At 32.3% G+C, this 143,840-nt stretch overlaps 15 protein-coding genes across 35 annotated transcripts in view; 5 read left to right on the plus strand and 10 right to left on the minus strand.

Moving 5' to 3' along the window:
• Positions 1–6,954: 6,954 nt before the first annotated feature.
• LOC102608752 (probable WRKY transcription factor 74) lies at positions 6,955–9,825 on the minus strand. The gene is made up of 3 exons (XM_006487719.4): positions 8,570–9,825; positions 8,331–8,456; positions 6,955–7,299 (listed from the first exon to the last, which is right to left on the minus strand). Exons 1-3 carry the CDS (start codon positions 9,370–9,372, stop codon positions 7,149–7,151), a joined length of 1,080 nt encoding a protein of 359 aa, XP_006487782.2. The 5' UTR covers positions 9,373–9,825; the 3' UTR covers positions 6,955–7,148.
• Positions 9,826–20,373: 10,548 nt separating this feature from the next.
• On the minus strand, positions 20,374–23,183 carry LOC102613598 (receptor-like protein kinase ANXUR2). The gene has a single exon (XM_006487814.3). It carries the CDS (start codon positions 23,181–23,183, stop codon positions 20,577–20,579), a length of 2,607 nt encoding a protein of 868 aa, XP_006487877.2. The 3' UTR covers positions 20,374–20,576.
• A 2,511-nt stretch (positions 23,184–25,694) lies between these two features.
• LOC102613894 (uncharacterized) lies at positions 25,695–26,582 on the plus strand. The gene is made up of 2 exons (XM_006487815.2): positions 25,695–26,211; positions 26,503–26,582. The coding sequence occupies exons 1-2, from the start codon at positions 25,695–25,697 to the stop codon at positions 26,580–26,582; spliced, it is 597 nt and encodes a 198-aa protein (XP_006487878.2).
• Positions 26,583–38,734: 12,152 nt separating this feature from the next.
• Positions 38,735–45,425, plus strand: LOC102609043 (uncharacterized). Of its 2 annotated transcripts, none has more exons than XM_025102284.2 (13): positions 38,735–39,178; positions 39,523–39,585; positions 39,698–39,871; positions 40,194–40,325; positions 41,032–41,171; positions 41,390–41,476; positions 41,605–41,730; positions 42,513–42,665; positions 43,173–43,241; positions 43,960–44,061; positions 44,498–44,668; positions 44,756–44,835; positions 44,958–45,425. In XM_025102284.2, the coding sequence occupies exons 1-13, from the start codon at positions 39,148–39,150 to the stop codon at positions 45,004–45,006; spliced, it is 1,377 nt and encodes a 458-aa protein (XP_024958052.2). In that variant the 5' UTR covers positions 38,735–39,147; the 3' UTR covers positions 45,007–45,425. The 2 variants fall into 2 exon arrangements, with proteins under 2 accessions (XP_024958052.2, XP_006487783.2); XM_006487720.4 differs by having other exon boundaries at positions 38,741–39,178; positions 44,995–45,425.
• Positions 45,426–49,063: 3,638 nt separating this feature from the next.
• LOC102609333 (PRA1 family protein E) lies at positions 49,064–50,943 on the plus strand. Its single transcript, XM_006487721.4, has one exon. It carries the CDS (start codon positions 49,206–49,208, stop codon positions 49,803–49,805), a length of 600 nt encoding a protein of 199 aa, XP_006487784.2. The 5' UTR covers positions 49,064–49,205; the 3' UTR covers positions 49,806–50,943.
• Positions 50,944–51,766: 823 nt separating this feature from the next.
• On the minus strand, positions 51,767–54,023 carry LOC102609604 (probable prefoldin subunit 4). Its single transcript, XM_025102298.2, has 3 exons — positions 53,857–54,023; positions 53,638–53,748; positions 51,767–52,164 (listed from the first exon to the last, which is right to left on the minus strand). The coding sequence occupies exons 1-3, from the start codon at positions 53,869–53,871 to the stop codon at positions 51,904–51,906; spliced, it is 387 nt and encodes a 128-aa protein (XP_024958066.2). The 5' UTR covers positions 53,872–54,023; the 3' UTR covers positions 51,767–51,903.
• Positions 54,024–55,111: 1,088 nt separating this feature from the next.
• On the minus strand, positions 55,112–60,141 carry LOC102609907 (E3 ubiquitin protein ligase DRIP2-like). Its single transcript, XM_006487723.4, has 7 exons — positions 59,642–60,141; positions 58,839–58,938; positions 57,002–57,326; positions 56,395–56,885; positions 56,217–56,267; positions 55,557–55,629; positions 55,112–55,473 (listed from the first exon to the last, which is right to left on the minus strand). Exons 1-7 carry the CDS (start codon positions 59,772–59,774, stop codon positions 55,300–55,302), a joined length of 1,347 nt encoding a protein of 448 aa, XP_006487786.2. The 5' UTR covers positions 59,775–60,141; the 3' UTR covers positions 55,112–55,299.
• A 5,635-nt stretch (positions 60,142–65,776) lies between these two features.
• On the plus strand, positions 65,777–66,937 carry LOC102610209 (photosystem II reaction center W protein, chloroplastic-like). The gene is made up of 2 exons (XM_006487724.4): positions 65,777–65,944; positions 66,513–66,937. The coding sequence occupies exons 1-2, from the start codon at positions 65,854–65,856 to the stop codon at positions 66,833–66,835; spliced, it is 414 nt and encodes a 137-aa protein (XP_006487787.2). The 5' UTR covers positions 65,777–65,853; the 3' UTR covers positions 66,836–66,937.
• A 261-nt stretch (positions 66,938–67,198) lies between these two features.
• On the minus strand, positions 67,199–69,448 carry LOC127899404 (uncharacterized). The gene is made up of 2 exons (XM_052432777.1): positions 67,981–69,448; positions 67,199–67,797 (listed from the first exon to the last, which is right to left on the minus strand). Exons 1-2 carry the CDS (start codon positions 69,446–69,448, stop codon positions 67,199–67,201), a joined length of 2,067 nt encoding a protein of 688 aa, XP_052288737.1.
• A 481-nt stretch (positions 69,449–69,929) lies between these two features.
• LOC102610514 (pathogenesis-related protein PR-4-like) lies at positions 69,930–70,821 on the minus strand. Its single transcript, XM_006487725.3, has 2 exons — positions 70,422–70,821; positions 69,930–70,326 (listed from the first exon to the last, which is right to left on the minus strand). The coding sequence occupies exons 1-2, from the start codon at positions 70,677–70,679 to the stop codon at positions 70,156–70,158; spliced, it is 429 nt and encodes a 142-aa protein (XP_006487788.2). The 5' UTR covers positions 70,680–70,821; the 3' UTR covers positions 69,930–70,155.
• Positions 70,822–72,873: 2,052 nt separating this feature from the next.
• Positions 72,874–73,797, minus strand: LOC102610818 (pathogenesis-related protein PR-4). Of its 2 annotated transcripts, XR_008050820.1 has the most exons (3): positions 73,453–73,797; positions 73,156–73,354; positions 72,874–73,010 (listed from the first exon to the last, which is right to left on the minus strand). XR_008050820.1 is itself a non-coding variant. In XM_006487726.4 (2 exons), exons 1-2 carry the CDS (start codon positions 73,710–73,712, stop codon positions 73,190–73,192), a joined length of 423 nt encoding a protein of 140 aa, XP_006487789.2. In that variant the 5' UTR covers positions 73,713–73,797; the 3' UTR covers positions 73,033–73,189. The 2 variants fall into 2 exon arrangements, 1 of the variants encoding a protein (XP_006487789.2); XM_006487726.4 differs by lacking the exon at positions 72,874–73,010 and having other exon boundaries at positions 73,033–73,354; positions 73,455–73,797.
• A 3,361-nt stretch (positions 73,798–77,158) lies between these two features.
• LOC102611123 (wound-induced protein WIN2-like) lies at positions 77,159–95,302 on the minus strand. Of its 3 annotated transcripts, XM_052431708.1 has the most exons (3): positions 94,864–95,302; positions 94,195–94,258; positions 77,159–77,452 (listed from the first exon to the last, which is right to left on the minus strand). In XM_052431708.1, the coding sequence occupies exons 1-3, from the start codon at positions 95,272–95,274 to the stop codon at positions 77,346–77,348; spliced, it is 582 nt and encodes a 193-aa protein (XP_052287668.1). In that variant the 5' UTR covers positions 95,275–95,302; the 3' UTR covers positions 77,159–77,345. The 3 variants fall into 3 exon arrangements, with proteins under 3 accessions (XP_052287668.1, XP_006487790.2, XP_006487792.2); XM_006487727.3 differs by lacking the exons at positions 94,195–94,258; positions 94,864–95,302 and adding an exon at positions 78,134–78,575 and having other exon boundaries at positions 77,159–77,516; XM_006487729.4 differs by lacking the exon at positions 77,159–77,452 and having other exon boundaries at positions 93,960–94,258.
• On the minus strand, positions 83,077–92,141 carry LOC102629700 (uncharacterized). 16 transcript variants are annotated; one of them, XM_052431704.1, is made up of 17 exons: positions 91,799–92,141; positions 88,165–88,255; positions 87,971–88,076; positions 87,214–87,877; positions 86,814–87,096; positions 86,517–86,729; positions 86,352–86,444; positions 86,131–86,247; positions 85,607–86,047; positions 85,239–85,505; positions 84,465–84,658; positions 84,200–84,373; positions 84,001–84,105; positions 83,846–83,915; positions 83,665–83,760; positions 83,461–83,576; positions 83,077–83,344 (listed from the first exon to the last, which is right to left on the minus strand). In XM_052431704.1, exons 5-16 carry the CDS (start codon positions 87,057–87,059, stop codon positions 83,487–83,489), a joined length of 2,106 nt encoding a protein of 701 aa, XP_052287664.1. In that variant the 5' UTR covers positions 87,060–87,096; positions 87,214–87,877; positions 87,971–88,076; positions 88,165–88,255; positions 91,799–92,141; the 3' UTR covers positions 83,077–83,344; positions 83,461–83,486. The 16 variants fall into 16 exon arrangements, 10 of the variants coding, with proteins under 10 accessions (XP_052287664.1, XP_052287665.1, XP_052287667.1 ...); XM_052431705.1 differs by having other exon boundaries at positions 86,814–87,085; positions 88,165–88,480; XM_052431707.1 differs by having other exon boundaries at positions 85,239–85,496; positions 88,165–88,480.
• Positions 95,303–138,293: 42,991 nt separating the features above from the next.
• LOC102578030 (pathogenesis-related protein PR-4A) lies at positions 138,294–139,138 on the minus strand. Its single transcript, XM_006487730.4, has 2 exons — positions 138,829–139,138; positions 138,294–138,635 (listed from the first exon to the last, which is right to left on the minus strand). Exons 1-2 carry the CDS (start codon positions 139,087–139,089, stop codon positions 138,465–138,467), a joined length of 432 nt encoding a protein of 143 aa, XP_006487793.2. The 5' UTR covers positions 139,090–139,138; the 3' UTR covers positions 138,294–138,464.
• A 2,310-nt stretch (positions 139,139–141,448) lies between these two features.
• The window catches only part of LOC102612298 (uncharacterized), a 10,186-nt gene continuing 7,794 nt past the window's right edge, over positions 141,449–143,840 (plus strand). Inside the window, exons 1-4 of one of the 2 annotated variants that reach the window (XM_006487731.4) lie at positions 141,449–141,934; positions 142,050–142,706; positions 143,091–143,297; positions 143,411–143,722. In XM_006487731.4, the coding sequence (XP_006487794.2) occupies positions 141,761–141,934; positions 142,050–142,706; positions 143,091–143,297; positions 143,411–143,722 (1,350 nt within the window). In that variant the 5' untranslated portion in view covers positions 141,449–141,760. The remainder of the gene's footprint in view (positions 141,935–142,049; positions 142,707–143,090; positions 143,298–143,410; positions 143,723–143,840) is intronic. The other variant, XM_006487732.4, reaches the window with a different exon arrangement.

Here is a 143,840-nt window from a genome sequence, read left to right on the forward strand (position 1 = left end):
ATTAAATTCCAACAAACAATCTATTTTCTATACGGACTTGTGTGGTGATCAGCCAAATAAAGTTGCCTGAAAACTGCTCCGACAAAACTCTGGGGATATAGTACATTGTTTGTTGAAATTGAACATGTAAACAGAAATATAAAAGCTCTTGTTGAAATCCGACCGAGATTGAAAGTAGTGATTAATTTGGTTGGTTAACTTACAAGCCCACAAGACCAATTGGATTAGTTATGGGTCTTCTTCCACCAAGCATCCACTTCCCCACAGGATTTCAAGGCAGCAAAATGTATGCGGATCGATCTTCAATTTGCCGTCTCTGAGTATGAAACGTGATCCAGTAGATTGAGTTTATATAAATAAAATTGTACTCCGAAAATTGGCCATCCCTCAATACGTGTTAATCCATGAGTTAGGTAGAGTTGGTTGGCTTTGTCCTGTTTAGTGTTGCTGCCTAGTAGGTGTGGCTTTTAAGCAGCAACCTCGGTTTATGACCTTTTATTTGATGAAAAATCTTTGTTACTCACTATTTTTTTTTTTCAAATTATTATTTTTCAAGCTTTAAAATCATATTTATCAATTATTTTCAACTTTTATTTCGTTGCAATTGTAACTCAATTTTTAAGCCACAGCACTCTAAACTAAATCCTCAACAATTAATGGTCTCTTTAACCTTAAAATATTAATAACAAAATTACCCGCCGTCGGTCACCATGAGCCACCCCGAACCGCCATCGACATTCATATCGTGGTATCTTTTGACATCAATTTCATACCATCAATTTTATACATAGATACAAAACTTTGACCGTAGATTTACGATGAACGGAAGCTCTATTTTTTGGTATTACATTTACTGTTACGAAGCTTCAAGGATAAGGATTCAACTTAGTATCAAAAGTGATGTAAAAATTATATCGATGAAGGTAGATTTCGGTGGCTGGTGAGTGGTGATGGTCAATAATTTTTCCATTCGAATTTATTATTTGATAAACTAATGATAAACAAATTAAATATGTTTTAGTTTGATTAAATAATTTTGTGTTTTAAAAGTCAACAATACGTTGACGGGGAGGGGGAACTGGGCATGGTTTTCATAATGCAGCAAAAAAGGCATTAACTTTGTAATTAGTGTTACTAAAAATAGGTTTGTTTCAATTAATGCTGCACCCATGACTTAGTGCTATGTGATAAACACTTGTCACTATAATTTAAAAATTAAGTTAATTTGATTAATAAGATAAAAATTCAAAACATGTTTTCTTTTTTTTATAAAATTTTATTTAAAAATCATATTTATTATGCATTATTAATTTTTATATCAATTTAAACAAAAATCGAAGATGACCCAGCCTTTTAATAGAAAATTTAATCTTGTTAAATTTTTTTATTTTTTTACTATTTATTGTAGAAAATTATTTTTATGAATATTAAGAAAATTACTTTGTTAATATTGATTAAGCATAATAAAATGTTTAAATGATAAAATAAAAATAAAAGAAAGAAAGAAAGGAAAAAAAGAGGGAAACCATGAGGAAGTGAGCTCCACTCAACCCGATGCTCGCTATTCGTTCAACTTTGCTGCAGCAGCTGTTTAAAACTTGATTTTTTCTCTTTGAATCTCTGGTAGTTTTTCAAAATAATTTAGTTTTAGGGTTAGCATTTAGTTTCAATCACCGTTAATTTATTTATTTATTGCTTTTTTGTTTAGTTTAGTAGGATTGTAATTATCCTCGTAAAAGATTTGAATAGGTATCGCATTTGGCTTCACTTTTCCCAACTCTTCATGCTTTTGAATGGTGTCTGAGGTCAGGTGAGTCCATTTCTCCCCTTTGCATTTGTTTCATTTTCCTTTTATGTTTGTTTGGTTGCTGAGAAAATTTAGGGGAAAAAATAAAACATAAAAAACAGCAGTTAGACTTGAGTTTATCTTGAGATTGATATATATATATATATATAGCAATGCTTTTAAGTTTTCTGAGTTTAATTCAAAATCTACCTCAATTGACTTCAATTCAAGTCATGTGCATCTGTTGGGCATGGTTGAACTGGAGAACAGAAGAGAGTGAAAACTTTTACGGGCACATATGTGAAATTTTGCTTACGTACTTTGAGAATTTTCTAATGTTGGAAGATTACTGTGTTGATCATGTTTTGGTTTCCTTATTATTATTATTATTATTTGCAATCCTCAGTGACTATGAAATGAAAGTTGGTTGTAATTATGAAATGAAAAGAAAATATCGAACAATGAAAACTGATTACAGCTTGAAGGGTTGAGGATTATGAGTTTTGCGTTGTAACTATCAATTTTAATTTGAGGAGTAACAGTTGTATGCGCATCCTTGTGGTCTACTGTAGTATTGAGAATTGTTTCGAGTTATGATGAAAAGGTTGATTGATTTATTTTAGTTTATTGTTATGATAAAAACAAAATACTGATTACTTGTATTTCTTGTTATCATTACTTGGATGTTATGTGCTTTAATTTGTTGCCACTGTCACTACTACCAATTCCAATACTCGAAATGCTTGCTTTTATGTCTGAACCTGTTATTTTTATTGTATATGACAAAATGTTACCTTTGCACTCTGCTGTAGTCTAGCAGATAATGAAGCAGGGAGAAAGATTCTTATCATTTTCCCTCAAAACATGCATGAAAGTCCCAGTTCTGTAAGATGTATCATTGGTAATTTTCAATTATAAACTAATATATGATGTTTTTAGGGTGGACAAAATAATTCAGGCCCTTAAAATGACTTATAAATTATATTGAAATAAAATTTAAAAATAATTAAAAAATTTAAAGTTAAAAGATAAATCCCTAAATTCTAAAATCAGAATCTGTAATTATTTCTCTATCCACACCCCCTTTCTATTCCCAAATCTCAAATCTGCAAAGGGAAAATGGCTGTTACTTCCTTCTGATTCTTTTACGGGGTTGATTCCTTGCCATTGGCTTGGCTTCCTTCTGCAATCTCTTGGTCAAAGTTTCCTCTTAAATCTTCTTTTTCCCTTTTCAATTTCACTGTTTCTTGTAGTCTTTCTCTTAATATAATAAGAACACTAATCATAGCTTTGACCATTCATACATAAATAGATAATTAATTTAAGCAAAGGCTTTAGTTGAAGGGACTGTCTTTTTCTACTATGATTTTATTTTAACTGTTTGAGCATTAGCATTCAGTTTAGTATCATCCTGTCTTATGATGACCGTCACTTTCACTTGGCCCTCGAGAATATATGCAAAAGCAATTTTAAGTTTGTAACTGAGATTCTTCCTTGTTTTGTCATAAATGGTTGTGGAATTCTTCACACTTTTAATATTAGTAGAAAATTTTGACTGCCCTTTTAGTGTGCTTTGCTCATGTTTCAGTGATTTTAGAAGCTGAAGAAGTGGATGCAATGCTTATTTGACTAAGAAATTTGATAAACCAAACAAGAACCTCCTTTCTAAATTATGAAGTGAATTACACAGAGAATGTGGATATTAATTGTTATTTGTTCATTTGTATTACTGACTTGATTTGATCTATATGTGTGGCTTAAATTAATAAATCGTCTTACTAATTGACTTGTTAAAGGTGAAGCTTTCTCAGGCATTGCCCATCTTATATCTCCTCTTATATTGTGTTGTTATGGTCATTGCCATCATCCTAATTAGTAACCGTACGCCATAGCAGTCAGTCAGTCTGTCTTGATAACACTGCCATTAAGTTTTTCATGAACTTTGTGCCCTGGGATTTTAGTGACTGTAAAAGAATCTGTGCAGATCCAATTGGTGAATGTTTAATGAATGAGCTTGAAATGTCTTGCTAATATGTTGCTTTTCTTGCCTTTGCTTTTCTTTGTAATGTGTGCTTTGGGTATAGACAGTTACCAGTTGGAATATCTTATGACCATTTTTGTTGTCTTTAAAAAATAAAAATAAAAGAATAAGAAGAAGAATCTTATGCTATTATGCTTTGTTTTTTATCCTAAATTAATTTTATTTTCTAATGATTATTATATAATGTAGGTCATAAATCATAATGACTGACTGGAGAGAATCTCAAGCAAATTTTCCTGTTTTACCCTATAGCATGAAGGATGAGCCTGAGGATGTTCCAGAGGTTGAAGTAGAATATGGCAACAACAGAAACGGAGAGATGTTGCACAATTCAAGTAATAAGAGATCAAGAACAACCTCAGATTGTTGGGATCACTTCACAAAGATAACCGTTCTTGGGATAAAGAAGGCAAAATGCATACATTGTGGAGCCGAGCTGACGGCTGGGTCTGGAACATCTCACTTGAATAGACACGTGAGGTCATGTTTATCTAGAACTCAACAGAAAGATCAAGTAGATGATTGTCTTGAGAAAAAAGAGGTGACGAAAGATGATGGAACGTGTGGTGTTGCACTTCAATCATTTGATCCGATCGTTGCCAGTCACAAACTTGCGACATTGATTGTGAAGCACGAGCTTCCACTTAGGTTTGTGGAGTATGATGCATTTACGGATTTGATGAGTTATTGCAACCCATTGGCCAAAAATATGTGCAGAAGCACTTTAAAGATTGAGATCTTTAAATTGTATAATTCTGAAAAGGCCAAAACAATGAAGTTGCTGGAGAATAATGACAGTAGGGTGGCAATTACTACAGACTTGTGGACCACTAGCAATCAAAAGAAGGGTTATATGGTTGTTACAGGACATTTTGTTGACAACTCTTGGCGTTTGCAAAGTCGAATCTTAAGGTAAATTTCTTGTGATTGGAATTTGAAAAGCTTTAGTTTTTACATTATTTTTATTACTTCCCATATATATTTTTTCCAATGAATAGGTTCATAAATGTGCCAGCTCCACATACTGTTGAGTGTCTTTCCCAAGTATTGGTGAAGTGTTTGTGGGATTGGGATGTGGATAAGAAGTTATCCACCATTACTTTGGATAGTTGTACAACTAATGAAGCCATGGTTGATAGAGTTAAGGGAATGATTCCAACTGAATCAATGGTTTTGAATGGTAAATTTTTTCATATGAGGTGTGCAGCTCATATTTTGAACCTAATTGTGAAGGATGGGTTGAAAGTGATTGAGGGTGGTATTGGAAAGATTAGGGAGAGTGTGTCTTATTGGAGTTCATCACCAAAAAGATTGAAAACTTTTGAGATGACTGCACATCAATTGCAGATTGTGTGTGAGAGAAAGTTGGTGCTTGATTGTCCTACTAGATGGAATTCCACCTTTGATATGCTTGATGTTGCAGTGATGTATAAAAATGTCTTTTCTCGACTGCAGCATTGTGAGTCACATTATAAGTGTCTGCCTTCTGATAAGGAATGGGAGTTGGCAGAAAAGATGTTAGATTATTTAAGACCATTTTACTCATTGACGGATGTATTTTCGGGTACAGCATACCCCACCGCTATTATGTTTTTTCCAGTGATTTGCAAAATGAGGAAATCATTAATGGAGTGGCAAATGTCTCCTATTCCTGAAGTTAAATTAATGGCCGATGGTATGATTGAAAAATTTCTGAAATATTGGCAAGAGATTCATATGGTGTTGGTGATGGCTGTTATTCTTGACCCAAGGTTCAAGATGTTGATGATTGAATTCTATTTTCCAAAGATTTATGCTGTTGGTGTTGCAGAGCAGATTAAGAGAGTGCGTGATCTTTGTGAGGAAATATTTAATTATTATGAGGTTACGTCTACGGCTCTGACATGTGGGGCTGTTGCTGAATCTTCTTTAGCTGTTGGTCATTCCCTCAAGGATCAGAGACAACTTGGTTTTTTAAATTGGGCTGCTTTTGAAGCATTCGCAAGCCAAAACACAAAACTGACAAAATCACAGTCCGAACTTGAGAGGTACTTAGAGGAGCCTCTAGTTGAAAGAACTGCAGACTTTGATGTTTTAACTTGGTGGAAGATGAACAAAGACAGATATCCTGTTTTGGCTGAGATTGCTAAGGATATCTTAGCCATACCTGTGACGACTGTTGCCTCGAAGTCTGCTTTTAGTGTGGAGGGTAGAAGCTTGAGCCCACATCGTAGCAGACTTCATCCTGACACATTGGAAGCAATCATGTGCACTCAACATTGGTTATGGGCTGCCGATTGTGGTATACAATTTTTTTTTGAATTTAGAAAATACATAAATAATGGTTTTTGTTGTACTTTTATTGTTTTAATACTTTGTCTTTTTGGTTAGGTGCAATTCCTGAAGAAGAAATTTTTTCGGGAGAGGAATTGAATGATGATGAAGACAATGGCCCGCAAATTTTGAATTAGTTCATTTTATTTGTTTGTTTGTAGAATTATGGATGTGGTTGTGGAACTCTATGTTTAGACTTTTGCAAGCATCTGCGTGTTTCGGATAACTTATTTAGACTTATGCACGCATTTGCGTCTTTTGGATAATTTGTGTTTTTGTGACAAGACACAATAATGAACTTATGATGTTAATAGTGTTTAGTGAAGTCCTGTTTGTAGAAAGCGGAATATGCTTTCATATGCTTGTTTATGATGTTACTTGTTACTAGTGTTTTGTTGAATTTTGTGTTCCACAGGATGTAAAATTTTATAAATTCATTTAAAGGGAGGAGATTGCCTCTCTTTTTCCTTTTTTTTTTTTTTCCTTCTAATTAGAACAATTTATTTGTTTATTTATTTCTTAAAAATTTCAAGATAGTTTTGTTGATTCAGTTGTCCTGTTCTCAACCATCCTTGCAGGCAACTTCGTTTTAATCTGGTTTTGGCAGGTCAAGCAGATTGTTTCTTTATGAGTCGGAAATGAAGTTGGCTGATGATGAAACCATTGAAATTATATTTGACAAGGGGAGCAACCACTGTTGAATCTCATAATTACCTGAAAACTTAGATGTTTCTTCCAAAATAAAAACCATCATATATACACATATATAACAAATTGACCTATGAGTTAAAGCAGAAACTTAGAAGGACAGATATAACAGAAACATTGTCAGGGTTTTAGCGAGTAGAAACTTTGTCACAATTAACATGAACTAGCTTAAGCATCAACATCGTCAGAGTCTGAACTACAAACTATCTATAGCATGATTAAATTCACAGTTATAGATAAAACTAGAGCTAATATTGGTTGAATTAGGCTAGATGGAATCGGAAGCTGTCTTGTCTTTCTTCATGTATGGGCAGATTGTGAAGACTGCATGATCCTCGAATGATTGTGCTCACCTTCATAAGTGACAATTAACATTGAAGGCTCTTCTGGGCATCTCTCCACATGCTTTCTTGCTGGGCATCCTCTCACACTGCTGCACTTATAGTATCCCCTGCGTTTCAAAACATTTTATCAGTCACATTCAATGGTCATTATAATCATGATCATCATCAAACATATCTTGAAGAAATTACACTAGGTGTACCCACAATAACATCAAAGTACCAAATATATGTTTCGACTCAGTTGACTAATTATTTTTACACATATATGTCCAAAGGCTCTATAAAAAAAAACAAAAATTCACTATTTAAAATCAAATATTTAGTCGACTTATTTCTTGACTAGTCTTACTCAATCTGACTTACTTGACTTAGGCGCCTTTTGGTACAGCTTTTGAAATGGAGCTTATTTAAGTGAAGTTTATGTTAGTAGAGTTTTTATTAGTAGAGATTTTACAAAAAGAAAATTTAATTGTTTTATTGTCAATAAAAACTTATATTAAAAATTGTAAAATTATTTTAATGGACAATTTTTTTTTTAAAGTGATGTTATGAAAAGAATGAAATAAGATTAACAAATAAATAAAAGATACTTTACACATTTTAACATTTAAAAAAAAAATTTACATCCACTTCAAAAGCCGAGAATTTAAGCTTTTGTTAGTAAAAACAAAATAGTTTATTTAGTTTCCAAAATCTCTATTAAAAAAAATTCAAACAACAGTGAAAGATTTAAAAATAACTTATTAAATTAAATGAGCATTTATGCTAATTGGATAAGCTATATTAGACTGGCATTTACTACTCCGGTTATGTTCATATTTAATATCAAATTGTTTCCCCACTTACAGCTTACACTTGACTTATTCGACCAACCTCACTTGACTTACACAATGAAGAAAGGTGAGGTTGTTGGTGTTCTAGGGGGCATACGGATGTAACATGGTGAGTGAACTATAAATTTGGCATCTTGATGAGATTGGGGTATATTTAATTCAAAAAATAAAAATAAACATCTTGTAATATTGTTTAGTGACTATAGTCTAATGTTTACTTAAAGAGCTGCATAAGCCCGGCCCAATCTTAATTTGGAGAAATAAAATAATTCTGATTATGAAAATGAAAATAAATGTAAACCAACCTTGGATGAGGGGAGCCCTTAATTGGTTTCTGCCCATATTTTCTCCAAGTATACTCGTCTGGAGGAATATCAGCAACTTTGTTGCTAATGGCAGGCACTTTAATGGATCTCTTCACCCTGTGTTTCCTGTAAACAAATCCAAAACAAGGCAGTAATTAATTAATTAAATTAAAATAAAACAAATGAAACATTTATTAATTTAACTTTAAACATAAAAAAGGGGAAAAAAAAAAGTTAACCTCCTCTTAGAGCAATGGCACTTGCCACTAGTGCTACATTTGAGAGTCCCATCTTCTGCTCTGCTGCTAAAGCACCTCTTCTTGGAATGTTGAGAGATCTGGCTTGAGTGCTGCGGCACACCAATCAAATGGAAAGAATTATTTGAACCCCCATCCAAGCTCAAAGATGAAATGAGTGATTTTGTTGATGACATAGTCATATTGCTTGGTGTGCAACAACTAGTAGACCCATCAAATTTCAGATTTATGCCACCGTTGTTGCCACCAGAGGAATACATCATCATGCCCATGTGTTGCTGTTGAAACTGCAGCCTTTGTATCTGCTGTTGATACAAGAACTGCTGCAAGCTTTGTGATGGAGTTGCCATTTGGAGAGCAGGGGACCTGTTATTATTATTATTGTTGTTATTATTGTTAAAAGTTGACAACTTTTCTCTTCTTATTGATGATGATGATGGGGTGGTTTCAAAGAAATCATGAGGTGGGATTACTTGGAGCGGCTTTGGTGATAAAATCGGCTTACTGAGATTAGTATTAGGACTATCCAAGAAGATGTTCTGAGGCAAATTCGAAGGTGTTGTTGGTTTCAGGTAGTTTTTTCTCAACTTTCTGACTCTTGTTGTTCCATGGCTTAAAAGTGACACAACCCTTTTGAACTTAAACACAACCTCATCAGTTTCCAAAGCCAAGTTCCTGTATTGATGATGAACTTGAAGAGGATCTTTATTATGTTGAGACAGAAGATTTAGAACTCTGTAGCAGCTCTCAACGGCTATCTTGTTTGCTTCTTCAACCTCCTCCATAAGACTCAAAAGTACAGAAGGAACCAAAAAAAAAATTAAAAAAATTAAAACAGAAACAAAAAAACAAAAACAAAAACAATCTTTAATGAGCAAAACAAGCCAAACCCATCTGCATATGTAGGTAGGATTTACTGAGATGGGGTACTGATCAAAATGCTCCTTTATGTGATATCATCATCATCTTGAGATCATGAAAAGACTTCTCAGAAGGAAAAATTGAGATTAAACAATTAGCCATTATTTAACGGCTAAATGTTGAGGGAAAAAAAAAAAAGGAAAAGGTAGTGATGATGATGAAAGAACAAGGAGAAGACAAAATATAAAGAAAAAAAAAAGTTTTGATTTGATTAAAATTGTGAGATTGGATTATTGGGATGCTGTTGAAATTATTACTCAGCTTGAATAGAAAGATGTGAAAGAAGACTTTAATCACTTTATGGAAGTTGGTTAAAATGACACAAAAGAAAAACAAAGAGGCTCTTTTTTTTTGTTTTTTTAATTAGAATCAAAATCATTGGTATTATTTATTTTTTATTATTATTATTAAAAAAAAAAAAGAAATCATGATGCCATGGGAGAAGGAGTGCTCTGGTCTGCTCTGTCCAATGCAGTGATGATTAAAACAGAAAGAAACTGCAGTCTCTGCCAAAGATCCTGCTTTGGGTCCCGCTATTTTCACTCTTTATTCTTTTCTTTTATTTATTTATTTTTTAAATTTTCTTTATCCAATAATTCCCTCAAAATAATGTTGTATTTTGACATTTACTAAGTGAAAGTGATGATGAACTTCTACAAGCTACAAGTTAATTTCTTACAATTTTTTTTTGTCTGGTGGATGAATTGAAGGTTGATAATAAATAAAAGATACCGATTAAGGATTTATATAAGGATAGAATGGTTAGAAAAAAATAGAGATAAAATGGTATTGTTTTAGTATTAATTCAATTAGCTCATGTTAGATTGTGTCTCCTTATTATTTTTCAAATAATTTTTATATGATTTTTCATAAAACTTAGAATGTGTAGTATTACTATTCATAAAACCTTGATCGATTAAGGGTGAGTATAATCAAGAATAAAATGGCATCATTTTATCACAGGGAAAAAAAAATAGAGGTAAAACAGTATTGTTTTACTGTTGATTCAATTAGCTCATTTTAGGATATCCTTCCTTATTATTTTTAAGATGATTTTCACACAATTTCTCATAAAACTTAGAATGTGTAATATTATTCATAATTGTAATGTTCATTAGGAGCATCATTTTATATATTAATCTTTACTACAAACTTGCTTCAAAATTTTATATACAACTTTAAACTTAGAAGATTATTGTTTTAATTGTTATTATAATTATATGAAATTAATTGTTTAATTTGACGTAGGGTCAGAAGGTACCGTCAATAAGTAGGGCCCACTAGTCCACTGCGGTCATCTCGACTTAACTGTTGGACAGAACGGACGGCGGCGATCGTTACAAGTGGAGGCAGCCTGTCAAATAAGGTCAGTAACCTAATTTCTCACATTTTCTCAAATAGATCATTTTCTTATTTTCATCAGATAGGTCCTCTTCCAGTATTTCACAAGGGTTGGTCTCAGCTGTCGACAATCCAGGGATTGCGATTTGTCATCCCCAATCCAAACAAGAAACCAGAGAAAATTATGTCTCGAATGATATATGTCTTACAGTTCAGATGAATTACGTAATCTTTAATTAAAGAATAATAATTAACCGAAAATTGTCATTTTTAGTTTGATTAAGGGTTAGTTTGGGAATACTATAACTTCTAAAATAATTATTGGTAGTTGTGTGATAAAAATCAGTTAAGTATTTGGTATAGTTTATTTTCAAAAGTATTGTGATTTTTAAAAGCAATTATGAACGTTTAATAAATTTTACTGTTAAACTGTTGAGAGAAAATAAATGATTAAAATTTATATAATGTAGAATAAAATTTACTTATACATATAAAAACATGTACATATAATTTTTAATTGTGTATTATAATAATCTTTACCAAAAATAAAATTTATAATATATTGAATTTTTTATTTTTTCTTAAAACAATTGATAATTAAAGTTATAATATAGTGAAACAAATTTAATAATAATTCAACCAAAAAGTTGATATTAATAAATTTATATTGATGAATTATAATAAAATTTAATTAAAATATTGATTTTGTTTCTAATTTGAATAAGGATAATTTTGAGTTTAGATAATAATTTTAAGAATATTTATGGAATTGTATTAAAAGATAAAATATATTCTCAAAATTAGAATCTAAAAACTACTCATTCTTTACTTTTCAAAATCAACTGTACGATGTGCTGATTTTAACAAAAGTTATTTTAATTTTTTACCAAATACTAAAATTAACTTATGAATTTTGAAAATCACTTTTAAGTCTTGCATAACTCAAGAATTGATTATGATACCTCAAAGTAAAATCCAGTAACAAAACTCAGTCGATGGGAATATTTTTACTGTCAGGTGGTTCCATTATTTTTAATTTTTACTAAGGATAGATCAAAGAGGAACCTATGTGATACAAATAAATAAAATATGTCATAATTTGAGAGATCATAAAACAAGAAGGATCCAGATGTTAACTAGTTCTCCGTTCAATAAAAGTTTTGTTGTCTGTCAGTAAAGTGAGGTTAAGTGGGACCAAAAGTCAGCAAAGTCAGACGGACAACAGTTGGCCTGACAGAGATTATCTCTGATTGTCCTCAATCCAACGATCATAAATTAAGCATTCAATTCTTTTTGTTTTTTTTTTTTCATTTCTTAAAACAATAATAAATTAATAATTATTCACTTCTTTTTTTTCCCCCCAATAAATTCTTCCCTTCATTACATTATTAATATCATGCAACTTCAAGAGAAATGATCAAATTGATCGAATGGAATTTTCTAAAAGTTTGAAGTTGGATATATCATGTAAAGGATTAAAATATATTCGCTGATGAAGAACAATGGACCACAAATTGTGGTCCTTAGAGAACAGTATCATGAAAGAAAAATTTTGATAAAAAAAATAAAATAAAAAGAGGTGTTGTAACATATCGAAGCAAAATCGAGTTTATTTAATCAAAATCAAGGAATTTGAGCTCTCAAATCAATTTAGTGGATGGTATTATTAACTACTACAATAAAATGGTATTTTACTACAAAAATTTTAGTTATTGAAGATAAGAAATTAATCTCTTTCTATTGTTTATGACATAAAACAAATTATCACCCATTAATCGCGAAAGTGCAGCATGAAAAAATATATTTTGTGACTAGATAATTTACCTCAAATTTAAATTCAATCATTAATGGTATCAAAATAGTCAATTTAAATATTTAAAAGTGTAATTAGTGACACTATATTTTTATCACTGCAGGAAATTTATAGTGACTAAAATATTTTTTTAAAGGGTAAGTAAAAATAGTCGTAAATGATTTTATAAATAGACACTTTTGATGGTTCGAAAATACAATCAATGATAATAAATATTTTGTTTTCACTTAATGCTAGCTATCAAGATATAATTTTTTTTAATCTCCAAAAGGTGTCATTTACAACAATTTTAATTTGTAGATGTAATTGGTAATTAATTTTGTCTCAACTTCACTTTTATTACAATGTATTGTGTTATGTCACGACTACTTACATTGTCTAGAAAATGTTTAGGTGACTATTTTCTATTGTCAATATAAGCAAGCATCAATAAAGACATATTTTAGTCACATAAATTGATATGTTTGATTTTAAAAAATGTTATTCTATGAACAATGTCATTTTTTGGCTTAATAGACCTTCAAATTCGAAGATAAAAAAAATGCAAAGAATTTTTTTAAAAACAATTCCTATAAACAAAATGTAATAGTAGATAAAATATACAAATAACAAATGAGACCGTAAATGTAAATGCACTTGCAAAATGTAGTTAAAAATCTAACGAAGCATTTTTATGTTTGATTTATATGAAGCAAAAAATTGCTAACTTGACTAATGTAAATAATTATGCTTAGTTGCACATATTTAAGTATCTGCAGACTACAATGTACTAAATCTTATCAAAAAAAAAAAAACGAATTAAAAATAAAATTACTATGGATGTTATAGTGTGAATTTAAGTAATTCAAACCTGTTAATTGCCAATTGTGTCATTTTTGTTATAATTATTTTGCACTAGAATGTGATTGATTGTATATTTTATCAATTTTATAATTAGCATTATCCACCTAGAACCCATTGAGCAGGCTAATGGTGGAGCTGCTGGTGCAGCAAAAACATATACCTTGATTGGTTGATAATGATTGTTGGGAAAACTAGCCTGTAAATGATGATGATTGACCTCATCTCAATAATTAATTAAATTATCATAAATATAATTAAAGTGAGCATCATTAGTAGAGCCTCCGGATGGCTGCACTTGGTTTGCTGCCTTGAAGTCTAGGATTTGATTGATTAGCTCCGTGATACCTTTTTAAGGAATAAAAAAATTTATTCATTCTTTACTCAATAATATTAGAATTATTTGAGATTGAATCTTGGTGAATACACGACTAAACATTAGTCGCCTAAGAATAACATATGTTTGAATGTATAATGTTCTGATGGTTCAATTATTTTAATTTGATCTTGAAAGGTTAAAAAATAGATATTGTATTAGACCGTGTTATTTTGTCTTTCAATTTTATCCATATATTTTTTTATAATTCAAATGTCACACCAATTTTTTTTTTTTTTTTTGGTTCTGTTTATATATATCTATATATATGGCCTATAGATATGAACATTAAACTCATTCATCCAATATTTAAGGGAATTTTACCAAATTAGCCATTAAAATTTTGCATTTTTCAATTTTTGCCACCCAAACTTTTTTCAATCAAAATTAGCCAAACATTAATTTTGAAGACCAAACTACCCCTCTCATTCTCACCCTCCTCTCTCCCTCAAATCCTCCCCATCTCACCGAAAACTTCTCACCGGAATCGCTTATCTATCGCAGCGGCGTAGAGCGGCACCAGAGTCCATCATTGGCGGCTGAAATCACCTCTCACGTTCAAAATCATCCAAGATCTCCAAAATCAATTGTAAAAATTCAAAACCCTAGGTGAGTTCTTACTTCTTTTTTATTTGGGTTGTGATTTTGTGGTGTTGTTGTGCTTTGTTGTTGTTGTTGTGGTGTTGGGTTGGTGCGGTTGTGATGGTTTGATTATTTGCAGTTGTTGATGGCGGTGGTGGGTTGGTGTGTTGCAAGCGGGATAGGAGAGTTGGATGTTGTTTATGGGTGTTGGATGGTTGCTGCTGCCCATTGGATGGAATTTGCAGCAGCCATCGCGCGACGAGCACAACCCATCGCGCATGAGTCTCGCGCAATTATAAAAATTCAAAACCCTAGGTGAGTTCTTACTTCTTTTTTATTTGGGTTGTGATTTTGTGGTGTTGTTGTGCTTTGTTGTTGTTGTTGTGGTGTTGGGTTGGTGCGGTTGTGATGGTTTGATTATTTGCAGTTGTTGATGGCGGTGGTGGGTTGGTGTGTTGCAAGCGGGATAGGAGAGTTGGATGTTGTTGATGGGTGTTGGATGGCTGCTGCTGCCCATTGGATGGAATTTGCAGCAGCCATCGCGCGACGAGCACAACCCATCGCGCATGAGTCTCGCGCAATTGTAAAAATTCAAAACCCTAGGTGAGTTCTTACTTCTTTTTTATTTGGGTTGTGATTTTGTGGTGTTGTTGTGCTTTGTTGTTGTTGTTGTGGTGTTGGGTTGGTGAGGTTGTGATGGTTTGATTATTTGCAGTTGTTGATGGCGGTGGTGGGTTGGTGTGTTGCAAGCGGGATGGGAGAGTTGGATGTTGTTGATGGGTGTTGGATGGCTGCTGCTGCCCATTGAATGGAATTTGCAGCAGCCATCGTGCGACGAGCACAACCCATCGCGCACGAGTCTCGCGCAACAGGCACAGCCCATCGCACCAAATCTGGTGTGATGGCCAGGCCATCGCATGAGACTCGCGTGCGATGGGCTGTGCTTTTGTGTGACGACCTGCCCATTGCACAAAAACTTGTGCGACGGATGCCCATCGCACAAAAACACAGAGCATGTATTTTGCACACATGCTATGTTTTTGTGCGACAATAGCACATGCTCTGTATTTTTGCACAATTTTTTGTGCGATCGGATGAGTGTCACACAAAAAAATAGTGCTTGTGTACAGAATATTGAATTTTTTTTGTTTGATTATATGTCTGTCACACAAAATTATACCATGTCGCCAACGGGCTCTACTAGTTGTGCATCCGTAATTTACCACATCAGAGGCCATATGTAACACAACCTTGACTATTTCATCGTTAAATATGCCCATAGGCAGTAAACATGTACGATATACTGTATTACTAGACCTCAAAGTTGTCTTCATGGTGATATTGTGTTCATTACGATTTATCTGTAACACATCATAAATTCTTGCTAAAAACTTATCAAACATACAATCTTGCCGAATTAGAAAAGCTGTATTATTGCCATTCACGCACTCCATACACTCATCCGCCAACGTCTCCCATCAACCGTCGTAACACAATTGAAGCACAACTGAATCCATTAAACTTAAAAAATATATAAAAAAAACATAACAAATGTGGTTACACACTACAAAATCGTATAAAGTGCATATACGACATTTTATATTGATTTTGCTAAAACTGTCATAACAGCTGCCTATCATACATAATTTGAGGCAAATTTTTTGTTTGGTCATAAGAGAGACTCGAAAAAAAAATTTTGGGTTTGATTCGTTTCGTTGCAAATTTCAAAATGGTATATTATACCAAAAAAAAATTGGATGAATTTGGCCTAAATTATGACTTCCAGAAAATAGCCTAACTTTTGTGTAATTTGATTTTTTTGTATGACAGATAATCTGTCGCACAAAATTTGGTGCGACGGGAACCTGTTGCACAAATTTTCAGATTGTGTAATCTAATTTTTTGTGTGACGCTTGCTTGTCGCATAAAATTTGGTGCGACGGGCACCTATCGTACAAAAATTTTAAATTTTCACGAATTGGTCAGCACCCATTACAACATATTGCCGCCAACACAGTCCGACAATACATGAAGACCACCAACAACCACCACCACCACCATCACAACAACACACAACCACAACACAATACAAGAACAATATAAAGCATATGTTTGAAATTGCTAACTTAGGGTTTTTGAATTTCAACCGTTGATCTTGGAGATCTTGATTGCTATTAGACGTGATTTTGGTGGAATTGGTGTTGTTGAACGTGATTCCGGTGAGATTGCCGCCGATGATGGTCTCCGATTTGGCTCTCTATGGTGCTGGCGTTTGGTGAGAAGCTTGGGTGAGTTACAGATTTTGGTGAGTTTTGGGTGAGATTGACAGGGGTATTGTGGTCCAAAAATTTGTTATTTAGCTAGTTTTGATATAAAAAAACTTGTGTGGTTAGTTTTATAATTACCTAAAGTATTAGGGCTAATTTAGTAAATTTTCCAATATTTAATTGGGCATGTTATTATTATTTATGAAAAATTGAATTTGTGTTAAGGTATAAGGATTTTCAAACCTTGAAGAGCACACTTCCTTAGTGCTACACCCATTTAACCATAAAGAAATAAACAATCATTGCTTGTTTAATGATTTCTAAGAAAGATTAAAGTGACATGGCGTACACTCAAAAGATTGAATTGGAATCTTTAATAGTAGTACATGTTTTCTAATTTTAAGTTTTTTTTTTTTGACAATAGTAGTTTAATATTAATGGAATTAGATTTTCACAATTAGTTTCTAAATTTTTGGATTATCTTATATATATAGAGAGAGAGAGAGTTCTTTGGATGACACTGACGTATTTAGTTGTTATTGAGATCGTTATCCAAAAAGATTTACAGTTACTAAATATGTATTATCACTTATTTATATTCACCAGATCAAAATCTTATATATTTATATAATTAAAGTTCTGGTATACTTGAGATTTTAATATATTTATATATTATAACCATTAAAAAAAGGAGAAAAATCATTTGTATGTACATGTTATGATTTTATAAATTTAAAATGTAACACTTGTGACTTTAGATAGACCTTTTTACTCTAGGTTGTAAATTTCAAGGGTTCACACTTGTAAAAATGTTGACTAATACTTAATTAAATGGTGATTGCCGAATCCTTGAGTATATTTATGAAAGTGGGTCTTTGAACCAAATTGTTTCTGGCCAATTGGAATAAACAAATTTGGCAGCGTACGTATGCAACATATGATGATACGCCACTAAACGAAGACAAAACTTGATGATAAGTTTTACAAGGCATGCTTACAAGACTTCCATTAACTACATATTTTATTTGGTTAATTTGGAATAGTTTTGTCAAATAATTGACTAATTGTGAGATTGTGTGTTCACTTTTCTTTTTGACAATAATATATATTAATTATATTTAGGTGAGTTATTATCTAATAAGAGATTGGTTATTTTAATAGGATAAGGGATAAGTTAAAAAAATTAAAAAATTACAGATTTTAATGTAGTATATGACAAATTAAGTGTGTGTTTTTCTTACTTTATTAAAATAAAAGATCTCTTATTAAAAAATTGCTCTAGGTACACTTTACCCATAAGTAAAATTTGTTCCAATAATTTAACATGGGTATTCACCTAACTTTATGGTTATGTTGTTTAGAAATTTGTTAATTAATTGAACAAATACATGTGAGTGCCAAATCGATAAGATGGTAAAATCTTTTGTGTTGAAAAGCAAGAGGTTTGTGGCTTGAATTCCGGTCATATGAGTTAGGAAGGGATTGAATTGTCATTAGGTTAAATAATAAAAAATGACAATAATTACATAATTACAAAAACCTCAATTCAAAGAGGGAAAAAAAGACTAAAAAATCATATAACTAATTTGATTTTTTGTTTTTATCAATATATTTCTATACTTTTCCATGATATATAAAAAATATGATATAGTTGTGATGTGTGTTGTTTAATTCTCACACTATTTAACTCAAAAACTTAAGTTGTCAGATAAGAACTCAAAAATGATATTGATAGTGTGAGAGTTAGATTTTATCTCAAATAATATGATATTTTAAATAATAGCATCCCATGTTAGAAGTTTGTGAAAGCTAGGCTCAATATCTTAGGTTAGAAACTTGGTAACAAGCTTAATACATAATCACAACATATCAATGTCTCACATTGAAAACTTAGAGCATCTCTAAAAGGTTTTATTAATTTTATTCTTCAAATATCTATTTGCTTACCTACATGACAAAAAAAAGAGTGAAAAAATATGTTACTTTCTAAAAAACTCTTCAAATAAAAATAAGTTAATATTATTTTAATCAAATAAATATTTTTTCAACGGAAAAATAAATGGTAATTAAATCACTTCTCTCTCCCCAATAAAAAGTAAAAAAAAATATAAATTGAAGAGGGAGAAAGTAATTTTACAAAATTGAAGAGAGAAAATTATTTTTTATTTAAAAAATTTTAATTGAAGTGTTTTTTAGAGTTTTAAAAATTAATATAACTTTTCAAGTAAGTAATAAAATTTTATTTAAAATTTTTTTAGAGAGATGCTCTTACGAGGATAACTAGTTTAATTATTAAAGTGAAGCCATGCGCAAGACCAATTGAGTGGATTTCTCTCTCATATCCTGTTTAACTCAAAAGCTTAAGCGAGTAAATAAGAGTTATATATATTAACAATCTTAATTATTTCAAAGTATACCAGCAAATATTATTCTATATTTCTTACTTCTATTGATCATGTCACCAAGTAATTATTATATTAATGAGATACAATGAATTAAGAGTGTACTTGTGTATCCACGTACATTAACTAATCCAATAATCATGGCTGATTGAATCAAACCAAATTAAGTAATTAACCATTTGTCGAGCTTCTAGAAAATAGAAATGGATCAATCAATGATCTACCGTGTACTCAATACGCAACTGACTTTTATTTCATGATCTCAGTTGTCAAAGCAACGTTGAATAAATATTTTTTCAATAAACAAATTAAAGCATTAATCAGAGATAAGTTTTTTAACAGAATCAAAATATGGGTCCCCCCCCCAATTTGCTTACAATCTATTCTAAGGCCACGAATTAGGACTAGTTTTTGTGATATTTTTAAAACCGAATCCTCAGCCTGTATTTTAATATGATTTACAAACTATATTATAAACCCCACTAGCTAATAGGTGAATTTAAAATCGGCAAGAACTTGTCTCCATTTATCATAGTTGAAGTCGAGTTGAAATCAACTTGCAAATGAGAGAAAACCTATTTCGACAACAGGTAGGAAGATTAAAATCCTCAACCTTATTAACCAATTAAAAATATGTCTGCAAATTCTAAATTATCGAGGTAGCCTCGCTCCACTAAACCATACACGCATTGCTCTTATCCCAAAAATAAAAAAGCCGAGAGATGTAGCTGACTATAAACCTATTAGCTTGTGCAATGTCATTTATAGAATCATAGCAAAATGCATAGCTAATAGGTTAAAGTAAATTCTGCATGATGTAATATCCCCAAATCAAAGTGCATTCATCCCAAATAGACTCATCACAGACAACATTATTATAGGATATGAATGTCTTCACAAAAATATGATCACCACTTGACTTGACTAATGAGTAATTTGCTAGTAAGGTAAATTTAAGGAAATTGGAACTTCGCTGCATATCATTATCTAGCAATTAGAGATTTTAGAAGCATTAGCATGAATTGCATCAATTGAAGAAAAAAAAAACTAAAATTGTAATTAAGATTGTGTTTTTCTATTGAATCACATTCAATACACAAAGTGAAGAAGAAGGATCTAACAAAAATGAATTCAAGTTCTATCTATGCACATACATACAATTATTTTATATAATTATATTGAAAACATAACTTAAAGACCATAAAGAATACCAGGCATGTTTTAACATGCTTCCTTTTCTTTTTTGGGTCTGAATTCCTGGCATTGTGAGTACAAATTGCTATAGATTTTTACACTAGAACAGAAGAAGTACAAACCATACAAGCATTGAAGCCAATCTCACTTTAAATTCATATGCTACAGTTCCATGGCTTTTGATCATTGATTTTATGCCCATCTCAATGGCATTGGCAATGCAATCATAAGCAGCTTATGAACAGCATTTTTCTCATCTCCCTGTTGGGTTCACCATCTGTGAGAAAATTGCACTATCTTGATCTGAACTTTCATTTGATCCATGGTCACTTCCTATGCTGCAGTTTCTAGCATTATCATCTTCAGCACCATCAATGCTACTTCCTCGCGAACGATTTGACGAAGCCTCTGTGCTTTCAACCAACTGAAGAACAAACTCTAGATTCCACAGCACATCTCCCATTGAAGGCCTATCAATTCCTGAATCAGCTAAGCACTTTTCAGCTGTATCCGCGAACTTCTTTAAGCACTCAGGGCTGATTTTATCCTTGAGGAGAGGATCAATAATGTCGTCAAGTATCCCTTTTCGTTTGCAATGCAGTGCCCAATCGGCAAGACTGACTTGCTCCTTCGGAAGGCTAGGATTCAGAGCAGGCCTTGCACACAAAACCTCGAAAAGGACTACTCCAAATGAGTAGATATCAGATTTTTCAGTTAATTGTTGCCTTTTGAAGTATTCAGGATCTAAGTAACCAAAGCTGCCCTTCACCACAGTACTAACATGGCCATTTTCCATGTTAGGACCAGTTTTCGATAGCCCAAAATCCGAAACCTTGGCAACCCAATTCTCGTCAAGCAGAATGTTTGTTGTCTTGACGTCTCTGTGAATGATTGTGTACTTAGCCCCTGTGTGAAGATAGTGAAGTCCTCTAGCTGCTCCAATGCAAATCTCCAGCCTTTGCTTCCATGAGAGAGCCTTCTTGGTATTATAAATATGCTCCCTTAGAGTTCCCAGAGCCATGTAGTCATAAACCAAGCACATTTCGTTACCCTCCTCACAGAAACCAATCAGAGATACCAAATGCTTGTGTCTTAGCTTTGAAAGCATCTCAATTTCGGTCACGAATTCGTTCACTCCTTGTTCTGAAGATGGGTTTGATCTTTTGATAGCCACTTTCAACTTATCCTCTATAACACCTTTATACACCTTACCAAAACCTCCAACTCCAATGACGTAAGACTCATCAAAACTCTTGGTAGCATGTTTAATCTCTGCCAATGAGAAGCGGCGACAAAGACCCTGAGCAATTGCTGAAAGATGGCTACTAGCATTGCTTTTGCCTGAGATTGTTGATTTGCTTTGTGTTGTTTGAGAATGCCCGTAAATGGGCAGCCAGCTGGACGTGTGTGATTCTGTTCCAGGGATTCTCTGCTTTCTTTGGTACACAACAAAACACAGGGCAGCTACGAGGCCAAAGGCAGCAGCTCCTCCAGCAGCACCTCCTATCACATGGATATTGGACTTGGATTTATTAGTAAAACCCTTTGTGCTGTTACCTTCAGACTTAGCAGGCAATGCTGATGGCTCAGGATTGGGGCCTGCTAAGTTTTTAGCTGTTTCTATCTTGAATATCTCCAATCCATTAAGAAGTGCGTCAAGATATTCAGGTTGATATTTCAGTGATGGTGACATTGCCACAAAAATCTGATCATCACCAGGCAAATCCTCGACATATACCGCGTAATCTTTATAAATTGGTACTCCTTGCCCATGTGTCCAAGCAATCACATCAGCATCTGCCTGTGCTGTTTGATTGTTGATGTAAATATTGAAAACTCTTTGATTGATTTTGTTTATATCTGGTTTAAACTCACAGAAATGCAACCTTACATAGTAAGTAAAATTGGCATCAACCCGGAAAATCCATGTGAGATTGAATTCCATGTTGGTATGCGCATCAACTCCCATATATCTTGCAGTCATGTAAACATCAGGAGGAGCAGAATAGTCTGGCAAAGATTTGTAATCAATTTGAACCTCATCAGCCTTCATAGGGATCCCATATCCAGCTCCGAACAAATAAGGCTCATCATTCTGCCAACTCCTCATAAGACCACCGGAATCATTTTTCGGAGAAATGAATTGCCCTGCAACATTCAATCTAAACATTGTCTGCATATTCGCCGTCATCCCATCAATAGTTTCGCCCAAACCAACGATAATGGCCTGTTCAAACAAGTCTGGAGATGGAACCAACTCTATCCCATTAATAAAGGCAAAAGTTCCGGGATGCTTATCAGAAGGCCTAAAGGTAATTTTCAGGATATCAGAATCCATCGGAGCCAGTGAAAACTCTTTAATAAGATAAGCTTGCGCAACAGCTTGTGCTGTTAGTGAAGCACTAAAATTGCTCAAAAGGGTAACATCATTGGCAACAACAGAGAAATAAGAATTCGCAACATTGAGCTCAGGATAGGTAGATGGATAGAAATGGAATCTAACCCAATAACGAGATTGTAATCTTATGGGAAGCTCATAACTCATTTCTTGCTTGAATACTCTGGCATCCATGTACGGAACCTTAGAGACAAGTGAAGAGTCTTGGTATGTAGCTCTCGTTGGTTTTGATTCTCCTTTGCTCAAATACTTATCATCCGGTTCCCAACTGCGTCCATCTGCATCAATGCCGCCGTCTTTTGAGCCACAGCTCAAAGTTAAAGCTCCAGGGCCGTCCCCCCCTCCACTTCCACCTCCACCTCCACCACCTCCTACACCTCCAGAGTCTTGTGCATATAGAGTACTCGGGATGGAGCTAAATATACAAACAACAAAAACCAAGACAGGGGAAATGCTATACATCATGGCCCAATTGGCGTACAGGAAAATCACCAAAAAAAAATAATAATAAAAGACTGGTTAAGCTGATCAAAGAAGAAAGAGGAAAGTGAAAAAAAGATGTTTTCCTGTACGCGGAAATCACAATGTTAAATGATTTTGTTGTTGGTGATGGTGCAATAGGGGGCCAAGCCTAAATCAGAAGCTAAGGAGTGATCCATGGGAACTCTATCATTATTCTAACAAGCTTGCCTGGAATAAAGGACCAAACCAGGCAAGAAGAAATGGTGAAGGTTTTTTTAGGCTTATTTCTTTGTATTTGGCCTCCAATTTTTTGTCTGGGGATTTTGGTTCAAAAAGTCTGTTTCAGAGTTTGGGAGCGGCTTGTTGGAGAATCAGTGAACGAGAGCAACAATCGTTATTGCATGATTTGTTTGATTGGTTCTCAATGCTTTGAAAGCTTAATTTAGCTTTCTTTCCCTTTTTTTCCTAAAATTCCTGAGACCTCAATTTTTTTTTTCCCGCACGCATAGTTTATTGGGTTGTCATATGCTGTCATTTGCATGATTTGCAATGCATCCAAATATTTAACGTCATGGCATTTTATTAGTAAATTACGAAATAAGTGACCACCCCGTAGTCAGAGAGACATAACGAATTTTATTCTTCAAACAATTAATATATAGTTCATGAAAAAGAAGCTACAAGAGAAACTAAGGATGAAATAATGAATTACATCTTGTGATTTCATTAGTAATAAACTAATGTTATTATATAAATATTTCTTTATGGCGTTAGTAGCAGCGGTTTTAGATAAATTTGTGTGAAAAATGTATTTAATTTTGAGAAAGCAATAAGATACACGACCCTAATTTGAAAAATGAAAATAAAAATTGAACCATATTAGTTCAAATAATTAAATACCATCATTATAACTATCAGTTAGTTCAACTGGTAAAATCTCATAATCATATAAGAGGTTAAAGTTTCGAACTAGCAGTGGAAACTTTGACCTCTTCGTTTAAAATGAAGGTCATAATGGAGAAATAATAAACTTAAAGAGGCCATAAAACAATAATATAAATCGAAGGGAGTCAAAACATAAATTTTACAAAAAAATCTTCATAAGGATTTTTTTTCTTAAGAGCTGCTGTTTGTTAGGAGTTCCATTGAAATGGAGCCATGAAACCTAGGAAGCAAATATTTTGATGGTTAAACAAAAACAGACTTAATGTTTACACTTGTAATTAAGATTGGTTTTAAGTAACAATAAAATCAGTCCTAATTGAACAAAACACAACATGGGGGAAGGAAGCCACGGGCCACTCGTTATTCCATGGTTGTTGTTAATTAATTTAAGTCAAGTATATATACTTCATAACAAAAATTATGCATAATTTATTAAAACCAGTTACATTAGTTAGTTTGTTTTTTATTTATCCTAATTATCATTGTGATTAATGGTTCTTGAAATAGATACATGGATACGACAATTTTATTAGATATACATGCATATAAATGATATGTCTGTATCACCGAACATCTTCTCAAAACAAAAAAAAAAAAAAAAACAACAACAATGAATAATAGCAACTTATAGTTCACCATCATATCCTTACTTAGCCAACAAGGTTTTTATAGATACACACACACACACATGCAAGCTGTTGAACTACTTACACCATAGAACATAATTTACGGTAATAAGGATGTCATTTTTCATAGGTGACAGGTTTCGAATTAATTTTAAGAGGCTTATGTAACAAATTTTTAAAATTTGAGGGAGGCTTTCCATAAATTTCAAATCCACACATGTATATTTACGTGCTTGTATCTTGAGGAAGCTAGCTAATCAAATGTGCCCAAATTAGCAAATTAATGAAAGAGACTGTGAGAACTCCTGATTTTGTAGAAACCCTAGATATACGCATCTCAAATTTAGGTATCGACAGAGAATAGGAAAATCTAGCATTACTCTAGTTAAAATTTAGCAGCCAGCACCCACCAAAAACAAACAAAACAGCTGCCAACAGAGAAATACAAGGAAAATATTTGTTACCGTACACCAAATTTAACTTCTGCAAATCACCACTTTATCGTTAGAAATGAATGGCGATAACATTAAACCATTCAACTTCATCAATGGATGCCCGACGTCTGCGATTCACCTACTGACTCTTATTTCTCTCATTAAAGCCCTCCAAATCATCTCCTGCATCATTCGGTCGGGTTGGTGTCGTTGCAATAAACAGAATATATATCTATATATTTTTGTAACAATTTCTTTTTTTTTTTTTGGGGTTCAGATTTTTTATATATATTTATATTATATATATAGAAAATATATATAAATAATCAAATTCTTTCAAAAACAAACCAGAACAAAAACCAAAAAAAAAAAGGCACCCCCGCCCACAGAAACTCTAAAAGACCTTTCTGTATTAGGCTGGCTGGCCGCACCAGCTGACGCTGCTGCGGCTGCCGCTATCTCAGATTAAACTCAGGTGATCAAATTTATAATTTTTCTAAAAAAAAATGGATAAAAACAAAGCAAGTCTTTCACAATCGGTTTCGTCGTCGTCGTCGTCTTCGCCGCCGTCGTCAATGCTGACATCTTCGGACACAGAGGAGCTGAGGCGGATGCCACTGGCTCCAACATCGTTGAACAAGAACAAGAAGCGGTTGTCGAAGCAGCTGTCGATGTGCGAGACCCCACGTGATATTGCATGGGAGAAGAGGCGGCGGCAGATGCTGAGGCAAGAGCGGAGGAAGAATGGGATTCATGATTCTGATCAAGATTTGTTGACTGATGAGGATTTGCACGAGCTCAAGGGCTGCATTGAGCTTGGCTTTGGGTTTAACGAGGAAGAAGGGCAGCAGTTATGCAACACCTTGCCGGCTTTGGACCTTTACTTCGCCGTCAACCGTCAGCTTTCCACCAGTCCGGTGTCCACGCCTCAGAGCCGTGCCTCCACCTCGTCCTTGGGCGGCCGCTCTTCGTCGTTTGGGAGCCCCAGAAGTGACTCGGATGCATGGAAGATTTGTAATCCAGGTAATCAGGATTTTCTCATGAACTCATGAACTTTTACAGATTTTTATGTCTCGTGTGCATTACTGATAGCATACGGTTAAGATTTAACTGCTCTCATAATCCTATCTTTTAGACACCAATTACCAACGTAAAATAAGTAACAAAATATGCTCTCTCTCTCTCTCTCTCTCTCTCTCTATATATATATATAGATATATGATGTAATGATCTTTATGATTGGTTATTTCAGCAGAAACTGTGATTGATTTTTTATGATGGAATTGTTTTGCTTGTTGTATTGGGTTGGCGCAGGGGACAATCCTCAGCAAGTGAAGACCAAGTTAAGGCATTGGGCGCAAGCTGTTGCATGTTCTGTAATGCAATCCTTCTAAGAGAATGGATGGAGATCCATGATATTCAAATTCAACATTCAAATGTCTTTGTACAGAAAAGTGAAAAAAAAAAAAGAAAGAAATGAGAAAGGTTGTCAAAAATTAGGATTTTTTTCTTCGTAAGCCTTGGCATCGATGCTTCACTTCCAACAAGGAAAAATGGAGCAGCATGCAGCCAGCAGTCCTGAGTTTTTCGATGTTAAGGCCAATTTATTATGAGGTCATGATGATCGATGATGGGTTTTTTTTTTTTAATTTCTTTTAATTGAAAGTCTTGTTTTTTGGCAAAATTCAGAACATGTACTCAGATTTAGTGTCATATGTATCTCATGCTGTATGGGATTTAACAGCAACCATTTGTAGGCATTTTGAGCCTCTTTCCATGGTGAAAAGGAGTGAGGAAATTCTTGTAATGTTTCAACATTACTATTAATGTGAAAGTGAATTTGATTAGATAAATTAAACGTGGTTGACGGATTATATACATATATATTTTGAATTTAACAAACAAACTCGATCTTTTTATTCATAGAATGAATTTTCCTTTAATTTGTGCCAAATTGGTAAAGAAATGGTTTGCATTTTCTCGGTTACTGGAGGAATTATTTCATTCATCAAATACATGTGATGATGACATGATAGCAAATGAAGAGCTTGGGGATACATTGTTCCAATTTTAAATTGTTAACAATTATGTGATTGATCGTTATAAACTCAGGATCCGATTCTCTCTTGACCCAAAATTTTCTAAATTTTGTTGAATATTTTTAAACATGTCGTTTAAGCAATTACATGGCTAGGATTTAATGTACCATTCGCTAGTTTTCCTTAGCAAACAGGTCGACAAATTTAAAAAACGTACCCCTCGCGTTGTTTAGAGAAAGAATTTTTATTGTTCATGTTCAAAAAATTCAAGTTCACAATAATCCTTCAAATTTATGTTTTAAAGATTAATGACCATAATTCAAGGTGTTGAAAGTTATAAGTTCAAAGTCTAATGAGGATGAGGTGATTCTTTCTCTTTCCCACGATGCCTATATAAAGGAGGGGGAAGTAGCTTCAATGGGACAACTAATTATTTCTGTTGGGGGTAAAATTTGGCGGGAGTAATAAGGGCATGACACGTGTATCAAAACCACAATTGCCGATATGCCCTTCATAAACCACGAAATTAAGGGGAGTTCAATGGTAGAATGAAAAAAAAAACCTCCAAAAGTAGAAAGCAGGCACCCTAAAGTAAGGTCGGAAAATATTCTTCATGATGGTCTAAAATCGCCATATGTCTTCAAAACACCACCGGGCACCAGATTTGGGAAGGTACCACTTAGACCATCTCAACAATTATCTAAAATATCACCCTCACAGTTATAAAATCGTGAAGAGAGTACCACAGTTGAATATGAGTAGTACTAGTAGCAACAAATGCAGGTATTCTCTTGATCTCCTTGGCTATTCAAAAAGAGCCAATAAAGAAGAGCCACCCACTATACTGAAAGGACAGTCAGTGCGTTGTTCAAATGCTGAATAATCTTGAAGAAATGACTAATGAATACTCGCCGCTTGTTTCGTCCATCAAAGAGCTTATACACAGGAATTGGCACATTTCTGTGAACCATGTTTACAGAGAGGCAAATTTTGCTGCAGACTCAATTGCGAATTACGCTTCGGACCTTTCAATTGGCCTTCACAATTTGAGTAGTCCCCAGGATTGTGCCATTCATTTTCTTCTTCATGATATGTATGGGGTGGCTCACCCCCGAATAGTGTCCTTGTAGCTCTTTTAACAGAGCCCCTATTGAATCAACAGAGCTCTTTTAATAGTATCCTTGAATCAAAAAACAAAAATATTGAGGATTATGAAATCATCCCTAGCTGAAGAGGGGAACAGCCATACGTATCCTGTCATATGTCTAAAAAGACACAAGGACATTCTCTGGGGCACTCCCCATACATAAGGTGAGGTAGACTCTAAAGTCATGTTTGTTTTGAAGAAAAGGGAGGAGAGGAAAACAGTGGAATTGAGAGGAAGGGAGAAGAGTAGTGAAATTAAATTTTTTTATTTGGTTTGATAAGGAAATGAATTATAATTTTTTTCTTTATACAAATTTATCCTTTATCTTAAATATTAAACTATTTATATTAGTAATAATATATATATATATAATAAAATGGCGGTTCAGTGGCCGGCGGCGGAGGTCCGGTGATATTCCGGCGAGGTTCGACAGTGGTCCGGCGACTTTCCGACGGTGGTCCATTTATAATATTAAATCAATAAAATAAAAATTATAAATAATAATTATTAATGGCATTAAATAAGTTTAAAAGATGAAAGGTAATTTTGGAAACTTTATTTTCTAATAGAAGAGGAATTTAAATTGTACATTAAGATGGATATTAAATTCTAATGGAAATTAAATTCTTATACATTTTGTCAAACCAAACAATGGAAATAAAAAGAGAATTTAAATTACTTTCCTCTCCTATATTCTCTCCTCCCAACCAAATATGACCTAAAGGAAAGATGTGCACAAACACAAAAAATGCTCATCTTCAACCTTGTTTTACGATTTCTAAGAAACCCAATGTTCCTCTGACATTTTGTTGACTTAAGTATCGGAGTGCCAGTGCTGCGTCTAAGGCCACCTTCCCTTTTTTACAGGTCTACATTGAGTCTTTCCTATCAAATCTTATACAAAAATTAGTGAATTTGTCTCCTTATCTCCATCTTTACATGCTCTCATAATATCTTTCGACTATCCTAAAATTAGACTGAAATAATTTCTAAAGACTCTCACGAATTAAGAACTAATTAAAATGGTTAATTTTCATATATTAATTAAATAATACTATATATAACTGATAAATCATACTTTTTTAGTGGTTGCTGCTAAAGCGGATCGTATTGAAGTTACGTCATTATTATTGTTGATTGGTTGATAATCATAAGATTGGAAAATCCTCCAAACTTGCGAAATAAGTACCATCCTCTTATTATCTTGCACCCTCATTTTCTTTAGGTTTCTCATTTTCTTTAGGGAGATTGCTAATTTTCCCCCTACAGTAATCAACATATACCATTTTCCCCCTTGCTATTTTTATAATGGCCAAAAATCCCCCTGATAGTATAAGTTTACAATATTACCCTTATTTTCAACTACTCTTTTATTTACATTTATTATAAATTAAATAAATCACATGAATAGAAACTAAATAAAAAATTAAGCATTAAAAACAAGAAATATATGTTTTGATATGAGCAAAAAAATTAATAATAAAATTTTTTTCTTGTACTTATTTATTTTGTGAAATTTTCTTATAATAAATATATAAAAAAATTATTATAAAATGATAAAAAAATATTATAAGAAAACTTGAATGACAAATAAAAATTTATTTTAAGATAAATAATAAAATATTTTGCCTATACTTTTTGCATTTAATTTTAAAATATTACAAAATGTTTATTATAAGAAAATGTTCACAAAATAAATCATTATAAGAAAAAAATTTATTATTAATTTTTTTGCTCATATCAAAACATATATTTCTTGTTTTTAATACTTAATTTTTTTATTTAGTTTCTATTCATGTAAGTTATTTAATTTATAATAAATGTAAATAAAAAAGTAGTTGAAAATAAAGGTAATATTGTAAACTTGTACTATTAGGGGAGTTTTTGGACATTATAAAAATAATAGGGAGGTAAATGATATATGTTGATTACTGTAGGAGGGAAAGTGACAATACCTCTTTTCTTTATGTTTCTTTGTATTTTTCCAAGGTAATAATGTTAACTATAACTTTTGAATTCAAAACTAAAGTAACATCTCTATATTTGTTATGTTGGGCTCGAGCCACTCCATTATGGACGCTCAATTCTAAAAATTATTTTTAAATATATAAAATATATTTACCAAGATGGTTTAGATCAATGTAGTGTATATTTGAAATTGCATTCGGAGAGGTAAAGAACTGAGGCTCTATTTGGTATGCCATTTTAAATAAAGATTTTGTTAGTAGAGCTTTTATAAATATAGTTTTTACCTAAAAAATTTTAATTGTTTAGTTATCAATGACAGTTTTTATTAAAAATTATAAAATTACTTTAATAAATAAGTTTTTATGTTACGAAAAGAATAAAATAAGATTGTTGAATAAGTAGATGATATTTTAAATATTTTAATATTAAAAAAATTTCTTACCTCAACTCCCAAAAACCCAAAATTTAAGTTTTTTCTAGTAGAGGCAAAATCGTTTATTTAATCTTCAAAAACTCTACTAAAAAAACAACTAAACAATAGCAAAAATTTTGATAGGAGTTTATGAGATTAAATAAGTACTTATGACCATTAGATAAGTTATACCAAAAAGGTACTAAAATAATTAATTTAAACTTAATACACGACTCTATTTTTTCAAATATATGCACATAGTTAAAGGTGTGACTAAAAAGATCACATAAATGTTTTTTTAGATAATTATACTTTGATTATAATAACTAAATTTATATAAAAAATAAGACTCTATGATAATTTTATAAAATAAAGTGTTGTAAATATGAACTCTCACCATTTTGAACTCAAATCCCACATTGGAAAAGCAATTCCCCATCCTAGCTTTTGTTGCCTATATATATATTATGCATATGCGTAATTGTTGTGTAACAAAAATTGGCTTAATAATAAGATTGATAATAAGGTACTAAGTGTACTTTGTTTAGTTCATAAATTTTCTATTTTCTATATACTTTATAACACGCTATTAACATGATGGCTAATTTAACATGGGCAGTTTAATTTTTACTGTTTGTGTTTATTTATGCTTATTTCTTTTATGATTTATCATTATTATGTTTTTATATTGTTAGTTTATTGTGTTATTAACTTAATAATTTATTGTTTATAATAGTTTTAATGGCTGATTTTACCGTCTATATTGTTATTATCTTGTTACTATGTTATTATTCTGTTAATATGGTTTGTTTAATTAATTAATTTATTTATATGGCTAGTTTAACTGCCTATCTTGTTTAATTTATTTACTTGTGATTGGTTAAACTGACTATCAAGTTATTTTAATTTCAATAAATTATGATTTGTCCTAGCATATATTTGTCTTCGAATATTGTTGTTGTAACCTAAGTTTACAACACAAATAAGATGGCGAGAACCTAAAGTTCTAACATCATTAAAATCAGAACCTGAAGTTCTAAGTTATGATTTTAAGTTAGAACCTAAAGTTCTAAATACATGCATGAGGTTTCTACATATTTTATAGTTCTTGTTTTTGTTTATATCTAAATATTTCATATATATATATATCACGATTCTTATTTCTATTTTCTTTTTTATTAGTAATAAAAAAGTTTTTCTTGGAAAATGACAAGCCTCATGAATCTAAAAATCTACGCTCTTGAAGTTTTCGGAAGAAACTACTTTTCTTGGGTATTGGATTCCAAAATGCATTTGCAAGTTATGGACCTAGAAGGCACTACAATAGAAGAAAATGAGGCATCTTTGTAGAAAAAATCGAAGGCTATGATTTTCCTCCGCCTCCATATACACGAGAGCGTGAAAACTCAATTTCTAATGATGGAGGGTCCACTAAATTTGTAGAGTAATGTCAAGGAAAAATTTGACCATCAGAGGGATATTTTTCTTCCAAATGCCAAACACGAGTAGTTAAACTTAAGGTTTTAGGATTACACAAGTGTCTCTAATTATAATTCTGCTCTATTCCATGTCATCACAGAACTGTAATTGTGTGGAGTAGAAATTACTGATAGAGACATGCTTAAAAAGACACCACTTTTCATGCACCAAATATTGTCCTGCAACAAGAATATGGGGAGCATCAATACAGAAAAATACTCTGAGCTAATAACATCTTTTTTAATTGCTGATAAAAAAAATGAGCTCCTCATGAAAAACCATGAATTACGTCCAATTGGCTCTCAACTATTTCTTGAAGCGAATGCAAATATATATATTAATAGTGGACGTAATCGAGAAGGCAACAAAGGTTATGGTTACTACCATTGTGGTGGCCATAAGCACATAAGATTGTAGAATAACAGAAATGGACGCCACTGGAAATAGAATATCTATAAGAGACATAGTAAAGAAAATGGCATAGAAAGAAAAAAGTTATATATGATACTGAAAAAATTTGCTATCGGTGTGAAGGAAAAGGTCATTGGTCACATACATGTAGTATGGACAAACATTTGGTAGACCTCTACCAAGCATCCAAGAAAAGAAAGAGAAAGATTGAGACTAATTTAGTCGATAACTTAGATCTTGAAGATCTAACTCATCTTGATGTCTTTAATTTCTTTGAAAACACATAATGGAAAAATGATCACTGTACTGGTGATGGAAATATCCACATTAATTTAATTCTCCTTATTGTGCCATAATTATTAAGTTACTAATATATTAACTTTGTATTTTTTGTAGTTTCAACAGATATACTTAATGTTTATATCTAATCCTACTATCTAACGTGGACTTTTGTTTAATGTATGATTATGGATTTTAGAAACAAATTATCTATTTCGAAATCAAAAGTTGAGGGTGTTTGCTTGGTTGACAGTGCAACCACACGCACTATTCTTCAAGATAAAAATAGTTTTTGGAAATAAAATAACGTGAAGAAAAAGTGAATATTATATCTAGTCTTGCAAACTCGATAAAAGACTTCAGAAGAGCTATATTATTGTTAGTAAGCATAACAAAACTAGAAATCCAGAATGCTTTATATTCAGCAAAATCTAAAAGAAATCCACTGAGCTTTAAAAATATTCGCCGAAATAGATATCATAATGAGACTTTAAGTGAAAATAAGGCATATTATCTATACATTATTAAAAATGTTTTGGGAAAAAAATTATATTAGAAAAGTTCAAAGCATTCTCATCAAGATTGTATTACACAATCACAAATTCGATTGAAAGCTATGAAATGATGAACTAGAAGTTCATAAATAAAAAAATATTCATATTGTGGCATGATCACCTTTGACATTTTGGATCTACAATGATGTGTAGAATTATTGAGAATTCTCATGGATACCCATTAAAGAACCAGAAGATTGTACCGTCCAATGAGATTGTTTGTATCACTTGCTCACAAGGAAAAATTTGTGGTTGAACCATCCTCTTCTAAGATTGTTCGTGAATCTCCATCGTTTTTGCAAAGAGTTCAAGGATATGTATGTCAACCAATCCATCTACCTAGTAGACCATTTCGCTACTATATAGTTTTGATTGATGTATCTGCATGCGGTCACATGTTTGTTTATTGTCCACTCGTAACATTGCATTTGCAGATATTTTGCCCAAATTATGAGATTAAAAGCACAATTTGCTGATTATCCAATTAAAACCATACGTCTGGATAATGTTGATGAATTTACATATAAGACATTTGATGACTATTGTACATCAATCGATGTCGATGTTGAGCATCTAGTTCCAAATGTACACGTACAAAATGGATTAGAGGAATCATTGATTAAACAATTGCATATAATTACACGAACCTTACTTATGCATGCAAAATTACTAATATCTGCATGGGGTCATGTTATTTTACATGTTGTAGTAGTAGTTCATCTTAGACCTACGGCTTATTGTTGTGCAAATTTTAATGTACTCGCAAGCGCACGAATCTATTGTAGTATAGACTAATGGTGACGAGTGTCGATCCCACGAGGAGGTGGATTTTAATTGTATATAGAATTAATTTTGTAAATGAGTGGTTGGATTTTTTGGTGGAAATGATTTGGAATATGCTAAAACTTAAATTAAAATGGCGATAATAAATTCTGAAATTGGAATTGAAATGACGAGAATAAATTGAAGCGAAGATCTATTGAAATGATGTACTTGGGTATCTGGATCCGTATCAACATGCATCATGGGCTAAATAATCCGTATTAATGCCAATTAAATCATGATGGGGGAATCCACACCTCATGAACCACGCTTTAATCAATATGGTGCTAAGGGCTTATCGTGCCAAATAATAATAACCTTGTACTAGAGGGCCGGTGAAACCAAGGCGGTACTAGACAAGATTAGTATTATTTGTCAACGAGAAGTAAAAACATCCACAAAAACTAGAGGGGAAGAGAAAATAAATTTACCAAATAAAGCCCATGACACATGTTGAGACTTCACCTTCAACCCAAGCTTGAAAAGAAATTAGCCACTCATAATTGAACTAGGGGCAAAATGGAAATTTATTAAAATACGAAGAAAATACAAGATGGAGAGAGAATTACAGAAAATGGATCCCAAAAATGGATTCAGAGATATCAAATTAGGGGGGGGAGGCCCCCTTTTTATAGATACATGGAGTAAATCATGGCCATCGGATTAAAAACAGTTTGGACGCTCAGGATTGCGCCACGTCATCAGTCAACAGTCCACGGTTTGACCACGCGGATGAACAGTAACACGGTTTGACCCGACTTTGAACAGTAACGCGGTTTGGTTGAAAATAATCCTGTGTGATGCATGTACCGTACGCGAGATTTTTCGTCCACTGATATGCTGCCACGTCACCATCAACAGTACATAAGAATTTTAGTTCAATAGGATCGTGACACCTCATCAGTCAATGCCACGTCATCGATCCGTCTATGTGAGCTGTGCCGTGAACAGTAACATGTACAGTACCGTATACGTGAATAGTACCGTACATGTGAATAGTGCTATTTTTCCTTTTATGCTCCTCCTAAGGTTTTCGACCGTCCTGAGTTCAAAAGTGATGTCCGTTTTGCCGTCTGATCTCTCCTTTATTGTGAAATGACTATAATGCCCCTAAAATACATAAAATACTTAATTAAAATAAAACACATGTAATTAAATCACAAGAAGGTTAAATATATAAAAGTAAGGGTTGTTAGTAAGACTTAAAATATAAAATGACGGTTTTCTCCTTTATAAATATGCATTTTCTAACACTCAACACTTATCATCAATATTCTCCAACAAAGATTGTACTTAGTCAACAACCTAACATTTCCTATCTACGTATTTTTTGTTGTGTTGTGTATGTTCCTATATTACCCCCTCATTGCATGAAGATGAGTCTTCAATGTCGTTTGGGGATTTATGTTAGTTTTAACTCATCTTTAATTATCAGATATTTTGAACCCTTGACGGGTGATCTTTTCACCATATGTTTTGCAAATTGTTACATTGATGAGTTAATTTTTCTATCATTGGGAAATGGAAAGCCTCTTAAAGGAAGGTATGAATTTTCTTGAAAAGTTTCTACTTTATCTCATTTAGATCTTCATACCAATTTATGAGAAAATAAAGTATGAAAGATAGTATATTTACAGCAAATTGCAAATTAACTACTAGAAGCATTTACAAATGCAGCAAAGGTAACCAAGTCACGTGTTCTTGCTGCTCATACATCAGTCCAGGTGGTTGTTCTTGTAGAACAATCAAGTGTAAAAGCAGCTAATGAGTTATCTTTTACATGTAAAAAATGTGGCAGACCACTTAGTTCCAAAGAGAGTTTTCATCGGAGAGGAGAATGAAAAATCAAGATCTTGTTAAAAATAATGCTCGAGTTATTAATGTGCCCACATTATTTGAATCATCAGTTCCAGAAGAACTGATAGTCTTTGAAAAGACATAAGTCCCTGAGGAGACAATAACCTTTGAAGAGTTACGAAAACCAAAAAATGAGAAAAAATCTATAAATTATACTTCTACAAAGGAAATGTGGGATCTTGGTGAAATGAACATCGACAGTGTATTTTCATTCAAAGTAGCTATTGAAATTTTAAATGATTTTCAGCATAAAACTGTTTATAAATGTACACAAAGACATAATTAGCATGAATGAAAAGAAGCAATTCAAGCAGAATTGACTTCGTTAGCTAAACATGAAAGTTTTTGGACCTACAGTCCAGACACCTAAAGATTTTAAGCTTGTTAAATGCAAATGGTTATTTGTACGAAACATAATGAGCATAATGAAATCACTAGATACAAAGTGCGATTAGTTGCATAAGATTTCTCTCAGAGACATGATATTGATTATGAGGATATTTATTCTCCAGTGATGGATGCTATTATGTTTAAATTTTTAATCATCATAATAGTCTCAGAAAGACTTGACATGCATCTCATGGATGTAGTGGTTGCATACCTATATGGGTCACTTGGCGTTAATATTTATATGAAAATCCCTAAACGATTTAAAATACCTAAGCATTTAAATTAACAGATTGGAATGTGTTCAATCAAATAGCAACAATCCTTATATGGATTGAAATAATCTAGACACATGTGATACAATCGTTTGAGTGAATATTTAATTAAAAAAAGATACAAAAATGATCTTACTTGCCTATGCATAGTCATTAGAAAATTCGAGTCTAGATTTGCAATTGTAGCAGTTTATATTAGGGGTGGGCACTATTCAGTTTGGTTCGGTTCAGGGGCTGAACCGAACCGAACCAAATTAATTTTGTTCGGTTTGGTTAAGTTCGGTTCCATTTGATTTTATCCTATATATTCATTATTCAATAAAAAAATATAATATAATAATACACTATTAATACAACAATAATCTTGAGTATATAAATTAGCAAACAATAAACAACATAATAAAATTTAACAATAGTAAATTAACATAATAAATTCCAAAAACAATCTAGAAATCCATAAATAATAACCAATATAATTAAATCTAACAATAATAAATTAAAATAACAAAGTTCAACAATAAAATAAAGTGTATGCTATGATATATATAATATCATGTATTAATTAACAACAAAAATAAAAAAGATAAATTATGAACTATTTTTTTAATTTTAATTTTAATTTTTTCTTGAACCATTTGGTTCGGTTTTGAACCGAACCAAATAAAAAACCAAATGGTTCAGAATTTCTGAACCATTTGGTTTTTTACTCCGAACCAAACCGAACCAAATGCCTACCCCTAGTTTATATTGATGACACGAACTTAATAAAAACTCCTAAATAACTCCTGAATATTTAAAAATAGATTTTGAAATAAAAAATTTGGGGAAAACGAAATATTGCCTCGGTTTGCAGATCTAGTATAAAACAAATGGAGTGCTTATTCATCAATTAGCTTATGTTGAACAAATCTTAATGCAGTTCACTATGAATCATGCTCATTCCCTAAGCACTCTTATGGTTGTTTGGTCTCTCAACCCTAAAAATAATCTATTCCGACCTAAAAAGGATAACAAAGAGATACTTAATCCAGAAGTACCATATCTAAATAAAATTAATGTTTTGTTGTATATAACTCAATGTGCCAGATTGGAAATTGCATTCATTGTGTATTTGTGGGTGAGATTTAACTCAACACCAACACGCTGACATTGGAATGACGTTAAGCATATCTTCTAATTTTTGCGCAGAACAATAAACTTGGGGTTATTTTATTAAAGTCAACCAATGGAGAATCCTGATCGTATCAGTTATGCAGACATAGGCTACCTCTCTAACCCTTACAAAGCCCGTTCACAAAGAAAATATGCTTCCACGTACAATGGCACAACAATTTCATAGCGATCTACTAAGCAGGCCTTTGTTGTCGCCTCCTCTAATCACTTGGAGATCCTCGAGTCACATGAAGCAAGCAGGGAGTGTATTTGGTTGTAGTCTATTATCCATCATATTCAAAGCACCTACAATTTGACGTCTGTAACTGATATTCCAACAATTATATATACAGACAATGCTGCTTGTATTGCTTAGATTAGAGGAGAATACGTCAATGCAGATAAAACTATAACAAATTTCGCCAATATTTTTTTATACTCATGAGCTACAGCAGGATAAGAAAATTAATGTTAAACATATATGCTCCACTAATAATTTTGCTAATCTTTTTATTAAAACTTTGCCTACATCAACGTTTGAAAAGTTAATCCACAGTATTGGCATGTATCGACTCAACAAATTATCAAATTGATACATGATATCTGAGGAAATATTTCTTCAGTAGAGTATTTTAAAGATAAGAGTTTATGCAGCTGTATTAGATAAATGTGCACTATAATTTTTTTTTCTTCGATTAGATTTTATCCCACTACGTTTTGCAGACAAGGTTTTAATAAGAAAATATTAAGCTAGTTAAGTGCCTAAATAATGAAATTCACGGGGGACTGTTGTACATATGAACTCTCACCATTTTGAACTCAAATCTCACATCGGAAAAACAATTCTCCGTTGTAGCTTTTGTTGCCTCTATATATATGATGCATATGTGTAATTGTTTGGTGTAACAAAATTTTTTTATTTATATTTATTTTCTATTTATTCTGTAACATAAAGGAGTATTTGTGACCTTTTTAAAATATAAAAAAGGGAGAAGAGTTGCGAGTCTTCTAATTTCTCTTCGAGTTTCAACTCGACAAAACCGCAGTTCTTACCTAAACCATAAACCCCAGAATCTTCTGAGACACAGAGACAAGTGTATAACTACTTTTTTAAGTTTTAACTTAAACTACATAGTTTAAGATTCTCCCTTCTTGCTCTCAGTCACAGCAAACAGCAATGGCCCCTGATGCTTCTCACGCTCTTGCAGGTTCTTTATCTTAATTTATTGTTTTGAGTAATTTGGCCATCTGGGTTGTATTCATATCTTTGTGGGGCATTAATTTTCTGTTGTGTTCTGAAGCATAAAGCAGATGTCTATTTATCTTTGAGCTCATAGTAATGTGTTTTATTATTAAATTTACTGGTGCATAAGTTTATTATCCTTTTGTTGCTGCTTGAGTAGTTTGGTAATCTGCAATGAGCTTTAGATTCATGTGAGGCTTGAATTCTTATTGGTTTTGAAGCATGATTCTGTATGAATGCTTATGTAGATTGCTTGGTGCATAAACAGTAAACCTTCTTCTGAAGTCGTTGTTGCTCTGTTGAATGTAGTTAGGGAAAGGGTTCAACAGTTTCTGAATGCTGCTTGTACTGGGAATCTTGACCTTCTCAAGAGTAAGTTTGACGTACAGATTAATGGCGGTTTAGGCACTTGTTTATAAATTTAATTTATAGTTGCAATTTTCTTTTAAATCTGAGATGTTTTGGAATCGAATTTTACTGTTAGAGATTGCGAAGCAATTGGATGATCAGGGGAAAGGATTGTCGAAAACTGTAGCAGACATAAAGGATGCCAACAAACGAGGTGCACTGCATTTTGCAGCTAGAGAGGGCAAGACTGATGTGTGCAAGTATTTGTTGGAGGAATTGAAGCTTGATGTGGATACACAAGATGAAGATGGTTTGTTCTTAATGTTCTTGCTGTGCATTCTTAGATTTGTTGTTTTAATCTTTGTGCATGAATTGGTGATTGCACTAGAAATCATACTCGTGTGGTTTCTCCTACGTGGTTCCCTTTTGTTTTTGGTAGTTGTTTCGAGACCTATGTTGTTTTTTGAATGTTATCATGGGCTAATACACTCACAATTGCAGCTGATACATTTTTATCTAGTTTTAGTTTTGCGTCCCCTTATAAGTATGAAAACTTAGACATGGTGGTTGTAGTGTTACAACTATGACTATGAAGTTATTTTGTCTGATCTTCTAGAATTTCAAATATGCAGGTGAAACTCCTCTTCTTCATGCTGCTCGTCAAGGCCATACTGAAACCGCGAAGTACCTTTTTGAGCATGGTGCTAATCCTACCATTCCAAGTAACTTAGGAGCCACGGCTTTGCATCATTCTGCCGGAATAGGTGTGCTATTTTTTTTTTTTTTTTTTCACGTGATAATCTGGGTAGTGTGTCATAGAATTATGAAAATCGACTGCTTCATTTGTTTAGTTGATGCTGGTTATGTGTTGGTATTTAAAGGTTATGTTAAAGGTCCCCATCGTTTTAGGAAGTGTCAAATTGTGAGTAAATGATGAAATGAAAATTTTTGTCAGTTAACATATAGCTTCCTTTCCTTTTTTCAGACACAAATTTTCCTATAGAAGGTAGACTGGTTTTAGAACTAAGTGGCCCTTTTAATCTTTTTCTTGATAAAATAATTGAAATTTGCTTCTCTTCAATGAGTTTTTGTACTATCTGTGCAAGAAGAAGTACTTAATGTTTGGTATTGTCAAATAATAATAAAATCTCTTAATGGTATCACAGCCTGATGTTGCTTGTTGTTTGCTGTCTTCATTTAAAGCAAAAATTTTATGCAGCATGTTTTGCTAGAGTGAATGGATCCGGTGTTTTTAACTTGTTGAGATTTAAATTTGAAAGTGTTTTGCATTGTTGAACTAAAAGTTACAATTTCTAGGCTCTTAATGTAAAATCTAGTATTGAGGTTCATTTTAGCCGTTGTGCCAATTTATTCTCTAGATTTATTTAGTTTCACTTGGTTACAGATTCATTTGAGCCTGACTGACTCAATTGATTTGTATTCTTACAATCAGTTCATGCTTCATTGCAGGAAATATTGAGTTGCTGACATATTTACTTTCCAAAGGCGCTGAGGTTGATTCAGAAAGTGATGCTGGTACTCCTTTAATCTGGGCAGCTGGTCATGGCCAACAAGAAGCTGTGAAAGTTTTGTTAGAGCACCATGCTAATGTATTTTTTATTCATCATTGTTCTTTCTTTGTTATATTATGCTAAAACATTCTGTTTCTTTTAGGTCTTTTGCTTATTTATTCATTTTATCAAAGCCTATTTATGCCAAAATCAATACAAAAAACTTTTAGTCATTTACCTGGAATGTGGGTCTAGTGCATGTTATGTGCATATTATATTGTTTTTCTTATGTTGTTGTCAATTGGTGTTGTTTGCAGCCTAATGCTGAAACAGAAGATAACATCACTCCTCTATTGTCAGCTGTAGCTGCAGGTTCACTAACATGCTTAGACTTGCTTATTCAGGTTTCCTATCTTCATTAGTCCCCTAAACTGTCAAATATTGATGTGGATTTGTTAAGGCGTGTCTAGAGTTTGTGCTTAGATGTGGTCTCTGGATTTTAAGAGGAATGTTTGCATTTACTCATATGCAGGCAGGTGCTAATGCAAATATTGTTGCTGGTGGAGCAACCCCATTGCACATCGCTGCTGATATTGGGAGTACAGAAATCATAAAATGCTTATTGAAAGCTGGAGCTGATTCCAATGTCACCGATGAGGTTCTGGCCATTAGAGCATTCGTTTAGTCATGATATTGTTTCTCTATCACACTTTTGTTGCTTGTTTGTTGTGTGTGTTTATTTCCTTAAGTCTTTTAAACCCTTGGTTTGATGCTCATATTTTTGTCTCTGCAGTTGAAGATTGTATAGAACTTTTGTTATCAATACCAAAATTTTTTGAAAGTCTAGTTTCCTTATCAATGTATTATAGTTAGAGTTTTTCCTTTCATGCTGCTTGGCTATTTATTTATGTATTGATATGAGTTTGTTGTTCAAAATGGGCAAAGCCTCTTACCTTGCAAAGTATACGAAGACCTCCTGATGGATGATGTTGGCTGCCTTTAATCACAGTGATCTTCCATAAAGGATACTGAGTTCCATCTATCTAGTGACCTTGCTTTCACTATAAGACATCTAATCCCTGAACTTGCTAGAATTTTTTTTGAGATTGACCTTTGCTATCCTTTACCTTCAAGTTGGTTATAATCAAATATCCCTTTTCAAGTAGTTGTTCTTTTGAGTTCACTCCACAAGGAAATATAAGCAGAAATCTTTTGGGTCCATATAATTCTTATGAGCTTACTATATTGACATCTCGTACATAGAGTTTGCCCAACTTCATCACCGTTTCAAGTCCCTCTGCAAATTAAGGAGTTGAAGTATATTCAAATTTATAGAAGTATGATTTTATGTATGTTGATAATGGTAGTCGGTTTCAAGGTAGTATTAGTTGATTCCAAGTCTTACATGGAATAACTTAATGACTTTTCTTTGCATCACAGGATGGCCAGAAACCCATACAAGTTGCAGCTGCAAGAGGCAATCGTGAGGCTGTTGAGATCCTTTTTCCCTTGACATCAGAAGATCCCTCCATTCCCAAATGGACGGTTGACGGAATTCTTGAATACATGCAATCTGAATCGGGGAAACAATTGGTAATCCATTCATTCTTGAATTTGATTTTAGGAGAGTGGTGGAAGGTCTGTGACTTGTGTAATGCTAAAATTGTAAATGATCTTAATCAATTTTCCCTTTTCAGTTGTGGACTTGTGTAATGGCCATCCCTCATAAACATTATACTTGCTAAATTTCAAACTGCAAAACCTAGGACTTTTCAAGGAGTTTTTTTGTTCATTTCAGAATTTTTTTTTTTTTTTGGGTCAAATTAAGTGCTTGAGTAGAAAGATGGAAAGAATATGTAGATGAGAGGAAGGGATATCTCTAAGCTAAGAGAGAAAGAAAGAATATGTAGAACAAAGTTTCGATTTAACACTCAGAAGTAGATAGACAAACTGATGTGCCCTTACGATTACCTAGGTTAGTTATATACTCTAAGATACTGTACTCACATTTAGTGTGAATAATTGCAATCTAATACTATTATACTTATATACACTAAAATGTTATTTTTCATAGAATGTTCTAAAGTTGACCTTTTGCAGGAAGAAACAAGAAACCTGAAGGAAAATAATGCACCAAAAGACAAGGCTCCAATGAAGGAGCTCCCTGAGGTACTATTTTTTCTCTGCAATTCAACTTTTCCTTTCGGTTATGCATTGCTTTTGTGCAGATTATTTTATCAAGGTACTTTGTTTTCTTCAATTTTTTTTTTTTATATATATAAACTTCGTTGAGTGTTGCTGAATATTTTGTAAGTTCAAATGATGTACAACTGTTTTTAGTTTGTTTTTGCTTCATAGTGAATGATTATCTGTCCAATGAGATGAAGGAAGAATTTTAATTCTTTTATGGTTGGTGGGCAATTTGGTTTTTGCAATATTAGGAAATAATGATCAAACCAAAACTTTTAATGTTTGATGTAGAAAATTTAACGAATAGTAGTTGGGAGAACTTCATATTGTATCATTTGGTCTATTGTAGTATTTTCTAGTTATTGATATGTAGTAAAAGCTAATCTTATGGGATTGGTTTCTTTACATACTCTATTTTTTATTCATTCAATTTGTTTCTTTGAAGTTACTCTTTTGTTGATAATGTGAAAGAAATTGGACAATACCACTTCCCTGGGGGATTGTCCTTTTCAAATAATTTTCCTTTTTATTATATAACTCTTATGGATTTATCATAACTTAAAATTTTTTTTCTTTGTTTGTATGTTATCTTTTATTCAAAATTTGAGTAAATTCTGTGGAAGCATCTTATTTCTGTTGTCCAAATTTCTATTATGTTGTCTTGTTCCCCTGTTTTAAATTTTTATTACTTATTCAGGTGCGGCCTGAAATAAAGAAGAAAGCTGCAGAAGCAAAAGCAAGAGGAGATGAGGCTTTCAAACAAAAGGATTATCTTATGGCTGTTGATGCATATACACAAGTATGTTATTCATCTGTCCTCTGCCATTTTGATGCGATATTCCTTCTTATTCTGTTACAAATGGAGGGATCTTTTTGATGCTCTTGTTTATCAGTGAATGGTGGAGAATTCAGTTCTGTATACATAGTGTTCTTGGCATTCAACTTTGTTAGATTTGAACAATTGAAATGACCTATGTATTTGACTCTGTTGCATTCTTCTAATGTGGAGGTTCTCAAAAATTGTCTCTGGGAATAACATTTTTGAAAAAAGCTAAACCTTTGTATATAAGAGTATTCAGAAATAGCTGTTATATGGCGCTCCTGCTGCTTCCCAATATCATGGGGACAATTCATGTATTACCTTATGACAGCAAGAACTAGTGGTTAATTTGGCCACCTAAATGGAAGAGCTTTCTGAATTTCATTTAAAATACTTACTAGATGATGTTTTTCAGGCAATTGATTTCGACCCCAGCGATGCCACATTACTTTCCAACAGAAGCCTTTGTTGGATACGTCTTGGACAAGCAGAGCATGCCTTAGCCGATGCAAAGGCTTGTAGAGCATTAAGACCGGACTGGCCGAAAGCTTGCTATCGGGAGGGTGCAGCATTGCGTTTATTGGAGGCATGCTTTCATCTTCACTCTTATTGAATTTTAAGGTTATATCCGTCTCACATTATTTGACATTTTTATTCTTGCTCTATTTTCTAGAAATTTGATGAGGCAGCCAATGCTTTTTATGAGGGCGTGACGCTTGATCCTGAGAATAAGGAGCTTGTATTTGCTTTTAGGTTTGTGACTGCCCACTTCATGTCTTCCCGATTTTGGTGGCTTAAAATTTTGCTTGGCATTTTTAATTCTCTAAAGTTGGTGCCAAGCAGACTGTTAGAAGCAGGATTTTATTCTAGAACAGTGTACAACATACACTTTTCTTTTCCCGTCTTTTGCAGGGAGGCCGTTGAAGCTGGGAGGAAGTTTCATGGGACAGACAAGAAGTAATAGTTTGTTCCAATTCCAAAATACGGAGACAAGAAACCAAAAAACCACTTGCACTAATGAGTTATCGGTGCGACAGGCTTATTGTTATTTTTGAGTCATGCCGCAAGAAATGATTCGGGTGGGAGTATGGATAGAACCCATATTTTAAGATGCTATTAACAGCTGTTTTTGAATTTAGTTTCATAGTATCTTGTGCGAGTTCAATAGGGGTTCAAGGGCTAGTTGCGGCCCTCTGTGTGTGTGCTGCGCGCGTGTTTTTTTTTTTTAGTTGAATTATTCCTTCTTTCCATCACAAAATTTTGTAACACAAGACATGAGACTTCACAAAACTGCTGTATCTTGTTAATCATTGATGAGCAGTTACGTACTCTTTTACCATCCATATTCTGAAGTTGCACATTTTGAATGAAATGTGGGGAAAACATTTGGCTGAATGAAATGGTCAAAGCTAGAACTCGAGGGATTTCTTGTGATATTTTGTCAAAGACAAGAGAAGTCTTGGAATCATCATCTTTTCCTCTTCCATTTTTTATTTTGTGGTTTTCTCTCTTATGAATAATTTATATAACTTTTTTTCAAAAGAAATTAATTAACGTAATAACTTGTTTATCATAGTGCGATATTTTTGATGGGATAGTATGAGGACTGATATTCTTCAGAATTCTCATCTATATCTATATATATATATAAAGGGTAAAAGCTCGTTTAGTCCCTATATTTTGAAGTTAGTGCCCGTTTAGTCCCTATATTTTTAAAAATACCTCAAACCATCCCTACCATTAAATTATTGACACTTTTGCCATTATCTTTTGTTCCTTTTAACTTATTTTTATCATATTGCCCTATTATAATAATTTTTAGACATTATTAAAAAGAAAAAAATAACCCTATTATAATAATTTTTTTAGACATTATTAAAAAGAAAAAAATAAATTACCAGTTTAACACCAAAAAATAAAATAAAATAAAATAAAATATATTAATTTTTGTGGAACACACTCTTGAGTTAAAATATTAATTTTTCTAAAAAAATTGATAATTTAATTTTTTACGATATTAATTTTTTAGACACGTGACCTTTCACAAAAATTAATATATACATTTTTTGTTTTTATTTTATTTTTGAGTTTAATTTGATAATTTGATTTTTTATTAATATCCACAAAAGAAACATTATTGTAAAAATGTAATATTGTAAAAGCAAGTTAAAATAAAAAAAATAATGGCATAAGTGTCAATATTTAGTAGCAGGGACGTTTTGAGGTGTTTTAAAAAATACAGGGACTAAATGGACACTAACTTCATAATATAGGGACTAAACAAGCTTTTACCCATATATAAAGTTAGGACTTGAGGAGGTGATGTGGCATCACCATTTTGCTTCTTTGTATATTCTCTATTATCTAATAAATAGAGAATTTTTTTTTTAGATTTGACTTTTCATCTTCTCATAATTAATTTGATTGTATTTAACTTATTTAATAAATAGTAACTTTATTAATATATATCATTCCTCATCTTTTTATATTTTCTATTATTTAAAATATCTAAAATATTGGTGAATATTCTTTGTAATTTTTTTCTCTTTCTATTTAAATTCAATAATATGTAATCATTAATAATATTAATTATAAGTCTTTTGAAATATTTATTTATTTTATTATGCTAGCAATTAAACTTTAGTGGCATAAAATATATGAATTTTATATATATATATATATATATATATAAAGTTGGGACTACAAGAGGTGATGCGGCATCACTATTTCTCATCATTTCATATTCTCTATTATCTAATAAATTGGTTGAAATTAAAAAATAATTACATTACAAAATATTAAAATAGAAAATAATTATTATATTATAAATGATTACATGTCTTTTCCTCTTTCTATTTAAATTCAACAATATGTAACCATTAATAATAATTAATTATAAGTCTTAAACATTCATTTATTTTATTATGCCAACAATTAAATTTTAGTGGCTTAAAATACATTAATTAATTAATATAGGAAGGAAGGTTCCTTCATCTTCCCTCAACAATGTCATTAGAGCCTAATTTTAATGTCATAATCTCATATTTAATTATTCAATCTTTTGTTTAGTGCCTTTTGGCTTCTTCAAACTCCATAAACATTAAATATTTAAGATTTGTGGCATCATTATTTCTCATCTTTTTTTATTCTCTATTATCTAATATATTGGTTGAGATTAAAAAATAATTACATTACAAAATATTAAAAATCTATATATATATATAAAGTTGGGACTAGACGAGGTGATGTGACATCACTATTTCTCATCTTCTTGTATTCTCTATTATCTAATAAATTGGTTGATATTAAAAAAATAATTACATTATAAAATATTAAAAATAAAAATAATTATTAGATTATAAAAGATTACATGTCTCTTCCTCTTTCTATTTAAATTCAATAATATGTAACCATTAATAATAATTAATTATAAATATTGAAACATTTATTTATTTTATTATGCCAACAATTAAATTTTAGTGGCTTAAATATATCAATTAATTAATATAGGAAGGAATGTTCCTTCATCTTCCCTCAATAATGCCATTAGGGTCTAATTTTAATGTCATAATCTCATATTTAATTATGCAACCTTTTGTTTAGTACCTTTTGACTTCTTCAAACTCTATAAATATTAAGTAGTTAAGATTTGTGGTATTATTATTTCTCATCTTTTTATATTATCTATTATCTAATATATTTGTTGAGATTAAAAAATAATTACATTACAAAATATTAAAAATATAAAATAATTAATAGATTACAAAAGATTACATGTCTCTTCCTCTTTCTATTTAAATTCAACAATATATAACCATTAATAATAAATTAATTATAAGTTTTGAAACATTCATTTATTTTATTAAGCCAACAAATAAACTTTAGTGGTTTAAAATACATCAACTAATTAATATAGGAAGGAATGTTCCTTGCTCTTCCCTCACCAATGCCCTATGACCTAATTTTAATGTCATAATCTTATATTTAATTATGCAACATTTTATTTAGTATCTTTTGCCTTCTTCAAGCTCTATAAATATTAAGCATTTAAGATTTGTTATATTTGAGTGTTTTTTTTTATTTAACCAACATCCTCTTTAGAAATGTTTTTGTGTTTTTATTTTTTGACTTATTTAAATTTTTAGTATTGTATGCTTCATGAAGTACTATTTTCTTCATGAGTTAAACAATGATAAAGATAGTTGGATAATAAAGGTTAGACTTTGTAAAATGTGAGAGTCTGTTAATACTAAAAAAAATGGAGAGTTGATTAGTGTGAACATAATTTTTATTGATGAAAAGGTTGTGTACACTTAACTATACACATTAATATATATTTTTAATGTTAACAAAAAAATAATTAACTTTCATAAATAACATTAGTTTTATAAGACTGCGTCATCTTTAAAAAAAACAATTCATATTTTTTATTAGTTTCATCAATTGTAAAGTAATAAAAAAATAATACTAATTTTTTTTAAAGCCGCGCGAAGTGCGGTTCTATTTCCTAATTTATTAATAATTATCAAACTTACATAAAAGAAGTAAATCACCTTTAGTATTGAATGGTGATCGAGTCTTTTGATGTATTTTAGGAGTACCTTTTTATTTTTAATTTTAAGTGTCAATAACATACAAGACGACTTTTAACGTTAAATCTAAAAAATAAGATAAAATAAAGTCAGTCAATAAAAGTGATTTTTTAATAATTATTAAAAAATTAAAAAAAAACTCTACAATTAATTTTTAAAGTTATTGTTGTCAAAAGAAGTTATAGTTTGTTATTTAAAAAAAAATTATAGTTTGTTAGTATTTTTATAGATTGTTATTTAAAAAAAAAAAAGTATTTTGATGACTTTTTTTTTTCTTGGGGGGGGGGGGGGCTCATTGTGATCATTGTATCAACGATTGCACGTTCACCCTTTAAAGTTTAAATAAAAACAATTCATTTCTATTAAAATAAAATTAAAAAAATTAAAAATTAAAAAACTTTGAGAAAATATTCTTATTTTCTCTTTCAAGTCCTCGCATCAACGCCACAGCAGAAGCCCCTGAAACATACCAACACCGTTCCGGGGTGTCTCGCTCTGTCGCTGTCTCTCTAAAATTTTCAGATCCCAATCATGTCCCTAAAACCACCAACAAACTACGGCTCTGCCACCACCACTACCAACCCAACAACAACAACATCCCTCTCCTTCTTCTCACGCGCCGAGTCTCTAACGGCCACGCGCCGCCCATGGCGCGAATTCTTCAACACGTCGGCCCTCTCCCTCCCCGCCGACTACAACGACGCAATCTCCCGTGCCCGCCGGAACGCGAGCTACTTCCGCGTAAACTACGCAATGGTAATGCTCTTCATCCTCTTCCTCAGCTTGCTCTGGCACCCGGTATCGATGATGGTTTTCATTGTTGTTTTCGTCTTGTGGCTGTTCTTTTACTTCGCTCGGGACGACCCAGTTGTCGTTTTTAACCAAACGTTGGATGATAAGTTCGTGTTGGGTTGTTTGACTTTGGTTACTGTCCTTGCTTTGATTTTGACTGATGTAGGGACCAATGTGTTGGTGGGTTTGATTGTTGGCGTTGTTTTAGTTGGTTTGCATGCGAGTTTTAGGGCTACTGATGATTTGTTTTTGGATGAGGAGAGTGCCGCTGAAGGTGGGTTGGTTTCGGTTTTGGGAGGGACTCAGCCCGTTAGGTTGACTGGTTATACGCGAATTTGAGGGATTTGGGTTTGTTTTGAGATGGTGTTTGAAAATGGTGTTGTGACATTCTATATAGATTCTTTAGATTAGTGTTTTGGACAAGCATACTGCAGTTGAAGGTAGTTTGGTTTTACCCATTATATTGACTGGCTATATGGGAATTTGAGGGTTTTCAGTTTGTTTTGAGTGTGTTCTTGGTGATTTTGTTTGATAATGGTGGTGTGAGATTCTTCAGATTGGTGTTTTTGGATGAGGAGATTGCCGCTGAATGTGGTTTGATTTGAGTTGCGGGAGGGAGTCAGCCTGTCTGATTGACTGGTTACATGCGAATTTGAGATATTTCAGTTAGATTAGTGTTTTTGGATGAGGAGAGTGGTTGAAGGTGGGTTTTGGTTGTGGGTGGGAGTCAAGCAGTTATGTTGACTGGCATATGCAAATTTGATGGATTTGCATTTGTTTTGATAGTGTATTTTTGGTTTTGTGAGATTCTTTAGATTAGTGTTTTTAGTTCATGGTGATCAAGTGAAGTTCAAGGACGGTTTGGTTTTGTAGTTATTCTGATTGTTGTTTTTTGGATTTTTGTGGTGATAATTGCGTTTTATTGTTTGCTTAAGGTGATGGAATTTGGTGTGATTGGTTAGCTTTATCTTTTCGGGGAAGCTTGCAAGAAAATGGAAGAGATTGTTTGCTACTGTTGTTTGGATTGAAGTGCGGATCATGTGTGACTTGATTTCATATGGCCATTTCACCATTGTTTGTCATTTGTATTTTATTTGTGGAGACGAAGTCAGTGTTGCGGCTGTAGAGATTAAATCAGCAAGCGTTCTGTTGTGGCATCAGGGGAGGTGATTTTAGAGTTTTTTTTTTTTTTTGTGGAATCACTAATTTGGAACAATTACTTTATTTTCTTCACTCAATTCTGATCACTAATTTGTGACGTTTCCTTTGTTTAGCAAAATTGGAACAGTTTGAAATGTTCAGTCGATTACAAAATTCTTTTTCCTTGTAGCTAGTATCTTGATGCATGGTTGTGAATGGTCTTAATACAAGATGATCAGTAGTAATGGTTCTTTTTCTTTGGTACAGTCATTTGTTTGGTACTTGTGAACAAAATAATATTGATCCTCAGAAATTGTTAGTTGATCATTCAGTACAATTATCTATGGTTCTATTGAAAACTTGAAATGATGAATTGGGCTAGTGGCAAGGACCATAGGCTAATAGCAAATGAACTCAATTGATTGAAATGGCTTCAGATGGCAATGAAGATTCTTCATTTGATCTCCTATCTGTTTTTTATTTATTTATTTTTCCCGTTTACCATAATTCTCATGAATCTTCTTGCGGAACTGGTAAAATAAAGAAACTTGGCTGTGAACTATTAGGCAATCTGACATCACTGTATTGTCTATACTTAATGCTCAACAGCCATTTTGATCCAGACACTGCGGGCTAATAGTAAATTCTTAGTGTAGAAAGTTATCTAGGAGTACATGGTCTTCGATGTTTCTTTTGATTGGAACGCGCGCACTCTCTTTTTGAAATGCCCAAAAGCAGAAGAGCATATCACAATCATTCTAGTGGCCTTGGTTTGTATGTGGGAAGGGATCTCTGTGTTTATAAGCAGTGCATTTCTATTTAGATTGCTTGTTTGTACCCCGCTATGTTTTAGTGGCCATTCCTTAGTAACTGATAGGCCATGATATGGGCTTTGGAGACCAGTCTGTGAGGAAGTGATGATGCATAAGTGCCTTGTAAATATCTTCATGTATGTTCAAGAAAATCAAGTTTAGTCTATTTTGAGCAATATAACCATTAGCCAACTCATATACTGGAAACATTTGTTCTGCAAATATTTCTTCTGAGATTGGCGATATCACAGGGGCAACTATTACACATTCATTTTCCAGCCAACTTCATTCCTGTTAATATCAAGTTGGACAGTTCTAAAACTGGAACCAAAAAAAAAAAAAAACCAATTTGTAGTAAATAAAATCGGCACTGGCTTCACTCAGGATACTCAATTGCAAGTTGAAGATTGGAGTAAAGTCATCCCTAATATTTAAATCAAAAGTGAGAGGCAACCAAATTACAGAGAAATGACAGTCATGGTGTATTAATCCTCCTCTAAGTTGATAGAGTCCCTGAACTTCCCGTATAGAATCTTCTTCAATTCATTCATTTGGGCCAGAACAGTTTCTTTCTCTTTCTCAAGTTTTTCCAGAGTTTTGCTATTCACCTCTTTCATCTCTTCTATTCTGGTCTCCACTTCTTCCCTTGGCACATGAGCAAAGACTTCGCCTATTTGGAAGCGAACTATGTCTTCATCAGTGAGAATCAATTCATTGCCTGCATCCTCCAGATTATCGTTTGTTTCCTAGTGAAAAAACACACCAGTAAGTTAGAGAAGAAAAGGGAAACCAGGACGAATCAAAGAAAGGCGATGGAATGTGATTAAAGTAGATGAGACAATAAAAGCAGCAAAAAGGAATTCAACGAACATTGCTTCCTATCCGTCCTGAGGAGAAACGAAAGATGTTGAAAAATTAAAAAAATAAGCCAAACACCACACCAAGGCAACTTGGGAATGAAAACTCTTGCACATCATGAAGAGCCAAAGATCTTGAAAAGAGCCAGAAAGGCAGAAACATCAAAGAAGTAATAAATAAATCTGCCAGCCAACTCCAGAGATTTCTTAAAAAGGAGCAATGCACAAACAAATAATCTCTCTACATTAGATGTAGAAAGCCTACAAATGAAGACGGCCTGGCTTCTTTTGAACTCAAATTGGAATCAGAACACTGACAGAGGCACACGACTACTGAAAATGTTTTATTCCTAAGAAATACTTCCATATTGAAGTCCAAACATAATACTATATGAACCACAACCTCTTTAATGCCCCGACATACTCTGAATGATGATCGTGTATACAAAAATGTATCTGCGTTCCGTTAACAACTTGATATGCACCAAATCTGATGTATGTTCTCAGTTTACATTGCTTCCATTGATGTGAGTTTGCATAAATTTAAACATAGAAAAAACATGTTAAGATGCCTGTGGAAATTCTCTAACACAATAGCCAAACAATTAGTATATTTGTCTATCATTTTGATGCCATTAGGATCATTAAGCTCATTGACTATCTTTTTCAACTTTTTAGACATCCCTAGAGAGTTGGAAATGTCTCCACTTTGATGTGAGCTAAATGCCTGGGCACAACAATAGGTCAGGATATTTCTCCAACATATGCATTACATTTACACGCCTATCTCAACTATGTAGAGGCAGCATGAAAGATCGCAAATTTGATATTACAATTTTCATTAGTCTTCTAGTCTTTCCATTCACAAGCTACTCGTCCGAAATCAAATGAACAAAATCAGTCAGGGTCAAACTTGATCAACCCCGGCATCTTCAATGAGCTTGCAAGACAGCTTTTTTTTTCTTTTTTCTTTTTTTTCCTTGATCCTAATGTTTACCTATATTCTAAAATCCACCTCCTTCGTAAAGATCTTGAGAGACTCAAAAACTCCCAAGACATATACAACAATGAAATTCCTCAATACATCAGATAAAATAGCAGACATGCAAACACACATACGCAGTGCAGATTACACTAATACCTATCATGACACTCGAAACCAGAGCTGGGGTCTTTCATATTACAATAAAAATCCATTATCTTGCAGCAAAAACAAGAAATAGAACTGGGTTTTCTCTTTTTTACCCAAAACACATCTCATATGTACAACAAAAATTAAAATCTTCACAATCCAAAGTCCTGAAATAACCAAAAATAAAACAAACCCAGACGAAATCGAAAGCGAAAGAAAGAAGAACAAACCTTGGCAAACTTGATTTCATCTTCAAGCTCGTGGAATCTGTTGTTTAATTTGGAAAATTTGTTAATGTTTTGTTGATCTTCCCATGTCACCACCGTATCAGATTTCTCAGCCTTTACATAAATATAATTTTTAAATCATTAAACACCATATCAAAATATGAGAGAGAGAAAAAAAGAAAAAAGAAAAACATACAACGGTTTTAAGAGGATTTCGGTTACCTGTTCATGTTGCATCGTGAATTTCGAGTGCTGTCTGCGGAGAAACAGTAGAGCGGGTATTGTGTTTAAGAGCAATCTAGTCAAGTGAGGGGATCTATTTGTTGTTTGATAATTTATACGCAGTTGGATGACTCGTCGTTTAAAATAGAAATATTTGTTTGGGTTGTCGGAGTCCAATGACTTACTGTCAGTCATTGAGAAAAGTAATGGACGACTTGCCGTCTGGAAACAAAATATAAAGATGACTTCAACTTGCCGTCTACTAATAATGTATTGCCTTCCCCACCATTCCACACGCCAAATAATGGAAATGAACTGATGGTGTATTTATTTTATGAAATGAGAATGAGGTGGAATAGAAATTGATTGGGAATAAGAATAAAGTGGAATAAGAATTGATTGGGAATGAGAATGAAATTTTAATGTTTATTTAGCATAAATAAATGAGAATGAGAATCAATTTATGAAAATACCCATATATTAAATAATGTAATTTTCATTAACTAGATATATGTATAAATATTATTAAAATGATATTAATTAAAAAAATAAAATTAATAATAATAATAATAAAATTTAATACTGATAATATTAATAAAAATAACAATAAAAATAACAATAATTAATAATAACTAAAATAAAAATTTAATAATAATAATATTTAAAATAATAAAATTAATTGTGATTTGAACGAGGGTAATTTGAAAAATATGAAAAAATTATAAGGATACAAAAGTCCATTCAGGGAATGGGAATCCACATTCTCAACCCTCTATGGGAATGAAATTCCTATTCCTTATTCTCAAATTGTGTGAAACCCACACATTTTATTTACATTTTCAAATTATATTGTACCAAGTAAATATATATTTCATTCTCATTCTTTCATTCTCATTTTCTAAACCCTCAAATAAACACAACATTAAAGAAATATATTAATATAGTGACTACCCATAATAAGAGACGTGATCTAGATGAGCCACAGATCACATGTCCAACTCTTATTGGGAAAGCTGTGGATCATCATAACACAATTCCTCTAATGAGAGTTGGACACATGCACAATCACTCTTTTGATCAGAGCCCCATAATAATAACCTTCTTTTTTCCCATTAAAAGAAATCAAATTCTAATTCTTTTTTTTTAATATTAGATGAATATAACCTCTTGGAAATGGGGAAAGATTTGATACCAAAAAAATATGATCTAAAGTTGATTTGGAATAGTTCATGACATTAAAATTTGACGCATAACATAACCAATCAAATAAAAAAATTTCAATAACTTTATAAGTGTGACAAGGAGCAGTGGGATGCATTTTACAACCACCAATGATCAAACCATCTCATAGTGTGTATGTAGTCCATATAATTGCTATAAATTCTACAACATAAGATTACCAAAGGTATAACCGAGGTGGTAAGAAAATTTTGTAAGGGAGTTTCAAGAGGCTTGAACTTTTCGACAATATGACAAGACCATCACGAAGTCCTTAGCTGATGAGCCCACGGAGGCTGGCACCTTTTTCGATGTTGATGCTGTACAGAACCAGAGGTCTACAAGGTTGTGAAGCTGCAATGTCGGAAGCACTGGCTGACCTCGGCAAAATAACTCCACCTGGACAATAATTTCACTAAGTTTTAGTTGGGAAATGGGAACTTTTCATGGCTTTTGTTGCCGAGAAAGAAAGATGAACTCACCTCAGTTTCATTGGTGAGATTAAGTTTCTTTGCTAGGTACTTCTGGATAAATGAGACAGGCATTCGACCATCCCTATGATCATGTAAATAAGAGAGAGAAAATGAAGAATAAGATGTGGCAATATGCTGCATCATTCGAAATAATACAAGCCAGAGATTTAGGAAACTTGCCTAGGAGCAAGAATACTGAAATAATCGATACATGGTTTGGTTACAGGCAATAAATATAATACTCATCAAGAGAAAGGACTAATGTTGTAAGGAAGAAAATTTCCCGTGCACACTACCCTTACTAGCTGTACAAAAATATTTCATTTGCAACCATTCCATAATATAAACACATCTTCAAAACGAAAAGATAAAAAAGAAAATATAAACTCCGGCCTAAACAAATCATATGCAATTCTTTCTAACCTTTATTCATTTTTTTTTTTTTTGGCTTCCACCTAAAATTTTACCTGACCCTTAGCTTTAAGAGTTTTATACAACTTGCCATGAGCTTAACAATAGTATCGGCAAAAACAATTTCATGATTTAATATCAGCTAGTAAATGTTTACAAATTTTCAACAGACTTCAAATGTTGACTTGAACCACAAGTGTGAAACAATAAGCTACTAAGCATAATCATATGGTCAGTATTGGGATAAAATAAACTCACTTTATCCTCAGGTAACATGTGGAGATTTGAGGCAAGGAACCATCGCCTTTCCTGAAGCCATTTATCAGACAATTGGAGACTTAAGCAATTTGCAAATAATACATGCTATATACCCTTGAGATAAATCAAGTATATAATAAATGTTGTGTAATATCAGAAATTCAAAGTAACATCTTACTGATCTTCGGAAGCAACTAATGAGAACCAAATTGGAGTGTTCCTTCTTTTGTACTTAGCTCCTGCAGCGTCTAGCATGGCTTGCGCTGCTGCACACGACTCCTCAGTTCCGACTTCCCTTTTTTTAGCTGCTGCACGCCTTCTACGCTTCATTGGTCCTGGATGCAAACCAATTCCATTCTTGTCATTTTGGTATTTTGTCTTCAGTCCATGCTCTTTCATTTTGGTTTTAGACGAACATATTTCACCACCAGGAGAGTTTGGTAATTCTACTTTGACCTTGGTTTCAGGCATAAATACTTCTGAATCAGGGAAATTATGCAGATCTGTTTTGGCAAGAGATGGCCCCTGTGAATTTGACTTGGAGGACTTGGTTCTGTTGGCAGCTTCAACAAGACAGTTTAAGGGTGTCCAGAGATCAGCTTTTGCTTCTGTTATTTCACCCACCTTATTAGGCCCTTGCTCGCTAGATGGCTCCGCCTTGTAAGACTCCTAAAACATTTTTAAAAGGATGAATAGCGGCAAAAATAGTAAATCCTGCAACACGACTGGATCTGATCTAGATTCAAATAAAGTCAAAGCATCAATCATTATTCAGCCTCTTTTACCTGCCTTCTGTTTTGAGCATTTTTGTTTAATGAATCAGGTGAGCTTGAGCTCATTGGATGATCTTCAATAGAAGATTCCTTCTTATCCTCAAGCATAAATCCACATCCTCGTAAAGCAGCAGCCTTCCTTGTACTTCCTTTTGTCCTCTTTCCAGTCAAGCCAGTGTGCTGTGGTACTTTAGGGGTGCTGACCACCAATGATGATAGTGATCTTTCCTTCCTCTTTGCTGGAAGAGAAATAGAAGGCATTACTTCAGGAGCCTGAACCTTCCTTCTTTTAAAAGGGAAAATCTTGGCCCTTATATCTTGCAAATTGTGGTCTGGCCTGCACATATTCCATAAGCACCAAAAAAAGCCTAAGCACATTTACTACAGTAGTCACACTCCAAGCTAAATTGTCTAAAAGAATGATAAACCTAACCTATTAAACAAGATTAATCGTTGATACTACTACCAGCAAAGGACGCAAATAATAAGGAAATGACTTTAAACAAGAAGTCAAAAAAGTAATAAATCAATATGATTAGGGATAATAAATCAATATGATTAGGGATTTTGTGACCTTGAACTGCTTTAAATATTAGCATACTACTATCAGAAGTGCCTGGCCAACCAGCAGATTTCTGTAGAATGACAATCCCAAATTTTCAAATCCACATAAGATACTTTTAAGAATATCAAAGTTTAGAGTTCTTCTCTAGCGTGGACACCCTCATTTTTTTTTTCATGCAGACATACTTTTAAACCGTGGGGTTTAAAAGAGTTAGTTTTTAACTCTCTTAAACCACAAGGTTTAAGAGCATGTCCACATTAAAAAAAATGAGGGCACCTGCATTTAAGAATGATTATTAAAGTTCATACATTTTAATAGAACGTCCACATCTTTGCTTGCATAAAAGCTTAACAATCTTTTATAAAAACTTGTCAGACCTAGTACTTTTTCCACTACAAATTTTACAGAAACAACCAATCACTTGTATAGGCACGACATCCTGTGAAAGACCTTGGTTCCTAACATTTAGACGAAAGCAAACTAAATCAAACAGAAGTGCAAAGCAAAGGTCTTTTCTAATGTGGATTTAGCTAATCCTAGACGTAGAAAGAGAAAGGCCAGCTGCCAGCACAAGTTAATTTGCAAGTGGTGAAGAAAACTGGAGGAAGCCAACATTTATGCATGACAGCTACTGATGCAATAATAAAACTTATGTACCGCGATGATGAAAAGAAAAAAGACTTGGACAAAATGAAGGAGATCATTCAGTAAGAAACCAAAAATAATAGGAAAAGAAAAATAATGCAAAAAAAGGGAAAAACCATGATAGGCCAATAAGATGATAAAGGTGACTACAGAATAATAGATGTTAAAAAAAAAAAAAAAACTCCTAGCAACCACGTCAAAACCTAAGTTAATCATGCCTGGAGGACAAAGAGAGGCAGAACAAAGAATCCAAGAGGAAGAGGGGGTTTGGTGGTAAGCTTAAAATCCAATTGCACTTAAGGCATTAGTCCCTAACTCATGACTCTTGTCAAATTTAGTTAAACCAATATTGAAAACAACAAGACCAGGAAGTCTCCAGCCAAGAACTACCCAACAATATCACTACACAGTTATGTTGCTCCATGACTAGTGCACTGCATATTAGTTATATAATTCAGGTTTCAGACATAAACGTACACATTTCAAAATTGCTACAATAAGCTCTAAGAAACAACTACTTCATGAATCAACCTACAATACTTGTCTAGAAGTATATAAAAGATAAAAAGAATGTTGATTCTGACTACAAAAGAAAATGAAGAGATACGACTTAGATATAAATAAGGCACCGGTACTAGCCTGAGTTTCTCCACAGGAAGACAGCCCAGATCAATATTGCATACTGGACAGCAATCCGCCTCCTCATCCGAAAGCTTCTCGTAAATGCACTTCCTGCAGACTGGTTTCAATTCCAAAATTTAGTGCATGAGAAACAATTCATTCAGAGGGGAGATGAAAACCTACAAGGTGTGCTATCTATTTTCTATAATATAACAACATATGGTTCTAGAAGGTCAATCCTTATAAAATAATTTTAAAAAATAGCTTTCAGTGAATAATCAATAACGTATTTCTATATTTGCGAAAATATTGCACTCGTTCTACCATATCAAGCCTAAAAGAACACCCACATTTGGTCTTTCTTCAATAACACATGCTGGAAGCACAAGCCATCATGATTCTACAGGGTCGATGAGTACAAATACATATAATCTCACCAATATCCATCCAAATTGCAACCTTCAAACATGACTCAACAACAAAAAGATTGAAACTATGAACTAGACCACCTAGAAATTCTGAAACTAACATCCAATGTTAATAGAACCCAGTTCACAAAATTTCGAAAAAAAGAACAACCCGAAATTGAATTCGAAGAAAACCAAAGTTTAAAAGGACAACAGATTCAGCAAACATCGACACATATTATTAAAATTTCTAAACTGTGAACAAACATAAACACACACACACACACAGAAGTAACACAGCTCAAGAGTGCTGAGAGAAGAGCAAACAATCTCCAGTGTAAAAGAACCAACAAATTCCCAGATCAAAACCATCAACAATACAACAGAAACATGAAATAAAATAAAGTAGCTTACATGTATGAAGACACAAAGAAATAGTGGTAGCTTCTCTTAAGAGGCTGTTACAAAGAGGACATGTCATGCAAGCCTCTAATGTCTCCCTCTTCACTTTCACAACATGCCGTGCCGTCGTTCTCACTGTATCCATCTATTTATCACACACGTGTATGTGTATGTATGTACGTATGTATGTATGTACCTATACGTAATATATATAATCCAAAAGCAATGCAATGGATCTGAAGATGTGAAGAAAACGGCGAAAATTGGAGATGGGTATGAATTTTAAGCAAGAAAATAACGTGGGGTGGGTTGGATTTATTGGGACATGAAGTGGGGGTAAAGGGTTTATCAGTTTTTGAGTTTCGATGAAATTAATAATAACAATAGCATGAAAGGTGGAAGAAGAAAGACCGAACAGAACAGAAGAGAAGCTTGTTTCTGTTTGTTGTAGTGTGGACACAACACGCAGGGTTCGTGTCCCACACTCCCCATGCTACTTCGAGGTCAAGGTCTCAAGAAATGGGAACTTTTACATAAAACACCCAGAATTTTGATTAATTTATAAAATTAGCTTTTTGTTTTTTTTTTAACTTTTGTTGACGGAAAAGAGTTGGTTTCGGATTACTCCATAATAAAATAATGAGTGATGATATTTTCACCCCATAATTTTTTGTAAGTTCACCATATTTTTAAAAAATAATTATAAAAGTTACACATTATTTTTAAAATTTTTGAATTAAGAAGAATTTTAGAAAATTAATTAATTAAATCTATCTTAGTTGACTTTTTTTGTGACTTACATTTTTTTAGGATATTTGATTATAAAGATTGTTTTGACGTAAGTTTAAATTGACTATTTTAACCTTATAAAATAAAATTATCAAGAATTTACTTTAACTTCAATATTTTTTTCTAATTTGTACTAAACTCATTGTTTCTAATATTACTTTTTATTAGTATGATTATTATTTTTTAATTAAATTAACATAGTATTTTTATGGCATAATTCTCATATAAATTATTAGACTGTCAAATTTATGTTATTTACATGTAAGGGTAGTAAAATAAAAATTAGGTTTCATTTAAAAATATTAGATTATAAGTCGCAAAATTAAATACCTAAATTATTAGATACAATAACTCATGTTTTATTAGGGTAATTTTGTTTTTTTATATCATAAGAATAAAATAGTAAAATAAAATTTATATTAAAATTTATGATCAAAGATGGTTGAAAAACATAATAAAAAAATTAATAGAATGATTTAATTGATTGACTATATAAAACTTTTATTAATTTATATTTTTTAAGAATATTATGAACTTATCATAATTATTTTCTAAAAGTGGGGTGAATTTACAAACATAGTGGGTGAAAATATCCTCATCCTAAAATAATAATCTTTAGAAGTATCTTTAAATTATTATAAACCTTAATATATTCTATTTTTGTTAAAAAGGCAAAAAAAAAAGTTCATCAACCACCTCAAATTTTTCCTTATGTTTTGAAACAAAAAAGTAAGTTGAATTTTATAATAATTTAGAAAATATTTTAAAAATTATTATTTCATGTGAGAATAGTTTGAAAATTATTCAATCAAAAAAAATATTTTAAAATAATAATAGTGCTTCAAAGCATATAATTGTATGTCTACTATTCGTTGATGGTTGTTGAATGAACGGCAAATCGGCGATGACCACCGGTATATTATTATCCAATTTTTTTTTTTACAAAAGTAGGAAGTTCTAAATTTAAATTATTTTTAATAAATTAGTAAAAGTTTTGGGTTGTTTATATTTTAAAATATTTACGTGAAACAATGAATTTTTTTTTTTTTAAAGATAGCAATTAGTAAAGTTTAAAATAACTTTTCAGCCTTGTATCTTCTTAAAATTCGAACTTTAGTGGCCAAATAAAAGCTACTTGAAGAATAAAAAACTACTAGATAGAGGCTAACAAAACAAATAATGAAAATAAATTTTTTTTATTATTTAGACAGATGAAAATATAGTTAATACACAAAGTTAGAGAAATTAAAAAAACAAATAAGAGAACTTATATTCTTGTCATCATTTTTTTTCTTTTAAAAGAGATGAAAAATAGTGTTCGAATTCCATATTTAATTAAAAATGATTCTTAAGGGTAAATTTATTATTATTTATTTATTTATTTATTTGGTTTTGCAATTATATATATATCTTTGTTGACAAAAGAGTCCCCAGAAAGTTAAGTCACGGCTGCAATTAGTATGGTTTGGACTTTGGAGAAGTGGGTGGGCCTGTCCCAGCTTAATTGATGTGAGTTGGTGCTGTAACATAGCATTTGGCTTGGTCAACTTGTCCACTTTTTAACTTAAAGGATGAGAAACCCAACCAAAACAGCCCATGCATTGAAGCCTAAACATCCTTTTTTTAGGTCAATTTAGAAACATAAAGAAAGGGTATATATGTGTGTTTAAATTAATAACTTACCAATGTTTTAATAGATTTTCTTAAGTTACATTTATTGTAAGAAAAATTTACACTCGTCCACCTGTTTATTTTGCCTTTTTCAAAAATATACAAACACTTTTTTTTTTTCAGCGCGCCACCAGAAGTTTATTTTTTGTTACATTCGTCAACTTCCGTCTAATTTCCATTAGTGGATTTAACGGAATGTTAACGAAATGACTTTTTTACCCCTCAAAATTACAATTTAACCCAAAATAAATAGAAATTGGAGATAAATTGGATGGATTTAATTTTGTTCAAAGGTGGATGCTAGAAATTGGAGGAAAATAGTGTTTGTTGTTTGCTAAATTTAGAAAATTTGTATTTATTTTTTTGAAAGAGAAAAAATAAAGACAAAATTTCTAAATCTAGTAAGTAACAAACATTATTTTCCTCCAAAAAAATAAATACAAATTTTCTAAATTTAGTAAGCAACAAACATTATTTTCCTCAAATTTCTAGCATCCACCTTTGAAAAAAATTAAATCCATCCAATTTATCTCTAATTTCTATTTATTTTGGGTTAAATTATAATTTTGAGGGGTAAAAAGGTCATTCCGTTAAATTTGCTAACAGAAATTAGACGGAAGTAGAAGAATGCAACAAAAAGTAAACTTCAGATGGCGCGCTGAAAAAAAAAAGTGTTTGTGTATTTTTGAAAAAGACAAAACAAACAGGTGGACGATTGTAAATTTCACTTATTGTAATTTACAACCAAGCTTTTTCGTGAAAAAATAAGTAACAAAATAATGGGATCATGTAGGTTAGTGGGTGAATCTTGTTTGACTGTAAATTATATTAAATATAACTTAAAAGAACCTATTTTAATTTATATAAAAACAGACACACAAACTTCCCAATATATTTTCAAACTGAGATAGAATTCACTGACATTGGAGAGAAACAATTGCATAGGCACTTGTTTGATTGGTTGCATACCAACTGTGAGTTAGCATACAACAGTCTGCATTTGCCAACTGACTAGTAATGTCAAGGAGTTTCATAGCATTAATAGATTGGTTAATTACAAGAAAAACAAATCAGAATGCAATTTAGTGAACTTCGAGGAAGAGACACTAATTTGACTAATTGCTATCTTTGATAACGAATCAAAGTGTGTTGTAAAGCTACATTTGGAGCAGATGCAGATTGAATCATTATACAGGATAGTTTGCATATGAAGTTTCTCTGCCCTTCTAGTGCTAGTTTTCCCTTTCGAGTGTCCCTTTAAAATCCAGATAAATGGGCGTGCAAAAATGAAAAGAGCCATTGCCGCTCCACCTTTGCACACTGATCAAACCCCAAACACAAATTTTATTACAATCCCCAAATTGTTCCCATTCCATAGCCGGGGGGTTCTCATCTCTGGCAAGCTAAGGAAAGTTGTTGAACACTACATGATCAACTCTAGCACAAGTTTATCAGAAGCTCCATTCCGTCCCTTCTTCTTCCCATAGCCGGACCTTAACAACATTTAGAATACTCCATCTGTCAGTCGACCTCATAGAAAGTTATGTGATACAAGGAAGCTGAAGTAGGGCATCCTCATCAGGATCCACAAACTTATATGAAGATAGATAAATAAAAAGATTAACAATAACTAGAATTTGTTAAAATATTTAGGAGGTGAAACCAGTTACCTTACGACATATTTTAAAAGGATATACATTAAGGTGGTATATGATTTGGAGAAATGTAAAGAAATGAGAGGAAAGTACAAGAAAACAGAGAAAATGAGAGGAGGATATAAAGAAATTCTTTTATAATGTTTGGTTTATTATAAAATACTGGAGTTATATGAACTGATTAATTTTTTCTCTAAAAGCTCTTCTTTAATTAAGAATTTTATTATCTAAATAATTTTAAAAAATTATTTAATTAACCCTTTTTTTATTTCTCTTCTTAATTTCACAAATTCTCATTAATTCATTCAGATATATTAATTTAGCTGCAATAGTTGGTATCATAATTAAGAGGAATAAAAACCAACCAATTAGAAATGAACATAAGTAAGTTTTTATTAGCCATAAAATTTAATAAATATCAACAAATTAATTTTTACCAAATACAAAAGGAAAAAATATCAAGAAAAAAAACTTATATATATAAAGCATGAAATAGAGATCATGAAATATTATGAAAGGTGTAAAAAAAATGAATTCAAAGAGAGTGAAATTGAGTGTTCAGTTTCCAGGATATTAGAGTAGAGAGAGAATATACAATTGTAAGGTAGAGAGAGAAAGAGATTAGTGAAGGGTATTTTTGAGATTTTTAAATTTTAAATGTTTAACAATGAATTTATTTTTCAAATGGGTGTAGAGAGGAATTTGATAGTTTCAAATAGCCCCATCCCTTATAGAATATTAGATGGAAAATAAATTTCTTTTTTTTTATTTGACAATTTTTTGCTTTAGTAATAAATTTTCAAATGTTTATCATATAATTCAAAAAATTAAACAGTAAAATTATTTAATATATTACATAAATAACAAATAAACATTATTTTAAATAATTTACTTACACTTATAATGAAATTTTATTTGAAATTTTTTTATTAACATAATTTTATTTTATAATTTATTTATTTAACCATTTTCAATAAATTTGTTTCCACATAAACTATAATATAAATAAAGTTAATTTATTACAATTTTAAAATTTTATTTAAAAAACCAGAAATAGGAAATGAAGTTGCAGCCGGCCACCACCGACCATCACCGTACCCATCGTCGATCGTCTCATTTCAATCATAAATAGCATCAAAATAATCAAAAATTGACAATCTCCACAATGGAACAATTTATTTGGCCGAAAAAATTGATAATTGTCAGGATTTGTGGGAGTTGAAAAGTTTCCAAACTTTTTGAACCAGATTTGAACAAAACACATCCACTCTTTTTTTAATTACCTCAATGACGACGTAATGATGTTGTTCGTTGTTTAGCGAGTCTTGGTACCAGCAGTGACATTCCACATGCCATCAGCGGCTACAGTGTCGACAATCCGGCAATGGTTCAACGGGAATCCAATGAACCGGTGAATTCATATTTCTATTTTTTCAAATTAGTTCAATAAATAAAATTATTTTATTATGTTGATTAAATCAATACTTACTTTAAATTTAATTAATATAACATTTAATAATCTATAGCATTAAACAAGTTAATGAAATATTAAAGGATAATTGAAAATTCTGGTTTTTAATAGAAGAAAAATTTAAACTCTTCACTCTTTAGTATATAATTTAAATTTTATATTATGACGGAGAAGTTGTTACTTTACGTTAAACGTAAGATATAATTTTTTCTATAATAATAGGTCTTATTAAAATTTATTTTTTAAATGTGTGAGAAAATTATACATTACGTTAAACGTGAGGTAGGCGACTCTTATTATAAATATTTAATTATAATAAAAATTAAATTCTTAAAATCACTTTCCTAACTCCCACCGCTCTTTTGCAACCAAACAACACTCAAAAGGATATATATTGGAGCTTGTCATAATCAAGCATAGACACGAACAACCGAAAACGCGAGGAACACGTGGAAGAGAATGAGTGGTTTTCAAGATATTAAATGGATATGAAACGCTTGGCTGCAATTTATCCATCCAATTTCAGTGGTGCACTTAGCATATTCTTTTATTTATACAATATATATTTCTATTTCTCCCCCTACTTATGATCAATTTCTGCTTCTTTGATTAACCTGCAGGGCAAAAAACAAAAAAAAATGGCATCAATTTCATCAACCAACTTTCCTGCATTGCTCCCAAGATCAGGTTTTGTGCCCAAGGGCTTAACTCACGCATCACCAGTCTGTGGTAAGCTAGCTCTCTAATTCTATGATCACTGTATATATTTTATATTTAGGCTGCTTTTCTTCAAAGTGATGTTTAATACCCAAAGTACTTTTATTTTCTTCAAATTTGGTCATATATATGATGATATACCACACACACAACTTTGTGGAGGCCTAAGTTGACCAAAAAAGAAAAAAGAAGGTAAATTAAGGGATTGAACTGAAACTTTATCATTTTCTATTTTTTTTTATGTTAAAACCTATTCAAATTTATGGTTTCTTCACTGTAGTCCTACGAGAACTCGCCATTGGTCCTGCCAATTTTACTGATTTTATCTTATAGTTTAATTAAGTTTATATTTTCTGCATCATGACCTTCTTCAAACCGAAATTCTGGTTCCATCATTGCTATGTGTTGAATCAATTTGTAGCTAAATATATGGTAAATTAAATTCTTTGTTTAATTTCAAACTTGCATTTTTCTGCATGATTATAGAAAATTTTAGCAAAAATAAAAGTCCTAATTGAAATTTAAGTCAGTTGAACCGAAGTTCTACTTCTACCATCTAATGAATATCATGGCTTTGTAGGCCTGCCTGCAATGGCAACAACAAGGGGACGTGTGAGATGCAGCTTAGATGAAAAGGCACCAGCTGCTGCCAGCAGCAAGAGCTCAAGAGCAAGCATGGTTGCATCACTTATGGCAGCCGCCGCAGCCTTGAGTACGGCCGCAGGGTCAGCCATGGCGTTGGTGGATGAGAGAATGACCACAGAAGGAACAGGGCTTCCATTTGGACTAAGCAACAACACTCTTGGGTGGATTCTCTTTGGTGTGTTTGGATTGATTTGGGCTCTCTATTTTATTTACACTGGCGATCTTGAAGAAGATGAAGAGTCTGGCTTGTCCCTTTGAATTAAGGGTTATTTAAACTTAGCTTGTTGAATTAATTAATGCCCTCTTGGTAAAGAACTGGAAACCTTTAAATCAACCAAAGAAAAGCTTTTGGCTCTTGAATTTTGTGTATGTTTAGATGTTTGGTGTATCTTTATTTGTTCAATCATTCTTTTTTTTTTTCAATCTATTTGGCTCAATCCCACAGCTATATATTATTTTGTTAATTCATCCTAGATGAGGTGATACAGTCATTCAGAAACTATGAGAAAGCATTCACCACTTGTAGGAGTCATATACATAACATGCCACTCTCATTTGATGAAATGATGATCAAGATTTTTATTTTTTTTATTTTTATGAGAAAGTAAATCTTTCCATAGGTTAAAACTGGAGAAAAACATCAACAGTGGAAACTGGAAAATTTCCTATCCAAAAGACAGGATCTTCACGATCTGGAGCTACCTCTGCCAAGTTATGAGCAATGACATTACACCTTCTTGGAACAAATTGTATGGTTGCCGTGCTCTGGCCTTTTAAACAATCCTGAATTTCTTCTATGTTCCGAGATATTTCGGCTAAGCTGTTCTTTCTTTTCAGAACAAGCTCCACAACTTCTTTAGAGTCTGATTCAATAACAAAATGGACACAATTTGCTTCCCTCGCTACTTGGATGCCAGGAAGCACAGCTTCAGCCTCCATGTCTGCAACATTTCCTTTAAGAGTAGTTCTCTGAGCTGCTGCAGCTACAATTTCCCCACTTGAATCTCTGACCACTGCTCCAAGTCCTCCCCATTGCTTTGATAAATTTGTAGCCGCATCTACATTTACTTTAAACCAACCAGGTGGAGGGGCCTTCCAATCTTGCTGCCCATTTTGCTGATGCCCAGCAGAAACATTATTTTTCACCGATTTTATCCTCCTATATGACTCCACAATGGCTACTGCTCTTGTAGCTGAACCCAGAGGATCCTCCTTCTTGTCTTCAATGACGAAACAATTGCTCGAGTACCATATTGCCTAGCAAACTGCAATTATTTGTTCTATGTCTTTCTTCCTTCTCTTCATAGCTAACTCTTGCAGCACACTCAACATATCCTGATGAGCCATCAGCTTAATCTCCTCATAGAATTTTGTCATCTTCCAGACCTTTCAAGCAAACTTACACTCCACCAGAGCATGGAACACATCTTCACTCATACTACAGCATCTCTGGCATACCGGATCCCCTACAATTTTCCTCTTCCATAGATTTTCCACCGTTGGTGACATATTTTGAGCAGCCCTCCATATAAAAATCTTCACCTTCTCTGGAATGTCATTTGCCCAAATTACCTTCCACATTGTTTTGGAGCTGTCTGAGCAGCTTGGCTTATCTGGGAATTTTAGGTTCACGGCCAACTTGTACCCACTCTTGACAGAATAAATTCCATGTTTATCAAAGTGCCATACCAGCTTATCTGGTCTTGGAGTTTTTGGCAATGGAGTTCTCGATATTCTTTCTGCAGCCTCCTTTGAAAAAGACTGTACAATCAAATCTTCCCTCCACTTGTTGCTCTCGTCAATCAACTCAGCCACCACCGCCTCCATTGGTAAGCTGGGCTGTGAGTTTGCTCTAGGTATCTCAAAATTTTTTACCCAATTGTTGCCAGAAATTTTCACATGTTTCCCATTTCCTATCCTCCATCTTAGGCCTTTATGCAACACTTGCCTACCCCACAAAATACTCCTCCACACAAACGATGGATTGGACCCCAACTTTACTTCCATAAAGCTAGAGTGCTTGAAATATTTTGCCTTCAAAATCTGGGCCATTAATGAATCAGGATTATGCAGGATTCTCCACCCCTGCTTTGCAATGAGGGCTTGGTTGAAGCATGAAAAATCTCTGAAGCCTATTCCCCCTCTTATCTTGGCATGGCATAGTCTTTCCCATCTAGCCCAATGTATGCTTCTGTGAGTATCAGAGGATCCCCACCAAAATCTTGAAATGGCTTTCTCAATATCCTCGCAAAGGCCTTGGGGGATTTTGAAAACACTCATTGCATAAGCTGCGATTGCTTGCACGACAGCTTTGATTAACACTTCTTTGCCACCGCAGGAAAAATTCTTGCTTTGCCAGCTGGAAAGCTTGCTTAAAACCCTTAACTTTATCTCATTAAAGAAATTAATCTTCCTTCTCCCCACCATAGATGGAAGGCCAAGGTATTTCTCATGTTTTGTAACCACATTCAGCCCAAAAATATTCTTGTATTCCTCCCTTTGAATCTGACTTATACTAGAACTGAAGAACATAGAAGATTTTTCGAAGTTAAAGACCTGTCCCGAAGCTGCTGCATAGCAATAAAAAATGCCCTTCAAATTTCTACAATCATTGCTGGACGCCCTTGCAAACACCAAACTATCATCAGCAAATAAGAGGTGTGTGGCTGATAAGCTCCTGTTGAAATTCAACCCCTGGATGAGACTTTGCTTTTCTGCCTGCACCAACAAATTTGAGAGCACCTCTGCACATATAATGAAAATGTAAGGTGAGAGAGGACATCCCTGCCTTAAACCTCGTTGTGGGATGATCAATCCTTTTGGCACTCTATTGATTAGAACTGAGAAACTAGCTGCAGATATGCAATTCATGACCAAGCTCACCCATTTTTCAGAAAACCCCAACTTTTGTATTGGGTGCTTTACAAAATTCCATTATATCCTATCATATGCTTTACTAATGTCAAGATTTAAAGCAACCAGCCCCCTCTTTTTACTTCTGCTCTGCCTTATTTTATTCAAACACTCATATCCAATAATTATATTATCAGTGATGAGTCTACCGGGAACAAAAGCACTTTGGGTGGGGAAGATGATATCATTTAAAATCCTTTTGAGTCTATTAGCCATTGTTTTCGCAATGATTCTATATATTACATTACAAAGGTTAATAGGCCTAAACTCAGTCACTTTTTTATTTTTAACTTGCGATTAATGCATATTGAAATTGCTCTACTTAGTGAGAAAGTCTCAGACATTCTTAATAAACTTTTCATCGCATATGTATCTTTTAATCAGTCATGTAATATAAATATACATTTACGAGAAATTAGCATATGAGAAAGCGCATGCATATTGGAAGTACTCAAAAGTTTATCACAGAAGGACTTTAGTAGAGAACTACACTGTAATTAAAGGTCCATGCACGCAGTCTTTGCATGAACAATACATTCATGATCACAAATTATTGTGAATTCTTATTCTATAATCATAAGGTTGATTTATATATGATCAACACACCATAATTATTATTCTTATTATGTTGGTTTTTTTTTTTTTTTTTTTAATATTCAAATGTTTCAATCTCCGCAGTTAACAAACTGGTAATTCACCATGAGGTGACCTTGAGCATTGCCTTTTCCATCAGTATCCAGCTTCCGGAAAACACCGACATCCAAATCTAGACCGCCATTGCTGCACTGATCAACAATTCTCACCGTTGCTTGAGCTCCTGTCCCTCTATTAGTCACCTGCATGCACAAGAGATTTCAATGAGCCCATCTAATTTCTCCCTAAGTAAACATATAAAGTGAATTAAAAATGGTAGTATGCTTATGTTACGCACCCTTAAGCACTTGCCACAAGCAGCTTGTCCACGAGGTCCAACAGGGCCACAGAAGGCAGTCCATCCATACTTCCGACGCCAAGCCAAGGGCTTGTTTGCATCCCAAGTTGAGCAATAAGCACTTGCAGCATTCAAGTCCCATCCAATTCTTTCAGGATTGTATAAGTGATAAGTTGCCCTCACATTAGAAGCACTCTGGGCTGCAGCAATAGCAAGTGAACAAAGAAACAACAGCAAGCATAGGCTTAATTTACCCATTTTTCTCTTGTGTAGTGTTTTGGTTGATTAATTGCAAAGAGTTGTGTTGGAATTTATAGGGCCAGAGAATTGAGAAAGATGGTGTTTTGGTTGACTAAAATACCAAAGTGTTGAATGGATAAAGCATGATCACAGGGTAAGTCCTCACCTTTACTTCAAGTCTTCTCTAAGCCGTCTCTATATTTGAAAATTTTAGATGGGTGCATAAATATTAGACAGATAAGTTCGTCGTACAAATATTTTTTTTCTTTTTTTTATCAACATTTTTTTTCTTTAATCGGAGTATTAAAAGAGGAAATATATTGAGTCTCTAAATTTAATATAACACGCATAAAACATGCACGAACTTGAATTAACACTCTTAAGTATGTGGCGAGAAAGAATATAAGATTGTGACATTAGTTTGTAAATGTAGTATTATTATTCATTTTAAATTAATAATGTTTTATTATTCTTTCTCCATATCGAAGTCTATGAAAAAAATAAACAAATAAAAGAGAGATATTGGGAAAATGGGTAAGAGAAAGTTGCTGGTCAAATTGGGCGACCGAATTGTGTCATCATGATTCAGCTTCTGGTGGTCCTAAAATGTGCCTCATCCCTGGCTAATTCTTATCTGAAGAACTATGTAATAATTATCATTGAGTACTGATTGGATAACCTTTTAAACGTGGGTTGGTAAGAAATATTTGTTGGTTCCTTTTTAGATTAAACAGAGAAACTAAAATCTCATTTGTAATTATTATTGCGAATAGAATAAATTAATTAAAGAGTTATGTATGATAAATTTTGTATTACACCCACCACTTCGACGAGCTCGAAGGAGTCACATAGAGGGTCAGTTAGAATGTTCGAAAAATCTAACTATTTGATCATGCAATAGTTGAAAGAGTTTATTAAAAAGCCAAAGGAAAGGAAATAATTTGTATTCATCATTTACCGTCTATTTTACAATAATATAAATACACAAGCTATTGTAACAATTACAAGAGGAAGTCCGACGAAAATAAATGAAAGAGGCTAATAGTTGTCTGATAGGAGAAAAATAAATGAAGGAGGATAGTAGTTGTCTGATGAGGTTAGTGTCAATTATTATGTCTATTTTAAAAATCATCGTTGCATGTCAAAAGTCATCATTGCATGTCATCATTGCATTTTTACACGTGCTTTGTAATTTTTATGCTTGCCTGCCAATAGATTTATTGACAACATTGCTTCCAATTCCTGTAATCGTTGGTGCAAATATCACATTATTACAAATTAATAATAAGTACTTAATTTCATTCTCATATTGACTTAAACTGTATTGTGTCCGGCCTTTCATAACATTGAAATAATGGAACTATTTGCGCCCCTCTAATACTCTTTCGAACCCCTTTACTAGATAACCCATTAATAACTTTAATAATGAATAATTCCGTAATCGCACCCCTTCGCCACAAATCCCCCTAACCCCTTCGTTTTTCTTGGTAAAACCTGCGTGTTAATCTATCTCTGTTACGTACATTCTAGTTGATTTGGTAGGAGAATATATGACTATATATATTATGACAATTGATGTTTACCACTGTTTATCCAAGGGTTTCAAAAATCTGTCTTTTTCGAACTTTTTTTAAAAGAAGGGGAAAAAAGACAGATGGGTTATTTTATTAGTTGAAACTCCAAATAATTTTTCTGGGGTTGAAAGAGTTTAAATTCAACTACGACTCTGCACGTATGATTGTGTTTAAACTAATATGTCCATTTACAAAGGTGATTCGCAAAGAAAAAGTTAAAATTCTTGGGGTTTTTAATTTGAACTGGATTACTGAATGTATTGTTACGCAAGTTGATTTGACGATTCAAATATTAATAAAAGAATTATTAGTGGTTTTAATAGATTTTTAGAGGGGTGCCAATAGCACCACTGACAGTTAATGATTCTGATATTTCCCTGAAAGATTTCACGAGTTCAAAACGACGTGCAGCTATTAAGGATTTAGCAATAGCTCTACACAATTATCAATTATTTATTGTTATTTATACCTTTCAATTAGGAGAAATTTTACAATGCGTTAGAATTAATACAATTAATTAATATATGTATGACATGTGTATTTATATAGAGTTTTTCAAAATAAATAAACACACGTTATATTTATTAGTTGTATAATTGATATGATATTTCTAATATATTCTAAAATTTCTCATCAATCAATCATATAATAATAAATGTACGCGTACTGACAACTTAGCAAATGAGAGATTATACATCGAGAACACTTAATAACATTTCCCACAACGATTTTGGTGGAGAACTACAATATAATTAATGATCCATGCAATATGTCCCTGCGTGAATGATACAATCATGTATTTGTCAAAATTAACTCATTGTGAATTCTTATTCTTTCGTCATAAAGTTGGCTTGTGCCTTGTAAATAATTAATCAACACTCTTATTATTCAAGAAAAACTTCCACAATTATTGTACTTACAATGTTGGTCTATTTGATATATAACACAGCTTCATCAATCTCCACAGTTAACAAACTGGTAGTTCACTATAAGCTGGTTTTGAGAATTGCCTCTTCCAACCAGCTGCCGGAAAACACTGGCATCCAAATCTAGACCTCCATTGCTGCACTGATCAACAATTCTCACTGTTACTTGAGCTCCTGTCCCGCTATTAGTCACCTGCATGCACAAAAAATTTTCAATAAGGCCATCTAATTTGCATCTTCAAGCAACCATATATAAAGTGAATTTAAAAAGGATAGTATCTAATATCTCACGCCCGTAAGCACTTGCCACAAGCTGCTTGTCCACGAGGTCCAACAGGGCCACAGAAGGCAGTCCATCCATATTTGCGACGCCAGGCCAAGGGCTTGTTTGCATCCCACGTTGAGCAATAAGCACCTACAGCATTCAAGTCCCATCCATGTTGTTCAGGATTGTAGGAGTGGGAAGTTGCTCTCACATTAGAAGCACTCTGGGCAGCGGCAATGGCAAGTGAACAAAGAAACAGCAGCGCACATAGGCTTAATTTACCCATTTTGTGTGTAGTGCTTTGGTCAATTGCCAGTTGTGTTGGAATTTATAGGGCCGGAGAAAGATAGTGTTTTGGTTTATTAAAATATATGGCAATATCCGAAATGGAAAAAGCATTACCCGATATGTCTCGCCTTGACATGACCTCATGCCTTTATTATCATAATTTCTAGATTTGTTGGACTTTCGAGCATTCTAGATGGATACGTAATATGAGAGAGATAGATTTGTTGTACCAATTAATTTGGCAGATCATATATATAGTTGTCATGTGTGGGAGTGACATTTTTGGGACGAGTACATGATGTGTCATAAATAACTGTAGTTAGTAATTTTTTTATAATATTTAAGTGAATTTGCTGTATTATCTCTTAATCGAATTAATGAATAATAACTTATTATTTGAAATAAAATTTTAGAATAAATAGCAATATTCTTTGGGATTATTATACGATTATTCCATACGATTTATAAGGATGGCAAAATCCAATTTCAAGAAGCAACAAGTATTATTGAAAACATACTTTACAGAAGCCAAGCATAAACATATCACTTGGATTTAGTTATAAATTAGGTAATTATTAACTTATACAATAAGTGGGTCATATAGGAAAATAAGAACTTTTTTTTATAAAATCATTATTTTATAAATTTATCAAACTATTAATTTACCATTGTTGTTCCCAAGTGACTGAGAAAAACTATTATTTAATTAAAATTATCAATATACTTATTGGGTATTAATTCACCGTAATTGCACATGACCAAGACGATTGGACACTTATTAGATAAAGACAAAATTAATAAAGTGGGTGGTGATATTTCTACCCCACAAATTCTATAAATCCACTCCATTTTTAGAAAAAAATTATAAAATTTCTCATTATTTTTAAAAATTTCAAATAAAGAAGAATTATGAAGAATTAGTCAATTAAATATATCTTAATTTATTTTGATGTGACTTATATTTTTTTTTATTATATTTGACTAATAAGATCGCTTTAACCTAAATTTAAATTGATTATTTTACCCTTAAAGGATAAAAATACCAGAAATTGAATTTAACTTCAACAATTTTTTAATTTTGTTCAAAATGCATTATTTCTAAATAGTTAATTCTACTTTATTAGTATCATTATTAATTTTTAATTAAACTAACATAATGTCTTTATGAGAAAATACTCATTAAATTATTAGGCTATCAAATTTATTCCATTTACATGTAAAATATTGAAAATTATTAGAGTTCATTTAAGAAGTTAGATTATAAGTCACAAAATTAAGTACCTAAAGTATTAGGTACAAGAACACATTTTTTTTTTCCAGGCAAGTGGGTCATTTTATGTCATAAAGTAAAATAATTAAATAGAACTTATATTAAAGCTACTTTGATAGTAAGAAAAGAACTAAGAAAAAAAATAAGAATGATTTAATTGATTAATTACATAAATTTTTTTATTGATTTGTATTTATTAGAAAAAAATATGTACTTATTGTAAATATTTTTTAGAAGTGGGGTGGGTTTACACAAATAATGTGTATTTATTAGATAAAGACAAAATTAATAAAGTGAATGAATTTCTTTTAGGAAAAAAGACATCTACACCCCTAAAGTAAATATTTATTTAAAATCTCAACAATAAATACAAATATTTTATTAAAATAAATATAATAATTTATATAAAAATATTTTATTATTGTTAGTCTACTAGATAGATTACAATATTTATATAATATTTTTATTTATTAGAAATTTTAAAATTATTTTTTTAGTTACTCTATTCAAAGAGTATTATGGTCAAAAAGAGTTTTCGTCTCCCTAAAACTTTAGGGTCTCCATGACCATTTCTCCCAACCTTAGGGGTGCAGATGTCATTTCCGCTTTATTTTATAATGATTTTTTTTTTGGTTCTAGTGGTTATATATATTTTTGTGTGTAATTATCAAGTAAAAATATCATTATTACTCGGATTGAATTATACACTCTCATTAAACATAATTTTAATGAAAAATCTAACCATTTAGTCATGCAATAGTTGAATGATTTATGGACAAAATTTCTTCTAATTCCTGTAATCGTTGTGGTGCAATATTACATTGTTACAAATTAATAAAGAAAACTTAAAACTTTGGAGGAAGGGTGGGATCTTTATTCTTACATGAAATTCTTCAAATTTTCAAGCCGAAGATTGTCATTCCAGCAGTATACTGACGCTCAACAATCTCATATTGATGCTGGTGTCGTGTTGGGCCTTTGATGCGTCTCAGAATTCTCATTTTCATTGCTACTGTTAGCACCCCTCTAAAGTTCTAATGTAACCTCCTTTCTTGGGAAAAAGCCCTCATATGATTAAACGTATTTTCTGCTTTGAAATATCTTTACCTTAATAACATAAATACCACTTAATTAACTCATTCTCAATAACACTCCATATTAAAGTATTTATTCTCATTTTTGAAGAAAATTTATTTTAAATCATGATCATTGTTGTGTATAACAATCAATCCAACGGTCTTTTACTGAAGAAATGTTGAATAAAATAATTTGAGATTCTTTAACCATTCAATTTATTTTCTAAATGTAAAATAAAAAGTTCATTTCTCCATGATAATCTGATATAGTGATATCTGTGATAATAAGCAATAGTGTAGGAGAATTTACACTCAATTAGTAACCATTAAAAAAAAAGAAAAGGCATAACAAAGGTAAAACTTATAGGATACACATGATTAATTGATTTTTCATTTGGATGACATGGATTTACTTTTCATATACCTAATTATCATTACTTTATTTAGTTTCAACACTAAAACTTGAAAATAAAGTTGGTGTTGCATCTATTTACAATCTACTTGACGTTTTTTAATGTAGTCAGAAGATTGATTATTCTTGCAATGTTGTCAAATTTTTGGGTGATTATTTTATAGAAACATAGAATGAATTATTAAAAAGTGAGAAGGACAGATATTTATATGGGTATTACTGGGAACGGGGAGGGTATTTTTAAAAAATTATATTATTTTATTTGTTTAATGGGGTAATTTTAGAAAAGGGGTTTTGCTAGGGACCATTAATCCAACTCCTCATTTTTTACTAGGTGTTGGGCAAATGGTGGTGATATTTCCCACTTCATTTGGCAAAGATTTTATGAGTATGTACAAGGGAAATTCTATATGAACCGCATGTTACCAATAAGGATTTCTGACGATACCTCTACACCACCTTCAACTTGTTACTTGTATTAAGAGAATTGTTGTCAGAAATCCTTAGTGGCTCGGTATTTTGATCGAGCCAAATTCTTAATGTCGCATCATTACTTGATGCATGTAATCTTATTACTCTTTTATATGCACCAATATTCACACAAATAGATACAATAGCTCTACCTGATCAAAGATTTTGGGTCCACCTTTGATTACTACAACAACAATTAATAGAGAAATACAACATTGTAATTAAAGGATCTTGTAATTAATTTAATTTCAATGAGATCACAACACGAACAGAGTCATTATCAACTCATAATCTTTCACATTCTTAATTTAATTAAATTAATCAACATTCTTATTCAATAAACATTTCATCAATTATTATAATTATTATGTCTTTTTATTTTATTCATATTCATAATTAGATTCAATCTCCACAGTTAACGAACTGGTAGTCCACCATGAGGTGACCTTGAGCATTGCCTCTTCGGTCAGTATCCAGCTGCCGGAAAACACCAGCGTCCAAATCTAAACCTCCATTGCTGCACTGATCAACAATTCTCACCGTTGCTTGAGCTCTTGTGGCTCTATTAGTCACCTGCATGCATATGCAATTTCAATTGGTTAATTTCCTTTTCTGACTATTAAGCTCTTAATTTATCACCAACACTTCTCCTACTCATCCTATGAATTTTTATTGTCTATCATCTGCATCTTAAAGTAGGCAAATAAACGAATTTGATTGTTTTATAAATTTGTGTTAAGACTTTTCTTAAATAATATTATTGAACTCTTACCTATCAGTTTAAATTTTTGGGTCAAGCGACTTCTTAATAATTTGTACTTTTAACTTTTTTACTTGTTCTATTTTTGTGTTCATTTTAATGGTAAGGCTTAGCACGTATCTAAGTAGACATACCAATACTTCTTCATTTTATTAATAAATTTCTGTGAATTTGTCACAATTTTCTAAAAAAGGTAATAAATATAAAATCTCGAAAACATTTTGCTTTTAAAAAATAAAAACACATGAAATATTGAAAGGGAGAATGAATTTTGCTACCCTCTAATGTAAAAAATTTCACAGAAAATTCAGCTCAACCACAAAACAATCAAGAATGAAAATCATAGAAAAAATACGAGCAATAAAACCCAAAAACTGTGGATTGGAAATATCAATAATATCTCATACGTTGTGATATATAGTTATCTTACCCTTAAGCACTTGCCACAAGAAGCTTGTCCACGAGGCCCAACGGGGCCACAGAAGGCAGTCCATCCGTATTTCCTGCGCCAAGACAAGGGCTTGTTTGCATCCCATGTTGAGCAGTAAGCACTCACAGCATTCAAGTCCCATCCATTTTGTTCAGGATTGTAAAAGTGATAAGTTGCTCTAACATTAGAAGCACTTTGGCCATCACCGCTGCTGCTGCTGCCGGGCCTACAATTACTTTGACAATTCTTAGAAGGTGAGCAATACTCATCAGTTGAGCCGCAATAACCATACTGGCTGCAACATAGGTTGTTGGCACAAGTCCGGCCACCGGCTTGCCGGCCGCATTGCTGGGCAGCGGCAATAGCCATTGAACAAATTAGCAACACCATGCATAAGCTTAATTTTCCCATTTTAAATTCTTTTTTTTTGTGAAGATTTATTGAGTGTTACTACATGAATTTATAGGGAACCGATATTTTAAAATGTTAGAGCATTACGTAACATGTCTTATTGACTTCAAGACTTATTCAAACGATCAAATCTTCTAGTTGCAGATTTCTTTGACTCTCGGGAATTTCAACTTAGATTTGTTCTTGGAGAACAATGATATACTTTTCTTCCTCAATACGGGCAAGTTTCTGAAGAAGAGAGATAACGAGATGGGAAAAATGGTGGTTTTAAATTTTGCTGGTCAAACCGGGCAACTGATTTGTGTCAGCATTATGGTTTTCTTGACGGTGGTCACAATTAATGTGGTTTATCCGTATCAATTCTTATCTCAAGAAGTAATGTACCTTCTTATTGACTGTTAATTCTGATAAAATTTTAAACATGGATCGCCTTGTATTAATTATAATATTTTGTTGGGACATGGACATTTAATTAATCGTTTATCTAACAATTTGATCCTGCAATAGTCAAACTGATTTATCCACAACAGTTCCCCTTATTCCTCTAATTCTTGGTTCACAATTACATGGAAGAGGGATATAAAGATTATTGTGTTGTTGATTGTTTAGTTATTCACTGAATTTATGTTTAGATTGTTGTAGTAAAATTTCTCTGTAGTGATAGTTTATGTAGAAACAACCTTTATATAGTTATAAAAAATTATAGTTTTGATTTGAACTAATTATAAATAAAAATAGACTCCACATTAATTATAATAAGTTATAATTTTTCTACATCCCTTCTTCAAGAATCTCTATATAGTGGTACTTATCTGTATATTGCAAAAATCTAATGTTATCTTACATAAGATTTAAGATAAAATAAAAAATTTTCTAAATTCATTTACGACAATATATAATTTATTCTTTAGAGTTATTACTAAATTATTGCACAACATTTTTAGAACTTATATTGAGAGAAAAACATTGAAGAGAACACAAATATCTGGACTTTTAATATGACTTTCGATATTTAGAGTACTATATAGATACATGTACTAATTTTCTATGTCTATCTTTCACCAATAATTATACATTTGATTTGATATGCTATACTAATTAATTATTAATGTAGTGAATATTTTATTTCTATATTACTTGCACTAAGAATAATTAAGTTTAAATAATAATTTTTGTAACTACACTTCTATTAAGTCATAACCTTTACATAGTAATACAAATTTGTTTGATCCTAACGTTACGACTGTAAAGAACTTTTATTGTACATGATGTACGTCACCTCTTGCACTTGCTTCTCTTTTTTTTAATCTAAAATTCCTAATGACTTTTCTCTATTCCTTAGCTTATAAAATAAGATAAGGCTATTTTTTCTTTTTTAGGGTGGATGCTCATTGATTAAATACTTGTTTATTTTTAATATTTTAAAAAATACTCCAACATTAGTTATGTTAAGTTAAATGTTAATTTTTCTTTATTTCTACAATATTACTTTTGGAATGTTGAGTAATATACGATGTGAGCCTAAGCAAGAGTCTTGGTAGCATTAAATAAAAGAAACTAAAGGTTAATTTACTAAGCTAATCCTTTAAAAAAAAGTCATTAGGGGGTTGTTTGGCTTTTGTCTAAAATCTGAATTTTAATTATTTTCAGACATTTATAGTTTTTAAATTTTTTGTTGTTCATCACTTATATTAGATTATAAGATGTTTAGATCTGAATAAAAAAAGTTAAATATTCTGACTTTTATTTGAATGACAAAATATCTTAATGAAATTTTAATATTCTCTCTCATTAATACCCTTATTAAATAAATTTATTTCTTATTTTTATTATTTTTTATTTATCCCTTTTTTATGTACGTGTATTCAACTATAATTTTTTTTTTGTTGAATGAGAATTTTAAACATAATAGAGCTTTAATGTTTTATAATAGGTTCATCTCTTTGTATTTATATTTAATATTTTTATAATAGATTTTGAATTTTATTTAACTCAATAATTTTAATTCAAATAATTAAACAATTCTTGATTGGCTTATGTAATTAATAAGAAAAAATATCAGTTTAATATATTAAAAATAAAATTATAAGTATCATTTATTAACGTAAAAAAATGTGTTAGATATATATTTTAATTTTCATGTTTTGTTAAGTTAAGCATTATCAATTTTTTTACGAATAAAATAATTTATTTATAATTTGTTGTGTGTTTGAACAATGAATATATGTTAAAATATCATATTTCAAATGTTTTCTTTTTTGAAAAACAAATAACCTAACACTTATATTCAAATATTGAAAAAAAAAAAACATGTCATTCAAATATATATATTTAGATCTATTTAGACTTCAATCAAATTCAACATACATTCAAATTTCAACAAAACATCAAACGCTACCTATTTTTCATTCCAAGGTATAATTTTCTGTTTCATTCATTTTATGTGTTCTCCCCAACCCATCAAGATTCATTTAAAAGAAATATATATATCTACGAAAATTTTGATGAGGTTTCATTTGGCTGCACAAACAAATCAATTGCCTATCATCATTTAATGCACCCCCGTAATCTCGAAAATTCATCAATCCACCCCAACCATTTTACATTTTTAATTAATTTTCGAGGGTGAATTGATAACTTTCCAGAACTTTGAAGATGAAATAATGATAATCAATTTACTTTGTCGGGCAATCAAATTTTACCCTTTTGATAAAGATACATCATTATTCTGAAGATATGATCTTGAAGCTTCTCAATTAAGTATCATGGCCATTTGGCCATTACAATTTTATTCTATTTTTTTGGTATCAATTGGCATTTGAGGCTTTTTTTTTCTTTCTTTTTCTTTTGGCCTTTGAGCCATTAAAAAACAATGGTATTTTTCTGTCTAGAAAATCTTCCAAGATTAAGTTTCCAATCGAAAGAATCTGATTCGAGCCATCTCATTCACAGGAGCTTCTTCCCACACAAGTCACAATAATTTAATGGATTGAATCATGAACAAAGTTTATTTATATATCGGTTACACATAACATATTTTCTCATTGACAGATGATTAATTCTAACATATATATGAGCACACCCATTTTTCTATTCGTGCGTTGAGACAAATTTATTTAGTTCCCAGCAGCTGCAGGCGGCCAACAATTAAACTGACAATTTTCGGACGGCGAGCAGTAATCATAAGTGGAGCCACAAAAACCAAACTGGCTGCAGCACAGATTGTTGGGACAAGGCCTGTCAAGCCCTTGGCGGCCACATTGTTGAGCCTTCACAGTATATGCCACCATTGTTAGGCTTACAATTAATACCACATAAATGCAAAGCAAGAGGCTAAACTTTCTCATCGTCATCTTGTGAATGTTGTTTATTCTGGATTTATGAGTTTGTTTATTTATATGCAGAAACCGAACCACCCAGGCCTGCCCTACCACTAATTGAATGAGGCAATTTTTATTTTTTGTTTTCCTTTTAATTAGAGCACACTTTTTAGGAAGGCACAACAAATATGCCTATTAATACGTCTGCTAAATAGGTACTGTTAAAACATTTATTTTAACAATATTTTAAGGCTTTTGCTACCTTACATGCACGTAAGGTACAGCCTCTCACAAGGCTGGTGGGTCCAAGTGGGACCCACATCTGAGTTTTGTGAGAGGGCTGTACCTTACGTGCATGTAAGGTAGCAGCTCCCATATTTTAATTGATTCTACCAATTTTGACATTCCTTGTGCATACAATTATATTAAAATCCTTGGAAAAAAGAACTTTCATATGATTAATTACGTTTTATTATGTTCTTCAGTGTTATACGCAAATTAATACAGCTTTTATAAAGATAACGTTTTTTGGATAGGCACCCTCTGTTCAAATCCTATGGAAATAGAGGGCTAAATGATATATATGTATATATATATATTTTAATTACTGTTGAAGTATGTTGTAAGGGGCAAAAATAGTGTTTTTTTTTAATTTTTTGCCCTTTTAATGTATTTAACATCTTTTTTTCAACACTGATCCTTTATTTTCGTTATTTCACTTTGTAAAAAAATATGAATTTCGAATGGTAAGACTTATTGTATCATTCCACTACTACAAAAATGAACATAGATGACGTTTAAATTAATCTTATGATGACGAAGTAAAATTAGTCATCTTTGCAACAGTCATCTAAAACGAGGTACAAAAGATGACGCGTAAAGAGAGTCATCTAATAAGTATCATAGATGACTCATTTCTCAAAAAGCAGTCGTCTAATGTTGTTCTAATTTTCGGCAGCATGGTGTTTAATATGCACATAGGTGACTTACTTTTCAAAAAATCAGTCATCTATAATAATAACGGTTATGCACATAGGTGACTTTCTTTTCAAAAAATCAGTCATCTATTATTATTATTATTATTATTATTATTATTATTATTATTATTATTATTATTATCATTATCATTATTATTATCATCATCATCATCATCATCATCATCATCATCATTATTATTATTATTGCGATAATTTTTTTTGAAAAGCTGCAACATAAAAATAAATATTCAAGCAATTGCAATAGTCGTATATAAATTTGGTACATGACAAACAATACCAAAAATATTCTTTATGTTTACAATTTCCAAATGAAAGTAACTAGATATCCATAACTCTTTTTTCTTAAAATAGAACCGTATTACATTCTTCACAAGAACAACAAAATGCAGGGGCTCCAGTTGGCTACTCCAATAATCATGCTACTCCAATAATCATGCCAAACCCAAAGGGAGTTGGAGAGTGAAACCTTTAGATGAACCTTCCTTAATTACAAAATGAAAATAATTGAAATAATTTTATAAACTTTTTAATATCTTATTCGAAACAAAGATAATAACAAAGATGCAGATAAAAATAATAATCCTATTCATTTACTAACCTCACAAAGTCATTGTGCTACAAAATTTAGCGAAAAATGTTCTGCCATATGTACTCTGCCCACTCCACTCTTACTTTATCAATATCTTTTTGGGTGAAACTATCTCGTCCAACAAACTATATATCATGCACAAAATCGTCAACATTAATACATGCATCAACCTTATGAAATCTATAAATTTTAAAAGGATAAGGAGATAACTACCAAGTTTTTTATTGAATCAGTCTGGTTTTCAATGATTTCCTTCATAAATCTCATGACATAATATCCACATTCAGTATTTGTAGTTTGTTGAGGACACTACACATAAATTTTGAACTAATTAATGTCATTTACATATGTAAATAAATTTAAATTGAACATACATATGTACAATTTCATATACCTTAACTCTTTTCCAAACAAAGGATTTTCGATTCGCATTTCCCATTTTTGCTACAAAAATCTTGAAAGCACTTAAGATACATAATTAAATACACATTTAGTCAAGCATGTTTTAATAAATGCATTATAATTGACAACAAAATGACAATAACTTACAGTGATACAAAGTTCTTCAAATCAGGGCGAGGTTCATGACCGAGTGAATCAAAAAAATATACTATAAATTTGTGCGGATCCACAACAATCAACATCCAATGTTTGCTATATATAATGATAAATATCAGCCTTGCATATTTTTGTAAAAGAAAAAGAGAATAAACTCCAAATGCTATATACAATTAATAAAATAACAAACCTGGTATTGTAAGGAAACATCAGAAGCTGTTGTGGATCAAGTATTTCCATTCTTGATACCATTGCACGAGCTCTAGTCTCATCATTATTTCCGGTTTCATCACACAAGATTGAAGGATTACCAAATTTGTAAATATGTTCCTGGGGACGATCCTTCAAGACTTCGTAAAGATGCCTACAAAAAACAAGTAATAATTACTTCACTGCATAAATAAAAATTATAACTAATTATTTTGCCAAGAAAATAAGTAATTTAATTAAATTACTTCATGTAACAAATTATTGTTGCGACCCCAATCTTTTCCATGCTACAGAATTGTACAATGTCATCAACTGATAAATATAATTCAGCTTGTTCATTGTTGAAGATCCCTGGATAAATTTCAATAAATAATGCTTTAGTCAACACTCGGCGAGCGTACTTGCAAAGAGCATCTATTCTTGCTGGCACTTTGTATTCCTGCATATTCTCAATAGATTTATTTATGTAACTACAAATATGTATGAGATATCTACAAGCGAAAACAAAAATTAATTAACCAAAACACAAAAAAGAATAAGACATTATAGGCGTCAATGATATGCTCAGTTAAATGCTAAATTTATACATGAGTGCAACATATAATGACAGAATACTTGGACCCCATGTGATTTTTTAAATCTTTCAACACAATTTCTCAAAGGGTTAGTGTTCACTGTTCATCAAGCAAGAATATAATTTCGGATATGATTTGGGGTGTTTTTGACTTTGTGATGACCACATATTAAATGGAAAATGATATTTGAATAGTGGCAAGACAAAAACAATAACTACTGCGGCAAGAACATTACTATCATTTTTGTACAATACACATATTGCTATCTTCGAAACTTTACTTAGCTACAAGAGTTATATTTGATTGCAGTTTGTAAAATTTTCTAGACAGCTGCAGGATAAATTATGTGTATCAAACAAATAAACAACACTCTCCAGAATTAAAAAAATTATTATTATTAATTTAAGACATATCAAAAGCAAACAATTAATTATAGATATATACCTCAAAATCATTCAAGATGACAAATTGCTTAGGCCAAGCAACATGGGATCCAATGGCATGGCTAACAATAACTAACTCATCCCTGACAGGCCTTGGTAAAAAGGTATCCCCTTTAATTGCTATATCAACAGCCACACGAACATCCGTGACTGCCAATGGTACTCCATGCACAGTAGAATTAGGATCATTGTTTTCTAACATTGTACCTTTGGCTACAATATTGTTTATGCTGCCCACTGCTAACATACATGATTTGCCCTGCATCATCTATGAGTAAAGTATTAATCATAGCATTATAAGTGATTAAAATTTAAACTTTGAGATTTGGAATTAAAAAAAAAAGAACTGCACTTATTTTTTATGTATACTTGTTTCTTCTTGAAGCACTCATTTTGCATATGTACTTGTTTTTTCTTGGAGCACTTTTTCTTCATTCTTGGTTCTTCGGAGCAGCTGCCTTTTTCTGAGGGAACTTTTGGTGACTGGATCGGTAGGACTCCATTCTTTCGGAATTCTTCAAAAAAATGCATCATTTGTTCTTGTACAATCTTCCCCACATTTTGCTCTAACAGAAATTTTTCTTGTGAAATTTTCTCATAATTTTCCTCTAGTTGAGTTATACGCTCTTGTAACTCATTGTTGGATGAGAAGCTTCGTTTTTTCCTTCCAAAGTATGAAGAAGGTGTGGCAAAACGTCCTCCAGTTCTTACTCGACCTGAACTTTCAGGGGTTCCTAAAGCTATTGTTAGAACATCATTCCTACCACCAGTAGCTATAACCCCTTCCTCACTTTTCTTTGTTATCTCATCCTACATTTGAATAATAACAAGAAATCAGCAACTTTTTAGTTCATATGTTAAATTATTCAAAATCATATATTTATAAAACTTACTATTTCATCAGCCTTTTCTCTAACGACCTCGCTCGTGTATCTACCTTTCTTATTTTTACGTGCTGCTTTCCATAAGGTAGAGCGACTAATTTCTTCATTGTTTCCAGCAGCTTGTTGCTATATATAAATTTAAATGAATTAAAGTGATACATAACTTTCTTAATTCAGGTGATAGACTGAAAAGGAAAGTTATACATACATATAAATGTTTGTGTACATACCAATTCCTCCTTTAATCCCACGTAGCCTTTCCTTGAAAGGCAATGATTGTATATATTTTTTGCCCTTCTTTCTCTATATTTTTGGCTGATTTCCTGCATTCAATAATCAAGGTAAATACGCAAACAATGAAAAACATACATTTAATTCAAAAAGTTAGTCAATACCTCAAATGCACTAGAAGTTCGATAACGTACGAAAACTTCCCAATCTTCTTGCTCGATAAAATCATACATTTTAGGCGGGCATTTCAGTGCCTCTGGCTTATCTTTATATCTCTTGATATATTTAGTGGTGAGTCTATTCTTGAAGGTTCTCCATTTATTCGCAGCTGAAGATAAGAATTTGCCTTGAAGCTCATCATCCACCTCAAAAGAGAACTGCAATATGCATAGCATGTTTAAAAAAAATTCACAAATTAAATAAATGAGTATTAGTTCAGGAAAAGGGCTGTAAACACATACTTTTATGCATTCCCATATCTTTTCTTTGGTCTCTGATGGCACTTTGCTCCAATCTTCATAAGAAATTCGAACCATGGTGCGTGCCAAGACACCCAAAAAGCTAAACAATCGTGTTGCTACCTTGCCATGTGGTTGTCCTATTTTGTTATACTCAACTATAAGCTTTTGTCCATTGTTTCTATTTCTGACCAGCTGAGGTAAATTCGTTCGACCTCTACTTTTTCTTTTTTTGACAATTGAACTCATTTCTGTAGCAATGTTTTATAAACCTGCTGCAAAATAACTAAAGAAAAAAATTGATGAGAATTTAATAGAAGAATAATAGGTCACATAAGCTAAATAAATGATATACATTAAAATAATAATTCAGTACATCAAATATGTTGAAAAAAAAACTTACATTTTTTTTTCTAATCAACGTTTTCAACCAATGTTTCCTCATTGATATCAGTTCGGATGTAAGCTAAATCGTCATCACTCATTTTATCAAATGACTTAACAGATGGCATCAAATTGCTAGAATTTTGATGTTCTAACATGATGTCACCTAGATCTTCTCTTGAATCATCTATATATTCCCTACGTGGATTCACTATCACAATAGACCACCTTGGATCGAGTTGATCTTCAGCATAAAATACTTGTATCGGTTGAGAAGCCAAAATAAAACAATCATCTTTATGGCCTATCCTATTAAGGTTTACCAACGTAGCTCCTAGCTCATCGTTTTTTATCCCATGATTGTTTTCAACCCAATCACACTTAAATACAGGAATCTTGAACTTGTTGTAATCAAGCTCCCATATCTCTTGTATAACTCCATAAAATGACATATTTGCCACCACATGATTCTTATCTTTAGCACTTGAAATCTGAAATGTGTTTGCCTCTAAATAGACTCCACTGTTCTGTACAACTCGTAAGTCATCACGTTCTTTGGTATGAAAACGATAACCATTAATTTCATAGCCTTGGTACTTTATCACTTCAGGGCGAGGTCCATGTGCAATCCACCTTAAGGCTTCCGAGATATTGTTCCTTGATTCGTTAAGTTGAATTTCAACCTATATGATAGTAATAAAAAATGTATATAAATAATATACAAATATCTTAGAATAACAAAAAACTGTTTATGGATGAACTATATAGTTAATTACTTTTTGACGCAACCAATATATGAAAGTCCTATTATGTTCATCCTGTAGCCATTTTTTCTTCTTTGACTTTGCTGGATATTTCTTCTTCAAGAACTCCATATGCTCTCTAAGATATCAAAGATGAAATAAGAATGATTATAACTATTACAGAAAATATAACTAATATATATAAGATAAAGGAAATAGTTACTAACATGATATACGGCTGAACTTCATTTGTATTTTCCAGTACATATCTATGTGCCTGCACCCATAATTTACGATCTATTCTAACAACACATCCTCCTGGTAAAGGTAATCCAACATCAGATCTGTATTTTTTCGGTGGAATGCCAATTGCATCAACTTCAGATAAGTATTCTATGCAGAACTCAATAGCCTCTTCAGCTATATATGATTCAGCAATGCAACCCTCTGGTTTATCTCGATTTCGTACATAATCCTTCAATATTTTCATTTGCCTCTCAAACGGATACATCCATCGGAGGTAAACAGGTCCACAGAGTTTGACTTCTCTAACAAGGTGCACTGGTAAGTGAATCATAATATCAAAGAAAGCTGGCAAGAAATATTTTTCTAACAAGCATATAGTATTCACCAAATCTGCTTGCATTTGATCCAATTTTGACACATCCACTACTTTACTGCACAGGTTGCTAAAAAAAGCACAAAATCTTATTATTACATATCTAACATGTTTTGGTAACAAGGATCGTATTGCTAAAGGAAGCAATTGTTGCATCAAAGCATGACAATCATGAGATTTCAAGCCATAGAGTTTCAAATCTTGCAATGAGATTAGATTTCTAAAATTTGAACAATAGCCATCAGGAACCTTAAGTTCAAACAATGTCTTACAAAATTTTTTCTTTTCTTCCCTTGACAAAGTATAACACGCAGGAGGTAATTTTGTTCCATTTTGGCCAACTCTTGGCAGTAATTCTTTCCTTACACCCATTTCATCTAGATCCATACGAGCTGCAAAACCATCTTTTGATTTCCCTGGAATGTCAAGTAAAGTCCCCACAAGACTTTCACACACATTCTTTTCAATAAGCATAACATCAAGAGTGTGTCTAACATATAAAGACTTCCAATAATCAAGTTCAAAAAAAATAGATTTTTTCTTCCAGCAAACTCTTTCATTGATATCAGTTGCACGACTATTTGCTTTTTTTTTCCCTAACGAGAAATTTAATCTTTGAACTCGTGCCAAGATTTCCTCCCCTTTCAGCGGTTCTGGAGCAATTTCAATTTCCTCTTCATTATTAAATGCCTTCCTCTGAAACCGATATGGATGATATCGTGGTAAAAATCTTCTATGACCGATATAAGACATTTTTTTACTATGGCCGAGCCGAACTGCACATGTTTTTTCACTACAAATTGGACATGCTTTATATCCTTTTACAGTGCAACCAGCCAAGTTTCCATAAGCAGGAAAATCATTTATCGTCCACATTAAAATAGCTTTCAATGTGAAAGACTCTTGACGATAAGCATCATAAGCTTCAATGCCTACCTCCCACAATATTTTAAGATCATCAATCAATGGAGCTAAGTAGACATCAATATCATTACCAGGCTGTTTGGGACCTGAAATTAATAATGTCAACATCATAAATTTCCTCTTCATACAAAGCCATGGAGGAAGATTATATGTCACTACTATGACGGGCCAACAACTATACCTACTACTAAGAGAATTATATGGATTAATCCCGTCTGCAGATAATGCAAGTCGCAAGTTCCTTGGTTAAACTCCAAAATCAGGCCATAAGTGATCTATTAGTTTCCATGCTGGAGTATCTACAGGATGACGTAATAGTCCATCAGTTTCCCTTTGAGTGGCATGCCATGTTAGATTTTTTGAAGTTTCAACACTTCGAAACATTCTTTTAAACCTTGGGATTGGTGGGAAATACCATAAAACCTTTGCTGGAACACCAATCTTCATCTCAGTTGAATTTTTTTTCAACTTCCACCTTGCTGCACCACAATTAGGACATATAACAGCATCTTTATAGTCCTTTCTATAAAGTATACAGTCATTTGGACATGCATGTATCTTCTCATACTCCATCCCTAATGCATTTAAGGTTTTTTTTGCCTCGTACATTGAACAAGGCATTTCATTATTGTCAGGCAACATTTCTCTTAACAATTTTAACAAATCTGAAAAGCCTCGGTCTGACCACCCATTTCTTGCTTTTAGGCTGTACAATTTTACCAATGCAGATAATTTTGTAAACTTACTACAACCTGGGTATAACTTTTTCTCAGCATCAGCCAATAAATTCTCAAATTGTTTAGGGTTGTTTTCAAAATGATCATAAGCTCCTTGAATCATCTCTACAGTGCTGGCCACAGATTCGGTTTCAAAGGCTCTTGTTTCAAATTCTCTTGTAGATTGAGTGTTGCTAGTAGTTGATAGCTTCTTAACAACCTTTTCTCCATGCAAAATCCAATTATTGTAACTTTGGTCTATACCATTCAAATACAAATGGTCTCTAATCTCATCAACAGTCTGATGTTTCACATTTCCACATTTCATACATGGACATAGTATGTGATTAGAATTTGTTGCATGAACCATTGCAAAATCTATAAATCTTTCAACACCAATCTCATAATCTTTTGATCTTCGATCCATAGACATCCAAGATTTGTCCATTCTGAATGTAAAATATAAATATATCATTCTAAAACATTTTCCATAATTTCCTTCTAAGTATCTATGTCCTAATTTGAGAAAAAGTAAAACATAGGACCTTAATATTATTATTCTATCAAAATAATATCAATAAAAACATTAATTTACTAAAGCACATAACATAATAAATTGACCAAAGCTTAATGGTCATGAAGTGTCAGGGACTAAACACAAAAGCACAACAAAATGGATTGCTACGGTGGAGAGCATTTGTATTCAGTGCTAAGCATATATATGATGACAAGTATAAACATCTGAATTTTTTAAAAATATGTATCAGTTTCTGAAACTAACATTATTTCTCTTATTAATATTTGTTCATATATTAGATTCAAGATGTTTTATTAATTAATTATTAAATTGTATACTTTATGTCTTTATTTCTATATTACTTGTATTAAAAATAAATAAGTTAAAATAATAATTTTTATAATTATATACTCTATTAAATTATAATCTCTTTATAGTAATAAAATTATTTTGATTCTAATAATATGATTATAATTATAGGTAGATTTTACAATATTCTATATGATACTAAAGGAAAGAGGATGAAATGATTAATTAATATTGTAATATCACATAATATTATATAAATGCTTATTCTATTAATTCTCCGTTAGTTTTTATTTTTTTAATAAGAAAGTATGTGTGTATATAAATTAATTTTAAGTTATTTGAAGAATTTGAAATATTTATAATTTTGCAACAAATCCCACATGGCGCTTGTCGTTCTTGGTTTCCCAATTTTGTAAAAGATAAGATGAAAGAAAAGAGAAGGGGAAAAGAAAAGAAAGATAATCCAATTAAAAGAAAGAGGAGAGGTCAAGTTGACAATTATGAAGGAAAAGAATAGAAGTCGTGAGGTTCTGAGATTGATAACTGATTAAATTTCAAAGGAGCATGACATGATTCGACCAAATTTGTAACTTCCCTAAAATATTAATCCCCAGAAAAAATTTTACTGTTCATCCATATTTTCAACATTTGCTATTAAAATAGAGTAAATTAGACAAAGAAAAGAAAAGAAAAAACAGCACATGTAGGCCACACACAATCAAACAATCTATCATTTTTTTTTCTCAAACATGATTAAACAAAAGGAAAGAAAGTACCTTTATGTGGGAACCAAAACTTTTAAAATCCAATATACAAGGTAGCCGAATGCTTCAACAATTTCCTTGATAGTGATGTGGTGCCAAGCTTTACAATCTTCTTGCCAACATGTGTGGTCCAGAGCTTCCAGATTTCTTCCCAATTTGTCTTCACTTCCACTATGTGTGAACAGTTAGGGTTTATGATTTTGGGTCTATATAAATAATGGGTGAAATTAAGAGTTTGGAACTTGGAAATAGAAGATAGGAAGATGTTTTGTATGGGCAAAGGGTAATTTTACAGAGAAAGAAAGTCACAGAAGAATGGAGGCTGAAACAAAGAGACAATGATATTTCGCGGTAGACAAAGAAAATAAAGAGGGAAAGTGGCTTTTTATACTACAAACTAAATGACACATTTTATAAAGAAGAGTCACCTTTTAATTAACTAAAGATGACTTCTTATTTAGTGGTGAGTCATTTTTATGTCATAAATAAAAACAATTTTATAATATATGACTTCCAAAAGTAAATAAAAGTCATCTAAACTAATAGATGACAATTAATAATATGTTTGTCATGTATTACATGTCATCTTTGTCCTGTTTTGTAGTAGTGTTCCTAGTAAGGTAGATAAATTTTTTATTTTATCTATAAATTAAAGTCACTAATCCTGCAAATGTTGAATTGAAATATCATTTTAGTTAATCCCAAATTAAAATGAATTTCTTGCTACAATGCCCAGTGGTGAAATTGTTTGTTACAAAATAAGAGTTTTAATGATTAATGGCTTTCGTTTTTTTATAAGCAGAGGTTGGTAGCCTTTGCATCATTCATATGCTGGAGTCTAGAGATCATACACCGAATCTGCACATACCCTTAATAAACTCGATCAAGAATCTCCTCATGAAGAATTGGAATATTTATTTTAGACAAATCTATCGTGAGGCCAATTTTGCGGCTGACTACTTGGTCAAAAATGCAAGCTCTTACCTCTCGAATTTCAAGAACCTTCTATAGGTCTTGGTCCTTGGCTTTGTTATGATATTTATGGGACGATAATTCCTTGCTCTGTTGTGTCTTAGCTTAGCTAAGCCCTTTTTGATAACAAAAAAACAAAAAAGATTTTTAAGTACTCTCTAAGGGACGAGGCTCCTGGAGATACATTTTATTAATAATCACACACTGGTAGCTTACATACAGTAAGGTGGCTTATGGTCATAGCCAAATAAGCACTTAAGTTTATATACAAATTTAAGGGTGCATGGCTTATGGGTATTGCCAATAAGCACTTAATTCTTTTTGGTACTTCTTGAGAGGAAGAAGCTTATTTAGTACATATATAAACAGCCTTAATTGGACATTAATCGATAGCGCATGCATGGATGCAAGCATGCTTCAGTGGTCACTACAGTTCACAAGCTTGTAGTTAACAATGATGTGGCCTACAAGTTTGTGAACCGTAGCGACTGAAGCATGCATGCATGCATGTGTGTATATATATATATATATATATATATATATATATATATATATATATATGTATGTTTGTATGTATGTATCTCCTACATAGAAACATAGAATGAATTATTAGAAAATGAGAAGGAAACATGTTTATATGGGTATTACTAGGAACGGGGTGGAGGGTATTTTTAAAAACTTGAATTATTTTGTTTGTTTAATTGGGTAATGTTAGAAAAGGGGATTTGCTAGGGATTTAAAGGGATGGCAATAGTCCAACTCCTCATTTTTTACTCGGTGTTGGTCCTTTGATTGCATTTAAATGGTGGTGATATTTCCCACTTCATTTGGCAAAGATTTTATGAGTATGTACAAGGGAAATTCTATACGAACCGCATGTTACCAATAAGGATTTCTGACGATACCTCTACACCGCCTTTAACTTGTTACTTGTATTAAGAGAATTGTTGTCGGAAATTCTTAGCGGCTAGGTATTTTGATCGAGCCAAATTTTTAATGTCGCATCATTACTTGATGCATGTAATCTTATTGCTCTTTATAGGGACCAATATTCGCTCAAATAGATACAATAGCTCTACCTGATCAAAGATTTTGGGTCCACCTTTGATTACTACAACAACAATTAATAGAGAAATACAACATTGTAATTAAAGGATCTTGTAATTAATTTAATTTCAATATGATCACAACACGGACAAAGTCATTATCAACTCATATTCTTTCACATTCTTAATTTAATTAAATTAATCAACACTCTTATTCAATAAACACTTCATCAATTATTACACTTATTATGTCTGTTTATTTTATTCATATTCATAATTTGATTCAATCTCCACAGTTAACGAACTGGTAGTCCACCATGAGGTGACCTTGAGCATTGCCTCTTCCATCAGTATCGAGCTGCCGGAAAACACCAGCGTCCAAATCTAAACCTCCATTGCTGCACTGATCAACAATTCTCACAGTTGCTTGAGCTCTTGTGGCTCTGTTAGTCACCTGCATGCAAATGCAATTTCAATTAATTAATTTCCTCTTCTGACTATCAAGCTCTTAATTTATCACTAACACTTATCCTACTCATCCTACTCATCCTACAAATGTTTAAAGTACACAAATAAGCAGATTTGATTGTTTATAAATTTGTGTTAACACTTGTCTTAAATACTATTATTGAGCTTTTACCTATCAGCTTAAACTTTTGAGTCAAGCGACTTCCTAATAATTTGTACTTTTAACTTTTTTACTTGTTCTATTTTTGTGTTCATTTTAATGGTAAGGCTTAGCACGTATTTAAGTAGATATAATAATACTTCTTTATTTTATTAATAAATATCTATGAATCTGTCACAATTTTCTAAAAAACGGTAATAAATATAAAATCTCGAAAACATTTTGCTTTTAAAAAATAAAAACACATGAAATATTGAAAGGGAGGATGAATTTTGCTACCCTCTAATATAAAAAAATTCACAGAAAATTCAGCTCAACCACGAAACAATCAAGAATGAAAATTATAGAAAAAATACGAGCAATAAAACCCAAAAACTGTGGATTGGAAATATCAATAATATCTCATACGTTGTGATTTATAGTTATCTTACCCTTAAGCACTTGCCACAAGAAGCTTGTCCACGAGGCCCAACGGGGCCACAGAAGGCAGTCCATCCGTATTTCCTGCGCCAAGACAAGGGCTTGTTTGCATCCCATGTTGAGCAGTAAGCACTCACAGCATTCAAGTCCCATCCATTTTGTTCAGGATTGTAAAAGTGATAAGTTGCTCTAACATTAGAAGCACTTTGGCCATCACCGCTGCTGCTGCTGCCGGGCCTACAATTACTTTGACAATTCTTAGAAGGTGAGCAATACTCATCAGTTGAGCCACAATAACCATACTGGCTGCAACATAGGTTGTTGGCACAAGTCCGGCCACCGGCTTGCCGGCCGCATTGCTGGGCAGAGGCAATAGCCATTGAACAAATTAGCAACACCATGCATAGGCTTAATTTACCCATTTTTAATTCTTTTGTTTGTGAAGTTTTATTGAGTGGTACTACATGAATTTATAGGGAACCAATATTTTAAAATGTAAGAGCATTACATAACAAGTCTTATTGACTTCTAGACTTATTCAAACGATCAAATCTTCTAATTGCAGATTTCTTTGACTCTCGGGAATTTCAATTTAGATTTGGTCTTGGAGAACAATGATATACTTTTCTTCCTCAATATGGGCAAGTTTCTGAAGATAAGAGAGAGCGAGATGGGAAAAATGGTGGTTTTAAATTTTGCTGGTCAAATTGGGCAACTGATTTGTGTCAGCATTATGGTTTACTTGACGGTGGTCACAATTAATGTGGCTTATCCGTATCAATTCTTATCTCAAGAAGTAATGCACCTTCTTATTGACTGTTAATTCTGATAAAATTTTAAACATGGATTACCTTGTATTGATTAGAATATTTTTGTTGGGACATGGAGTTTTAATTTATCTTATATCTAACAATTTGATCCTGAAATAGTCAACTGATTTATCCACAACAGTTCTTATTCCTCTAATTCTTGGTTCACAATTACATGGAAGAGGGAACATAAAGATTATTGTGTTGTTGATTGTTTAGTTATTCACGAAATTTACGTCTAGATTGTTGTAGTAGAACTTCTCTATAGTGATAGTTTGTATAAAAATTGTTGGTTTAAAAATAGTTTAATAGTGGAAATGTTAGGATCACAATTCTCATACAATATATAAAATTACCATTATCTTGAAATAATTTCTTTGCTTTTTCGTAGAAGTAATTTAAGTTCCCAAATCATGATCTATTACTACCAATCCTGTTAAGATCACGATATTTCACCAACGATCTTTCAGGTTATGACTAAAGTTTGATCTATATTTAATGTGTGGGCGTATTTATCACTACTATAAGCAACTAGTAAGAGAAAACGTTTTCTCTCAAAATTAGAGAGAAAAACTTATTTTTCTCTAATCTGTATATTGTGGCTCATGTGTCCCTTTTTGTAGAGAAACAAGTTTTTTTATATTTCTATTAGTGGAAACCCTAGGCTCCTTATTTATATCCTTTTTTAATTCTATTAAATCAAAATATTTAATTTAAAATAACACAAGACTCTTTAGACACAAACATATTAAATGGAGTCTCTCACCAAATACTATAGTTACCCTTTTAACCCAAATAGCTAGTTATTTTACTTATCAATCCACAAGTGATGTAATTAATTAAATGAGCTAACCCTGAGATCATATAAGAACATACAATAGTGGCTACAATAATTAGACTGTAATTAAACTAACCCAATTATTTAATTCCAAATATACTCTTCTAAAAGAATGAAACTAACCTCAATAATTGTATATTATCTAGGATAGTGCTCGCGAATAATAATTTGACCCATGCCACATTGATTTCTTTACTAAACAATCCTTTATACCATATTGCTAATTATATCGATATCTCAACTGTCCAATTAATTTAATTACATCTTGTTCCTTGACACTTACTATTTTCTCTAATGATCATTTTCAACATACTAGTTATGTCGACACACTCTGGCCAGAGAATTCTATAATCAAGTACTAAAAGCTAGTCAAGAGATGAGTTGTACAAATACTATATTGTTAATCTATAATCTCACTGCTCATAATTACTTCCACTAAGATACCGGATAATCTTGACTACAAATGTATGTTGCGCCTATTGGTAACTCAACATGAAACTATAATTAACTCAAGATTGAGATTGCAATAAATTATTTAATAAGTCTGACAATTATTTCAAGGTTAATTAAATCTCATATGTGATTCAGTTCAATGTTTTCAAATTACATCAGTAAATTCATAAATGATTAAATCTCATATGTGATCCAGTTCAATGTTTTCAAATTACATCAGTAAATTCATAAATGATTAAGACAAATCATTTAATGAATTTACTACAGTCTAAACATAATAAAGTGTCCAACTCTATTTATGAACTACGAAACCAATTTATTTAATCATAAAATAATTTGTATTTATGTTTTCTGTGAATCCATATGATGATCACATAAATACATACAATATGATTAAACTAACCTTATTCAAAATATTTATGCAATTAAGATGTTTGAAAAATATTTTAAATATTTTATTAATAAGACATTGTATTTATTACAAGTAGGTAAATTAATATTCTTTAGAGAGCACATGATCCCAACAGAAATAACCTTTATATAGTTATAAAAAAATATAGTTTCAATTTAAACTAGATATAAATAAAAATAGACTCCACATTAATTATAATAAGTTATAATTTTTCTGAATCCCTTCGTAAAGAATCTATGTATAGTAATAATTATCTGTATATTGCAAAAATATAATGTTATCTTACATTAAAGGTTTAAGATGAAATAAAATATTTTTTCTAAATTTGTTTATGACAATATATGATTTATTCTTTAGAGTTTTTAATAAATTATTGTATAGCATTTTTAGATATATTGAGAGAAAAACATTAAAGAGAATACAAATATTTGAACTTTTATTATGACTTTTCATATTTTGAGTACTATATAGATACATGAACTAATTTTCTATGTCTATCTTTCATTAATGATTATACATTTGATTTGACATACTATACTAATTAATTATTAATCTAGTAAATATTTTATCTCTATATCACTTGCATTAAGAATAATTAAGTCTAAATAAAATTTTTTGTAACTACACTTCTATTAAGTCATTACCTTTTCATTGTAATAAAAATTTATTTGGTCCTAACATTATGACAGTAAAAATCTTTTATCGTACGTGAGGAGTGTCACCTCCTACATTTGCTTCCTTTTTTTTTTTAATCTAAAATTCCTAATAACTTTTCTCTGTTCTTAACTTATTTTAAGAGATAAGACTCATTTGTTTTTTCTTGGGTGGATGCTCATTTAATTACGGCATTTTGGATTAAATACGCGTTTATTTTCAATATTTTAAAAATACTCCAACATTAGTTATGTTAAGTTAAATGTTAATTTTTCTTTGTTTCTACAATAATACTTTTGGAATGTTGAGTAATATAAGATGTGAGCCTAAGCAAGAGTCTTAGTAGCATTAAAGAAAAGAAACTAAAGGTTAGTTTACTAAGCTAACCCTTTAAAAAAAAGCCATTAGGGGGTTGTTTGGCTTTTGTCTAAAATTTGAATTTTAATTATTTGTAGACATTTGTAGTTTTGAATTTGATTGTTCACTTACGTTAGATTGTAAGATGTTTAAATATGAATAACAAAAGTTAAATATTCTTACTTTTATTTGAATGGCAAAACACCTAAATAGAATTTTAATATTCTCTCTCATTAATATCCTTATTTAATAAATTCATTTCCTACTGTTATTTTTTTATTTATCCCTTTTTTTTTATATGCATGTATTCAACTATAATTTTTTTTCTTTTTTTTTGTGAATGAGAATTTTAAACATAATAGAATTTTAATGTTTTATAATAGGTTCATCTCTTTGTATTTATATTTACTATTTTTATAATAGATTTTGAATTTTATTTAACACAATAATTTTAATTCAAATAATTAAACAATTCTTGATTGACTTATGTAATTAACAAGAAAAAATTATCTTATCATACATCAATGTAAAAAAATACATGTGTTAGATATATATTTTAATTTTCATGCTTTGTTAAGTTAAACATTATCAATTTTTTTACTAATAAAATAATTTATTTATAATTTGTTGTATGTTGAAACAATAAATATATATTAAAATAGCATATATCAAATGTTTTCGTTTTGAAAAACAAACAACCTAACACTCATATTCATATATTAAAAAAAGAAAAATAAGCATGTCATTCAAATATATGTATTTAGACCTATTTAGATTTCAGTCAAATTAAAACACATTCAAATTTCAGAAAAAAAATTAAACGCTACTTATATTTCATTCTAAGGTATAATTTTCTTTTTCATTTATTTTATACGTTCTCCCCAACCCATCAAGATGAAATTCTAGTTATGCAACCCAAGAGGGGGGGGTGAATTGAAATTCTAAAAATTATTCAATTTATAAAGAAAAACTTAATGCAAATATAAACCAAATTCAAAGTAATAACAAATAAGTTGATAACAATATAAAAAGATAAGGGAAGAGAGATTCAAACACAGAGATTTTTACGTGGTTCGGCCAACGTTGCCTACGTTCACGCCTCCAAGCTTTCCGGGCTTGAGGATTCCACTAAGCAAGCCTCAAAGGCTTCAAATGCTTACACTTGACTTCCAAGGTGCCAATAACCTTTACAACAAGAGATTATCTCAATCTATTTAACCCAAGTGTATCCCAACACTTACAATCACTCAAAACAAAAGATTACAAATTTTTTTTGCCTCTCACAATATTTAAGATTACACAATGATGCCCAATATGTGAATAGATAAAGTAAGAATGTGTTCAAGGCTCTATGAAGATTGTATTATCGAGTATAAGCTTAATAGTCGTGTTGTGATCCAGTTTGTTTGAATTTGATTGAGTTTGTTTATAGTTGGAGCTGAAAAAACTAGCCGTTACAAACTGTCTACCTGAAAACGGTTCGCCGTTAATCATTAACGGTTAACCGTTTAGGCTAGTCAAAAGTTACTATTGGGCCAAATTTCAAATAAACGGTTTGCCGTTTAGGATTACCCTTTCGCCGTTAAATTTCAGAGACCTGCAAGAAGAACATCAGTTATCCGTTTACATTAAACGGTTAATGATTTGCATGAAGTGACCTCTCTGGATATTATCGGTTAACCGTTTGTAATAAACGGTTCACCGTTTGTTTCCAGTAACCTGCAAAACAATTTAGCCTTATCTGGTTTTGTTAAATGGTGCCAGAAGAGTACAACCTTCAATTCTGGATTTTATCGGTTAACCGTTTAAATAAACGGTTCACCGTTAAATTCCAGTAGCCTTCCCAGTTTATTGTGTTTTCTGTTTTTCTTAATCGGTTAGAGCTTAGGCAATATGTTGCTCTCTGGTTTTAATCGGTTAACCGTTTGAAAGAAAACGGTTCACCGTTTATTTCCAGAATCACATTTTAAACCAGATTTTGCAGAGAATTATTTTCTAATTTGAAAGTCCATCTGTTATGAATATGATTGGAATGATTATAAGGCTTTCGTTTATTAAGGAATCGCTCTAACATTTTAATCAAAAACCATTTAAAGTTTGTTATCATCAAAATCAATATTATTAACATATTCATGTTAACAATCTCCCCCTTTTTGATGATGACAAACTTCATTCAATATTTTACTCTCCCTTAATATATGCTCCCCCTAAATGTATGACCAAATTAAGAAATGTCCAATAAAAAGATTTTTGCTCAAGAAAATATTTTTAAATTCATTTTAAATCTCCCTATAATTATCTCCCCCTTCATCATCAAAAAGAAAGGAGAGAAAGGAAAATTGGAAATCCATTAAAGAAGTTACCCAGTTTTGGCGAGTGAAAATTTTGGCAGAGTTTCCCCTTAAAATGGAGCAAAACCACTAATACAAAATGAGATTAAAACACTTTCAAAATATATTAACAACAACTCCATCATTCAACAAACCAACAACGCCATGAACAAACAAACCAACAACTCCATTAACCAATAAACCAACAATTTCATCAACTAATATCAAGTCATCCAACATCAAGAACATCACAAAAACATGTCATCAAAATTCATAAAGAGCATATAGAGGTAGCAGTGTATATAAAAATATAAATGGCAGCACGCAAACAACCAAAATATAAAATGTATGTGCGAAAATAGAACTTAGAAACTATGGAGGTGGAGAAGATGTGCTCCCCGGATCATAGCCGAAATATCAGAGAAGAGTGCCTTGTCCAGCGATAAGCTCAAGCTGCGGATCACTGATCTGCTGCTGGAAGGTTTGAAAGTCAGAATGTAGCTGCTAGTGGTCACGGGAAAAAGTGTCCAACCGATCAAGAATTAGCTGCTGGCGCTCCAAAATTCGGTGAACATCAGCAATCAACTGCTGTACAACGTCTGAAGCAGGGGGCTGAACTGGAGCCGAAAGTGGCTCAGAGGTAGATGGCTGCTCAGGAACAGCAGATGGCTCATGAGCAGGAGGCTGCTCGGGAGCTAGAGGCGGCTCGGAAGAGGAGGGAATGTCAGCACCCATCGCGCGCTCCTCAGAGTCAGAGTCAGCTGGAGGCCGATGGACAAAACGGCGACGCGGAGGATGAGGATGAACTCCTAATCTAAAATCTGGAAGCTTATCGGGAGGATAGACATCGTTGAGCATCCGATCGTCCTCTGGAGCAATCAAGGTATCCCGATTTTTGGAGTTGTTTGTCTTTATCCACTCAGCATTTTTCCTAGTAAAACCAATACTAATCATGGCCTCGAGACCAATCCGTCTAGTCTCCATATAACCGGTATCAAGAAGAGGCACCTCAAAGCGTCGCAGTATCTTAGTAATGATACTGCCATATGGAAGCAAGCGGTGGTTAACCGCAGGAGTACTCAACATGTGCCGCACAATAACATAGCCGAGGTTAATGGGACGGCCTGAAATGAGGCTATCTAATAGGCCAACATCCAACCTCATAACCTCATCCGAGTGACCCTTCCTAGGTGTCACTATGTGCTGTAAAATAGTGTAAAGAATGCGAACTTGGAGAGGTAAAAGTTGAGACCGAAAAGGTAGAAGACAGATCTTATCAGACAAGTCTCGACGACGACAAATATTACGGACTCCATTAACATGACTAAAACCGTCAAAAGAAAGGGCTTCTTAGAGGTATAAATATCATGACCCTCACTAGAGATACCTAGAAAGCCAGTTAGGTCCTCATCATCAAATTCTATAGGCACACCGCCGATTTGAGTAACTATCCTATCTAGGCGAGTTGTGGAGATTTCCATGTTCGAATAAAAGACTCGCACTAAATTAGGATAAACTCGGCCATCAAAGTCAATGGCAGACTCTCATGGCTGAAGCATATCCCTAATGCTTCTACCACATACAATTAAGGTATTGAAATCATCTATTTCAACTTAAGAAGAGTCAAGTACCTTTCGACCATTGAAGCGATCCTCGAACCGCTTCGCCAAGGAAGGCATGGGGAAATGAATTCTTGCGAATTCAGAGACTTCCCATAGTGGTATAGGGTTCCTTGGAGGCACAAATTTTTGCCTGAGATTTCTCTGAGGGGTTGCAGCAATGGTGAAGCACAACGGAGTTTGAAAATTACGGGAGAGATGTGATGAGAAGAAGATGAACCGATTATTTGCTTAGGAATGAGTAAAAGATGTGATTTTGAGGCTCAATTGGGTTGAAGAAGGGCAAGAATCAGGTTAAAAAGGAAGAAACCCGAACGGTTACAGTTAGGGTTTAGATTTGGGATTTTTCAATTTTGGGCTTGATTTGAAAATTTGAATCGGTGAAAGTGTTCTAAAGGTGATAAGAGATGATGTTGTAGGTTTGATTTGGCAAGAAAAGCAAGAAAAATGAAAGTTTGAGAGAAAATGAACCTTTGGCTGCGCAACAATGGCCGAAACGGTGAAATGGCAACTGGAGAAGGAGAAGAAAAAACCTTTGAACAGTTTTATAATCATGAAAACGGTTAACCGTTTATTTAAACGGTTAAGGGGTAACTTCCAGAGGCTAAAGAATGGGAAACGGTGAAAGGTTAAGTTCTTAACGGCTAAGGAGTAAATGTTAGAGGACTCTCTGTTTTTAAACGGTTTACCGATTGCATCAAATGGTGAAAGAGTAAAAAAACAGACATATAATTTCGTTTCTAGAATAAAACGGTTCACCGTTTATTGGAAACTGTTATCCATTTATTTTATCTATAATTTCACACATTTGATTTAATTTTTGGCCAGCAAATAATACATTCCAAGATCATTTAATTGATCTAAAAATGTTTTAGGATCCATTTTAATGCATGATTCATGAACATGTATTCAAGCAATTAATTCATATAATCAATCAAGAATTAACAAAGCAAATACATCATTTGAATATCCAGCTTAAGCATTTCATAAATATTAAATCATAAATAAGTCAATCAATTCAGTACACTCAATAGCATGAATAGAGACGTTAATGCAAAAATTTCATCATCCCAAGTTCATGCTGAATTTTCGAAAATTGTTCTTCGCTAAGGGGTTTGGTAAAAATATCGACAAGTTATTTTTCTGTAAAAATAAACTCTAATGCAGTATCTTCCTTTTGAACATGATCTCTCAAGAAATGATGTCTTATTTCTATATGTTTGGTTCTAGAGTGTTGAATGGGATTCTTTGAAAGATTTATATCACTAGTATTATTACACTTAATGGGAATTTGTTCTAGGTTAATACCATAGTCTCTAAGTTTTTGTTTCATCCAAAGAGCTTGTGCACAACAACTTCCTGCAGCTATATATTCGGCCTCGGTAGTTGAGAGTGCAACAAAATTTTATTTCTTGCTAAACCATGAAACAAGTGAGTGACCTAGGATATAGCATGTTCCACTAGTGCTTTTCCTATCAACTTTGTAACCAGCAAAATCCGCATCCGAATAACATGTTAAATCTATATGAGTTCCCCTAGGATACCAAAGGCCAATATCTATGGTTCCACTCAAATAACAGAAAATTCTTTTAACATCAAGCAAATGAGATTTCTTGGGACAAGATTGAAATCTTACGCACAAGAATACACTAAACATGATATCGGGTCTACTTGCAGGGGAATAAAGTAAAGATCCGATCATACCTCGATACATTTTGATATCCACTTCCTTGCCTTTTTCAGCTTTGTCAAGTTTGGTTGTTGTGCTCATTAAAGTGTTTTTGGTCTTTGAGTCATCAATGCCGAATCTTTTGAGTAGATCTTTTACATATTTGACTTGATTTATGAAAATTCCTTACTCATTTGTTTTATTTGCAGCCCAAGGAAGTACTTCAAGTCTTCTATCATACTCATTTCAAATTCATTACTCATGCAAGATGAAAATTTTTACACAACAATTTATTAGTAGAACCAAAAATAATATCATCAACATAAATTTGAACAACAAGTATGCCTTTGTCCTTATGTTTGACAAATAGAGTAGTATCCGCTTTACTGATTGAAAAATTATTTTCTAACAAGAAATTTTTAAGTCTATCATACTATACTCTAGGTGCTTGTTTTAAGCCATACAAAGCTTGAAATAACTTATAAACATGATTTGAAAATTTTTCATTTTCAAAACCTGGGGGTTGTTTTACATACACTTCTTCCATTATAAAACCATTCAAAAAGGCACTTTTCACATCCATTTGAAATAAAATGAAATCTTTATGATATGCAAATGCCAACAACATTCTAATTGATTCTAGTCTAGCTACGGGTGCAAATGTTTCATCAAAATCAATTCCTTCTTCTTGGTTGTAACCTTGAGCCACTAATCTAGCTTTATTCCTTACAACCACACCGGATTCATCCATCTTATTTCTAAATATCCATTTAGTACCTATGACGGATTGATGTTCCGGTTTAGGAACTAATTCCCATACATTGTTTCTTTCAAATTGATTTAACTCCTCTTGCATTGCCATAATCCAAGATTCATTATTTTCCGCATCCGCAAAGAATTTGGGTTCAATTTGAGAAATAAATGCATTATGCTCACAAGTATTTCTAAGAGATGATCTAGTTGTAACACCTCGTGAGGGATCTCCTAAAATTACATCATTAGGGTGAGAAGAAACATACCTCCACTCCTTGGGGAGTGATTGAGATGCACCTTCATTTTGCTCTACATTCATTTCTTTATGTTGCTCATCTTGATTCCCATGAGACGCATCCTTTTGGTTATCGTTTGATGATTCTTTTTGTAAGTCTTCACCTACATCATTATCAACAACAACTTTCTCTGTAGAGGAAGGGTTAGACTCATCAAAGGTAACATGCATAGATTCTTCTATGACTAATGTATTTTTGTTATAAACTCTATAAGCTTTGCTTGAGTTTGAATATCCAAGAAAAATACCAACATTAGATTTTGGATCAAATTTGCCAAGATTGTTTTTTGTGTTCAAAATAAAACATTTGCATCCAAACACTTTGAAATAACCAATATTGGGTTTTCTATGTTTCCAAAGCTCATATGGAGTTTTGTTAAGGTTAGGTCTAATCAACACACGATTTAAAATATAACAAGCGGTGTTGACGGCCTCGGCCTAAAAATACTTAGGCAATCAATTTTCATTCAACATAGTCCTAGCCATTTCTTGAATTGATCTATTCTTTCTCTCAACAACTCCATTTTGTTGTGGAGTTCTAGGTGATGAAAATTGATGCTCAATGCCAAAGTCATTACAAAAAATCTCAAATGCATGATTTGCAAACTCTCCTCCATGATCACTCCTAATGCATGCAATACCATACCCTTTTTCATTTTGTATTTTCTTACAAAGCACTTTAAAGGCATCAAGAGCATCATCCTTATTGGCTAAGAATAATACCCAAGTATATCTAGAATAATCATCCCCTATCACAAATGCATAATATTTGCCATTTAAACTAGCATATCTAGAGGACCCAAATAAATCTATGTGAAGAAGTTAAAGTGGTTTTGAAGTAGAAATATGATTTTTATTTTTGAAAGATGTTTTGATTTATTTTCCAAATTGACAAGCTTCGCAAATCTTACCTTTTTGAAAACCAATTTTTGAAAGACCTTTAACTAAATCATTTTTCAAAATTTTTGAAATCAAATCCATACTTGCATGTCCTAACTTTCTATGCCATCACCAACAATCATCATGCAATGTTGAAAAACATTTATCAAGCGTAGATGCACATTCTATGTCAATGATATAAACATTACCACATCTATTCCCAACAAATAAGATCTTGCCATCACATGAATTCTCAATAACACAACTAAATTTATCAAAGATAACTTTATAACCTTTGTCACATAATTGACTAATACTAATTAAGTTGTGTTTCAAGTTCTCAACCAAACATACATTCTCAATTAGAGTTGAGGAAACTTTACCAACATTTTCAATTCCAAGAATTTTTCCTTTTGAGTTGTCTCCAAAAGATACGTCTCCACCATTTTCAATTTTGGAGAAGCTTGAGAACCATGCATAATTTCCGGTTATGTGCCTTGAACAACCACTATCCAAGTACCATTTATTTTTCTTCTTCTTTAAGCCCTACAAGGAAAATCTCAAGTTTTAGGTACCCAAAGCTTTTTGGGTCCTTGAGAGTAGCAACGGTTCCTTTTGGAACCCAAATACATTTGACACCATAATATTCATTCCTTTTCACGGGACATCTATATTTCATGTGACTATTTTGATTACAATAATGGCAAACAATCTTATGATCACTTGTGGAGGTAGCTTTAACAAAATAATTCTTATAATACTTTTGCTTCAAGTTAGACTTGTACCCAAGTCCTCATTTATCAAAAACACATTTTTGTGAGTTAAGCATATTATCCAACATCTTTTGCCCATTTGTAAATTTCAAAACCATCTCATTCAACTCATTGCTCTTTTTCATAAGCATTTGATTTTTATTTTTCAAATTATCTATGTGTGATTCTAAATGCTCATGTAAGATGCTAGGTTTCTCATTTGATAATGCAATTTCATCATGCAATGTTTTGTTCTCTACTTCTAGGCATGCAATTCTTGCATTTAGAGATTCATTTTCATTTTTAAGTTTTGCCATTTCCTTTTTAAGACATACATTATTTTTACCAATCTTCATCAACTCATTATGCAATTCTTTAAAAGCATCATATAATTCATCATTGGTGGGATCACTTACCTCATTGAGATCATCATCCCCTCCTGTTGCCATAAGCGCTAGGTTTGATACTTCTTGTGATGCTTCTTCATCACTTGAATCTTCTTCGCTATTATCCCAAGTTACAACCATTGCTTTCTTCTTGAGTTTGTTGATAAGTGGGCACTCCGATCTTATATGGCCAGGCTTCTTGCATTCACAGCATTTGATTACCTTTTTCTTTTCACTATGGTTCTTGAAGTTTCTGAAATTTCTTCGCTCTCCGATTTTCTTGAAGAATTTTCTGAACCTCTTTGCTAGCATGGCTAGCTCTTCATCATTCGGTTCATTCACCCCATCACTTTCATATTTTGAAGCTTTAAGAGCATTACTTTTCTTCTTCTCCTCATGCCCTTTTTCTGCTGCCAAATCTTCTTCATATGAAATGAGAGAACCAATTAAATCATCAAGAGGTAAAGAATTTAAATTTTTGGCCTCTTCAATAGTGGTTCTTTTTGGTCTCCATTCTTTTGGAAGTGACTTAATGATTTTCTTAACTTTTTCACTATTTGAGAATGTCTTTTCTAGGGCTCCTAGAGTGTTTACGATGTTCGTAAATCTCATATACATAGAGTACACACTCTCATTTTTTTCCATTTGGACCAACTCATATTGTCGAGTGTATCTACTAATTTTCGACTCTTTCACTTGATTTGTGCCTTCATAAACTACTTCAAGTTTGTGCCAAATTTCATTAGCACTTTCACAACTAGATACTCGATGAAATTCTTTCTTATCAAGTGCATAAAATAAAACATTCATAGCTTTGGAATTTAGAGAAACTTTTCTCTTTTCCAATTCATTCCATTCCCTGGAAGGTTTTGGAATATCTTCCCCAAATTCATTTTAGTTAGGGGCAAAAACGGACCATCACATACAACTTCCCAAATTTCATAATCTAAAGCTTGCAAATAGATTCTCATTCTAATTTTCTAATATGCATAGTCATTACCGTCAAGGAACGGTGGTCTAGTTGTGAATTGCCCTTCTCTAAAGGTTGAGTCATTTAGGGTTGCCATTGATCTTTTACTCTAGACGATTAAGTCCTAATAAGAGAACAAGGCTCTGATACTAAATGAAATTCTAGTTATGCAACCCAAGAGGGGGGGTGAATTGGAATTATAAAAATTGTTCAATTTATAAAGAAAAACTTAATGCAAATATAAACCAAATTCAAAGCAATAATAAATAAGTTGATCATAATATAAAAAGATAAGGGAAGAAAGATTCAAACACATAGATTTTTACGTGGTTCGGCCAACCTCGCCTACGTCCACACCTCTAAGCTTTTCGGGCTTGAGAATTCCACTAAGCAAGCCTCCAAGGCTTCAAATGCTTACACTTGACTTCTAAGGTGTCAATAACCTTTACAACAAGAGATTATCCCAATCTCTTTAACCCAAGTGTATCCCAACACTTACAATCACTCAAAACAAAAGATTACAAATTTGTTTTGCCTCTCACAATATTTAAGATTACACAATGATGCCCAATATGTGAATAGATGAAGCAAGAATGTGTTCAAAGCTCTATGAAGATTGTATTCTCGAGTATAAGCTCAATAGTCGTGTTGTGATCCAGTTTGTTTGAATTTGATTGAGCTTGTTTATAGTTGGAGCTGAAAAAACTAGCCGTTACAAATTGTCTGCCCAAAAACGGTTCGCCGTTAACCATTAACGGTTAACCGTTTAGGCTGGTCAAAAGTTACTGTTGGGCCAAATTTCAAATAAACTGTTTGCCGTTTAGGATTACCCTTTCGCCGTTAAATTTCAGAGACCTGTAAGAAGAACATCAATTATTCGTTTACATTAAACGATTAAGGATTTGCGTGAAGCGACCTCTCTGGATATTATCAGTTAACCGTTTGTAATAAACGGTTCGCCGTTTGTAATAAACGGTTCGCCGTTTGTTTCCAGTAACTTGCAAAACAATTTAGCCTTATCTGATTTTGTTAAACGGTGCAGAAGAGTACAACATTCAATTCTGAATTTTATCGGTTAACCATTTGAATAAACGGTTCACCGTTAAATTCCAGTAGCCTTCCCAGCTTATTGTGTTTTCCGTTTTTCTTAATCGGTTAGAGTTTAGGCAATATGTTGCTCTCTGATTTTAATCGGTTAACCGTTTGAAAGAAAACAGTTCACCGTTTATTTCCAGAATCACATTTTAAACCAGATTTTGCAGAGAATCATTTTCTATTTGAAAGTCCATCTTTTATGAATATGATTGGAATGATTATAAGGCTTTCGTTTATTAAGGAATAGCTCCAACATTTTAATCAAAACCATTTAAAGTTTGTTATCATCAAAATCAATATTATTAACATATTCATGTTAACACAAGATTCATTTAAAAAGTAAATATATCAATGAAATTTTTGATAAGGTTTAATTTGACTGCCGAAACAAATCAATTGCCTATCATTATTTACTGCACCCCCATAATCTCAAAAAATAATCAATCTACCCCAACCATTTTTAATTTTTAATTTTTGAAGGTGGATTGATAACTTTTCAAAATTTTGAAGATGAAATAATAATAATCATTTACTTTATTGTGCAATCAAATTTTACCCTTCTGGTAAAGATACATTATTATTCTGAAGATATGATCTTGAAGCTTCTCAATTGCGTATCACGGCTAATTGGCCATTGCAATTTTATTTTATTGTTTAGGTATGAATTGGCATTTGAGCCTTTCGTTAGATTAATTTTATATTATTCTAATATTTGGGGCCACATATGAAATATTATTTAATAAGCCAAGAATTAAGTGATTTATTTGAAATTAATTAAATGGCTAAGGGTATAATTGTTGTGGATTAAATGCATAGATACCATAATTTAATTATCACTTTAATGAGGGGCTGAAGTGATAATTATCATAAATAACTGCTAAACGGTTTTCATTAGGAAACCGCTAGTCATGTTATTGAATTAAAAAGGGGTTATAGTCCCCAATCTCTCATCATCCTCTGCAATTTCTCTAATCCTCTCAGAGAGAATTCTAAACTCAAGAGATAAGAGAAGATTGGAAGTCAATCTCCTACACTCAAGAACCACTACAAATCACCATGGATTCAGGTATGCTTCCGCTTTCGTATTTCTTAGTAATTTAATCTGGATGTTATGAGAACTTAAGGTTTTACAATTTGGTATTAGAGACCCATCCATGATTAGATTATTGAGTTATTAAATTTTGATTAATGGTTATAGTCAAATCAAACTGTTAATGCATGATTCGGTTATCGGGAATAATTAAAATTGGTTTTGATGGACTCATGACGAAACGAAACTGGTAGATTGAACACGTGAAATCATGGATTCAGTTTCAAAATCATGCTTTGATTCTCATTTCGGTGGCTATGTATGTTGTTGTTTCGGTTTAATAGTGTTCTAAAATCAATTTCGAATTGGCCATGTTCAGTTTCTGGTTTAATTGCAATTTTTTTTGCTTAAATCATATGAATTCATGATTTCATTCGCATGTCTCTGTTCCGAATCAATTGAATGAAGTTACGGTTGCCATTATTTTTTAATGTTTCGATTTCATTTTTTAGTTGAATTGAAATTTGATTTTAGTTGGAATGGCCATGCTTTATGATCTAGATTGGTTATGTTTTCAATAATTCGCTTTAAGTATGTAGTGACTTTATTTCCATGGTTTTAGTTTTAATGATATTATTTAATTAATATCATTTTGCTTGGAATTTTGTAATTGTTATGGTTAGACCACGTTTCGGTTTCGGTTCAATAAGATATTATATTTGACCTATTTAACAATTTAATTACAGTAGCCAACTAGCCATGTTTGATTGTTTCGGCTTAATTAATGATAATATGTCCGTTGTTTTGGCCATGTCTCCTTGTTTCGGTTTCAATTTTAATATTGTTGAATTCAAATTCAATTATATTAAAATTGTCAGTGGCCATTTTGTGGCATATTTTGTATTTGATTTAATATATAAAGAGATTAAATCAAATAGATCAAATCTGCAGTGGCCATATTTTCGGCTTTAAATTTCCATATTTAATTCAAATGATTTAATTTGAAGTTTGTATTAGCCATGGTTTCGGTTTTATTAATTATTTCGGTTCTGGTTTTATAATCTTTAAATTAAAATAATTTATAACATAAGTTAATTATTGGTCTAACATTGATGATATGCTAATTAAAACGGGAAGTCACCAAAGTGATATCTCTCGTGTAGATTAGTTTATTTGGGTGTTAGATGTTTGTGTCTGTATAATTGCTGCGGATGTTAATCGGCCCAAAGAAAGGTTAATATTTGGCTTAATTGCGCACACACTTGTAATGGTAAATTTGTGACGATTATCAAGATAACTTAATGTGAGTAATGTGCCGATCCAAAGATAGGTTTATTACTTGACATAACTTATGGTCAAAACTTGATCATTACAACAAGAGTACCACTTACAATTAGTATCATAGTCCAAAGACTTGTTGCTAATGTTGTGCTAGGTATCTTGAAATGTTATAATTTTCATTTTTAATTTTTTAGAGATTATAAATTAAGTTGTTTCATGTGACCATTATTTACTTATTTATTTTTTTTGTTCTCTAATCCGCTTTTCTATCTACTGCTTCGATATCTGGAAATATGAATTCTGTCCCGGTTTTGAATGAGACTAACTTGAAGGACTGGAAACAGAATATAATGATTCTCTTAGGCTGCATGGATCTAGACTTGTCATTCAGACACCCTAAGACGGACGAACTCACTGCTGATAGTACAACTAAGGATGTGTTGTACTATGAGAAGTGGGATCGATCCAATATGATAAGTCTCATGATCATGAAGCGCGGTGTTCCAGAAGTATTTAGGAGTGCTATAACCGATGAGATTATAAGTGCTAATGAGTTTCTTGTCGAAATTCAGAAATGTTTTACCAAAAACGATAAGGCAGAAACAAGTACGCATTCAGCGAGCTTGATTTCAAAGAAATATAAAAGGCACGGGAAATGTTCGGGAGTACATTATAGAGATGTCTCATCTTGTTTCGAAACTTAAGGCATTAGGACTCGACCTATCTGATGATTTGGTTGTGCATTTGGTCCTTATCTTTCTTCATGCACAATTTAATCAGTTCAAAGTCAGTTACAACTGTCAAAAGGAGAAATGAAATTTCAATAAATTGATTTCCTATTGTGTGCAAGAAGAAGAGAGATTGACGCAAGAGAAAACTGAATATGCACATGTGGTAAGCACTTATAAGGATAAGGGCAAAAGAAAGAAAAAGGATGAAGCTGCTGCTTCTAAAGGTCCAGAGCAAAAGAAACAAATGACCAACTATTTCTTTTGTAATAAGCCTGGACATGTGAAGAAGGAATGTAAGAAATATCACACATGGCGTGCAAAGAAAGGTACATTTCTTACTTTGGTTTGTTTTGAAACTAATTTAGCTTCAGTACTTAGAAACACAAGGTGGATAGATTCAGGTGCTACTACTCACATATGTGGTTCAATGCAGAGTTGCTTGAGCTACCGACTGCCAAGTGATGCTGAAAGATGCATTTATGTAGGGGATGGCAAGACAGTAGAAGTTGAAGTAATTGGACATTTTAGATTACTTATGAAAACTGGTTGTTATTTAGATTTGTTAGAAACTTTTGTTGTTCCGTCTTTTAGGCGGAATTTAATTTTAGTTTCTGTTTTGGACAAATCTGGTTATTATTGTTCATTCGTAAACATGCAATTTAGTTTATCTATCAATTCTAATATTGTTGGAACCGGTTTGCTTAATGCTTACGACAATCTATATTTGCTCGAAACTATTTCAAGTTATAGTGAAAACCTGCATGTTAGTACCAAAGGTACAAAGCGTAAGATAGAGAAAGAAAATTTAGCTTCATTGTGGCACAAACGCTTATGTCACATATCTAAAGTCAAAATTAAGTGATTAATGTCCGATGGGATTTTAGAATCTCTTGATTTTTCATATTTTGATGTCTGTATTGAGTGTATCAAGGGAAAACAAACCAAAACTAAGAAATTGGGTGCCTACAGAACTTCAGACGTTTTAGAATTAATACATACAAATATCTGGGGACCATTCCCTATGGCTACTTGGAACGGTCAACAGTATTTCATTACATTCATAGACGACTATTCAAGATATGGTTATATATTCCTGATTCATGAAAAATCATAGTCTTTGGATGTGTTCAAAACTTTTAAAGTTGAAGTTGAGTTACAACTCAACAAAAGGATCAAAAGTGTCAGGTCTGACCGTGGTGGTGAATACTACGGTAGATCTGATGGTTCAGGTGAACAACGTCCAGGACCCTTTGCTAAATACCTAGAGGAATGTGAAATTGTCCCTTAATATACTATGCTAAGATCGCCTAGCATGAATGATGTATCTGAGAGACAAAACCGCACTCTTAAGGATATGGTAAGGAGTATGATCAGTCATTCTACTTTACCAAAATCACTCTGGGGTGAAGCACTAAAAACAGCAATTTATATCCTAAATCGAGTGCCAACTAAAGTGGCTGCTAAAACACCTTATGAGCTTTGGACGGGTTGAAAACCTAGTCTAAAGCATTCACATATTTGGGGATGTCCAGCTGAGGCGAGACCTTATAGACCTCATGAAAGGAAATTGGATTCCAAATTGTAAGCAGTTACTTTGTTGGCTATGCAGAGCGATCAAGGGGCTTTCAGTTTTATGATCTCAGTACAAGGTCAATTTTTGAGACGGGAACTACTATGTTCTTTGAGGATGTTGAGTTTGGGGGGAGAAATCCAGTAAGAAACATTGTCTTTGAAGAAGAAGAGTGATCCACTCTTGCTTTTGATAATGTACAAGTTTTAATACCTGTCATTGATCATGAAGTAAATTTGGATCCTCAATCATCTGACAATGTTGTTCAACCCTAGAATAAACATGAGATGATTGTTCCTGAGGAACAAACTCAACAACCTCAAGAGCCTTTGCAATTAAGACGATCTACAAGAGAAATGAGAAATGCTATCCCTGATGATTATATAGTATTTCTTCAGGAACATGAGGATGAAACTAGAGTGATGGAAGATGACCCAATCAACTTTCATCAAGCCATGCAAAGTTCCAATTCTCATAAATGGATCGAAGCCATGAATGAAGAGTACAAGTCAATGCAAGACAATAAAGTTTGGGAACTTATCTCATTATCTTCCGGTGCGAAGCCCATTGGTTGTAAATGGATATTTAAAACTAAAAGGGATTCAAATGGTAATGTGGAAAGGTATAAAGCACGTCTTGTAGCTAAAAACTTTACTCAAAAGGAAGGAATTGACTATAATGAGACTTTTTCTCTGGTTTCTACGAAAGACTCTTTTAGGACAATTATGGCACTTGTTGCACATTTTAATCTTGAGTTACATCAGATGGATGTTAAGACTACTTTTCTTAATGGTGACATTGAGGAAACAATTTATATGGTACAATCAGAAAACTTTATGTTGGGAGACTCAAAGAAAATGGTTTGTAAGCTAACTAAATCCATCTATAGGCTCAAACAAGCTTCTCGTCAGTGGTACTTTAAGTTTTATCAAATAATTATCTCATATGGTTTTGAGGTAAATGTTATTGATGAATGCGTGTATCACAAGTTCAATGGGAGTAAACATATATTCCTGGTTTTATATGTCGATGGCATATTGCTTGCCACAAATGATATAGGCTTACTACACCAAACCAAGAGTTTTCTTTCAAAACATTTTGAGATGAAAGATCTTGGTGATGCCTCCTTTGTTTTAGGAATTAAGATACATCAGGATCGTTCTCGGGGTATTCTGAGATTATCACAAAGGAACTATATCGATAAAGTCTTAAAGAGGTTTGACACGCAAAACAATAAAGCAAGTGACATCCCTATCATAAAAGGAGATAAATTCAGCCTAAGTCAATGCCCTAAGACTAATATGGAAATCCAGGAAATGGAGAAGATTCCTTATTCTTCAGCTATAGGAGTCTTATGTTTCCTCAAGTATGTACGCGTCCAGATATTGCGTTCATAGTTGGCATGTTGGGCATATATTTGAGCAATCCCGGCATGGATCATTGGAAAGCAGCCAAACGGGTTATGGGTACTTACAGAGAACAAAGGAGTACATGCTCACATATAGGAGGTCGGATTAGTTAGAGATCATTGGGTATTCCGACTCTGATTTTGCTGGATGCCAAAACAGCAGAAGATCCACATCAGGCTATATATATATGTTGGCTGGTGGGGCAATTTCTTGGAGATCTGCTAAGCAGACTCTCATAGTTTCATCAACTGTGGCAGCAGAGTTTGTAGCATGTTATGAGGCATCCAATCAAGGAATATGGTTGCGAAAGTTTGTTACTAGGTTGCGCATTCTAGAGGGTGTTGAAATACCACTCAAAATATTTTGTGACAATAAGTCAACGGTTTTATATTGCAATAACAACAGGAGCTCTACAAAGTCAAAGCATATTGACATCAAGTTCCTTGTTGTTAAGGAAAGAGTGTAGAGTGGACAAATATCTATAAAACACATTTCCTAAAAAGAAAACTCGAATTACTGACTTGAGTATCGGAGGATTTTTGCAGGAAAAATCCAGCGCCCTTGACAGTTTTCTGTGATTGCAGATCAAAGGAAGTATCAATTCAACTCAAATTCCGCTACAACAACAAGTGAAAGCGTTCCCATCAAAACCAATTAAAGCGTTGATGAGACAATCTGGTTGCCATTATTAGCTCGACCAAATTTCGATATCAATATTTGAGCGCCGTCTATGGGGAACGATATGAAAAATCATAAGAAAATGTTGAGATTCATCGAATGGAAAAACGACGTCAGTAGAACAATTTGTTGATGGAAAATATAGCTCGCAAGAATGTTGCCCAGAGGCGACAAGAAAAATTAGGTTCAGCTTCAATTTAATTATCCAATATATACAAAATTGAGGAGCATGAATTATTGATCAATCATCGCTTTATTATTTGTTGATTACAATAATACTCCATATCTTGATGCTGAAGTGATTGAACTACTCACGCAATTGCTTTTCATATAAATGCTAATTAGCCAAAATTATTTTATTTTGTTGAGAAATAGCTAAGAACTGAGTAGAAATAAAAAAAAAACTGAGTAAGATTAATAGCCATGATTTAATAGGTTAATTTGATTGGGCCCTCATCTTATTGAAACGTTAGGCATCCAGGGTGGTTAGGTTGGTTTGGCATTACTCATTGGGTTCAAAAGATTAGGATCTTGTTATGTACTAATCAGCCCAATTTTGTAGTTATGGCATTTGGCACAGGAGGTGTTTGATAATTGAAAATAGTTTATTTAAAATAATTGAACAAGATGATTTCCAAAGGTCACAACAGCAATGTCACAAGATAGCCGAAAGCAACATTAAGGATGTCCTACCAACATCAAAAGAAGGAGGTATATGATACAAACTATTAAAATAATTAAAATTATCTATTTTATTTATTTAATTTTATGGTATTAGTTAATTTTGAACTAGTCAAAAGTAGTTCTACTTATTTTGTGGAACTACATGTAATTAGTGGAGTATTATGTGAGAACATGCTTAGTGTTACTAATTTTTAGGTTGTAATTGTTGTGCAAATTTTATTGAACTCGCAAGTGCATGAATCTATTGTAGAATAGATTAATGGTGACGAATGTCGATCCCACGAGGAGGTGGATTTTAATTATATGTAGAATTAATTTTGTATGAGGGTGATTGGATTTGTAGTGAAAATGATTTAGAATATTCTAACATTTAAATTAAAATGGCGAGAATAAATTGAAGAGAAATCTATTGAAATGAAGCGCTTGGGTATCTGGATCTGCATCAACAAGCACCATGGGTTAAATATTCCTTATTAGTACTATTAAATCATGAGGGGGGAATCCACGCCTCATGAACCACACTCTAATCAATATGGTGCTAAAGGCTTATCGTGCCAAATAATAATAACCTTGTACTAGGGAGCCGGTGAAACCAGGGCGGTATTTAGACAATGTTATTATTATTTATCGACAAAAAGTCAAAACATCCACAATAATTAGAGGGGAAGAGAAAATAAATTTACCAAATAAAGCCCATGACATATGTTGAGACTTCACCTTCAACCTAAGCTTCAAAGAAAATTAGCTACTCATAATTGAACTAGGGGCAAAATAGAAATTTATTAAAATACGTAGAAAATACAAGATGGAGAAGGAATTTCAGAAAATGGAGCCTAAAAATGGATTCAGAGATATCAAATTAGGGGAGAGAGGTCCCTTTTTTATAGATACATTGAGTAAATAATGGCCATCGGATTAAAAATAGTTTGGACGCTCAAGATTGTGCTACTTCATCAGTCAACAGTACGCGGTTTGACCACGCGTTTTGAACAGTGACACGGTTTGACCACGCGGTTTGAACAGTCAACCAGTTTGAACAGTGACGCGGTTTGGTTGAAAATAATCCTGTGTATATGCATGCACCGTACGCACAATTTTTGGTCCACTAACATGCTGCCACGTCACCGATCAACGGTGCATAAGAATTCTCTCCAATGGAATCGTGACACCTCATCAGTCAATGCCACATCATCGGTCAATGCCACGTTATCGATCCATCCATGTGAACAGTGTCGTGAACAGTAACGTAAACAGTACCGTACATGTGAACAGTGACATTTTTCCTTTTATACTCCTCCTAAGGTTTTTGACTGTCCTGAGTTCAAAAGTGATGTCCGTTTTGCCGTCTGATTTCTCGTTCATTGTGAAATGACCATGATGCCCCTAAAATACATAAAATACTTTATTAAAATAAAGCACACATAATTAAATCACAAGAAGCTTAAATACATAAAAGTAATCCTATACATTTTCTCCTTTATAAATATACATTTTCTAACACTCAACAGTAATCCTAAATAAGCTTTATTATATAAATCTTGATGTTATTCAATAAAAAGTATCATGAGTTTATTATTTTGGCAACATAAAAGTTGTAATTGGGAGTTTATTGGTTTCTTAAATAACCAATACTTATTTGGAGGTTTGGGTTTTCTCGAATTAACCTGATTTGTCATCTAATTTTTCTATTTCATTTGATTTCTTCTTATAAACATTAGTGTTCGTATCAGTATAGCCGCGGGCAAAACAAGAATTGCAAAAACAATGGCCTTGTAGGAATCGTAAACTGATATTTTACTAAGAGATACTTAGAGTTCAACAAAGTTAGTTTGCAACTGATTGGTAAGTTTTACATTAATGTTGTTTTCAACATACCTTCATTTTTTAATGTTGCAAGTCAGTAAATGAAGTAATAGGTTAAAGAATTCGATGATCTTGTTCTTGTTAGATAGATGGGCTGGCACTATACATTTTCCCTTTTTTCTTCTTTGAAAATTATATGTTTTGTTTATAAAGAATTGACTAGGAAAATATCAGCAGCCAAAAAATTTCTTATTCAAAAAATATAAGGAAGAGATTAATGGGAGAAGCTATAAAGAGAAAGCTCAAAGGTGCTCTCCGGGATTCACTTCCAACCTGCATGGATATCATGAATCCATTGAATTTACATTCATGGGAAGAATAGAATCAAAACCAAGACTGTGATCCTCAAGAAACCACTCTTTGCAAAGACTCTAATCAGGTTATGACGTTATGTACGTAGAAGGAGAACCTCGATGCTAAAGTTGCACGCTAATCTGGTCAGAAATTCAAACAAATTTATGTCTTGATGTCTACACGAAAGTGTGCATGTGCAGCCTTTATTTGCAGGTATAGTATTTATTGAAATTTTAGTTATGCAACCCAAGAGGGGAGGTGAATTGAAATTCTAAAAATTTATCAATTTATAAAGAAAAACTTAATGCAAATATAAACCAAATTCAAAGCAATAACAAATAAGTTGATCACAATATAAAAAGATAAGGGAAGAGAGATTCAAACACAGAGATTTTTACGTGGTTCAGCCAACCTTGCCTACGTCCACGCCTCCAAGCTTTCCGGGCTTGAGGATTCCACTAAGCAAGCCTCCAAGGCTTCAAATGCTTACACTTGACTTCTAAGGTGTCAATAACCTTTACAATAAGAGATTATCCCAATCTCTTAACCCAAGTGTATCACAACACTTACAATCACTTAAAACAAAAGATTACAAATTCGTTTTGCCTCTCACAATATTTAAGATTACAAAATGATGCCCAATATGTGAATAGATGAAGAAAGAATGTGTTCAAAGCTCTATGAAGATTGTATTCTCGAGTATAAGCTCAATAGTTGTGTTGTGATAAATCTTGTTTGAATTTGAATGAGCTTATTTATAGTTGGAGCTGAAAAACTAGCCGTTATAGACTAGCTGCTCGAAAACGGTTCGCCGTTAGCCATTAACGGTTAACCGTTTAGGTTGGTCAAAAGTTACCGTTGGGCCAAATTTCAAATAAACGGTTTGTCGTTTAGGATTACCGGTTAGCCATTAAATTCCAGAGACCTGTAAGATAAACTTTAGTTGTTAGTTCATACTAAACGGTTAAAGATTTATACAAAATAACCTTTCTGGAATTTATCGGTTAGCCATTTGTAATTAACGGTTCGCCGTTTGTTTCCAGTAACCTGCAAAACAAGTTAGCCTTATTGGTTTCAGTTAAGCTTTTGGCGTTTGTTTCCAGGTACAATATTTCATTCTGGATTTTATCGATTAACTGTTTCAATAAATGGTTCACGGTTTAATTCCAATGGCCTTCCCAGCTTTTTGTATTTTCTGTTTTTCTTAACCGGTTAAAGCTTAAGCAATTTGATACTCTCTAGTTTTAATTGGTTAACCGTTTCAATAAACGGTTCACCGTTTATTTCTAGAATCACAGTTTAAGCCAGATTTTGCAGAGAATCATTTTCCAATTTGAATTTTAACAGTAATCCATCTTTTATGAATATAATTGGAATGATTATAAGGCTCTCGTTTATTAAGGAATAGCTCCAACATTTTAATCAAAAACCATTTAAAGTTTGTTATCATCAAAATCAATATTATTAACATATTCATGTTAACAATCTCCCCCTTTTTTATGATGACAAACTTCATTCAATATTTTGCTCTCCTTTAATATATGCTCCCCCTAAATGTATGGCCAAATAAAATAAACTGATTTTTGCTCAAGGAAATATTTAAAAAATAAAAATTCATTTCAAATCTCCCCATAATTTTCTGCCTCTTCATCATCAAAAAGAAAAGAGAGAAAAGAAATGCGTAAATTCGTAGAAGAAAGAAGTTATCCAGTTTTGACAAGCGAAAAATTTGGCAGAGTTTCCCTTTAAAATGGAGCAAAACCACTAATACAAAATGAGATTAAAAACACTTCCAAAATATATGAACAACAACTCCATCATCCAACAAACCAACAACTCCATCAACCAATAAACCAACAACTTCATCAACCAATATCAAATTAGCCAATATCAAGTTATCCAACATCAAGAACATCACAAAAACATGTCATCAAAATCCATCAAGATCATATAGAGGTAGCAGTGTATATAAAAATATAAATATCAACACACAAACAAACAAAATATAAAATGTATGTGCGAAAATTGAACTCAGAAACTATGGAGGTGGAGAAGATGTGCTCCCCGAATCATAATCGAAATAACGGAGAAGAGTGCGCTGTCCAGTGATAAGTTCAAGCTGCTGATCAATGCTATGCTGCTGGAAGGTCTGAAAGTCAGAACATAGCTGCTGGTGGTCACGGGAGAAAGTGTCCAAACGATCGATAATCAACTGTTGGTGTGAACATCAGCAACCAGCTGCTGCATAACATCCGGAGCAGGGGGCTGAACTGGAGCTGTAGGTGGCTCAGAAGCAGAGGGCTGCTCAGGAACAGCAGATGGCTCAGGAGCAGGAGGCTGCTCAGGAGCCAGAGGCGGCTCGGAAGATGAGGGAATGTCAGCATCCATCGCACGCTCCTCAAAGTCAGAGTCAGCTGGAGGCCAGGGGACAAAATGACGACGCGGAGGATAAGGATGAGCTCCTAATCTAAAATCTGGGAGCTTATCGAGAGGATAGACATCGTTGAGCATCCGATCGTCCTCTGGAGCAATCAAGCTATCTCAATTTTTGGAGTTTTTAGTCTTTATCCACTCTTCATTCTTCATAGAAAAATCGTTACTAGTCATGGCCTCTAGGCTAATCCGTCTAGTCTTTATATAACCGGTATCGAGAAGAGGCACCTCAAAGTGTCGCAATATCTTAGTAATGATACTGCCATATGGAAGCAAGCGGTGGTTAACCGCGGGAGTACTCAACATGTGCCGCACAATAACATAGCCGAGGTTAATGGGACGGTCTAAAATGAGACTATCTAATAGGCCAACGTCCAACCTCGTAACCTCATCTGAGTGATCCTTCTTAGGTGTCACTATGTGCTGTAAAATAGTGCGAAGAATGCGAACTTTGAGAGGTAAAAGTTGAGACCGAAACAGTAGATTACAGATCTCATTAGACAAGTCTCGACGGCGACAAATATTACAGACTCTATCAACATGACTAAAACCGTCAAAAGAAAGGGCTTTCCTAGAGATATAAATATCATGACCCTCACTAGAGATACCTAGAAAGCCAGTTAGGTCCTCATCATCAAATTCTATAGGCACACCGCCGATTTGAGTAACTATCCTATCTAGGCGAGTTGCAGAGATTTCCATGTTCGAATAAAAGACTCGCACTAAATTGGGATAAACTCGGCCATCAAAGTCAATGGCAGACTCCCAAGGCTGAAGCATATTTGTTGGTAAATTTTATAAGCAATATCTATCAATGCCAATGTGCAAGTATACACAACAAGTAACAAAGTGATAAGTATTCAAGATCGTCTCCACAGGGATTGATGTTATTCAAAATATTATACCACTTACAATAACGCAACTCAACTCGAAACCAAAATAAACAATTGTCAAATAATTTCTATAGTAATCAATAATTGAAATACGAATTAAATAAGACAATACCGTAATGAAAAAAACTAACTTAACTGTGTCTAAAATTCAATTGAGAATATAGTAGTTGAATGATCAAACTCTCCTAATGGGGTGACTGTTGTTTACTAAATTAGCGCCAATTGTTACAATAAGTGCTGCAGCACTGGGCAGAATAAATCTGCATCCTCAGCTATCGCATGTTAGAAGTCTCATACCTTTAAATCTACTAACAATAACCAGTTGCTCATATATTTATGGTACGACATTATAACTTGTAATCTCTCTACCCTACAAGGTGAACACCTATGTCTAGAGTGCCACAAATCTTAACTTCAAGTATTGCCCTTTTTGGATTCAAGATAACCTAATCCAGGAAACTCGACTTAAGAACAAGTAATACTCTAATAATATCCACTAAGACATGCCCTTTTGCTGCTCTATCTTAACTAAAACTATTAAATGGGTGGTCAACCGAAATAACAGTTATATTCATAAAAATTACTAGAGTATAATGCTACAGTAATATCGTAACAACATATAAGATCAGTCAAGAACCCATTGGATTATTTGTCACTCAACTACAAGTAAATTTAGTTCATAATTTGAATGAGAAAAGTAAACATAATTATACTGATTACGGAATACATCCAAACAATCAAAGGAAGAAAATAAATATAAGTTGAGCACGATGAAAGACTAATGATCATGCACGGGTCCTTAATGATGCAGAACAACACTCCTCAGTCTTGATCTTCTTCTTCTTCTTCTTCTTGCCTTTGTAATTATTTTGATGATAATTCCTTGCTGCCTTTCTATGTGGTGCACGCCTTATTTTTTATATTGCAAAGTAGGTTAAATTAAAACCCCTGAGCATGCATGTGTTTAAATTAGGAAACATGTATATCGCGATTTTTTGGCTGACTCGCGCCTAAGTTTTCTCCCGCATTGCTCCCAGATTGCTACAGCACTGGTTGCTCTAACAGCTGCCACAACACTGCTTTATTCCCGATTGTGCTTTACTTCTTTTATGGCCATCCTCCTTCCTCCTCTTGCTCTTCTAATGCCTCAACATCCTCTCATGAATTTAAAACCTACAATTTAAAACCTGTTTTTAGCACAAATTACTATGATTCAAGCAAAACTTATTAAGACTCAACTAAAATGAATGTTTATGCAAAAGGTAACCAAAATGTAATGAAAACACCTTATTTGTTCTCTAAGTGACCTTAATTCAAGTCTAGAATTGATATAATAACTCTCTCATTTCCTAGAGTTATCAATATCCCTAATGCTTCTACCACATACAACTAAGGTACTGAAATAATCTATTTCAACATAGAAAGAGTCAAGTACATTTCTACCATTGAAGCGATCCTCGAACCGCTTGGCCAAGGAAGGCATGGGGAAATAAATTTTTTCGAATTCAGAGACTTCCCGGGGTGGTATAGGATTCCTTGGAGGCACAAATCTTCTCCTGAGATTTCTCCGAGGGGGCGCAGCCATGGTGAAGAGTAAGGAAGTTTGAAAATTTTGAGAGAAATATGAGGAGAAGAAGATGAACTGATTATTTGTTTAAGAATGAGTAAAGGATGTGATTTTGAGGCTCAATTTGGTTGAAGAAGGGCAAGAATCAGGTAAAAATTGAAGAAACCCGAACGACTGCACTTAGGGTTTGGATTTTAGATTTGTTTGATTTTGGGCTTGATCTGAAGATTTGAATTGGTGAAAGTGTTCTAAAGGTGATAAGAATTGATGTTATAGGTTTGATTTGGCAAGAAAAACAGAAAAATGAAGGTTTGAGGGCAGAGGAAGCTTCGGCTGCGCAACAATGGTCGAAATGGTGAAAGGGTAACTGGAGAAGGAGAATAAAAACCTTTGAACAGTTTTATATTCACGAAAACGGTTAACCGTTTATTTTAAACGGTTAAGGGGTAACTTCCAGAGGCTAAAGAATGGGAAACGGTGAAAAGTTAAACTCTTAACGGCTAAGGAGTAACTACTAGAGAGCTCTCTGTTTTTAAACGGTTTATCGATTGCATCAAACGGTGAAAGGGTAATAAGACAGACATCATAATCTCGTTTCAAGAATAAAAAGGTTCACCGCTTATTGGAAACGGTTATCCGTTTATTTTATCTATAATTTCGCACATTTGATTTAATTTTTGGCCAACAAATAATACATTCCAAGATCATTTAATTGATCTAAAAATGTTTTATGAGCCATTTTAATGCATGATTCATGAACATGTATTCAAGCAATTAATTCATATAATCAATCAAGAATTAACAAAGCACTCACATCATTTGAATATCAAGTTTAAGCATTTCATAAATATTAAATCATCAAATCACCAAGAAGTCAATCAATTCAATACACTCAATAGTATGAATAGAGACGTTAATGCGAAAATTTCATCATCCCAAGTTCATGCCGAATTTTTGAAAATTGTTCTTTGCCAAGAGGTTTGGTAAAAATATCGGCAAGTTGTTTTTCTGTAAAAATAAACTCTAATGCAATATCCCCCTTTTGAACATGATCTCTTAAGAAATGATGTCTTATTTCTATATGCTTGGTTTGAGAGTGTTGAATGGGATTCTTTGAAAGATTTATAGCACTGGTATTATCACACTTAATAGGAATTTGTTATAGGTTAATACCATAGTCTCTAAGTGTTTGTTTCATCCAAAGAGCCTGTGCACAATAACTTCCTTCAGCTATATATTCAGCCTCGGTAGTTGAGAGTGCAACAGAATTTTGTTTCTTGCTAAACTATGAAACAAGTGAGTGACCTAGGATATAGCATGTTCCACTAGTGCTTTTCCTATCAACTTTATAACCGGTAAAATTCGCATCCGAATAACATGTTAAATCTATATGAGTTCCCCTAGGATACCAAAGGCCAATATCTATGGTTCCAATCAAATAACGGAAAATTCTTTTAACAGCAAGCAAATGGGATTCCTTGGGACATGATTGAAATCTTGCGCACGAACATACACTAAACATGATATCGGGTCTATTTGCAGTTAAATAAAGTAAAGATCCAATCATACCTCAATACATTTTGATATCCACTTCCTTGCCTTTTTCATCTTTGTCAAGTTTGGTTGTTGTGCTCATTGGAGTGTTTTTGGTCTTTGAGTCATCAATGCCGAATCTTTTGAGTAGATATTTTACATACTTGGCTTGATTTATGAAAATTCCTTCCTCATTTTGTTTTATTTGCAGCCCAAGGAAGTACTTCAACTCTCCCATCACACTCATTTCAAATTCATTACTCATGCAAGATGAAAATTCTTTACACAACAATTCATTAGTAGAACCAAAAATAATATCATCAATATAAATTTGAACAACAAGTATGTTTTTGTCCTTATGTTTGACAAAGAGAGTAGTATCCGCTTTTCCCATTGAAAAATTATTTTCTAACAAGAAATTCTTAAGTCTATCATACCATGCTTTAGGTGCTTGTTTTAAGCCATACAAAGCTTTAAATAACTTACAAACATGATTTGGAAATTTTTCATTTTCAAAACCAGGGGGTTGTTTTACATACACTTCTTCCATTGTAAAACCATTCAAAAAAGCACTTTTACATCTATTTGAAATAAAATGAAATCTTTATGACATGCAAATGCCAATAACATTCTAATTTATTCTAGTCTAGCTACGGGTGCAAATGTTTCATCAAAATCAATTCTTTCTTCTTGGTTGTAACCTTGAGCCACTAATCTAGCTTTATTCCTTACAACCACATAGGATTCATCCATCTTATTTCTAAATATCCATTTAGTACCTATGACGGATTGATGTTCCGGTTTAGGAACTAATTCCCACACATTGTTTCTTTCAAATTGATTTAACTCCTCTTGCATTGCCATAATCCAAGATTCATCATTTTCTGCATCCGCAAAGGATTTGGGTTCAATTTGAGAAATAAATGCATTATGCTCACAAGTATTTCTAAGTAATGATCTAGTTGTAACACCTCGTGAGAGATCTCCTAAAATTACATCCTTAGGGTGAGAAGAAACATACCTTCACTCCTTAGGGAGTGCTTGAGAAGTACCTTCATGTTGCTCCATATTTGTTTGCTCTTTTTATTCGTCCTCTTGATTTCTTTGTGGTGCATTCTCTTGTTTATCCTTTAATGGTTCTTCTTGTAACTCTCCATCTGCATCATCATAATTTATTCCTTCCTCCGCAGAGGAGGGGTTAGACTCATCAAATGTAACATGCATAGATTCTTCTACAACTATTGTATTTTTGTTATAAACTCTATAAGCTTTGCTTGAGTTTGAATATCCAAGAGAAATACCAATATTAGATTTTGGATCAAATTTGTCAAGATTGTCTTTTGTGTTAAAAAAAAATATTTGCATCCAAAAACTTTGAAATAACCAATATTGGATTTTCTATGTTTCCAAAGCTCATATGGAGTTTTGTTAAGGTTAGGTCTAATCAACACACGATTTAAAACATAACAAGCGGTGTTGACAGCGTCGGCCCAAAAATACTTAGGCAATGAATTTTCATTCAACATAGTCCTAGTCATTTCTTGAATTGATCTATTATTTCTCTCAACAACTCCATTTTTTTGTGAAGTTCTAAGTGATGAAAATTGATGCTCAATGCCAAAATTATTACAAAAAATCTCAAATGCATGATTTTCAAACTCTCCTCCATTATCACTCCTAATGCATGCAATACCATACCCTTTTTCATTTTGTATTTTCTTACAAAGCACTTTAAAGGCATCAAGAGCATCATCCTTATTGGCTAAGAATAATACCCATGTATATCTAGAATAATCATCTACTATCACAAATGCATAATATTTGCCATTTAGATTAGCATATTTAGAAGGTCCAAATAAATCTATGTGAAGAAGTTGAAGTAGTTTTGAAGTAGAAATATGATTTTTATTTTTGAAAGATGCTTTGATTTGTTTTCCAAATTGACAAGTTTCACAAATCTTATCTTTTTGAAAACTAATTTTTGGAAGACCTTTAACTAAATCATTTTTTGAAATTTTCGAAATCAAATCCTTACTTGTATGTCCTAACCGTCTATGCCATGTCCAACTATCATCATGCAATGCGGAAAAACATTTATCAAGAGTAGATGCACATTCTATGTCAATGATATAAACATTACCATATCTATTCCCAACAAATAAGATCTTGCCATCGCATGAATTCTTAATAACACAACTAAATTTATCAAAGATAATTTTATAACATTTGTCACATAATTGACTAATACTAATTAAGTTATGTTTCAAGTTCTCAACTAAACATATATTCTCAATTAGAGTTGAGGAAACTTTACAAACATTTTCAATTCCAAGAATTTTTCCTTTTGAGTTGTCTCCAAAAGATACGTCTCCACCATTTTCAATTTTGGTGAAGCTTGAGAACCATGCATAGTTTCCGGTCATGTGCCTTGAACAACCACTGTCCAAGTACCATTTATTTTTCTTCTTCTTCAAGCCCTACAAAGAAAATCTCAAGTTTTAGGTACCTAAAGGTTTTTGGGTCCTTGAGAGTTAATAGTGATTCCTTTTGGAACCCAAATGCATTTCATACCACAATATGCATTTCTTTTTACTGGACATCTATTTTTCATATGACCATCTTGATTACAAAAATGACATACAATTTGATTGTTACTAGATGTACTCTTCACACAGTAGTTTTTATAATATTTTTGTTTTAAGTTTAGCTTATAACCAATACCTCCTTTGTCAAACAAACATTTTTGTGAATTAAGCATGTTATCCAATATCTTTCACCCATTTGTAAATTTCAAAACAATCTCATTCAACTCATTGTTCTTTTTCTTAAACGTTTCGTTTTCATTTTTCAAATCATCTATGTGTGATTCTAAATGCTCATGTGAGATGCTAGGTTTCTCATTTGATAATGTAATTTCATCATGCAATGTTTTGTTCTCTACTTCTAGGCATGTAATTTTTGCATTTAGAGATTCATTTTCATTTTTAAGCTTTGTCATTTCCTTTTTAAGACATACATTCTTTTTACCAATCTTCATCAACTCATTATGCAATTCTTTAAAGGCATCATACAATTCATCATAGGTGGGATCACTTACCTCATTGAGATCATCATCCCCTCCTATTACGATAAGCGCTAGGTTTGATACTTCTTGCGATCCTTCTTTATCACTTGAATCTTCCTCATTATCATCCCAAGTTGCAACCATGGCTTTCTTCTTGAGTTTGTTGATAAGTGAGGCCTCTGATCTTATATGGTCAGGCTTCTTGCATTCACAGCATGTGATTACCTCTTTCTTCTCCCTTTAGTTCTTGAAGTTTCTGAAATTTCTTTGCTCTCTGGTTTTCTTGAAGAATTTTCTGAACCTCCTTGCTAGCATGGCCAACTCTTTATCATCCGGTTCACTATCCCCATCACTCTCATATTTTGAAGCTTTGAGAGCAATGCTTTTTTTCTTCTCCTCATGCCCTTTTTCTGCTGCCAAATCTTCTTCATATGAAATGAAAGAACCAATTAAATCATCAAGAGATAACGTATTTAAATCTTTGGCCTCTTTAATAGCGGTTCTTTTAGGTCTCCATTCTTTTGGAAGTGACCTAATGATTTTCTTAACTTTTCACTATTTGAGAAGGTCTTTCCTAGGGCTCCTAGGGTGTTTACTATGTCCGTAAATCTCATATACATAAAGTACAAACTCTCATTTTGTTCCATTTGGAACAACTCATATTGTCGAGTGTATCTACTAATTTTTGACTCTTTCACTTGATTTGTGCCTTCATAAACTACTTCAAGTTTGTGCCAAATTTCATTGGCACTTTTACAACTAGATACTCGATGAAATTCTTTCTTATCAAGTGCACAAAATAAAGCATTCATAGCTTTGGAATTTAGAGAAGCTTTTCTCTTTTCCAATTCATTCCATTCCCTTGAAGGTTTTGGAATATCTTCCCCGAATTCATTTTTAGTTAGGGGCAAAAACCGACCATCACATACAACTTCCCAAATTTCATAATCTAGTGCTTGTAAATAAATTCTCATCCTAGTTTTCCAATATGGGTAGTCATTTCCGTCAAAGAACGGTGGTCTAGTTATGGACTGTCCTTCCCTAAAGGTTGAGTCATTTTGGGTTGCCATGGATCTTTTACTCTAGACGGTTAAGTCCTAACAAGAGAACCAAGCTCTGATACCAAATGAAATTCTAGTTTTGCAGCCCAAGAGGGGGGTGAATTAGAATTCTAAAAATTATTCAATTTATAAAGAAAAACTTAATGCAAATATAAACCAAATTCAAAGCAATAACAAATAAGTTGATCACAATATAAAAAGCTAAGGGAAGAGAGATTCAAATACAGAGATTTTTACATGGTTCAGCCAACCTCGCCTACGTCCACACCTTCAAGCTTTTCGGGCTTGAGGATTCCACTAAGCAAGCCTCCAAGGCTTCAAATGCTTTCACTTGACTTCCAAGGTGTCAATAACCTTTAAAACAAGAGATTATCCTAATCTCTTAACCCAAGTGTATCCCAATACTTACAATCACTCAAAACAAAAAATTACAAATTTTTTTTGTCTCTCACAATATTTAAGATTACAAAATGATGCCCAATATGTGAATAGATGAAGAAAGAATATGTTCAAAGCTCTATGAAGATTGTATTCTCGAGTATAAGCTCAATAGTTGTGTTGTGATCAATCTTGTTTGAATTTGAATGAGCTTATTTATAGTTGGAGCTGAAAAACTAGTCGTTATAGACTGTCTACTCGAAAACGGTTCGCCGTTAGCCATTAACGGTTAATCGTTTAGGCTGGTCAAAAGTTACCGTTGGGCCAAATTTTAAATAAACGGTTTGTCGTTTAGGATTACCCGTTAGCCGTTAAATTCCAGAGACCTGCAAGATAAACTTTAGTTGTTAGTTCATACTAAACAGTTAAAGATTTATACAAAATAACCTTTCTGGAATTTATCGGTTAGCCGTTTGTAATTAACGGTTCGCCGTTTGTTTCCAGTAACCTGCAAAACAAGTTAGCCCTATCCGTTTCAGTTAAGCTTTTGCCGTTTGTTTCCAGGTACAATATTTGATTCTGAATTTTATCGATTAACCGTTTCAATAAATGGTTCACGGTTTAATTCCAGTGGCCTTCCCAGCTTTTTGTATTTTCCATTTTTCTTAACCGGTTAAAGCTTAAGCAATTTGATACTCTCTGGTTTTAAGCGATTAACCGTTTCAATAAATGGTTTACCGTTTTTTTCCAGAATCACAGTTTAAGCCAGATTTTGCAGAGAATCATTTTCCAATTTGAATTTTAACAGTGATCCATCTTTTATAAATATAATTGGAATGATTATAAGGCTCTCGTTTATTAAAAAATAGCTCCAACATTTTAATCAAAAACCATTTAAAGTTTGTTATAATCAAAATTAATATTATTAACATATTCATGTTAACATTTGCCTACTAATAATTTATGAAATAAGGATAGCTTGTACTTATCAAATTGATTGAGCTCATATAAGGACTAATGGTATAACTTAATTAAATTGATTTTTTTAAACTTGCTCCATGTGGGAACAATTTATGAGAGCTGTAGGTTAGCATTGATAGGCCAATCAAAGTTTACAGATGAAATTTATTTATATTTATAAGGCACAAGAAAATCAATAAAAGGATTAAAAGCCTTAAAACATATTTTAGAAAAGTCATAAAATCCTAAACTGACAAGAGTTGTTTAAGGTTGCTTAAGTCAATAAAAAGTTAGAAGCCTTAAAGTCTATTCCAGGTAAGGTATAAGACCTTAAACTGATAAGAGTAGCTTAAAATTACTTAAGTCAATTAAAGGTTAAAAGTCTTAAAACCTACTCTAGATAATGCATAAAACTTTAAATTGACAATACCTACTCACCCATGGCGTGGTCAGCAGAGAAAACAAAATAAGTTGCTTAAGGTTTTAAGTTTGTAAAAAATTATAAAATTTAGAGTTTCCAGTCTTGGTGTTTGGGGAATAAATAGGGTGATCATGATCTTCTCGAGGTAAAGAGTGAGAAAATAGTTGTTAAACTACTAGGAGAAAATTCTGGTGACCTTGAGCAGACGACCTTAACCAGATGATCTTGACCATGTGGTAATTTTGATGACCTCCACCAGGTGGTAATTTTGATAACCTCCACCACGTAGTAATTCTGATGACCATGAGCAGAACAACTCGACCAGATGGTAATTCTTGAAGTTATGAGCAGACCACCTCGACCAGGAGGTAATTCTAGTGACCTCGAGCATCTGGGTTTGAGAAGATAAGAACCAAGTCAGACCAAAGACCCCAATTAAGTTCAACTAACAAGTTCCTTCCGAAAATTGGGCATAACGTCCATGCACGCTCAACTGTTATAATTGCAGCTCAATAACTACTTTGTAACAGGTGTATTCAATCTAGTAACACCAACGTATTGAAGATGGTACGACAATTCTGGATGCCTATAAAGGTACTGAAAAATCCAAGGGGGGGCTCCTAAAAAATTTTGATTCTTTTATTATATTTATCTGAGATTATTTCTTCATTAAAAAAATTAGAATTTATTTATTTTATTTTTCCCGAAAAGGCCCGATTACTGACTTAAGCGTTGGAGGGTTCATACCGAAAAACCTTCTAGCGCCTCTTATCGTTCTTTGTAATTTTAGGTGTTTGCGAGTTGTCTGCTAGTGATCGTAAGCCGCTTCCTCAACAAATAAATTTAATGCTGACGTAGAGATTTGGTATCTAATTAGTAATCGACTAGTCCAAATTTCGACGTCAACAGTTATAAATGTATATACTGAAGTTTTCCCTTAAGGGACTTGGCCAAACGAGTTTTTAAATCATTTTCTTTAACCGGCCATCCATATTCAAATATTCTTGGTTAAGAAAAATCAATTTGAATTTTTTTTACCCTGATTTCTTAAAAGTTAAAAAAAAGAAAATGTTATTAATGCACACGTAGCACAAGATCTTAAGTATCATATCTGTTGACGTCGAAATTTGGACTAGTTGGTTACTTGTTGGATACCAAATCTCTGCATTAGCATTAAATTTATTTGTTGGGAAAATGGCTTACAATCACTAGCAGATAACTCGCAAACACCTGAAATCACAAAGAATGATAACAATCACTAAAAAGGAATCGAAATTAGCTGCAAACATAACGAGTTAGAATTGGAATAGCTAGAATTAAAATGAGAAATTGGAATTATAATAATTTATTTACTTGAACTGTAGGAATAGTAATTAGAATTAGTTGTATTACCATTTATGTGTTTCTTTGTTTTATAATAAAAATCAGAGTGAGTTAAATTGTAATAAATTACTATAAAATCCTTAATTAATTTTTATCATAATAATTATTTTTCTTATTATTATTCAAAAATTCATTATTAATAATAATTATCGTTAATTATTATCATTAACAATTTAACAAAAAAATATAATTAATTATTGTTAATAGATTAATTAATTATAATAATTTTTATTCTTGTTAATAATAATAATAATCTATTTAAAAATTATAATTATATTTATAATTATAATAAAATAATTATTATGATTATAATTATAAGTCATTTAATAATTATTATATTTTTAATTAAATGGAGGTTGTTTTGAGAATTTAAAATTATAGGGGGTGAATTGGTACTCTAAGAGTTTTAATGAAATAAAACAGAGTGCATGAGGCTAAATGAAATTTTACAATCCAAGAAGTTTTATAATACTTATACATAAATTATAAATAATATAGAGTATAAGGGTCTGAACAAAATTTTACACAGCTATAAATTACATTAACTGTAATTTAGACGAACTCTTTATATAACACAGATGAAACTGAGGTCTTACTCTAATGATAAGGAGTAGTTTCCCCAAAATTCATGTTTTAGGTTTGAATTACAGTGAGTCCATCAATCACCAATAATAATAATAATAATAATAATAATAATAGGGTTCCTCTATGATGCTGTAATTTTTTTTACAGCATCAATAATGTATTAATTGTGAACCATTAGATCTAATCAATGGTATACAATATTTGTAATAAAAAATAATTTAAAATAATGGTAACCGTTCAAGTGGGTGGATATTTTTGTAAAATAATTGTGACCACCCTTAGAGTTTGAAACAATTTCACTTAAATAGTATATTTTATTTAAAATTACTTTTCACCCCTTCTTTAAATTTGTAATATGATAATCTCTTTTAAATAAATCTTCCAAAATCAGTTACCATTAAATATAAAATATAATATCAAGTAGGTTATTTAACACAAAGTCTTGTAATAATTTGTATTGTATGAATTTAATTACAAACCATTAATACTTAAACAATAATGATAATAGAAAGCATTGCAATAAACTATATGAGTCACAACAAATGATAAATATTTTATTCACCAATTATTATTGAAAAATGTATATATGTCTATATAACTATAGAGTGAGAAATATTTTGATTTAATTTTTTATCAAAAAATTAAACTATTTATTTCATGCAATTCAATGGTGGAGGATATAACATTATGAAATGTTATTTTGACTTTCAATATCAACCATTAGACTATGAGATATTAGTGGCTCAAATATTGTACCAAAATTTTAAGTTAAAGTATCCCAAACCGTATCTTTATAATGGAAATATAAAAACATACAATGATTTTTTTCCTCATTTTGTCTATTAAATATTATTTGATGTAATATTTTATTTATTGTCACTATTAATTATCATAATAAAAGTAATGACTCTTCGTAGCATAAAATTTTTATAATTACTATCAAAGAATAACAATAAAATAATATTTCATGATTCATAAACTAAAGTTAATTAGGAATATGTGTTAGATTTAACTTTTATAAAATTAACAAAGTGACATTTGAAAATAAAATGAAAACAAGCTTGTAAAAGTTAAATTTTATAAGGCTGAGATAATTTCCTACCATGTCAATAAAAATCTAAAAATATAAATGATTTTCTTTCACTTTTTTTCCCACGTAAATATTATTGGAGTCAATATTTTATTTATTGTCACTATTAATTATCATAACAAAAGTAATGATTCTTAATAACATAAAATTTTATAATTACAATCAAAGGATATCAATAAAATAATCTTTCACGATTCATAAACTAAAGCTCATTAGGAATATATATTAGATTTAACTTTTATGAAATTAACAAAGTGATATTTGAAAATTAAATGAAAATATATAGGCTTATAAAACTTAAAATTCCTACCATGTAAGGATATTAATTGTAAGATAAATATAAAGTTCAGAGAATAAGTATGTTAAATGGGTGTTAAAAATAATACATACTTCATGATCAATTATACAATGGCCCTTAATATTATAAAAAATAATGAGTATTTTAATATACGATATGAAATTTTATTAAAACTTGTGTGATCAAGTAATTTTTATGTTACAAGCAATCTCAACAATGAGTTTAATGATGTAACTATGACATTTACTTAAGTATATGTACTTAGTTGTGTTATTTATTACTATTATATCATATATAAATTTTACAATTGCAACTTATTTATTTGATTTGTGTTAAATAACCTACCATTATATTTTATACTTAATGGTAATAGATTTTGAAAATTTTATTTAAAAAAGATTATCACATTTCAAATTTAAAGGAGGATGGAAAAATAATTTTAAATAAAATACGTTATTTAAGTGAAATTATTTTAAACTCTAAGGGTAGTCATAGTTATTTTACAAAATTCTCCACCCATGTTAACCGTTTACCATTGTTTTTATTTTTATTTTTACTGCAAATATTGTGTACCATTGATTAAATCGAATGGTATACAATTAAAAACATTATTGATCCTGTAAAAAAATTACAGCATCATAGAGGAACCCATAATAATAATATACAATGGTGATATTCTAGAAAACTTTTGAAAAAATAGGGACAAACCACCTAATTTTTCATAGGATTTGTTGTCTTCACATAATTGTCAAGCAAGCATTGGCACTTTCCTGATGTAGAAAGAAATTGAAATTCTACACACAAAATGACAAAAGCTATTGTTAGCGAAACCAACACCTCGGATTCTCTAAAGCACGATAAGAAATGGTCTGTTCCAATTTCTTTTCTTTATGTTTATTTTCAAACATGGTTTTCTTTCAGAAGTAATTGATTGAATGAATACTTAAACTCCACGTTTAAAATTTTGTTTTTTATTTTTCTTTTCTAATAACTTCAACAATTATTTTGCTTGTACAAGTGGATGAATGTTTCAAAACAACGTCTTATGTTGATAATGTTCATGATCAACTTACCATGTGCGTGTCATGCAATAGTATTTTTTGCTTGCATGTCATAGCCGTCTCTGTCTCTACATCGCAATGAAGGAACAAGCTAGCTGGCAAGCTAGAAATCTTATCTTTAGTTCCAACGATATCATGAGATATTACAATAATAAATTAAGGCCAGTTTAGTAAATTATAACTATCCATTGCGATTTAAAGATAAAGTGAACACATCAATAGCAATACAGCTCATTCTAATTCTGATTCCCTTAGCTAAAATAAACAGTTTATTCTGATTCACATTCCTCATTCCGATTCCATCCCATTCCGATACCACTTTATTATGATTTCAGTCTATTCTAATTACTGATTAGTAAATACACCATAAATATATAAGCAATATAAAGATTAAGTCAAAAACACCACTCTACATTGGGGAGATATTATTATATTAGCTGAGACTATATGTTGAGCTAAGCTTGGCACCTTAGATTAAAAAAAGAAGAAGAAAAAGGGCAGAATTGAAATTTTCACAATTTATATATATGTTTTACATTTGATCTTGTCAATTTTACAGGTTTTATGTTACAACATACTTAAGTTTATGATTTCTTTGTAATGATCCCTATTAGGTCCGCTTTAATTGGTTTGATGACTAATTTTATGTTTTAGCATACTCAACTTTATATATATATATATAATTCTTTCGTCACTCCACCGCTTGTTGGGGCAACCAACTGATAATCCCGAAATTGGCTGAAAATGAATCTTAAGGCAGGATTGTTGGATTTTGCAATAAAATTATAGAAACTTAGTCATCAATTACTCATCCTAGAGGATAAGAAATGGTTGGTTAAAATCCAAACAGCGTAATATTTTGGTAGAGGTTTCACAAACATATAGTCCAATTCCACATTGATTTGTCTTTGTTTTGACTACGACAAGACAATTTTAATTTTTGTAATTAATTAAATAATTAAATATTTATTTATTTATTTATTCTAGAGATTAAATCATGAAACAAAATGTCTTGATTTTATCTGGGGAGTAAGTTACCAAGTGAAATCATCACGAATCTTTCTTAAACTTCGCGATGAATTTTTATACTCTCATTGTCTCTCTTCCGAATTTTTTAAAATTAAGTCACATTTCTTATTGATTGTGAATGGTTAAAAATTAACTACTATTAGATTCAAATATACTATCTACGTACCGGTCATTTACGAGAATTATTTTTTTAAAAAAATCAAATCAGAAGAATTTTAAAATGCATGACAAGTAAAAAATATAATTACTTCGGCTCCATTCATGAGATTTGGCAGTTTAAGAACTAGAAGGTACGATAAGAAATGGTTGGTTCAATTTGTTCACCTTGTATGTTGATAATGTTCATCAACTTGATATTTAACTTAATATTTCTGTCTTCCAATAATTTAAAGTAGAATGAACAAGGGCAGTCTCATTCATCTTATATTTAATGAAGTTGTTTGGTAAAAATTGTTAATATGGCCTTAAACCAAGAAAATAGAAAAGGCAAATGAAAATAGCAAAATCAGACATTCAAAATTAGTATTTTCGAAGGAGTGATTTTTGGTGCAGTAGAATAAAATTTTTTCATCTTTCATAATTTCTATCTTTAACTTGTATATAATTCACATCCTGTTGAATAGTTCTTCCTTTTTTATTAGTTGTTGATTAGTAAAATAACAAATTGGTAACCCGTTTATGAAAAAGTAAAAAATAATCAAGAAGAAAAGTTGACCACACATAATCAAAAGATACGTACAAAGACCAAAATTTTTAAACTAAGAATAGAGAGCTCACTTGGGCAGAAAGTTCCAATTTAGAAGCAGAAATTAATTTCCAAACGGAGAAAAATGTGCCCAACAATGAATTTATCGCTCCCTTTATTTTTAAGCAATGTGTACAAAAAAAAAAAAAATTGATTTTTTTTAAATAAAAGGGAGTAGATTAGGTAATCATAGTATAATACATCGTGATTGAGACAAGAAATAATTCTTAAAAACAAAATCTAAAATAAGAAATGAAATTATCTTAGAATTGGAGCCCAATTAAATGTAGGATAAGGTGTAACTATCGTCATGCTAGACATTCTAAATTATGTTTCAAAATTTAATCTTAAACTATATTTTATGTGATATGTCATTCATTAAATGGATGATAAAATTTTACGAGTCGTAAGATTTGAAGTGAAATCTTCCACTTGATTAATAATTACATAATTTAGATTAAAATTTTAAGATATAATCCAGAATCTTTAACAATATTACTAAAGCCTGTAACAACTTATATATGCATAAAAAAAGTGATGTTAAGAATCTTAGTAGTTAAATCCTAACTGATATGACATTCATTAGTAAAGAATATTAATAATTAAAATTCAACTTAAAACTAAAATGTTGAAATCCCAAAATCCCTAACGTTATTGGTACATGAATGAGGTGTGAATGAGCAGTCTGCTTGGTGCCCACGGCACTAGTTAAATAGTATACCGTGATTGTGGGAATTAATGATAGGATATTGACAATTAGGCGGAGATGCGAAGAACCGCCGTGTACAAATTTCACCTAAAATCAAAAGTCTAGATTTTTGAAGCAAGAATTTTCTACATTCTGGTTGTCGATAACACCCCTTTGTAAGTCCAAGTCATTTTCTTTTCTACCTAATTTGTAATTTATTCTTCTCAAATCAATGAAGAAAAATAATCTTGAACTGTCTTGACCGGCCGATCTTATGTATTTAGTAGTAATTAATTCAGAAACAGTTCCAATCTTGTTAGAAATATTAATATATACCTAATTTTAAACAGCAAAATTTGTTCAGGAGTTTGGTCGAGTAATTTTTTATACAATCTTTTTTAATCGACTAAAGGTATTTAAATTCAAGAAAATGTAAAGGGATAAAAAAAGGAAACTTTTATTACATAACTGTAGTGCCCATGAGCACTTCTTGATACTTCATCAGAAGTTTTATTTTATTTATGAACTAAGTATATAGAGGGATAATTAATTAATAAATTAACCCTATTACAGCATTAAGCTTCGATCGATCATGGAATTATAGATGGTGCTTTAATCATTGCAGTTCACAAACTCGTAGCTGACAGTAAGGAAGCCTTGTTGATAGCCTATTCCATTGGTGTCCAATTTCTTGAACACTCCTTCGTCCAAATCTAAGCCTCCATTGGCACACTGATCAACAATTCTCACAATTTGTTGGGCTCCTGTACCACTGTTTGTGACCTGGAAAAACAAGGTATATATACAGTTACATTGATTTTCAAAGACTCTAGGAAAAATATCAAAACCCCCTATTTTTTTTTTTTATGAACTTAATTATTTTTTAAAAATGTTTCAAAATCCATTCAAACATTTTTAGCTAAATGCTAAGCATAAAAAGTTGATTGATTAGGGATCAATCATTCATCGTTCTTACCCTTAAGCACCTGCCACAAGCAGCTTGTCCAATGGGTCCGCCCGAATGACAGAAAGCAGTCCAGCCATATTTCTGGCGCCAGGCCAAGGGCTTGTTGGCATCCCATGTTGCGCAGAAAGCGCTCGCTGCCGTCAAGTCCCATCCAATTTGCTCAGGGTGGTAGAGATGATACGTGGCTCTCACATTAGAAGCACTTTGGGCAGAAGCAGCTGCCACCAGTAGACAAACTGACAGAATCACACAGAGACCGAACCTCCCCATATTTTTCTCTTAATGTTCTAAGCTTAACTTATCCGTTGCACAAAGTGGTTGAGTGGGTGCTTCAATTTATAGAGAAAAATGACCAATTATGATTACCAAAACAACCTCGGCATTTTGAAAAGTCTGGATGAGAAATTATAAGTGTTCTAGAATTGCGTCCAATTGTCTTGTTTTTTCTGGTATAGTTTCTGCATGATTTGTACAAATGGATATTATTGTTTTTGGCAGACCTTGACTGGTACTAGCCACAAGTCGTTGATTTTTCCATGAAATTAATGCCGTGTCTTTAACCATTTGCTTGCGGGGGCTGCTAAGGGCATTCAGGGAGGATAATTTTTATTTTTACTTTTTTTTTAAAAGAATGAGTCGCAGTCACATTATAAAATGTCATATCATAATATTAAACTAAATTCGTTTAAATAATTATTTTTTTACCGTCAATAAATATCAGACATTTCTTAAATACGAAGTTCTGAACGACCGCTTAAATTCATCTGGTTCTTGAGCAACCCATATTTTATTTATCACATATAGGTATCGAAGATATTGGATGAGCTTAAGTAATGTTTATAAATAGTACATGCTTTATCATCTAATTGTGATCTTACTCCCTTTTATCTTAATCTTGAGATTTAAGATTAAAAATTGTGTCTAATAATTAAGTAACAATTAAATGCTTTAGATACTGTTTTCTAAAAGCCCCCAAAAAAAAAAACACACTTAAAAAAAATGTAAAAATTATTGTGAATTGTTTCGAAAAATGGATGTGCTGCTATCAAATTGTATCCTGTTAAAAATAAAAATATTAAATGTTATCCCTCCCCGGGCCCCCCTCCTATGGATTTATATAATGCAGTAATCTATTTTAGCAATAAACGTGCTTTTCATGTCTATTAAAAAATTGTCATTATCCCAAAGCTCAGTTCATGGCTCAAATCAGTTAATAAGGTCCATCACTTCATCACTTGAAAGATATTTTTCAGATATGGAAAATCTTGTTACGTCGTAGTAAGTTATGTTATAATATAATTTAACAACTCATTTGCCATTTGACTTTTGCCCTCACTGTTCTCACGCTCGTAAATTTAAATTGGGAACTTGGGTTCGAGTCTAAACTCTCGTTTTCCTTCTAATTATATATCTATAATTGGGTGGGAGTTGATTTCTCTCCATTAATTTGTGAGTAAAAAATTGGTTGCCACCAAAAAAAAATTAAATTGAACCGGTGATTCAATTCGGTTCATTATTTCTCTAAAATTATGAAAGTCAAATTTAGGGCTGGAAAAAAAATTAGTGCCCACCAAAAAATCAAATGGAACTGATGATTTGATTCACCTTGGCTCTAAAAGTTAATAAAAACTAGTTAGTTTGAAAAAAAAAAAGATTGAAAACTGAAAAAAATCACAAAATACAAAAAATTATTGAAAAAAATAAAAAATCAAACCGAACAGGCAAGCGAACCAATTTAGTTCGGTTTATGTAGTAGCCAAAAACATGTACTTGTAGAATGACATCAAAATAAGGGTGGTAATATTTCCACCCACAAATTATGTAAATCCACCTCACTTTTAAAATATAACTATAAAAAGTTTACATTATTTTTAAAAATTTCAAATAAAGAAGAATTGTAAAGAATTAATCAATTAAATCTATCTTAATTTATTTTTTGTGATATCTCAATTTATTTTTCTGTGACTCGGATTTCTTTTTTATTATTATTATTTTGTTTGACTACTAAGGTTGATTTACCCTAAATTTAAATTGACCATTTTATCCTTAAAAGGTAAAATTACAAAAGAAATTTACTTTAACTTCAGCTTTCTTTTTATTTCATACAAAATTCATTGTTTGTAAATGATCAATTCTACTTTTATTAGTATGATTGTTAACTTTTAATTAAACTAATAATATCTTTATGAGACAACACTCATATAAATTATTATATTGTTAAATTTATGTCAATTACATGTAAAATATTGATGATTATTATACTTCATTTAAAAAGTTAGATTATAAATCACAAAATTAAGTATCTAAAGTATTAGATATAAGAATGATTTAAAGCAAAATAATTAAATAAAACTTATATTAAAGCAACTTTAATAGTAAAAATAACTAAATAAGAAAAAATATAAGACTGATTTAATTGATTAATTATACAAATATTTTTGTTATTTTATATTTATTAAAAATAATATCAATGATTGTAAATATTTTTTAGAAGTGAGGTGTATTGGAAATATCCCCACCCTCAAAATAATATGAGTAGTTTTCTGAAAAGTATTGTTATTGTCTATTTTAAATGAGACCCTTCAACAGTTGAATGTTTACACTATTTGCTAATATATATGGTTAGACTCACACGATTTCACTGTTTCTTCTATGTAAGTTGCTTTCTTGCAGCGCTGCGTGGAGCCGCAGACGATGATTTTGGAGGCAATTTAAACTTTAAAAAAAAAAAATTCACCACCCAACATTACACTCAAGAGACTTACACAACTGACACACACTCGCTGCCGGGGCGGCGATCGATGAGCGCCAATCAGCCGCCAAAGCCGAAGGCCATGAGCAGACTACGGCGCCGTTTCAGCACATTCGAGCCATCCTCTTTTTTCATGAAAAATTGAAAACAAATTTGGTGCGTTACGGCGACGTTTTTGTTGGAGAAGAAATGGCAGTCGATGCAAATTTCGCATCGTCGTTGTTAGAGAAAGTGAAAGTCGAAGATCCGTGGCTTCCTCCCAGAACATGGGAATCAATTCCTTCTCAAAGTGGGCCCCATCTCTTCTCCTCTTCCTCCTCCAATGACCACCGCCATCTCCATTGCGCCACGTCATCACTCTCCGTAAGTACTAGTTTACGAGCATTTACATGACCTGCATTTTTTTTTCTATTGTATTAATCTAAAAACTATGAGAATTTTAATTAAAGAATGGAAATTTTTGGACTTAATTTTCCAGGAGGCGAGTGTGGTGAGATTAGCGTTGAATGCTTTACAAGGTTTAGAATCAGCTCTTATTAGTATAGAGAAGCTTGCTGTTGCATTTTGTTGTGATCCAGCTGATAGGACCTTTCATCGAATTCCGAATCTATGGAATCGGTCTTCAAGCACTCATGCTCTTGGGAAAATTCTCAAATCTATTGGCTGCTCGGGTATCTTGGTTTTCCTCCTGCATAAATTTGTAGACCATTTTAGAAATTTGGATGCGTGTTTAACAAGGCAGAGTCTTGAAGATAAAGAGCAGCCTCCGTACAGTCTCGTCAATCAGGCATTTGCTGTTGCGGTGAATAAGGTTTTAGAAGGGTACATGTGTGCACTAGATACGTTGTATGCGTCAGTGGGTTTGAGATGCTCGTCAAAGGGTTTTGATGCTGTCTCTGAAGAAGGATGCCTTACAAGTGGAGTGCAATCGAAAATCACACTCTTGGAGGTGTACTTGCATACCAGAGAATTGAGGACTCAAATTGAAGTTCTTGGAAATATATGCAACTTACATGATATAGCTGTTTGCTTCTCTGAATCTTCTACTGAAAATGCAACTGCTAAAGCGATCTCAGAGTTTAAGAGCTTTTGGAGAGGTGGGGATCTGCTTACTTATTTGTACACACAGTTACAGGTCAGCTTATTTTAAAATTTGTTCTCTGCAGTGCTTCCTTTCTTATTTATTTACCTATTCTACATTCTTCTTAAAATTTCCTTTCAAATGGTAATACAATACCATATGCTGACTACAATTAGTCCAGTGAAATTGATTCTTTGAAATGTGCTGGAGTCCTGGTGAAGACAACAGTTGTTGTGAGAATTAGTATATTCGTGCCTTAATTATGATCTCCAGCATTGTTACAAAACATGCTTTCTTGATTCAACAAATTCAAGTTGTGCATAGACAGAGTTCTTAATTGCTTGTTGAATTCCCAATTAATAATTTTACATATAATTCATTTTATGAGATATTTTTTGGTCTCACTGATAAATGTATCAATAATTTGTCCCCCTGTAGGTTGCTGATTCTGCTCACCGCCCTTTACTCAAGTTTCTTTTTCTTCGGTCATGCGATCCGTATTGTAGATTTATAAGATCATGGATATTCAAAGCTGAGATCAATGATCCTTATAGGGAGTTTGTAGTAGAATATGTCGGCAATTCACCGGTTGATCAACATGGCAAAACTGGAACCTCTATTGACTTCCCAGGGACAAACATTAGGGTAATTTATTTTGCAGTAAATTTAAACCAGTTGTTGAGATTGACCTCAACATATTTCCCCTACTTGTGTTCTCTTCAGTATTGATGCTCATAATTTGCAACTGCTCAATCCAGGAGCGAGTTGGAGTTTCCATTCCTTGTTTCTTGAAGCACTTTCTGATTCCACTTATAAGGGCTGGTCAGCAGCTTCAAGTAATTATGAAATTGCTTGAATTGTGTGATTGTGTTTTTCCTGGGGATCATACTTATATGGATTTTCTTCCCTGTTGGAGTGGTTTTTCTAGCAATCATCCTCTTTACACATCTCCTATGACTTTTGGAAAAGAAAATATAAAAACAATGGTTATTGCAAGAAATAGTTACTACGAAAAGATGCAGGAAAAGCTTGAAGGCCTTTTGAGTAAATTGGAAATCAGTTATCAACAGGTACCATATTTTTGTATTTCCCTTTTTTTACTACTTTCTTTATCTTTGTTTCCATTGTACTTGATTGTGGTAAACCATGTAATAGCTTTGTCCTATTCTCTATCTTTCTCTAGCCTTA

This window comes from Citrus sinensis, chromosome 8 (genome assembly GCF_022201045.2).
Source record: "Citrus sinensis cultivar Valencia sweet orange chromosome 8, DVS_A1.0, whole genome shotgun sequence".
NCBI classification, from domain to species: Eukaryota; Viridiplantae; Streptophyta; class Magnoliopsida; order Sapindales; family Rutaceae; genus Citrus; species Citrus sinensis.

Coding starts and splice junctions, on each gene's coding strand:
- LOC102609907 (XM_006487723.4), bottom strand. CDS start 59,774: ATGGATACAGTGAGAACGACGGCACGGCATGTTGTGAAAGTGAAGAGG. Junction 57,327..58,838: donor CTTCCTGTGGAGAAACTCAG/GCTAGTACCGGT, acceptor GAATATGTGCAG/GCCAGACCACAATTTGCAAG. Junction 56,886..57,001: donor ATGCTCAAAACAGAAGGCAG/GTAAAAGAGGCT, acceptor AAAATGTTTTAG/GAGTCTTACAAGGCGGAGCC.
- LOC102609333 (XM_006487721.4), top strand. CDS start 49,206: ATGTCCCTAAAACCACCAACAAACTACGGCTCTGCCACCACCACTACC.
- LOC102610818 (XM_006487726.4), bottom strand. CDS start 73,712: ATGGGTAAATTAAGCCTATGTGCGCTGCTGTTTCTTTGTTCACTTGCC. Junction 73,355..73,454: donor CTTGTGGCAAGTGCTTACGG/GCGTGAGATATT, acceptor TTGTGCATGCAG/GTGACTAATAGCGGGACAGG.
- LOC102613598 (XM_006487814.3), bottom strand. CDS start 23,183: ATGTATAGCATTTCCCCTGTCTTGGTTTTTGTTGTTTGTATATTTAGC.
- LOC102608752 (XM_006487719.4), bottom strand. CDS start 9,372: ATGGAGGAGGTTGAAGAAGCAAACAAGATAGCCGTTGAGAGCTGCTAC. Junction 8,457..8,569: donor TGCCATTGCTCTAAGAGGAG/GTTAACTTTTTT, acceptor ATTTGTTTACAG/GAAACACAGGGTGAAGAGAT. Junction 7,300..8,330: donor AAGGGCTCCCCTCATCCAAG/GTTGGTTTACAT, acceptor TTTGAAACGCAG/GGGATACTATAAGTGCAGCA.
- LOC102609604 (XM_025102298.2), bottom strand. Junction 52,165..53,637: donor ATGAAATCAAGTTTGCCAAG/GTTTGTTCTTCT, acceptor TTTTTTCACTAG/GAAACAAACGATAATCTGGA.
- LOC127899404 (XM_052432777.1), bottom strand. CDS start 69,448: ATGAATTGCATATCTGCAGCTAGTTTCTCAGTTCTAATCAATAGAGTG. Junction 67,798..67,980: donor GTTCCATGCTCTGGTGGAGT/GTAAGTTTGCTT, acceptor TCGTCATTGAAG/ACAAGAAGGAGGATCCTCTG.
- LOC102609043 (XM_025102284.2), top strand. CDS start 39,148: ATGGCCCCTGATGCTTCTCACGCTCTTGCAG. Junction 39,179..39,522: donor TGCTTCTCACGCTCTTGCAG/GTTCTTTATCTT, acceptor TGTTGAATGTAG/TTAGGGAAAGGGTTCAACAG. Junction 39,586..39,697: donor GAATCTTGACCTTCTCAAGA/GTAAGTTTGACG, acceptor TTTTACTGTTAG/AGATTGCGAAGCAATTGGAT.
- LOC102610209 (XM_006487724.4), top strand. CDS start 65,854: ATGGCATCAATTTCATCAACCAACTTTCCTGCATTGCTCCCAAGATCA. Junction 65,945..66,512: donor TCACGCATCACCAGTCTGTG/GTAAGCTAGCTC, acceptor ATGGCTTTGTAG/GCCTGCCTGCAATGGCAACA.
- LOC102578030 (XM_006487730.4), bottom strand. CDS start 139,089: ATGGGGAGGTTCGGTCTCTGTGTGATTCTGTCAGTTTGTCTACTGGTG. Junction 138,636..138,828: donor CTTGTGGCAGGTGCTTAAGG/GTAAGAACGATG, acceptor TTGTTTTTCCAG/GTCACAAACAGTGGTACAGG.
- LOC102611123 (XM_052431708.1), bottom strand. CDS start 95,274: ATGGGTAAATTAAGCCTATGCATGGTGTTGCTAATTTGTTCAATGGCT. Junction 94,259..94,863: donor CTTGTGGCAAGTGCTTAAGG/GTAAGATAACTA, acceptor ATTTGCATGCAG/GTGACTAACAGAGCCACAAG. Junction 77,453..94,194: donor TGATCAGTGCAGCAATGGAG/GTTTAGATTTGG, acceptor GCAGCAATGGAG/GTTTAGATTTGGACGCTGGT.
- LOC102610514 (XM_006487725.3), bottom strand. CDS start 70,679: ATGGGTAAATTAAGCCTATGCTTGCTGTTGTTTCTTTGTTCACTTGCT. Junction 70,327..70,421: donor CTTGTGGCAAGTGCTTAAGG/GTGCGTAACATA, acceptor TTGTGCATGCAG/GTGACTAATAGAGGGACAGG.
- LOC102613894 (XM_006487815.2), top strand. CDS start 25,695: ATGGATAAAAACAAAGCAAGTCTTTCACAATCGGTTTCGTCGTCGTCG. Junction 26,212..26,502: donor ATGGAAGATTTGTAATCCAG/GTAATCAGGATT, acceptor GGGTTGGCGCAG/GGGACAATCCTCAGCAAGTG.
- LOC102629700 (XM_052431703.1), bottom strand. CDS start 87,059: ATGAGTTCAATTGTCAAAAAAAGAAAAAGTAGAGGTCGAACGAATTTA. Junction 84,374..84,464: donor ACAATAATTTGTTACATGAA/GTAATTTAATTA, acceptor TGTTTTTTGTAG/GCATCTTTACGAAGTCTTGA. Junction 83,916..84,000: donor TTGAAGAACTTTGTATCACT/GTAAGTTATTGT, acceptor ATGTATCTTAAG/TGCTTTCAAGATTTTTGTAG.